Source organism: Gymnogyps californianus, chromosome 25 (assembly GCF_018139145.2).
Source record: "Gymnogyps californianus isolate 813 chromosome 25, ASM1813914v2, whole genome shotgun sequence".
NCBI lineage: Eukaryota > Metazoa > Chordata > Aves > Accipitriformes > Cathartidae > Gymnogyps > Gymnogyps californianus.
The window spans coordinates 1,924,972-2,069,150 of NC_059495.1; the positions used below are offsets into that span (position 1 = coordinate 1,924,972).

Sequence of the window (144,179 nt, forward strand, 5' to 3'; positions counted from 1 at the left end):
CTCATGGAATTGCTGCCTGTCATGTGGCATGCACTTTTGCCTGCACAACAACACTCGGCAATTAGGGCAAGTGACCAAGGCATTCCAGAAAACTGCATTTCCTAACCAGATTTTTTTTCTCCTTAACTTGCAGTCTGCTCTGGAGAGGGAATCAGGAAGGCCCTTGCTCATATTAAACCTCAAAAAGTTTTAACGGATCTAGACATCTGCCTGTTGAACACAGCTGTGACTTTCACAAGTGCAGGTATAAAGATCTGTACTCGACTAAGTCTTTGCCAGTGGATTTCCTCCCTCCTGTTATTCCCAGCCTTGAGGAATGCAAGATTCCCAGCTGCCCTTCCTCAGGAAAGGGTCGCAGAAAAGACAAGTCCAAGACTTTTAGTTCTGTTTCAATAGCTTTCCTGTCAGGGTATCTTTCTGGAAAATCCACCTCTGGATTATCAAATTCACAAAATGCAGCTGTCCTTGGGTGAGGCTCTACACCACTTTTGTTTGGATCTCTATTTCATCTTTCCTTCTTATTTCAGTGAAATGGCCTGTTGAGCCTTGGCACTACTGTTTTTCATGAGTGCTCAGGAAATGCTGGAAACCAAGTGGCAGCTTTGAGGGTGACTCAAACGATGTAATAGAAAGAACAACAAAAAAAAGCAGGTTTATGACAAGTGAGCCACTTCTGTGCTATGGGATTTTCTCTTCTTCATTGCATTCTGTGTAAGTACCAGAACCAAGACTAGGGAAAAGCATCAGAGCACTAGCAACCTTTATACCCGGTATCATGTGAAACCAAAAGGGTTAAAATCCAGGTTTGCTCTTCACATGACAGCACTTCACACCTCTGCTGTCAGACTCCTAGGTTTTATGGGCTCTGGTTTATAGATGTTTATCACATTTATATATATAGCTTTTCCTCTAAATTTAAAGACAAGGGTATTTTTCACAGCAACCAGACTCCCATTTCTTGAATTTTTGCAGGAGTCGCAAGGAAGGAGAACCTCTAAATCACTAGGAAGCTCTGACAATGCAGACCCTACTGTGCAAAATTGCTTTTAAAATGCACTTACTTTTTATGGTCTAATTTAGGGCGACATTGAACGTTCTCAAGAATACCTTCCAGTTCCTTCAAGTGTTCTGCCCTGTTAAAATGTCTGAAAGTCCTTTCCTGCATTAATTCCAAGCCAAATGTACTGTGTGCCTCTTGGAACTATACCAAATGGCCAAACTTTAAGTCATCATTTCTAGGATAAATTACCTCTCCATCAGGCTGGGTATGTAATGAATTCTGTAGGGACATGGGGACCTGGATTGCTTTTATTTCACATACATTAATGCTGCACTTATTGTTTGACCTGTAACTGCTACAGAAAGAGTTGTTGTGGTGGGGGAATGATGGGGAACTAAATGCTTTTAAGATCCAAAATTCAGCCAACAAGCCACAACAGACGGTGTCACTGGCTGACAATGTTTTCAGCAGCATGTTTACTCAGAAGACACTTACATGAACAGATTTGCATAGAAACATAGAATTATTTAGGTTGGAAAAGACCCTTAAGATCGAGTCCAACCGTAAAGCTAACACTGCCAAGTCCACCACTGTTTTCAAGCTACTCAATTCCAAGATAAGCTTGTTTGCCATAGGGACTGCAGATTTGCAAGGCCCTGGAAACAGAACTTCTTTGTGCTGAGGCTCTCTCCTGAAATGTACTAATGCTACTGGTAGCTGCAGTGGCTTCAGTGCAGCAGCTGGGAAGTCAACTCTTGTGGAAGTGAGGCCAAAATCTGCCCTGGGCTCAATACTATGGGTGCTCAGGGCGTCATTCTGTAAGCCTCTTAGTGGCCCTAGCATAGGTCTATAGAATATAGATTTGAAATAGAGTAAATAGACTTCCCCGTTGGAGGTCTTTGGAGCAGGTTTCCCCTCCTCCCTCCCTCTCTCCCCTATAACAAATATACACACTCTGAAAGTCTCAGCTTGGGTTGATACCACATTCTTGTTTGCAGAAGAAAGATTTCTCACCCGCCAGCCTGGCAGAGCAACCTGCGTATCGCCTATAAGGTACTGCAGCAATTGACAATATTTAAAGAGCAGACTGTGACTAGACTTTCCTCCAGCAACCCTTCCTCACAGCACTGCTTTTGCACTATTCTTCTGCAATAGTTCAAGCAGATTAAATCCTCCTTTTTCTTTCTCAAAGAATTTCCCTTCCTCTGATTTATTTCTCTGGCAATCCATTTAGCAGTGGAGACCGACAGGGGATTTGGGAGCTGACAGTCTCTATTTACCCCCTGGCCAAAGTACCACCTCTTTGGCATCTCTCCAGCAACAGTTTTCAGCTCCTGCTGGGAGAGCTGCCCCTGCAGGCCAGCTGCTGGAAGATCCCAAGTCTGCTTAAGGGCAAGAAGCCTTCCAGTCATATAACAGGATTCCTTTCTTTTTAGCAATTCCTTTTTTGTTTTCTGCAAGTCCTGTCCCATCCTCCAATAATAATGATGTGCCAAATAGGAAATACAGTCCTCCTCCCTTCTTCATAGCGTGCACGCAAGCGCACAGCTGCTACTTCGCAGAAAAAGAAAAGTTCCCGACAAATAAAAAGTCTCCAGGCTGTCATCACTTTTAAATAAAAATTCATGGAGACTTTCAAACAAGGCTGTGTATTTCCAGTGCAAGGATATTTCTGAGTCTGCTTTTTTTTTTTTTTTTTGATGGTAAGGAAAGGACAATGTGTATTTGGGAGGTAAAAGGTCTCCAACAATGCTTCGCTCCTAGCTTGCTCCAGCCATCCTAGATGGAGCTTCAATAGGAACACTGAAGACCTGGATTCATTACAAGGGGTGGAAGGAAGGGAAATGAGGAGTTAATCACTCTGCTACTCTGTGCCTAATTGCACCGTTGGAAAAGAGCTACTCATCTCTTTCATAAAGTGCTTTGAAATCTGTGACACATATCAGAGATGTGGTCTGTGACAACATCATCCTTCACTGGAGTTTGCAAAAAGAAGAAAAGTTGCATCCGGTGGAAGTTAAATTCAGGTGTTGTGCAGTATGAAAACACATTGGCTGAGAAAGCAACCTCTCAAATTCTTTTGTGAAAAATTCTCATGAGTTCCCTAGAACATAAAAAACAACAGAGAGCAGAGCTGATAAATAAATCTCCTTGACACCTCAGAGACAAGTTACGGTTAAACTCCACAGTACTCATCAGAGCAAGAGAAAACAGGTGTCATCCTAGGGAGAGCACCAAGACAGCAGCACAGCCCGCCCTTCCCAGCAGGAGCTTGCAGAGAAGGCTGCAGACACATTCTCAGCTGATCAGAGCAAGCATTTACAGAGCAGGAAGATGGCAAACTTAAGATATCGTCAGTCACAAAAGATCAAATGGATCGAATCCTCACCAGCAAAAAGCAGGTCCTAAAGCTATTGGAGTTTCAAAATTGAGGGCAAAATGTGCTATGCTCTAAGCTATGCTTCCCTGTCCCTCCTACCAAGAGGAAAAGTCAAAAATAAGTAGTGATGCACATTCCCAAGGCTAGTGATCTCAAGCACCTAAAAGCAAATGGTCGTCTCCTGAGGCCAAACCACTGCCACATCTCAGCATCCCTGATGATTTACAGTCCCTTCAAAACAAACAAAATTTCAAATATAAGACAGATTTTCTCTTGTCCACCCACAAGTCACTTGTACTGATTTCAAGAACGTGAGGTCCCATATTAGTTGTTCTGAGACAAGACCATCACAGAAGTTTCTACCTAGAATATATTTAATTGCACATTCTCCCCAATTAACTTGGAATGCAAAAGGCCTGTTATAATCCTTTTACTGAGTACCTCAGCCACTACCATAAGGTAGGATGCCTAAATGCAGGTGGCCTAGATCACATTGCAAAAACAAGCACCCTCTTTGCCACTACAGTGCTATATCAAACAGGAGCTCACCCACTGTTTAGGAGAAGGACTTTCCTTTCCACCTAGAGGAATAAGGAGGGCCAATCTATTCCGGTCCTCCAGCAAAGGGAGGACTGTGAGTAGCAAGAGGGAAAGTTGTACGGAGAAAGATCAGTAAGTGCTTCAGAGGTTGCATATCTGATAAAATTTTTATTTTTATAGCTATCACCCATCTTGCTGTCTCTGCTTCTTCCTCCCTATTAGCCGATCATCACTTTCTACTAGGTGCAGAATCTAAACATGAGCAAGAGATTGATGCAAAATTTCTGAGAAGTGAGATTAAACCTAGAAAGCCTAAACTTCCACCTTGAAATGTGTATATCCCCACAGCTATCAAAGCAGCTCAAAGACGCTTGTAGGCTGCTGAAGACTGACGCTAAGCAGGATACAGAAACAGAAGGCTTTTGCTTGCCTTTGTGCAAACAGGCTCTCTAGGAAAGAAGAAAGGAGAGCTAGCTACTGTTTAACATCTGGACTGTGATAACACCTGCATTACAGGGCACTGCTCCATCGTCCTGACTGCTGTATGAATGCAGAACAGAAAGAAAGTTTCACAGGGAAAAGAAAACAAAATAGCAGAAAGATTGCCCCTAGGGCCTCCCCTGTGGTCATTGTAAGAGGTTGGCTACGGAAGGGCATGCTAGGAGAAAACCTTCATTAGGGAAATACCTGATAATAAGACTAATTAGCAGAACCTAGGTGGGGGTATGGTAGGGTGATTGGGAGCACTGCTAACATTGAATTTGGCTTACTTGTGTTAGAACTGTAATGGCAAGTAATGAAAGCAGCAGCAGGCCTGAATGGTATCTCTAATCCGTAGGAGCGTATGTTGTTGGGAGGAGCCTTTGGCATACTGGACAAGCTGGGTTACCAGCTGTGTCTCCTTTCATACCCCAGTGAGACAACAAGCTCGATAAGATGGCTTTATGGGCTCTGCCTTCCATGCAGAAGCAGAGCAGCTATGTCATCTCCTGGAGCAGCAGTTTCTGCCATGCTAACTTCATGGAAAAATTAGAAGTGGCAACAGCCCATTTTCTGCAGGCCCTGTTCCCTCTGACTCAAGTTCCTGGCAGGCGGCCAGTTTCAGCTTAAGTATTGGGTATGGTATATGTGCAGGGAGTGCAGCAGAAGTATTAAGATGGGTATGAACTAAGTGTGAGTTGAGGTGTATGTGTGAGGGTTTAAAGAATGGTCTGTATTGATAACCACAGACACTGTTTCCATTCAGACAAAAAGCCCCAAAGACCTTTACCCTGCTAAGGCAACAGGACAGATGACGGCCAGCAACAGACCCTGCACTCTGACAACAGGAGGGCAAAAAAGGCTGCAGCATATCACAAATGCTGTTGCTTTTTTATGCTAGCCCAATGTGAAGACAGACTATAGCAAAAGGGCACAAAACCCATCCAAAAATTAGTCTGTCACCACCAGTCAAGAGGTACACAGGAGACACAGCATGAACGTAGCAGCCTGCATCCCAGCCCCTATGCTGCACACAAGTGATCCTGCCCAGACCACTTGGACACATATATTTTGCTTTACAAATATGGGGTTGTGAAAGTGAGTGAATCAATGTGGTTAGAGATTTTGTATAAAAATTAAATCGCCTTCCCCTTCCATAAGATCTTGAACTGACTTTTCTTACACTATTTTCCAACATATGGAGGCACACTGTCGGCACGTTCACCCTCTTAGCTCTGCTTTGGGAGCAGAGACAGAGGACTCTAACACTTAAAGACAACCATGAATTGAAGGTAATCCATCAGGCAGGCAGGGGCACCTTCAGAGACTCACAGGCATGGTTGTGAGCCAATGACCTCGACGAAGCCACTGGCTGCTCGTTTGGATGCCAGAGAGTTTCTAGTAGCAACTGGCAGAGTCTGTTTCTGCTCTGTGAGCTATATTTAGCTATTTTTAGGCACCAGGCAAAGAGGAAGGGAAGTTCCTGGCATCTAAAAGACAGAGCTGTGGAGAAAAAAACCCCTCTACGTAAGCAGCCAGCCTGCTGTTATCAGAGTATGTTGGTTAAACTCTCCCCAAGGGGATAAAGGTGGGAATTCAATATAAATGGAAAATTAACAATACCAGGGAAAGGTACAAATGTGGAAAGAAATGCGTTAAGAGAACCTCCCAGTGAGTTGAAGTGAAGCAAGAGGTCTGTAGCCATGTTACTTTTGGGGAGGCAAGTGGAAATACTAGCTGGGAGCTGCACTGAGCCTAGAAAGAGAACATGATATAAAAGTGGTTCTCCAGCTCCAGAGAGAGGTGTAATTTGTACTCATTATTCATACTCACTTTGTACTACTAACAATATTTCTTGGTGCTCAGTTCTTGTAAGCACCACTTCTCCTCCAACAGACCCTGGTGGTTGCTCAGGATGGTTAGCGCAGTACACGTTCATACTAAGAAGGTATCTCTGTCTGAAGTACCAGAAAGAGCTGTAGCTGTAACATGATGAGCTGGGGTGTAAAAGGAGGCTGCACCACACAGTGAGGCTGATAAAGGAGCTGACCCCCACCCCTTGGTTGCAGCCCTGCATGAGTACTTGTGTAGCCTGGTCTGCTTGATCTCAGTTGGGATTTCTGGTACTTATGTGACACGCACAAAGTTATCAGACTCTGTCCTGGGAGCTTCCTTACCTTGTAACAAGAGTAAGAAAATACTACCATACCAATATTCCTTCTCCCACAGAGACGTAATCAATCCCAGTACCTCAGACTTTGCGTACAACCCTACAGTAGCAAATTAGCAATATCAGGTCAAGCGTTTGCATGGTGAAGGGTAAGAGGAAGCAAGGAGGAACCAGGTTTCGTTTTTTTAACTTTCAAGAGAGTTTTATAAACTGTAGTTACGAATAAATGGTCTGAAAATGCATTAAGAGTCCCTAGCTAGTGCCCCAGTGAACCTGTACTAATGTTTTGCCTCTAAAGCATTTAGAAATGTACGAAAAGTGTTATTCAAATAAATAAATAATAGCTCTCAGATTGTTTTGCCTGAAGAACTGCATACACTTTGCATAGGCCCTTGCATTCACAGCCCTGTGTTCCAAGCCCCTCCTTGGCAAGCAAGGGAGAGAAGAGTGGGAGGGAAAGGACTCATTAGCAATGCTTCGAGCCAGAAGTCCAGATGGGATCTGAAGCTGAGCAATGTGGGAGACGTGGCTTAAGGTTCAGTCTGCATGAAGGGTGCATCTGTTTTTGTCTTGAAAGTATACCTTGACTTCACCTGCCAACTATATGCATCTCAAACTAAATGAGCTTCCCCTTATTAAAGTGCAATGTATCCTAGTTTTCAGTCCAAGTAAGGCTTCACACAGGGAAATAGACATCTGCTGAGCATTTGCACATGTGTTAAAAAGGGAAGACAGCACTTTTCTGCCCTCCAAAAGCAAATTCAGTACTGTTGAAGGGTAAAGCACACAGTGAAATAGGAGGGAAGCAGCAACATCAGGCAGTGATAAGCAGGGATATACATGTTTTCCATTAATACTCTTGCAGCTAGGAAAGAAGTCGCATCGTTCTACCACTGAGAGCAATAAACCAGCTTAAGAAGGGAGGCTGCAGAAACTCCATCCCTTTCTGCCCTGTAAAAAAACCTGCTTCGGTTCAACCTGATGCAGAGCTCTCCAAGACATAAAATCCTTTTCTGTTATACAGAAGATCATGGTCATCACAAGTCCTTCCAGCAATTAAGCAGCTTCTCTCCCCAAATTTGCAGATTTTTTTGTTTGTTTCTTTATCTAGCTGAAGTTGAAGGGAAAGTGGTTATTTACCACAACAGCAAGAATGGTTATGTAAAGCTTAGAACTTTCCCCTCCTATTTTCTCCTACACATACAGCAACAGCTCATGCCAGTGCCAGATGCCACATGGTTTTCGGGGTGCTGCATTTACATATTTTACAAATGTACAAAGCTGTAATACTACACGGTACGTTATTCATCAAAACGGATAGTCCAGCACGATCAGAGCTCTTCCAGAAAAAAATGAGAAAATTGCCTTTTCTTATCTGTAATACAATATATAATGTATACAATGTTAATACAATAGAATGCAAAATGTGTGATACGATGTCTCTGTAATACATTCCCCTGTCGAAGCTGAGATTGATTTCTGGAAGGACAGTCGCTCACCTCTTTCTTTTCCAGTCCCTGTCCAGTTCAAACATTTGGTAACTATTTTCTAGAATGCCCTTGCAGCCTCACTGCAGGAGCAGGTCTTTCAAGCACCCAAGAGCGAAACATATAATGCTGGACTACATACTCAGTAAGACCCAACATCTGATTACATTTATGCAAATGCCTATATTTATTAGCATAACAGAAAGATTGTTCTACTGCCTGCAAAGAAACGAGCCCCTTTATTCAAATAGATATGTCAGTTCTGAGCAGTTAATAAGATCTATTTGTAATCCATAGGTATGCACGATAAAATCAGGATACTTAGCACTTCTGTTGGCAGAGGAACTGCTAGGAATATTGGTAGCAGGCAACTTAGTGCAATTATTAAGAGAGATATTTAAGTACTCTTCAGGGTAATTCTTGATAGTGGCAAGGGAACCCAAACATACCCAAAATCTCATTCTAGTTTCAGCTGCCAACACTGTTGATTGTAGGACCCAGTAGGATGGTGATGTCCCTGCAAGGCATCCAGCCAGGGTCAACCCACCACACCAGACGAGATCCATAAGGCGATGAGGAAGAGAGAGCTTGGCAGAAGAGAAAGCGCCATCATCATCTGCTGCCCTAGGAATAGGACATTGAGGACCTTTTAAGGCTAAATGCGCCTGTCGTCTTGGTTTAAGAACTCGAGGGCATTATAAACTTAGATAAAAGTTTGGTTAGACACAAGATCAGCTGCAGCCTCCCATTTGTGGCTGCTCTCTCAAGGCTTTAGGTTTATTTAACTTGGTTTTTATCAGCCTGAGAGAGGACTAGGCTGGGTTGCGCTGAGACAAGGAAATCTCACTTTGATTTACTTTGTGGGGGAGAGCAAGCTGGACAGTCACGTGCATCAACTTAGCACGATTCATGACAACTAGTCTAACGAGGAACCAGGAATACCAAATGCAGACCCTAATATACAATACTTCACTGCCTCCCATCATGCTTGGGAAAGTGTCTGGGATCCTGTAGTGGACACTAGAATTGCTGTTTCATTTTTCCCTAATTAGCTATGAAATTATGTTTGCAACCTGCTAAAATGCCCACTTAGACTGGTGGGTAGCAAGCATTTGCCCATCTGCCAAGAGGTTTTCCAGCTGACATTTATCTAAATAGAGAAATCAGACTGCTATTCACATCTGATTAACAAACACAGACCCTAGTTAGCCCATCTGATTAAGATTCATTTGAGAAATCACTTCAACACATACATAAAACCATCACTCCTTTACTCATTGATGATGATGACGAGAAAGAAGAGCAGCCCTATCTCACTCCAACTCTGCAAAGGAAAAGCATAAATGGTTAAGGGCATGTTCAGAGCAAAGGCTCGAGCCACTGCTAGGGTAACTCCACTGATTGTGTGATTTTTCCCACCAAGGAATTTGTTGCAGAAGGGCCATAGTACAAACAACCAGGATTGGGGCGAGAAAAGTCGCCATTTCTTACCAGCCCACCAGCACTGTCTGCCTGTGTTCTCTTAAGATTTGTAATTACAGCATAGGAGATAGGTCTTGGATACGTAGTCTTCGGGGTCTAGATTTTACTTCCCTGAGAGAATACAGTTGAGAATGAGAATCTCCGTCTTCCTGAACAGATACGGGGGCTAGGCTGCGAAATTCCCCATGACGTAGGAAAGACTCTCACATTCAAAGCTGCTTGAATTTCACTGTCATAGTACCTACTTATAGCAGTATGCCACGGACCATTGCAGTTCTCCCATGAGACTTGAGCATTGGAGAAAGTTGTTGCTTCAGTATTGCTAAATAACCCTTTGCCTGTTGTTCATATGTTTCAATGCAACAATTACTACAATCAATTTGATTTGTAACGTGTCCTGTCTTGTGAATCACTGAGTTATTAACCTTAACAATGTCAATGAGCTGCTAGCATAATTGAGTCTCAGCAAATTAAGGTTTGCAGTAATTATTAAGAGCTGCTTTGTACACAGGAATATATTAATACGTTATTGACGCCAAGCGATTATACTCTTACAATGAGAGAAGAATTCAGAGTGACTGTAGCAAAAGATATAAACCCAATCTGAGCAGTTTCACATGACAGTAGGTATGTTGGTATATTGATTACAATTTCCTTATATTTCTCTTGTCATATTTATATAGCACTGAGTAATTTAATATGGTGATGCAGAACTTCCATTTATTGGCCTGTTTTCCTCCCAGATAACAGGCTTTGACAACCAAAGTTTCTCTGTGAGGATAACATTCAGTCCCAGTCTTTTCCAAGGGTATGAATGCCAGGCAGGACTGAAGAAATAAAATGGGAGAACACCACATACAGCATATTTTAGTGTAAAGGCACAACCTGCAACCTGATGCACTTACTTTCTTCAGGTGAGTCACCAGGGGAGTTATCGCTGTTGTTTATATGAACACTTGTATGCCATTAACATTTTTACTTTAACTAAAACCATATTGAAATTCAAAACAAAAATTTTGAAATGGCTAAAAACCCATTAAAAAAAAAACTTAGGAGAGAACTGAAATCCCAACAAATACGTAATATGAATGACAAATTTCATAATGGCTCCTTCAAAAAAAAACAATTATCTGGAAGGATTTTAGAACTACACTTATACTATATCAATAGGGCAATCTGCTCTGTCAGTTATACGTGTAAAAATATAAGTACCAAAAAAGCCCATAATTTCTTTTGTCTGCAAAGAATTACCTGCAATCATCTAAGTTGTTTTCAAAGGATTCAAACTGAGCTAAAGGAAAAGAAAAATAAAGTGGAGAAAAGAATGTTCTGGTGAAAAATACAATATTTGAGTTGGTTGCATTAGTTGCTTCTGCTTAATATTAATCTGAATTTACTATGTTGTATTGCACTCCTCTTACATATGAGTTACCTGTCCTTCTAGGCCTGATATTTAAAGCGCTGTCACACTTTTCTGGTGAGAGACATTATTTCTCTGTACAAACTCACCTTCCTTAAGAATCGTGACAGTGAAACTGGCTATAGGAAAGCGAGAGGCAATTCTTCACCTGCAGAATATGATTCTACTATCTCCATTTAGAACAGAAAATCTCCCATTACCTTGGCTGTGCATACCACGCAAAAAAGCTCATTTCATTTCCCAGGCAGGGCTGGATTTGGGTAGATGTGATATCAGCTAGAAGTAAAATATTTATGCAAATATTTCTTCCCAGGGCAATCTGTATTTTTAAAGCTGTCTCTTCACCACAGATATAATGTCTGACTGTCAGCACTTAGTCTGCTGCCGGTCTTCCTAGAGGACTCATCCTTTGCTAATGGTAAAGATCGTTAGTGTCGCTTCCAGGTACTAAAGATTCTTTTAAATCTGTTTGGTCTGTTGATGGTGATTATTCCTTTCCGCAGGCTGGGCCCGCAGGAACAAGAAAATTGGCCGTATTGTCCTGGGGGGGTTCTGTGGCACAAGCTAAAACAGAGAAGATATAAAGGGAAGGGAAAGCAAAACCAGGTATCTCAGTGACAGCTATTCTTTTGATAGTGTGAACACTTTCCAGCTGCTCCTTTGCTGAGGTTCTCTGCAGCCTTCATTGGTCCTGATAATCATTATTGTCTCTGTAGTCTGTGAGCAGCTAAGAACAGAGGGGAGCAGATATTGCAAGGACTCCTGCATATTCATCCCTTACTGGCAATCATCCCAGCTCTCCACTTTTCTCCCTTGTCTGTACACTATTGCCCCACTGTCCTTAACAGAACTTCTGGTTCTTTTTAAATTAAAATTGCAGTTAAAATTCCCTGTTAAAGTTGATGGGATAAGGACGGCAAAGAAAACCCTGTCACAAGGCTGCCAAACACATCAGCGCTGTGTCTCTCGTTCTGAGAAAGATGTTCCCTAGCCAGCTAGAGGCAGCATGTGTTCCCTGTCCAGCCTCCCTCTCCTCCCACTGCGAGCCTTGCACACAGCCCTTCCTTCAAGCCCTGCTAGGGGTGACCAGCATGTCCAGCATGCTTGAGCATGTGGGGTTCCCCCATGCTTTCAGGTACCTCGTACGCAGGGTGAGAGAGACTATCCTTAGTATAAAGTGTGGCCACAGCCAGCCCAACCACACACAGCTTGCAATGCAGGAGGAATCTTCGCCTTAGCAAGGAATCTAATTATAAGGGAAGGGATTAGGATGAGCTCTCAATTAGATCATTATGTTTTCATCTGTCACAGAAGCTGAGTCCTGATTTCTGACAAATATATTTGCAAGTGAAGTGAGTGGGCCCTGGGAACCATGAAAACTGGGGTAAATAGAAAATTTGGAAAATGCCCCTTTCCCTCTCTTTTGACCCCAGTGAGATTCTTCATCAGCTCTCCTAAGCACCGTTGTTAAGAGCCTGTGTAAGAGAGTTAAACTAATTTTGAAGAACAATAGGCATTTCCAATGACATTTAGCAGCAGGCATATTCACTGTACCTCCCTGAGCAACAGGAGCTGTGGAGGAGTTATCTGGATATTCAAGCACATAGCTGAGGTAAGACTGTTTACAGACAGTTTTGATGACAGATGCTTTCTTTGTCTTAGGACAGATATTAACCTTGCTACAGGCTCCCAGGGAAACAATTAATGTGAGTAAATAAGGTAACCAAAACCTGTCAGAATAGATTTCTGTTCTGTGAGTAATCTGTGTTGCAACTACCTATGGTACTAGTCAGGTAGAATGCTAATACATTGTTATGGGAATGCTTCCTAGGCCTGAGATACAGACTTCAAGGTGCTACTTGCCCCCCACTCCCCCATCTCCAAAGTGCTTGCTGTCTAATAGAGAAAAGAGATAGCATATGGAGGCATTAGAAGTCTGAGTTAATGGAAGGGGGTAGTGGTGGGTGCACTGGACCTGATAAACAGAGAGATGATGCCCTCACAGTCACTCAAAGAGAGTGGCAGAGGCTGCAACTGAAGCCAGCTTATCCCAGTCCTGTGTCTCTAAAATAAGGACTTTCGTAAGGGGCTTTGCAAGAGCCAGCAAGTGTTTTTGAATAGACCTAGAGAAATGTCTAGTGGGGGTGAGACAGTGATACTTTCTAATTAGGAAGAAAAGGAATTGTTTTCTATGAGTTCCCTCTATGATGTCATCCCTTGTGAAGCAGCCAAAAATATCAAGGCATCCTCACTTAGAAAGGAGCACATTGTTCCTTGTGTCTCTTGGCAAAGGAGAGGTGAGGAACAGGTCAAGCATGAAAACATGCTGTAATACCCCACATGCCCCAGCAGACTCCCCTGGGCACAGAGCATATCTGTCCAAACATTCACCACCCAGACCAGGGCCACCAGCTCCAGGTGAATCCCAGCTTCTCTGGTTGTCAGCTGGGACCTTCTCAGGCTCAGTCTCGGTCCTCTATAGTAGTGAGGAAATATGCTGCCCCTAATAAGTGGTGACATGGCAATTTTCTCCATCATGTCAGTTGTCAAGGGGGCCAGCAGATTCCCCTCACAACGTAGGACTTCACTGGGAGCCTCCATGAGACATGCTGAGGAGAAATAAATCAATTATGAAGCCCAGCATCTGTGGTCTGCTTCACAGCAGCTGCCCAAAATGTATGACAGGCTCTTATCCATACACTGAGCTGCAGGTCAGGGCTGGGAGAGCTGCAAAGGGCAAGGGAAAGGTCTTGTGGAGTGATGTTGGTGATTACAAGGCCTTACTAACACTTCTGGCTCAGTGTTGACAGCCTCCCTTAGAATAAAAAGCTCCAGTGATGCATGCCTAAGCAATGTGGTGGTGTCATTCCACTACAAATGGCGCTCGGTCCCCCAGCTGCCCCTCTCCCTGCTGACGCTGGCTGCCAATGGAGGTTATTTGAGCTGAATTGCTGAACAAAGCCTGCAGCTTAGGGGTTGTTCGCTGTCAAAGTTGATAGCTTATACCCAGGCCAAGCACCTGGTTTCTAGCCGTTACAGTATGGACATACAGTATATATCCCTGTTTAATTAAAGAAGAAAAGACAAAGCTGATAGAAAGCATAAGGAAAATCGTCTTGTGGGATATATAATCAACTCGGGCATTGAGTGATACTCTGTTCTGAGCACATGGGCCAAGTGATCCCACTCAGAAATTTGCTCTTAATTCTCTGAGGCCTACTCATCAAAACAGCTTCCCCCCCCCGCCTTTGTATTCTTCACTTACATCTGTTGTTTTTAGAGGAAAAAATGCTTGTACAAAAATTCCATGGTTTAGAAATCCCTCCTGAACTTAACCATCTAGAGGATTTGAATCTCTGGTTTCTGGGGACATGTGTTTTGGCCAGATGCAGGGGGGCTGGTGCTGATGCCCTAAGAGTTAGTGGCTGTCATTGGATTTATAGGCTTTAATTTTCTCTATTCCTCTTAGCATTCATTTACTGACACCACTAGCTGCTTGCCACCTTTATTAGTGCAGTCAGTGGGCAACTTTCCAAATCAATTAATGTTATTGTTTCATTTCTTAGGGCTGTAAAATCACAAAATTTACAAGAAATATGTAAGGATATGAAGTATGCCATAGAAGTATGGCAGAGATGGAGAGTAATTAGATCAGCTAGAGCCACTGAAATCCCATCTGCTGAGCATGTTCCATTAAAATACCTTTCTCTTTGCTTCAAGAAATATTAGCAGCTTAAATATCCCAGGAAGTTGGGAGGAAAACACAACAAAATTTCATATTAATTCTTCTCAGATATGTTTTAAGGGGAAATTGCAAACAGTTTTTCTATATCAGGGTAGCTTTTTCCCGTTAGAGCCTGTATCCTAAGCAGGGCTTGGCATTGAGATGGGGAAAGCAGACCTGTTGCAGGAAGTGGTCTTGACACTGGTTTGGTGTTCTTCCCCTTTAAAGAACACCTTAAAGCAAAAGTTTGAGGGCACCAGCTAAGCGAAGCCACAAGAGGTTTGCCTGGGTGGGTCCCTGGAGGTGGGATCTCTTGTGAGCTGACAGCAAAGAGAAATCTGCAGGGACCCGAAAGGCCTCCTGCTTGTGGAGGGATGGAGGGGTTGGGCTTGTATCTGAGACTACCTAGAGACAACAACTGATGGTATGAGCCTGTGCAGACATAAAAGAGAAGGCTTTCTCTGGCCTGGAGGTTCCCTAGGCTAATGATGCCTAGGATCATAGCACAATTTAGGCTAGATGGGATCTCTGGAGACCTTTAGTCCAAGCCCCTGCTGAAAAGCAGAACCAACTATAGCGTTAGATAAGTTTGTTATGCTGACATGATGGATAAAGAACAGATAGGATAAAAGGGCAGCAGCAGAATGGATGGGTGTCTGAATGCCCATTCTCACATCCAGTTGCTGGACTACCCTCCGTTATCTCTCAGTACAGTCTCAAAAGCTAGAGCAATCTTTAACTTTGCTATACAGCAGCGAGAACTGCAGGGAGTGTTCGCAAGCTGTTACAGCTCCAGCACACGTTGCTTCCATTCATCTTTTATCCTCAAAGAATAAATAGCCTGAAGGGCCTATAATAATGGTTAAATTGTGCAACGTAAATTAAAAGCAAGAAGAAAGAGCAGAAGCCACTGATACAGTAGAAAACATCTCTCTGCAGGCAGGATTGAAATCAGCCATCCCAGAATCCAGCTGAGCTTGTCACTGCATTGGCTTTTAAAGGTCCTTTTGCATCAGCACAGCTTATTTTCTCGGTAAGCTGAAGGAATGAGAAATTCTTTCTCCGACCTTTACTCTTGTCTATCTAGATTATATTTTGCAGTAGAAGTCTATGATACATCACATTACAAGTCTCATCACATTCAAGTGTGTGATCGTATAATAATATACAACCCTGGCTATTGGGTGTCACATTAAGCCAGGTACACTCTCTGTGTGCACGCAGCTCTATGTGTGTATGTATTAATTCAAGAGCCAATATGCTTTTCCTTACCAATGAATTTGTTTTGCCCAGCACTTCAGATAGATCACAAGTCGCAAAACTCTGTCCTGCTCTTCTAAAACTCTCTCTAATGGCTCCATTTGAAAAATACTCTTCTGTGCATGCCATCTACCTCATGTTTGGTATAGTTGCATGCTATTGTACAGCAGCTACACCTTGTTTCTGAGGTGGTTGCTTTTCAACTGTGTTAATGTCCTCTCTTTGTAAGTTGTGTATCTGACTGACTTGCTCAGTCCTGGATCTGTTTCCCATAACCACAAAAAAGTGAACTACTTAGGATTTTTTTATTTTTTTTAAATCATCATCTTTAATAACCTAATTTTGACTGAAGAGGCAGATAGCAATTCAAGGATTATCAGAAGGAACAAAGAGGAGGTGTGGTGTGTTTAATGGTTTTTATTGTTGTTTTCTACCTTTCTCTATCTTCAGCGACATCACTTTTCTTTCCCTTTCTTTCCTGAATCAACTTTAGCAGTGGATAATTAGATCAAACACCAAAAAGTCCAGTTGCAGAGTTCATGGCATCATTAAGCGTCAGGTTAGGGGGATTATTGCTAGCAAGTGATTTTAATTTGCTGCACCAGTCAGCAAAGGTAAAAATGATATCAATATGTTTGTAATCTTGTGTTGCTGCCTCAGTTATTTAGTGTGTGTGGAAGGAATAAATTGTGGAACAGGCTCTTACAGTGTTAAAGGACAAAGATTAAGCAAAAGAACCGCCTGGGAATTTTAAGTATAAGATGTTTGTATCTAAATGTTTAACATGTAAATTTAACAATAAAGTGATGCTTGAAGGAGTTACGTGCCAATTTGTGACAGGAACATTAGGTTCATCTGAGCTGAAGTGTTAGAGCTTAGCAGTGATTCAAAGACATCTTTGTGCTATATTGCTAAGCAACCCCATCCTCAGCTTTGTGGCTTGTTAATATCACTTAGGCCCATTTCAGAAGCAAGCTGCAAAAATTAAACTCCTGATTTAGGGAAGAGGATCAAGGAAGCATAAATGTTACTTCCATAATCTGTTGTCTGCTTTTAAAGGGGGGTTACGAGTGGCAGCTAGTGGGATGGATTGGAAGTAATAGCCTTTTACAGTCAGCAAGTTTTCTTCCTCAATGTTCAATGCTTGAAGCTTTTGGGATTATCAGATTCCAATAAGAAAAGGAGAGATTGATTTTACTTACTAAGTGGAGAAACTAAGCCTGCTCTTTCTGCTGGCATGGGAGCCCAGTCTCTGAGCAGAGGAGAATCTCCTCTGTGACAGCTCCGCTCAGGGCAGCATCAGCCTTCCCTCCTGCAGTCCGTGTGGGCCTCCATCCCTGCACTTTGCTTCTTCCCGTACTGCTTGTGAGGTCTGATGAGGAGACTGAATCTCAGACTAACTTGGAGTCAGATAGGGCCTTTGGGCTTTGCACCAGAAACAGAGCTAATAAATAGGGAGCTTATCACAGGAGGTGAGGTTCTGGCTTTTGGAAAATTTCAGTCCACAAAGACAGAAGCGAGGGGGTAAGGCAGCATAGGAGAGGGGAGCCAGGACACACAAAGCAAGAGAAATGCATAACACAGTAGGAAAGGAGATAAGAGGATCTGAGGGTGAAGAGCACACACATGGTGGCACTTGCTACACATGAATAACAGTATATTGAATTTCCCTCTAAGATATCCAGGCCCATCCTGTCTATGGCCCACAGCCACCACCCACCTCAGCTGCTTAGTGCATTCAGGACAAAAGCAATCAGTCTACCACGCTCCAAAGACAGCAATAGTAGGACCAATGCCTCACATAGTTTAGCTTAAATCAGTTTTCATGCTGATTCAAATTGCTTCAGTGACAGAAGCCAGGTGGACCCACAAGATGGAAGAGTGACTGAAAAGATGGGATACTCTTTTGTTTGGTCCATAAGAGGCATGAGTAAGTGTTACATTATCAAGGTCAGAAAAGGTAAGCTCCATTTACCATGGTTATGCTTGTCTTTACAACAGGGCAACTCAGCTTAACACTTTTCTTAAATTGATTCCCAGATGACTTGGTTTGAATTGGAGGTATGAAATGAAATAAGAGCACCCACACTCCTTTGAGCACCAATGAAGCAACACTGTTTTAAAATTTTGTCTTTGAATAAATCATGCTGGCCTTCTAGTATATACAAAAAAATCAATCACTCAGGTAATCTTTCTTCGCCTACACCTGGCATGATCCTTCTTATGGAACACACAGCGGCCAAAGGGTTAAGGAGAGAGGAGCAGTGGTAAATATGGAATTCAGGGTAACTCTTTGGGCTGGGTAAGTCCAAAGAGGAAAAATACAACACTGTATATATGCATCCCAGGTACTATACTGGAAACCCAACTGCAGTTATACCAGGGATTAATTTAGTTCTCAGGTATCATATTTTATTTCAGAAGAAAAACAAGGCGGGGGGGGAATGATGTGAACATTTTCCTACTAATATTATCAGACAACTATAGTAACCATGGCAACAGGAAGACCAACGTCTCAGAGATTGTATGTCTGGTAAACATATTCTCTAGACTTCCATTTATTATGGTATTAAATAGCATGTTTGCGCTGAGTCCTAGCACAATATATTATTACATTATCGTCACCGAGGGCCAAATCTACTGGTTGAGCATTCAGCAGAGTTACTGGTCCTAAATGCAGAAATAATAGCCAGTGGTCCAAAGACTCCTTGTGGGAAAACAAACATAGCTTCCACAAATATTCCTGTCTCCCTGGGAGGTTTAGTTTGGTGAGGTCTGTTCTCCCTCTAGTGTCCTGACAACTGGGGTAAGAGCCTACCATTGCCTCCAGCTCCAGCAAGAAAAGGCAAGGGCCCTTCACAGGCAAGATTTAGGTTCAGTCCTTGTCCACACATAGTTGTGGTGGGTTTTGTCTGAGCTTTTCTCCCAAGGACTAGTAAGAGCTGGTGCCTGACTTCGGAGCTGGAAGACCATTTTGATCCCTGCTGTTCATCTGCACATGAACAGAAGCCCCTGCCTGCTCCCCAGATGTGCTGCAAACAATTAGCAGAAAAAACAAGAGAGTTCACACTTCTGTGAAGTATTGGCTCCAGCTGTTATAACATAGTGCTTTACATATTTTCCCAGTATAAATGCTGAAAAATATATTTCAATAGTTTACTACTCTCCACCTCTCCTCAGCCCTGGTTGTATTGCCAAAGATGAAACTGGAAAAGTGGTAAATCTGATGCCTTGTGTAGAGTGAATGTAGAACTGGGCAGCTCAGGGGCAGGAGGTTGAATCCCCGTAACTGTTGTTCAGTGCTGAAAGTACTTAAGTAGATGAAAGGAGATCTCTTCCTGCATGGCCCCACTGTGTGTGTTTTCCTAAGGAATGCGTAAGTCGACGCTGCCTCTATCCTACTAGGCTTTATGAGCGGACAGTCTCACCAGACCACAGCGTCTGAGTTTCTGTCAGTTTGATGGACGCCTCCTACGATGAATGTCAGTGCCCCCACCCCCCTGCTGCCCTGCCAACAGGAGCAACCAACCCAGGTTCACCTGACTCAGTCCCTGATGCAGAGCCAGAAGCAGCCATACGTACCCTTCCTTCCTCTAGACCTGCCTTTTCACAGGGCTGTAGGCAACCACCTCAGAAGCAATGCTGAGCTGAGCTGGAGTGACAGGAGCCCTCAGCTCAGTAACTCCAGACAACTGGGCATTAGCTCAGTCCAGGTCCCTGTCCTCCTTGCCCCCATGACAACCCCTGTTATGTGAACTCTCTCAAACATTGGCATCATCTGTTTAAAGACGAACAGTGAGGTGAAGCCTTGCTCTTCTGCTGGATTCTCAGTACTCCAGTAGTTCGACTAAATATTTTTATCGGTGTGGTAAGTTACTTGAATGTAAACCCTCTCAAGAACTGAAGGCCAGGTCATTTCCTTTCTGCTCTAATCAGCTTTGGTTTATTCAACTTCAGGAGTTTTTTCAAGCTAGAGGCTCCATTCCATACTAATCTCCTAAGCAGACCTGTCAAGTTTCATGGTGGGGTCAAGGGGGGAATGAAGAAGAAATTCAAGCAACATGCAGTCTGCCTGAAAATCCAGATTGAACAGCTCCCAAATAGAGTCTTTGTCCAAGTTTATTTCCCTTCAGCCACTGGGTGCAATCAACAGATGTGGCCTCATTCCAAAGACAGCTTTTCCTAGAAGAGCAAGGAAAGGCATGTTGTTCTGCCCTCACTTTGCCTTTCTGCAACAAGTCTGTTTTATGGCTGGCTAGCTACTGAAGGAAACCTAAAAAGCTCTGCCTTCTGCTGCACTGCTCTTGGAACTATGCTCTGTTTTGAAAGCAGAACCTTGGAGCTTAGCAAAAGTTCATTGAATGCAGTTTCTTGAATGCAGCAGTAAAAGATTCATGCACGACTGTTTTTAAAAGGGGAAGAAAACACTGAGGCTCATGCTCATCTAATAATCAAATTAACTGTAACTTGGCCTGCTACCTTTGTCTTGATAATTTTGACAAGTAGCTTTTGGGAATCAGACAATCTAACCCGAGGATCAGGCAGTCAGCATGTAGGCTTGGAACATGCTTTTCATTTTAAAAAATAGACTTTCAAGGGAGCCTGATTGGTTACAAAACAGAAGCGTACTTTTTTCTCTTTTTTTTTTCTTTAAGAATGCACATTTTTTATCTTGGGAAACCCATTGAGAAAAAGTAAATCTGGGGCACAAATAATAGTAGGACGCAAAAAGGCTCAGGATAGCCATATGGAGAGCAGGGCTGTTGGCATTGTGCAGCACTACAGCAGCCAGGTTTACTAACAGGTTCAATTCGATGTTTTGTTCCTCCATTTCACATTAAAAGTCAAACCTCTTACTGAACAAATTTCCCCAGAGGCAAGATCCTCTGAAGGTTTCTTGCCCCTTCCAATGAAATGTCTGCCTATCTCAGAGCTGAGGCTCTACCTGTGTTTCAAAGCAGCCAGCAAAGAGACTACTTTGGACTTCAGTACATGCTGGACTGGGCTCCGACTGGCCGCCTTCGCAAGCTGTAGCTAGCTGGCAGGTACAATTCAGGGTCTCTTGCTGTCAATGCGAGGGGGAAGCATTCAGCAGGGACTGAAAAGGAATTGGTTCATCTATCAGAGTCTGATATTTCAAAGTTTGCTGGGCAATTATCAAGAAAGGGAGAGCATCACTTTTGCAAAATTGAATGGCCCAGATTAGCTGCCAATCGGCATTTAGCGATTTGGAACGGACCAGGGATGGTGATAGGCATGGGAAGGGGCTGTGGCAGGCAGCCAAGGCACGGAAGTGAGGCTGTTGCTGCAAAACCCACTCCTCCCTCACTGGAAACGTATCTAAGTGAGAGGCACAGCTGGCCACGTGAAAAGCAGGGAGTTGAAGGAAAAGTCTCCTATGTACCCTCTTAGGCTTCCTCGTTACTGAACAATGGAGAAAGGGAAGAAACTTTCTGCCTTTCTGCTTATCCTGCCCTGTACGAGTTCACAGGAACACAGCTGCCAAAAGTGCAGGCAAAGAACCCTGGCTGAGCTATCATCAAAAGGAGTGGGGGTATGCTTCTGTATGATTTACCTTCCCCCCCCCCCCCGTATTTGTTTCTCTCATTTTCCAATTCTCTCCACTAGATATAAAACCTGTTAGTGACCTCATGAAAGCTTAACATAGCAGGGAGATCTGACAATAACTTTTGCTTTCTATGGCTTTTCTGAACCAAACCTTCTCTCTCCCTAGAAAAAAAAAATTCTTCTCCTTCCTTGGACTTTTCCCAAGTCTTTCTCATTCTCATCTGATTCTAAATTGGGACCACACCAAGATGCTTTACACGGTGAGCATTGACTCAGCATTCAATAGCAAACGTGTTCTGATTTTCTCCCCTTGATTAATTTTGTTAGAGAGGTGATGAACTCCACCTCTGACCTCCCCTCCCTGCCTGTCAGTTGGCTTTCACTGATGCAGGCAGCTTTTAAGCAACTCTAGTAACTCAATCATCCCTGCAGAGCCTTTTTGCAGCTGGGAATAGAACATCTTTTGTCCACAATGGGGAAGTGAGATTAATGACTCTGAGTGGCCCCAGTGATTTCAATATTCATGTTGGGGGTAGATGTGCTAATACTGATAGAAAGACCTACAGTATCACACTGCAACATTGCTAATTAACTTCACCTATGGTCCCTGAAGCCTATGCTGGGTAAGCTCAGTCATGTGGGAATGGTAAAATTGCTTTGCTCTTTTTTCATCCCCTTCGTTTCTCACAGATACCACTCTATTGTTCCAGTGTCCACAGCAATGCTTTTGAATACTGCTGCATTTTTGCAGTCTAGACTCTGGAAGCATCACGCTGCCTGCCTGTTTGAGACCTGGCCCTCCTTTTTGGACCTCAGGCTTCACCTCCTCTTGAAGCCTAGTCCAAAGAGCAAGTATCTCTCAGCCATGCCTTAAAGTTCAAGCTTTTAGTGCTCCAAGGACAGCACTCATGACTACATAATCTCTCAAGGTACACTGCATACCGCCCTGCAGGTCAGATTAGAGAGCCTTGCAGAGAGCGAGCTGCAGGGGAACACAGCTCAAGCAGCAGGCAGAGCACACTTTGCAAACCAGGGAAGTGCCCATGGAGTAAAGCACACATAAGTGTCACCAAGGCATGGGGGCTAGGGCTGGCTATGAAGCAGTCATGTGCAAAGCTCTAACGGCGTGGTGTAGGCACAAACTCCTATCTCCTCTCCTAGTGCTTAAGAAACACTGCAAGGAGCACCTTTCCAAGCTACAGAGGGCCAGAGGTACACGCCTGAATGTGACTTCAAGAAGCCACCTATAAGCTCAGGTAGGATTTTTCTCATGTATTCTTACTTGGGAGCAACAGGCCCTCCCCACATACCCATCCCATCTATTCCTGTCCAGGTCTCTTGTCTATCACGGTCAGTGTGGGCAGAGCTGAGCATTTCTCTAGCTTTTAGTAATTTTGCTGCCAAGGCTGCAAACCCTCCAGGCACCAATAAATGAATAGAGCTCCCCTCCTATCTTCTCTAATCCACATCCTTCCTACTCAGTCACCTGCCAGTATTTTTTACCTTCCCTCTAGCTCCCTGTTGATGACTCTGTAATGTTTTCCTGAGCAGATTAACTCTTTGCTGCCTGAACACTGGAATTAATTCATTCATGTGTCCAGTGACAGCACCTGGAAGCCTTCAATGGGCCTAGAAACCCCTTTGTTAAGCACTGTGCAAATAAGGACTAAAAAAAAGCAGGTTTTGTTCAAAAAGCTAGCAAAGAACTTAACTCTGTCCAGAGCTTGATACAAGAAGTGGGAACTTTAAAAAGGCTACCAGCCAAAGTTTTGGTTTTGCTTATAACTTATAAAAGTCCTAGGATTTAAAGGACAGGAATAAACAGAATTGTGGAGAAATTTACACTCTTTTTTTTCTATTAATAGCAGAGGGTGTTTAGATAGAGAAACAAGGAGTCCTAGAAAGAGCTGTGGGAGCTGACAGTCATATAATTTATTTGGCCAGAGAAGCTATTTATCAAAAGGGACTACTATTAAAGATTATAACAGTGTTTGGAAGACCAGACCTTACTGTGCAAGGCTGGCTCTGCAAACCCTTACTCCTGAGAGGCCTGCTAGCACTGCCAGGTTGGCAGGTCTAGAGGAATGGAGCTAAAGAAAATCTCAGCCCCTGGTACGTTCTGACAACCTGCCTGCCAGCAGGATGCCCTCCTGCACCCTCCCAAGCTGCTTGCTGAGGCAGCTTGCCCTGCGCATCACTTCAGCTCCTGGAGGTCTTGGCTGAGCAAACCATGTAACCCAGTCTTCATAAGCATATTTACAAGAGCTGCTTTACAAAGCTAACAAGTGAGATGCATTGAGGCCACGTGGCCCCCTCTGCATGCTGCCTGGATCATGGCCCATTTGGTCACACCTCCAAGCAGAGCTGACAGCATCTGCGTTCAAAGTGAATTGCAAGGCAACTCCTCACTTGAGCAGACTTGGTTTTGTCTGTGGCTCATGAGGAAGATTGATTCCCACTGGGCTGACTGGTTGACTAGGCTTGGGCAGAGCAGATTCGCACATAATGAGCACAGGGGCCACAATTATTTTTTAGTTCAACTAGATGCCCAAGCTGCAGGTTATACAACCTTTTCTTTTCTTCTTATCTGTCTTGGCTGCTTGAAACCACTGGCAGGTCTTTTAGCTCACAAGTCCTTAACTTTGTGCAAACATATTCTAATAAAGAATAGCTCAGTAAAATCAACTCCTTGTATGGGATCCAATGTCACTGAGTAATTACCCTCACTTAGCTCTGAGACATGCCAATAGCAGACTTCTTCCTATTCCTGGAGGAGAAATATACAGTTTAACATGCCCTTTGGAGTACCGTAAGGCTAGCTGGAGCCTTCAGAAGGGAGCAGCACTGGCTGCATTCGATTTTGTGCAGAAGGGAAGTGGGGACAAACTCCCTACACTCTGTCCCAGAGGTATTTTGCCTTTGTCCTCCTGGTTGCTGTGGAGAACCGAAAGCAAAACAAATCTTTGTTTCACACATACCCTCCTCCACTCTCCTTTCCATTCCCGGTAGTTACGTGGGAAAGTTGGGAAGCGGCTGAGCCAGACCATAGCGCATTGCAGTTCTAAGGGTTGCTGCTAACTGTCTGTAATACCTTGCTGAAATATTTAGCAGCATGTTCAAGAGCAAGTGTGTGCGGGGGTGCTCTGGGGAAGGTAAGAGGTGGGAACAGGCATAATGTAGACGCCTAGAGAAATGAGGGCATCGTGATCAGGGAGGAATGTCACTCCTGCAAGAAACTGATTCAGATGAATTCATGTTGCTGAGAGGAGATGGGGGGGGGAAGCTAAAGCAGCTTTATAGACCTGTGTACTTCCACATACACAAATCAAGCAAGGGCTTTACTCATGATACAAATGGCAAAGGGAGCACAGCATACCTGACCCAGGCAGTGCAGAAAGGAGGAGCTGAGGGCTATATGCGGGAAATGGGAAAGGATCTGGGTCTCTGAAGAGATGCGTCAAAGCAAATCTGGAGGAAGTGAGAGAGGAGCAAAGAAAGATAGTTGAGTGGAAAGTAGGTGAAATTACCAAGCACAAGGAAGACTCCAGCAATCAGATGTCCCAGCGCAAAGTCAAAGGCCCCTTGACATAGTAGTCATTTTCTTTAGAAGAATAATCTTCCAACAATCACCTATAGAAAACCACCCAAAATCTTCACTACTTTATCAATAGCTTAACACTACCCCTTGACTCATCTGTGCTGCATGAAAACGGACTATCTCTTAACAGGAGATAAAAAAAAGGCATTACATCCAGAACAAGATAACCTGGCAAGATGGTAAGGCAATCAATTAACAGATAAAAGTGACAGTTCATTACAGCAAGCAGGTGCACTGTGTACTAACACAAAGGAGCTGGGTAACAGAATGTTCATTTAGGCTGAAGCCAGAGTACACAGGGAAGCCGCAGCTTGGGATTCAAGTACTCATGCACCTGCAGCAAAACACCAGCACAAACTCCTGAAGATCCCCAAAATGTTAGTGCAAATAGACGCTTGGGGGGGGGGGAATTCTTTTCCTGAAAGAAGATTAATTCTAGGGAAACATGAACTTTGATGAAGAACATCTGTTTCTCTGCAATGAGGCTGAGATAAAAATCTTCGGTTTAAATCAGTATTTTGAAACTTGCTGACAAACATCCTTTTGTTTTGAGTCAAGCTGATACATTTGTTGCATTTGTTCTTCCACTACAAAACAAACATGTTTATGTAAACAGAGCCAATGCACCTTGCGGTTCAGACTTTCTCCTGCACCATGCCTGCCTGTCTGTCCCAGATCAGCTCAAGCTTTTTCAAGAAACAATTTTTTATTAATCTCTTTTTAGATTAAGTGATTCCATTTAAGATTTTTTCAGTTAATTGTAGTTTTGATGGTAGTAGCAGGGGAACAACGACATTTTTCTGCCAGCCAGAATCCAGACCAAAAGGCAGGTTCTGACCGACAGAAAAACATTCCTAAAATGAGCCCAGGGTAGGCGACAGGTTCTTCAGCCACACCTCTTGTTCTCCTCCTCCGTTTTGTACAAACGGCACTAAGACAGGGAACTAATTTAGCCCAAAGCTGTCTTTCCTCCAAGAACACAGTCCCTCCCCACCTGCAACCCTTTCAGGCCCAGATAAGTACTGTAATTACCTGCCCAGAGCCATAACTAATATTGGAGTTAGGATTAGTGACTGAGAGTTGTAACTAGGATTTGTAACATCTTTGCCGCTGTCTCCAAGCTGGAGTGGTGCCTGCAGGCAGGCTATTAGGCAGCAGTGTCAAAGAGGGCTGAGTATTTCTATTCAACAAGCAATCCCACTTACTCTCTAATCGGCTAATAGACAGGTACAAATGAGGCAGGTTGCTTTGAGGAGAGCCACAAAAGACGACTCAGGAGCTTTAAAGGAAAAAAAAAAAAAAAATCCTTGTCACCCTGAGCGCTGACATGGGAACGTTTTGCCAAGAAGCTAAAGCACAAACACCCGCAAACCTGGAGACGGCAGTAGAGGAGTCAGTTCACAAGCTGTGGGGACGGAGCTGTTTTAGGGGCACTTAGTTATCAGTATTACTATCTCCATTTCTATAAAGACAGGGAGCAGCAGTGTCACATCTTGCCTGTCCTGTGTCATGCAGCCAGCAGGACAATTACTGCTGGCTACCACTAAAAACATTTATAATTTGATGTCTTTAGATCTTGTTCAAGTAAAGGTAATACTATTAAAGCCCAGTGACAACTCTTCCCCAAAAATTAAAGCGATGTATCTGTGGGAATGAACAGAAAGCTGCTTCTGCACCAACCCAGAGACCTAAGCTACTGATCTTCTCTCCTATCCACTGAGGAAAGGACAAGCTCTCCCCATAAAAAATTTGCCTGTCGACAAAATGTCACTAGAGGAAGAGAGAAAGCACTTCAGAGACCTACGCTTATCTTCAGTTGTTCTATATCAGGTTTTATGAATGTGGCTATGGACATGAGGAGTGGTGGGGAAGCATTGGTTTGGGACAGACTTTGCTCATGTCCCCCCATGTCTGCATGCAGAGTGCCTGGGGACCTCAGCAAAAGAGTCCTGTTAGTTTTTGTGCTACAGAAGCTGACTGTCATAGATGGAAAGGCTACTGAATCTCCTCAATAGTATTTCCTTTTGATGGTTCTGTATGCTGAGGTATTTCCTAAGCAATGGGACACAACACTAGTTGCTAGGAGAAGGAATGAGACTGGGACACTGAAGTAGTGCTGGCCATAGATACAGGAGAAAAACACACAAATGGCAAGTCTCATGCTCAGCTTTTCTCTTTTTTTTTCTGGGAAAGCTTCCAAGGTCAATATTTATATTCATATCAAGAGGTTTTCTGAACTCCACTTAAAATTAACAGCTAAAATTTAGCCATCTAAAAAGGCTACAAGACAATTTGTTGTCTGCCTGTCTCGGAGAGCTCTTTTTACAAGACTACAACTCAGGAGACTGCCGAGGGTGCGTGTGAATGCACCTGAGCATTGTGCAGAATTTAATACAGTTTTCAGTGATGCTCCAGTGTGGCTATACCATTTCCCTCTGTAGGTTATTCAGTGAGGCAATGCCCCAAATGTGGATGCTGTGTACAGCATCATTTCCTTACGTTGTAGGTGTACCTAGTTACAGAGTAGTAATTATGTAGACTGAGAAATCAGGTCTGTATGGATTATCCCAGTATGAGTTACACATGGACAACATGCTTTTCCCAAAAAGCCTGCACAAGTGATCCTCAGGACCTTGACACTGCATAGCAGGTAACACAGAGAAGTGTACATTGTGCTTGAATTTTCTAGAGTGTTTGCTAGTTTATGAGGATGAAATTAGTAAAGCTTATTAGTTTCAAAGTTAATTTCATTTGGGCTGAATATACACATTCCTTGGGCTCTTCATGCAAAATGTATGAATGACAAATGATGAATTTGAGACTAATCTTCCATCCCACAGTAATGGTGAACATCAGCAAAGTTCACCATTGAGTTTTGGTCTAGGGATAGACTTTGCTGCTGCAAACATCCAGATGGAAAGGTTGTCACAGGCTGCCAGGTTTGGGGGGAATACTAGTTGTATGACAGATTTTTAAATTATCATCACAGGTTTTTTTTTCCATTACAGCAGGTCTAGTCCTAGTCAGATGGGATGTGTGCAAGACCTGTGCGTTGCAGAGGTCTCAGTTATTAAAGCCTAGATGAGTAGTTTCAGCTTTTTCCTAGTAATGCAGCTTGTGAGGCCTAGAGTTGAAGAGTTTTTACTGGTCTTGACAGGTTTATGCTAGAAAAGATTCAAGATAGCAAATATTTACAGATGAGACACTAATCAGCCTCTGGCTTTCATAAGAAGACTAAGACACTGGCCCAAAATTATTCATCAGAGCAGTGGTAACAAGGTGCACCTGCATGTAAGATAACGCATATAGGACTGATGCTGGCTGAGGTGTGAAAAGAGCAGCCCGCAGAGGCTTGCTCTGGAGGGAACAGAGAGTGCTTCTCAAAGCTCCTGAGCACTTGAAGCAGCAATGTTCTCCTGAAACACATGTGAAATTCCACACATAATGAGCATTTTTTTTTATATCTATCATACTGGATTTGATATATATTTGTGACATATCTACACACACACTCATGCCATACTGCACTGTGGTCATTTAATTAGAAAGGGCTTGCATACAAATGGCTTCCTGAATTTCCCATTGGAAATGAGTGTCAGAGGTGGGCTAGAGCCCACTAACTGCAGGCCACGTCAGTGCTGTGCGCCTTGGATATGGGTACACCAAGGGCCGGCAGACACGGTCCCGTAACTGGGGGGAACTACATTGCAGGATGAAAGCAGAAAGCCCTGCAGCTTTGCCTCCAAGGATTACTGCTTGCAACACAGACATAACGGAGAACAAAAATCTGATGTTTACAGGATCAAAAACCTCAGTGGGATCAGATTTATTTTCCTCCTCTGCAGATGTAGTGGTTATTAATAGGAACAGCCAGGGTACTCTAGGAGCAGCTCTTACAGAGATTATGCCTCTGACTTCAGCTGATTTTCAGCACTTGCTTAAGCCCTCAGGAGATTCTCTCCTGACAAGCTCTTCCCCCTCGTTCGCCTCCCTGAGCTGACACAATGCCACCTCAGCCTTGTGTCCTCACTGGAAGCTGAGCACATGGGGGACCTTGGCAGAGAACAGTCTGAAAGACACAGTAGCATTTCTACAGAGAAAATATCCCAAACATTGCAGAGCCCAGTCCTTCCAGATGCGTGTGCCTCAGCTATCCTCACTGCAGTCATCTTACATTTACCAAGAGCACTAAATGGATGCTGGGAACAAAATGCCCTTCTCCTAGGAAGGTCAAGGGGCACCAGATGCTCATGTGAGAAGTCGCAGGCCCTGCATTTCCCTACAGAGCTCTCCACTACAGCAGTGTTTCACTGTGAAATAACTGGACTGAGGAAACAGATATGTAAGGATGAAGAACTGGCAATTCCCACTTAGTTTTACAAAATCCTGTGGCACCTGCCCCTAAAGACAATGTCCTCTCTGTGTTAGCAAGAGACAGTATTATTTGATAATGAAGCAGTAAACTATCTTTTCTTGGTTCTTTGGATGTTTCTCTCCCCCCTTCTTTAATACCTGAAGAAGTCTTACAAATCAGACACAAACCCTTTCAATTTATTAATCATTCTGATTTAATCAGGGCAGCTCTAGAGAAACTACAACCCGATCAAAGGAAAGGCAGTGTGTACTGTCCTAATTTATTTTGGTTTTTTATACATATATATATGCTCAAAGCAAAACAACTTTGCATCAACAGCAGGAAAGCAAAGAAACAAATAAGAAAAATAGCATAGTACTCAATGCTGACAACCTGCTAAAATCCACACTGTCTCTGTGTACAGTCCTGTTTTGTACTGGAAAGGGGTAACCAGAGCTGGTGGGCTACTGGGAGAGCATCTCCCTTCCAGGAAGCAGCAGCTGCCAGCATTATGAGTTTTGCTCACCTCTGGCACCACAGCCCATTCCTCACTCAGCTGGGATCCACTTTCACTTATCACAAAGGTTTGAACATTTCCTCAGATCTGCTGAGGACAGGGAAGTAAACTGACTTTACGTGGTTGTGGGACTTCGATTCAATTTCCTTTTTCAGGCAGAAATCAGGCATCAGGACTCAATTCCATTTTCACAGTGAACTTAGGTTTCAGGTGCTTAGATCCAGCAACAGTAATACTCTCTTCTTTACAAGACAGATAAAGAAAGAAAAAATTCCCCTAGACAGCTCTCTTGGCAGCTTTTCCACAGGACATCAGTAACGCTTAACACAGAACAGCAACGAAAAGCCCTCTTGTCATGGCAGAGCACAAGCACCCAATTACCTTAGTCATGAATGGGAAACAGTAACACGGGCTGTATATTGAGAAGCTGCTTCAGAAGTCCTCCCCACTCACATCCTACTGAAGGTCCTACCAATTTTCAGCCTTTCTATGTTGCAGTAGCTATGCTGTGCCAGCACAGAAAAGGTTTTCTAAAATTATTTTGCTGAATGCATCTGCCAGAGGAGCACAGCTCCTGGAAGAAACATTTAATTACTCATAAATCAACAGACTGATCTACAACAATCAGGGGAGAAAAGAAAAAAAGTTACCAGGAGACTAGAAGACCTGAAGGACCTTGATGTATTCCTCTGCTGAGTACTGCAAAGAGCACAGAGAAAACCTTCAAAATGGCCCGCAGCTCTCAGTTGCTTAAGAAGGCTCCTCAGGAGAGGCATTAGCGGTAAAGATCAGCTAGGAAATAGTAGGACAAAGAAAACCAAGGGGAGCGAGAGACATCAGAGTGGTACCACTTCTGCAAAGGTGATGAAACACAGAAAAGATTCTCTCCTTAGACCTAGTTTTTGTTACGCAGTTGCGCAGCCTGCAGAAGAATAGTGCAGATCACCCAACACACAAATGAAAGGTCTCCAGTAAACAGATCTCCATAAAAGGTGACATGAAAGGTAAAAGCAATTGCTGATCATAAGGCTGGAGAGGAGGGTCAGGTAAGTGCTGCTGAGAAGTCTCTTGGCTTACCCAAGCTATTAGAGAATAATGTTGCTGCTTCTCTGACTTGTCAGCAAAGCTACCCATTCCCATGGAGATCTAGTGCTTCCTCTGCTGGGCAGACAGGGCAGGCAAATGAGAAACCTGACTACCGAGCATCCAGCGCTCCTGAGCTGTCATTGTACTGACTGCAACTTTTGTAGAGATATCCACACACTCTTCAGCTACAAAAACATAATGCAGAGTGAACACCCAAGGGCTCATACCCCTCCTTGCCGTAGACCTTCTACTTTACACTGATCTCTGTGCCGCTGCACTTATGTAGAAGCTGCATGAGCACCCAAGGCATGCTTTTGCTTAGCAGCAGAGGTTCTCCAGTGGGGATGGTTCCCGATGTGCAGGGTGCCTTCCCCCCTCCTTGTGTCCATGAAGCTGAGGACGATGAGACAGTGCAGTGAGCTATGCAGAGGCAGGGGCTGAGCTCCCTGAGATTTAGGGGCATAGGAAATCAGGTTCATAAGATTAATCTGAGCAAGTTCCCTGCACACTCACCAAAAAACCCTTGTGATGGAAATTTGGCTGCCCATACAGGGGGAGGAAATTGATCTAATTATCTGTGCTCATTCTCGTCTCAGCTGGGAAAACCTGAAAACAGAGCTACCCCCAATTCCCCTCTGGGATATACAGAACAACTTGAGATAGATTTATTGAGGAGTCATCTGAGCAATTTCCCCTCCTTCAAATGAAGGAGTGACATTTTGCTGACTTGCACTTGTGTTTGTTTCACAGCTGCTTTAGCAGTCATTGCCTATCTGGCACATGGGAACCAACAAAATACAGCTAACCTCACATTTTGGAATCCAAGTTTCAGAACGCAAAGAATAAGCATCAAGGATTTTGCAGCAAGGTTTTATGCAGTAGGATCAACCAACAGCAAAAAGAATTTAACCCAATCCAATTACCAGACTTTGCAAAGCAAAAAAAATTCTGGCCAAATATGCCTCCTGGCTCTAAGGCACCTAAAATTGCTATCACCACAGAAAGCAGGGCTGCAGATTTTCAAACTTGTTTTTTCTGGGTGTCACTCAGTGCCTTCCGTGTGAGGGCACACTATTTATCAAGGTTCAAAACTGGATTTTTCAGTTTACGTACACAACTGAGAAAATTCAACAAACATTCGACAAATTCCTAGGGCAAGAAGGAGCCGTAAGAGCTTATCTAGTCTCTTTGCTGCCCCAAGGCAGGATCAGCCGTCCCTGAACCATTCCTGAGAAAGTCTATTACCTCATGTGATAAAGATCCTACCAGTTCCTCAAACAATTTATTCCTTGAACAATCCTACAGCTAGAAACCTTTTCCTAATGTCTAACTTGAAACCAAACACTGCTGAATTTGCACACTGCACTATTAAAAAAAAGCAGTAGTCAAAAAACTGACAAGCTCTAGGGCTTGTACTAAGCAGCAATGGAAGAGAAATGGTCACTGGTGTAGGGATGGCTAATGGATATATCTGCAAGCCACTCACAAGAAGAACAGATGTGCATAAATAAATATTTATGTAACTGTTTCAAGTTACATCAAGCTTTGTTTCCAACCTTTTCGTTTTCTGTCTTTATCTACCACAAGGTTTTCAAATAGATTACATAAAATCTCACAGTTGACATTACAGTAAATAACTGTCTCTAGCTTTCAGATGTCATTGCTGCTTTATCCCCCAACTCCCAGTTGCGGTCTGTGCTTGTGGATATGCTAATGAACAGGAAACCTATAGCTTAGCCTCCTAGCAACTATTATTCATGCAAGAGCTGAAATAATTATAATTTCTGCCACCTTAGCTGAGCTTGATGTCCTTCTTAGGCATTATAGCAGTTTTTATCAAGGATTTAACATGAGTATCATGCACTGATTCATCATTAATTATTTGGCCATTAAACAGAGAAAATAATTTTTAAATCCAACATACAACCAAAGCAACCAGAGTTGTGATGCAGTTGCATCATTCATTAAAGGATCACAAATTGATGTAGGGGATCATTAATATGTTGTATTTAATTATACCATGTACTGGTCACTTAATGGTTCCTGTAGTTACAGAAAACGGATTACTGATTAACAGGAATAAATTTAGAAATTGATGACATTAGTCATATAATTGATTTTCATAGCATTGGACCATCTTTAAACAAGTAAAAAACCTCAGCAGCTGAAGTGCTTGGACAGGTTGTATTGTTCTGTGTCTTGTGCTGTTTTGTACTAGTGTCGAAAATGAAAATAAGCAATGCTGCAATGTCTGAATCATTGTCTACCCTCAGGAAACTGTTTAGGGCCCATGAAACACAAGCTTGCAGCTCATCTCTTTCTGATAGTCATAGGGTTGAGCAGTCCAGACCATCCTTGTTTTCAGGTGTGGGGTTTCATGCTTCACACACTGGCTTTTAAAATAACACAATAAAATTATCTTCTTATGAAGAGGGTGGTTTACGAAGACATTGCAATGATGCTATGTCCCAGCCCCATGCATTCAGACCAAATTCCTACCACTCTCTCCCTGCTCTTCCCTTCCACAGCCAATTCCTCCTACCACGTTGCATGCATATTGTGACATGGTAGACTGCCAAGTCCTCAGGAGAAAACAGCAAAAGTTACTAGCCCCAGGTAAAGCAACACTGATGACTCACGTGATATGAATTTGGTGTTAAAGTCAGTGCTTTGCAGTCACAATACTTCCTGTCATCTGCAGCTGCTGAGCATAGTAAGGCACTCTTCTTGAAAAGCATCAGTCATGGGCTAATACAACATCTGCTAAACCCTCACCTACCTTCCTTGCATTACCTCCCTGTAAAGCTGGGCTGAGCAGATCTCAAGGCAACTCAGACTACCTACTCACCTGCATCATTTCAGTGGCAATTGACTTCAAACCACAGCTACAGGACCAGTTTATTTTAAACACTTAAAACAAGCTGTCAGAAGTAAAGGTTTGAAGCACAGAAGGCACAATGTACCCGTTGTTTTTGAAATAATCTCAGCCTACCATGTTTTTTCTGTACTTCCCACTGCAGAGCTCTCAGCATTTTGCAAAGTTAAGTGGCTTGCCAGCAAAGGTTCAAGGGCCTCAATAACAATTCATACAATAAAGATCTTACCACCAACTTTAACAGGCTTTGGATCTGTGTCTTCTAGTGACTCTCTCCCATACAATCCTCCCCATTATAGTATCAGAGCTCCTTGAAAAATGCATTAAGCCGCACAAGTGGGTTCTTCGCTTCTCTCTTCTTTCCCTGAGAGGAATAATGCAGTTGATTATTTTCACTGCTGTCTTGATTCACTTTGGTGGTTTTTTTTTTATTTCCTTTGTTAGACATACATGGCACTCTGCTTGAAATAACTGCATCATTGTCAAGGAGTGTGCACTAGGAGTGGAAAGCTGTAATGAGATACCATTGTAGACTTCCATGTCATGGCCCTCTTGGGTTTAGAAATGCCATAGCAGGTGACAGGACAATCCCAGATATTTAAAATGATCTGTTAGCTATCCCTTTAGATCACACAATGCCTAGAGAATAAGAATGGAGACCGTGATGAGCTCTTATGTGTTCTAGTGGAGAGCCAGAGAAAGGCCTGACATGCTTACGATAGGCTGAGTCTTCAGTAAGGCTCAAATCCATTTTGTGACTTCAGTCATCGCAACAAAGGTGTTTTACGTGAACAGTCCCTGGTATGGCTCAGTCCTTTCTTGTGCTGTCAGAATTCTCAGGAGCAGATTCAAACCAATCAAAAAGGTTCTGCCTTAAGAATTTAAAATAAAAATATTCCAACCAAACAAAATAACTGACACTTAAAGTCAAATATATATATAACGAGGAGATATGTTTTCCTGAACTATGGTGCTTATGCAAAGCAGGGAAAGTTTTAAAAATTAACTCCTCAACCTAAATATCTTCAAAGTTCCTGTTAATTTCACATATACCATTCAAGTAACTGGCTTAATCCCAGTCTGTCTTGGGGACCGATCGTGGTCACCTTTTCTCTGCAAACTATTCTATCAGCTGAGACATTCTCAAAATCCTTCTGTTCACGTTCACAATCCTAGCAGTTGTAACTGAAGATAGGAAGACATTCAGAGGGGCTAAGAGGGGGAATGCATTGTTTCCATCAAGTTATTCTGAAGCATTTCAAAAATCTGAACTTTTTGCTTAACTTTAACTGGTTATAGAATGTGACTATATTTTATCACTATCTGGACCGCTTAGCTTAAATTTGACTTAGACAGGAAGGCACAGTATCAGACACAACTCAGAGTATCGGATATGTAAACAAAGCGTAGATGAGACTAATTATATGAGTAAGTAACCCCCAGACTGAACAAGCATTCTCACTGCCTGGCTGCACCAGCAGCTGGCACTAAATTCATCTCTGCCTGTACAAAGCTCTGGCTGAAGATATCCTTTGGAGATCAAGCACAAGTGAGCAGTTGTTTGCAAAGCAAAGGAAGACAGCTGAAACCAAGGTTTGAGGAGGCTTGCACTGGACACGATAAGTCTTCGAACCGTTTGTAGAGACAGGGTCTACTATAGCCAGGAAAAAGTTATCCACTCTCCAGTGGGTTGAATCCTACGATATGCATAAAGCACATGCATGGATGATCTCTGATTCTAGAAGCCAGTGGTGGATTGACTCTTGACAGCTCATGCTGGTTATTCTGGTTGGCTTTTCAATAGGTGTGGGCATGTTCAGTGATGCATGGTTCACCCTTGCCTCATCTAACCTGACACATCCACTTGAGTTGAAATCTGGCTAACAAACAGGGAGACCATAACCTGTGGGTAGAACAGTGGCTTTGGGCATGATCATCGTCTGATATTTAAAAAAAGATAATTCCTAATCTCATCACAGAAGATGTCATTACAACTGCTTTAATATGGTCATAAAACACAGGCAAGCTTTGAAGGCTTATAATTCTTTCATAGAGCTATTGTTTAAATATTTAATGCCCACATTAATGATATTCTAATCCTTTTGGAATATGTGAATTTGCACTCATTTGCATTAATTTTGACTTGCTGGCAGTTTCGTTAAATCTCACGATAAAGATGCTATAGACAATGGCTTGCTGTCAAGGGCAGTGTTTGCTAATTCTCACCACAATGCCTATGCCAACAACACTAGCACTTTAAAAGCAGCCCTTAGTGCAGTGATATAAAGTTCATAAAAGAAGCTGATGTTGTCTTTTTAATAGGTAACGGGAATGCTTTACTCTTTTTTTTTTTAATTATAAAATGCTGTTCAAGATCCCAACTCATTAGCCACGTCAGCCCCTAGGCACTTGGCTGACAACAAAACATTGCAAGAAGCAGGACCCTCCTTCTGACTGAAGGCAAAAGCTGGGCTGGGTCTCCCTGCTTAGAGTCATCTCAGCCCCTTCCCAGGCTGAGGCGGGCCATAGCCTACTGTGTTGTGCAGGCAGGAGAGGGTTGCTCTTCAGCAGCATGCCACTCAGCCACCTTTCCACCCCAAAATACATGGGTGTCAATGCCAGAGAAAAAGTGGAATGCAAATTAGGGGAAATACCTCAGGATTCTCCCTGGATTATATGTCATTTTGTTTTAATCTCATTTTCTGAACAGCCACTATATTTGGTCTAGACAGATCTAGTGCCTTTAAACTTGAGATGCCAGATGCTCCAGAATTCCCAAAGCCTCAGAAAAATTAACGAGATGTAATTTTGAGGTGCTTTTTACTACTCTGGAATACTGGTTAAAACAGCCTGGACTGTCACCTCTAAGGAATAATGTGCACATGCTATGACTATGTTCTTACTCTGAAACTTCTTGAATCAAACAGGAAGTCCTGACACTCAGCAAAGCCACCTTCTCTACTACAAGCATACTGAAACATGGGACAGCATATGCTGCCTCTGACCAAGACAAGTGATTTTAATTCTGACATGTTGATTAGCTCCTTCTTGTGCTTTGAGGTTTTGGCAACTTACACCAGTGAATGCTGAAGTCTAATCCATTCAGTGAATGGGAACTAGGAAGAGGCACTTATACACAGAAAAAAAAAATCCAAATTTATTCACTGAGAATATGATTCAGTTTATACTACTGGATGAACAAGAAATACTCCTACACTTACACAGCTGGACAGATACAGTGGTTGCTCCGTTAGAAAGCACTGGGCAAAAGACAACCATTCCTGGATTTTCCCACCTTTGTTTTTTCAAAGCCTAACTGATCTGCTTTTGGCTTCCTGGGCTTCCAGGCAAGGTAAATAGTTTTACTAAAAAACATGACCTGTCATTAACATATGTTCAAAACGGAAGTAACTTCAGGGTGGTCAGTTGAATGACATGACTGGCATTGGAAAGCATATTTACTTCAACCTGATACTGCTCTAAGACATGGTAAAATAAGCTGGGCTTTCTGTGTGTGAACTCTCCCTGTTACATTACACAAGAGAGGTGGGGAAAATGCCTGCTTTGTAAAGGTAGCAGTTCACCATGTGCACTGTGTTCTCATTTGCTGTCAGATGTCATTATCCAGAAACAAAAGTGAAGGGGGAGTTGGGAACAGACATTTTTTGGGTCCGATAAGTTATCTACAGAAAGCTGGAACAAGAAATGGACTGTTCCCCTAGCTTAGCAAGGGGCTGGCACAGGACCACACCCCACCACCCAGTACACAGACGTACTGCCTCTACCATTGAATAATTATTTTTTATATTTTTATGGAATCTATTTTGACTCCAGATCTTGGGAAATCCCTAAGCCACAGCACACGGACTATGTTTCCATTCTTGAAACAGACCATCCTTTGCCAATCACCCATCATATGCCATTGCATGTTTAGATGCAATACTGTTAGACAACTGTTTTCAGGGCCTGAGTAACAGAAACATGTCACGTAACAGACACAGAAGGAGGTGCTTATCAGGGAGGAAATCTACTTGTATGTGCGCACAAATCTGTTGCTTGTCTCTAAATAACCTTGATTTCCTCTATAGATTTCCATATTAACTAAGCGTGTTCCTCACCATGACAAATGTATCTGCCTAGCTATTCACTACAACTTCCATTATCTGCAGTTATTCTTGTTCCATGGATATGTTCCAACTGAACAAGCATCAATGGATCAATAACTTTGTTTCTCAACTCCTCAAGCTTGGCTAGGAAGCAGTCTTCTGGGTGCGATTAGTGCATGGAGCCAACTAGGGTAGGGACAGCACGCTGCTTGTAACAGGAGGAGGTTGGCAGAGTCATGTATTGTGATAGAGTTTGTCCTATGGAGTCTCTCTTGCATTAAGAATATCTCCTGAACTTCCCATCTCCACCTGCAGGACTAAGGGGACTTTATTCTCTGGTGCGTGTGGTATTTTGGTGGCTTTGCTCTGTCATTGCACAGTGGCTGCAACAGCCCTACCCTGTTAACATCCATAGCTGGAGAAACCAAGAAAAAGTAATAGAGTACAAATTGTTTTTCCAGACATGGCCAAGACAGCAGAATGATCATCTTCTCCAGTGAAAGGGAAGGGGAAGAACGGTATCTTGAAATAGAAAAGACTGATGCTATATGCACTGGAAATATCCTAGGGTTTTACAGCAAGTAAGATCAGAATAAAACCTCTGCTTCCTTAAAAGTGGATTTAACAGTACAGCACAATGGCAGTAACAACACATCTCCAGAGACTGGTGTAGAAACTGGCAAGATATTTTTATGAAGTCCTTTGCTCTGTAATTGAAGGGGTTTTTTCTGGATATACCCTACACCTCTATTCTTGCTAAGGGAATTTGTCTCCTCAGGAAGGCACTTATAAAATGAGGAAGAATATAAAATACCCAAGGTCTTCCTGGTTCTCCTGATGCAGTGATCAAATTTGATGGATGCTGTCTAACCTTTTATCCTTGCAAATTGCTCAGAACAGTAGCAACCACCTTTAGGAAAATGAATTTCTTGTCACTGTACTCTGCTAGTTTTGCCTGAAAATCAGTGAGGTCAATAGGAAAGCTTGTAGTGATTTTATGATTCAAGCCCCACTAAGGGTCACTTGCTATCCTACTGTAAAGTAAAATGCAAATCAAGAAGTCTCACCATGTTTTTAAAACAAGTTTACATGGATCTCTTCTCTCTACTAGGCCTATTGACAGCAACAAGGGCTGCAAAAAAAAGCACAATAGTTTGTGCGTGCATGCACGTGTGCAAATACTTTTGGGAAATTCAAAATCATTTGGAATAGCAAGAAGCATCTCAAGGACATTTTTTTCTCTAATACAGAACATGGGAGGATCAGAAGCCCAATTTGCACTGACACAAATCTGGAGTTCTTGCCCAAAGGTGGTGGCATAGACAGGATCAAGACTCAGCCTTTGATGATTACACAAGGAGCAGATCCAAGAACATTTTCTCAATCCCAGGTGCATTCTGAAATTTTGCTAAGGTCTTTGAGACGCTTTCAAGACGAAGACACCAGAGATGAACACTGTTGTTATTGTGGCAGATCTGGGGTTTTCAAACATTTGAATCATCCAGAAAAAAATCCCATTGAGATCCCACTGGCTGAATCATTGATCTGCTGTATGAGGCATCTAACACTGAACAAAGTTAGCCATAAAATGTAGCTGTTCAGTGAATCTCTTACAAAGAAAAGCTGTTCAGTGAATCTCTTACTGATTCACTATAGACTCCCAAGCACTGCATACAACCAAAGCAATCAAGTCCAGCTTTGATACCAGACTGGCACAAGGCAGCCAAGACAGACTTTCCCACAGCAGCGATCAAACATTTCTTGTTTCCAAACACAACAGTCTGTGCTACATTAGAAAGCTTTAAGTGTTTTTCTTTTAATAACTGCAAGATACACATAGAGCCCCTAAACTTTTTGCAAGTTCAGGAAAAAAGAATATGCACCTAAAGCCGTTTCTGGTTATTAGATTTTTTTTTTCCTATGACTGTTAGCTTAAATATTAATATTTCTTTTTACACATAAAGCGCTTTACATTTCCTGCTCTACTGGAAGGCACAAAACCTTTGATAGAATGTACTGGCTTCAGCACAACTATTGTCTAATCAATGTCAGACAGCAGGTCTGGGAGACAACTTGTTTCACCACTGAATAAACAAACCCCTTTCAGCTAAGGTCCTTTAGCTAAGCACCAAAAGTTGCAGTCCTAGGTTTCTGTAGCACACTAAGAGACAAGATCGTCAGCTGATATAAGTTAATAGATCCTGTCCCAGCTTTGCATCAAACTGCTAAGATCTATACTGACTTGGCTCTTATTTGAAAGAGTGGGAAATTTTCCACTTCTGTTTGGTATCTGGAATGAGGCTGTATCTGGAAGCCATTGGCTTAGTTCAGGACAGCTAAAAGCTATCTTTCCTCATGGAAAAAAAAAGAGCTTTTAACTCATTCTTGTGGAAGAGGAGATTTTTTTTTTTTTTTTTTTTTACTACTGGTTTTCCAGACAAAGATGGCTGTTTATAGACAAGTAATATCCAGAAGTCCTAAGAGAGTAGGCTTGTTCAGAGATTAAATGACCTTCCTATGATAATCCAGTGAGTTTCTGCCAGCATCAGGAATGAGAACTGAATTGTCATCCTCATGAGAGGCTATTACAACCATCCTTCCCATCTTTAAAGTTAGTCTTTTGGAGATGGGATTTCTCTTCCCACAGCCCAAAAGTCTCATTACAAGTATGAAATGTGCTAGACTTACAACCAGCATCTCTGACTCTCAGCTTGCAAGATAGGAGGAGAAGCCAAACTCACTTTTGGAAGTAAACCATAGCTTCCTCAGTCCAGAGATCAGATCCCCCCAGCCCCCTTGAAGAAATTCTGTTCAAAATAAGTTTAAGAACTACAGAAAGGGAATTTGGTCACTAAAGACATATCAAAGTCCTGTAAGTGATTGAAACCCAAACACCAAACAATTAACTCTGGGCATAGCTTTGGACATAGCTCTGGACTTGTTACTTCTTTGTTCTCTTATTTCTACTAATTTGTATTTATACACCCACAAAAATAGTAATGAATATTTCATATAGATTTCTATTTACGTACCAATAGATTCCACCTAAAGGTAATTGGTCAGTTTTACTAATATTAACCTTTTACTTCAAAGCCTAGAATATTGTTGACTTGAATATATTTCATATTATGAGTAGTTGTGGCCTTGGGCCAGTTGGACAAGGTTATGGAGGGCCTACTTAGACATGGTACTTGAAGCAAGATTCCTTTTCCTTTTGCATTTGAAGAATAATTGTACCCTAACTCATTGTGTTTGCACAGGTCTAAACCGAGAAGCATTTATGGCCTTTGTAAACAAGAAACAGAAAAGTCAAACGTGCTCCAGGATTCCTGAGAAACATTTTTCCTATTTTATCACACTTTAATAATGTGAAAAAAAATGGATTCATTCTAAATACAGAAAGTGCTGATTCCATCCACACAAGATCATTTGAGTGGGAAAATGAGATTTAATCTAACTGAAGAAGATGCTGAAAGATGGAAAGTTCATAACAAATAACTCAGCACGAGAAATAATAATTAAACAATTTTAGAGTAACATTTGCTCTGGGTGTTTTATGCGAAGGAAAATTTGTTGATGAAGACTGAAATACATTATTTAATCCCAGTAACTTCAAATAACTTCTTTCTGTACATAGGATCTCCAGCTAAATACACATTTAATGTCTTCTGTATTGAATTGCCCCCTCTCTCTGGGGAGACCTTATAGCAGCCTTCCAGGACTTAAAGTGGGCCTATAGGAAAGATGGGGAGGGACTCTATCAGGGAATGTAGTGATAGGACAGGGGTTAACAGTTTTAAACTGAAAGAGGATAGATTTAGATTACATGTTAGGAAGAAATTCTTTACTGTGAGGGTGGTGAGGCACTGGAACAGGTTGCCCAGAGAGGTTGTGGATGCCTCCTCCCTGGCAGTGTTCAAGGCCACATTGGACAGGGCTTTCAGCAACCTGGTGTAGTGGAAGATATCCTTGCCCATGGCAGCAGGGTTGAACTAGATGATCTTTACAGTCCCTTCCAACCCAAACCATTCTATGATTTTGATTCTATATCAAGTACTAGCACAATGATTAGAGTAAATTATTGTGGAAAGCAAACAAAGGAAAAAAAAAGTCAGAACTTGTAATGAGACAGAAATGTTCAGAGAACTTGTCTTGGTAAAAGCGGTGAGTGTTTCTGACTGAAACGGAAAGGGCTCATGTCATGGTTTAACCCCAGCCGGCAACTCAGCACCATGCAGCCGCTCACTCGCTCCCCCCCCACCCAGTGAGATGGGGGAGAGAATCGGAAAAAAAACCTCGTGGGTTGAGATAAAGACAGTTTAATAGGACAGAAAGGAATGAAAAACAGTGATAATATGACAATAGTAATACTAAAAGAATTAAACTATACAAAGCAAGTGGTGCACAATGCAATTGCTCACCACTTGCCAACTGACGGCCAGTTAGTTCCCAAGCAGCGATCTGCCCCTCCTGGCCAGCTCCCCCCAGTTTATATACTGGGCATGACATCATATGGTATGGAATATCCCTTTGGCCAGTTTGGGTCAGCTGTCTTGATGGTGTCCCCTCCCAGCTCCTTGTGCCCCTCCAGCCTTCTTGCTAGCTGGGCATGAGAAGCTGAAAAATCCTTGACTTAGTATAAACACTACTTAGCAACAACTAACAACATCAGTGTGTTATCAACATTATTTTCCTACTAAATTCAAAACACAGCACTATCCCAGCTACTAGGAAGAAAATTAACTCTATCCTAGCCGAAACCAGGACAGCTCAATATTGCACAAACATGATGTGTTGCTCCCTCATGGAAGGCTCAGCAGAGTCCCTCTGTTATTCTTGGAGGTATGTGCTGAAATTAATCTTGAGTCCATAGTTTCTTTCCCTATGTAGGAAATTATCTTATGGCACGCACACAAATGATCACTGCTTAGGGTACGGTTCTCCTTAGGCTTCCTGCCCTTTCTGTGGGAAAAAAAAAGAGAGTTGCTTTTTTTTTTTTTTTAATCTTTGTAGTGCTTATTTCCAAGAAAAGAAATCAGTTTGAAATATAGTTCTCAAACTTATGCATAATCACTTCCAGTTTCTTATGCTTGTGACCAAGATACAAATTTCCCTAAGCTGAGTTTCTAACATACAAAAAACATTCAGTCCCATCAGGCTACTTCAGGTCTTTTAATTTCCTAGGCACAATAGACTGATAAGTATTAATAATAATACCTAACATAAAGGGAACAAGAAGAGATTAGTTATTACAATTCTGTGACAGTAGTCCATTCCCTGTCTTTAAAGACGACAGAAAATGCAGAGAAAATTACTAATTCTTTTCCAACAAAAGATTAAAAAAACCTTCTGATAGATTAGATCAACTGGTTGGGAGAGAAGAGTGTGCAGCCATTGTAAAAATATCTCCCTGACACTGTAAAGATAATGTCATAGAAACTCCTGGGAAGGAACGAACAAGCCCTGTCTTTGAACAATGCCAGAAAACATTGCTGTTCCTTATGTAATTCCAAAAGGGAAAGTCAGGTGGGTAAATGGAGCAAAGCAGAAAACAGCACTGGGAAAAAACTGGCCAAGACAAAAAAGCCTTGCTCAAAAATCAGGAAAGAGCCCAAGAGCCTCTATTTTTCTGTGCTGCTGTAAATTCATAGGTTTTTAAGGCCAGAAAGGATCCTTCTGAGCACTTGTTCTGATCTGCTGCATAAATCCATCCTGCAATTCCAGCATCAATGCCATAATTCCTGATGGAAGGAAAACACATCTTCCAGGCGCTAGGTTTCCATGTAATGATTTCACATAATTGAAAATTATGTCCTGGGAGGGGACACAGCCAGGACAGCTGACCCAAATGAGCCAAAGGGATATTCCATACCATATAATGTCATGCCCAGTGTATAAACCAGGGGGAGTTGGCTGGGGGACACTGCAGCTCGGGGATTGGCTGGGCATCGGTCAGCAGGTGGTGAGCAATTGTACTGTGCATCACTTGTTTTGTATAGTCTATTATTATTCTTTTCCCTTCCTTTTGTGTCCTATTAAACTGTCTTTATCTCAACCCACAAGTTTTACTCGGAGTGAGAGAGCCGCTGCACAGTGCTTAGTTGCCAGCTGGGGTTAAACCACAACAGTGTCTTGTCTGGTAAATATACTACAGAAGAAAGCATTATCTAATCTAGAGCTACCCTCGTGTTCAGCACATCTACTGGAGTTTCAAAACCATGTGTTCCTTATTTAGTGCCAGCAGTCAGTGAGTTAATGCAAATAGGAAGCGTTCTCTGCAGATTCACTCACAATTGCATCGGAGAAAAGCACTCTAGGAATTACAGACTGAGCTGCATGAATTATGTCTGATTACCAAAATAACACAAGTATTCTTGGCACGCAGGGAGCTGGGGTAAGGGCTCAGAACGATGCTCTAATACCATTAGCTAGGAGCCAGCAGACTTCCCTCGGGGATCTTTGACTCCTGGATCTTTCTGCTTTTATCTTCCCTTTCCTGGCAACAGCAGAATGTTACCAATCCAGACAGTGGAGGATGTCGATCAGGAGGTAAGGAGTTACACAGCCCAGGAAAACCTCTGAATTTATGCTGCAGCTCAAACATATTTTCCCAGGACAGTGAGGGAGCTGAGCACATTTACACAGTTGGATTTGTTCAATGCTTTTTAGAGGAAACATAACCAATTAAATACCCAGGGTATTAATGCTTAAAAATGATTGAATATAAACATAACAGGAGATAAAATCCAGTTGGTCTCCGGGAATATGAAGTTGGAGGTTATGGAGCCTTATTTGAACAGAGCAGCTCTATACAGATGTTTACTTTGACAGCACATTTGGGGGAGATTAAAAAGTGTCATACAATGGAATTTCATGGGTCAGATCCTGAAGCGATGCACAGTGACCCAGATCTACTAAAGGCTGTAGTATTATATCCATTTACAGTACTTAGACGTTTCATCCAGTATCTCCATGAGAATGAACTGCGTTTATATGGTTAGCTGTTTTCCCATAAAACGAAGTTTTCCCATAAAACGAAATTTTCCCCTCAAAACAACATGAGATATAGGAAGTTCCAATAACCCCTCCGGACAGTTGAAAACATTGTTCAGATCTTCTAAGAGACACAGGCTATGTACTGGCAATGAAACAAAACTCCCCACGCCTTGAAATCATCCCTTACTTCACATTCTCAGTTTCATCTAAATACAGAAAAGAAAAAAAAAATGCCATGTTGGTGGGGAGAACCTGCCAATCGTTCCAGTGACTGCATATCTGGCACAGACCGGATTTCTCCTTTCTTTAGTCAAATCTCATTCAGACCTCTTCTACTGGAGTCACACTAGAGCCACAGCATTATCCTTCCTAGCCTCAGAAAACCATTTATTTTTTGAGCTCAGACCATTAAGATAATTTTTTTTTCTAGAGGCTGTCAGACTGTCACAGTTTGGGCCATGCCATGATACACCAATAGGATATGAGTGCCTGATTAATTTTAAGCTCCTGGTTAGCTTGAGAGCTGGTAGCCTTTTTACCAGTTCTCCTCAGCAGGTTTCTTCTTTTGTTCTGAATTTCTGTATAATTTGAGGATACATGATGGTGATTCACACAGCCCACAGGTCCTGTGATTGCAAAGAAGGTATTACTGGGCTATACCATCACAGCAGAAACACACTTGTTTAATCCATTGCTAGACCTTCTTGAAGGATGAGAGGGGGTTTCTCACTTTCTGGATACTTTGTTCAACTGTAGCGTTACATGGTTTCAGCCCCAGCAAGCGAGTGGTTCAGATCTCAGTGTGACAACAATAGGGTAACATCCCACTCAGATTTCAATTCATTTACTTGATGCAAGTCAGATTGCAGCAATACCCATTTGCCCTGTTGGCATTCCTGAATCCCATTATTCTGTGATTTAGCCATTGCAAGTGTGACTACAATGGAGGGAAGGAAGACTATTTCTTTTTGCCAGATCCTGTTCATAATTTCATAGGATGCACTAAGCCAAACACAATTTGGACTAGTCTTCTAGATTGAGTCACTCATGAAAGTGATAGATACAGTATTTACCTATAGCACTTCCTCCTAATTACACAGAGATCCAAAACAGCCCTGAAAAGTGAAACAATCTTATATTTCCAAATTGTCTGTCCCTCCAAGGACTGATCTGCCTTTATTCTTCTTCCAGGGCTTGGCCTGAACACAAACAATGTTTGTTTACTACTTTATTACAAGAATGTGAAAGAGAGAGGATGCAGATGAATACAGATTATTTCTATTTAGTCCAGCTTTACACCTTAGAGCTAGTGACATATCATTGTTGCCCTGCACGATATCTGATTGTCCTGCTGTAACCTGCAGGTGTCTCATGCTGGCAGAAAATGGGATTGCCTTCTCATTTATCAGCTTAGGGTGGAGGCGAGATGTACAAACCTGAGTCCTCTTAACTATGCCTGCATTTGGCATCATCTGCTTTAATATCTCCACTTCTATTCTCTCTCTCCTGTTTTTTTGTGGGGGAGTGTGGGAGGTTGTACTTTTCTTGGAAGCTGCTGGGTTCTGTCTTGCAGATGGCTCTTTCCTTCTTTTCAGTAAATATCGTGTTGTTATATTCTGTGTCCTACCCATGACATGCAATTTAACCAGCAACGCTGTCAGACTTGTTACCAATGTGTCACGGCCACATTCACCTGCCCCAATTCCCTGGACACTTAATGTCTAAATAGAAATGATTCACCAGAACCCCATTCTGTTGCTGCTCCGTGACACACACCAGATTTACCTACCATTGTGATAGGGACATGCTGAACGTGCTTATGCTTAACCAATGGATGCAATGGTTATGTGACTATGATGTAAGTCATGAAAGAGAAGTGAGCTGTTCCCATTGCAGCACAGTGCTTCTAACTGGAAGCTGGTCCTCTGCTTTCATGGCACATTTCACCACATCTTTACACATAATGTCAATGGGATTTCCTTATTCCTTTGCTTACAATCACTGGATGTTCATGGTCTGCCTTTTCACTGGGGAAGTAGCAGCACCAAATATCTGTGCAGGCTTGTGATAGGGACCGTGTGACTGGCAGTTTCCAAGGCAGTTAACTGAAGTGAGCCTGTCTCCTTAACAGTACACCTGATTCTGTTGTGGTGTTAAAGCTGAAGCAAGTCCCTATGATAACAGAGAATGCATCCAGTTGCCATAGGAACTACGGGAGGTTACTCAGCCTGATTCAGATAATGTCTTCTGTGTTATGACAACAAGCGGTGTTTCAAAGGAACTGTAGATGAAAGCCTTAGTAACATGAGCCAAAGCTAGCAGAAGCCTCAAAAACAAAAGCACGTGTATATTACAGTATGTCATGTAGCTGTGTTAGCACATCCTTGGAGGATCTCTTCCAGACATTTCCAAGTGTTTTGTCCATTTTGCCTTTGAATAAGCCCAGCACATCATCACTGTGTTTGGTGGATGCAGGGGGAGCCTGCTTGCATCCAGCTATGTTTATATAAATGGATGATGAAAGTGCACTCCAGACCTCACTGGAGCCAGACTAGACTTAAAACATTAGGAACAATGAAGTATAGCAAACTAGCACATTTGCAGGTGGCCTAACATTTCCCTGAGGGGTGAGAGCACATTTTGAAAACAGAATGGATTTGATGAGAAAAGCACCACCCTGCAGAAGCTACTCTGCGCCCTTTATAATAACATGCCATTGCTTCCCACAGGGCTTTAAAGTATGCATCAAAGCTAGCAGATGCTTAAATAGCAATGGGCAACTCAGCAAAACATGATAGCTTGGGCTTTGCAAGGGAGTGCAGGCATCATTTCTCCTTCTCGCAAATACCTCTTGATGAAGTAAAATGTGTTTAGAAATGCACATAGCTTGGTTACAGTGCATCTTTGTGACCTCATTTGAACCAGCTTGGGTCCAAGATTCAGAAAAAAAAGTCTGGTTTCATTTGCAGGTAATGGGTCCTACCTGCTTTTGAAATTCAGTGTCTGACAGATCACTCCACACAGCCCCTTATGAACAGTATCCTGTAAGACTGTGCATTTTCAAGAATATCTTAATGAATTTGTTTTGTCCCTTGGTAGAATGAAGAGCAGTAGCTCACATTGCACAGAGTGATCTGGGGCAATGACACCCCACACCACAGTGACAGTGTGTGCTGCAGCCACTGAACCCAGAGGGTTCTCCTTGCTGTGTAGCAAGGAAGCCAGGCCTTGACATGATCACAGGTCCCACTTACCACAGCTGTCAGCATACAAAGCCTCATTTAGTCCTGCAAATCTACCTAAAATGCTGAAGGAATAGTGGCATTTGGACTAATTAAATGGATTCTTACCACTATTTCATTGTGGGTATTAAATATTTATGTGCAGGGACTGCAGGAAAAGAAGCCACACATACTCAAATGCTGTGTAGGGAGAGCAGATGACATCAGAGTTTAAATATGTGCTTGCAACCTCTACTATAGCAATAGAGTGAAATCCACCACTGCTTAGATAAGAGAAGAGAAATGCTGCTGCAGAGCGTGCTAGAGAAGTGCACAGGTAGTACAGTACTGCAGTAGCTTAACAGAGAGACCGGAGACCAAAAAGAAGAGCCAACAGAGGAGGGATTTTCTTCCTTGTCCCTAATTCACCCTGAAAAAAGTACTGAGTCAAGGTAAAAGACTCACATATAGGAATATCCATGCCATCTGCTTAGTCTGGGGACAGAATTCACCCCACCTGCTGCTCACAAGCAGCACAGCAAGATAGACGGGGAGAGTAAGTGGGAGGGTGCTTTTGCCTAATACCTCAGCCCCTGCACACTGCTGCAGAGAGATCACCAGATATGCTGAATATCAGTGAACAAGTCTGATGTAACCAATTTTATATCCTGTTACACTGGACCAGCGACAAAGCACCATTTACAAAGCTGGGCACTACATGATTGAGCTTGGAGCTAAATCCTCAGCTGATGATATGTTTTGTTGCATAATTCTCACAGCATTCAAAGGCTAGGATTTAGCTGCTCCGGCCTTTACACTATAATTTTTATTAGTACTAATATAGACTCACAATTCTCTACAGTGTTCATCACTCAAAGTCAAAATAAAAGCAAGAGACCCTAATGAGCTGCTAAACTTGCCAAATGGAACAGAAGCTCAAAAAAGGTACCACATAGTAAGTGCAATTTTAAAATACAGTTTTTAGGTTAAGTCTTAACAGGAAAAGAGGCTCACATGTTTGGAAGTTCCTGGCTGCTGTGATTTCTTCCAAACATCTCAATTTCCTATTCTTATCTGATTAAAGTATTTATGTATATTGATATTTATTACTGAGCACTAATACTATAGCAGCACAAACATCTACCTGGTCAGAGACCAAAGCCAGAGGCTGTTTCGATGAGCAGAATACGCCACAGGTTTCAAGATGTGCCCAGCTGTAGGCTCTTACTATGGATTCTTCCTTTGGATCCTCCTTTATTCACTTTGCCAGGGGAACTGCCTGCCAAAGACTTGGCTCTCCAAATTCCTTACATGGGAAAGGAAATTTTTTTTTTCCCCCCTTCTGAGTTTGGAAGATATTCTCACCAGTCTGCTTTTGTGCATACAAATAAGACATCCCACCATTCGGCCACGTGGCAGTCTGTGTTTCACAAATGCCCCAGGCTCTGGAGGAACAGCTGGTACCTAGGGTGAGGAATCAGGCCATCGGAGCAGTGCTTGGCTCACCAACTGCGCAGCCCGAGGGGCTTGCAGCAGAACCAGCACAGAGGCACAAGCAGGGGGACTAGCTCACTGATGAAATGCGCTGACAAGAAATTAAGGGCATTGCACACACAGTGCGTCACACTGTGCTCAGATCTAGCCGGTCAGTCCTGCATGTATTCATATCAAGCTAACTTCTTTGACTCATTTATTTAAGCATCCTGAGTCCTCAAAAAATTTATAAACAACATCTACTTCTCCTCCCCATCTCCTGCACCACAACTATGTTAGAAAGAAGCTGCAAAACCAGAACACAACAGTAGTAGGATTACTGAAATAACTCCCTATTTCCTCATAATTAACAGATAACACCAGAACTTTATTTAATTGTTTCTGGATTAATATACTACTCCAAAACTCAGCTATAAAATGGAAAGAGAAGCCTGGATTGGCATACCTAGAGCAAAGCTGCATTTAACATGCTAGAGTAAGGTGAAAGAATAGATATAGTATGAAAAATATCATTTAGCCCCCTTTTTTTCCAGAAACGTCATGCTAAGTGGTAGGCTGGCCCCCTGCCAAAGCTTGATGCATCAAGGGTCATGGTGGCTTCAGAACAGCCATAATTTTTTATGCTGAGCTTCCCTAATTTGATTGTTAAAGTTTGTAGATTTACATCATATCAGAGCAGGGGATTCTAAGCTGCTGACTATCAATTTATAGGGCATACACTTCTATATGCAGAGAGACACTTTGAAGTGCAGGCTTAGAAATATTGAAGGTTTGGTTTTCCTTCTGGACCAACAAGTGTTATGGATCATGAGATATGGAGCAAAGGGATAGACACACCTGTGTGAGATGTGACATTTTGGGAGGGCAGAGAACAGGAGATTGAGAGGTTAAGCCTCTGGGAGGCTCTGCAAAGCCCCAGTGTCTGGTGGCTACACTGCAAACACAGTGTTTGCCTGGAAAAGGGAAGACACATTCTCTCTGACCACCCTGCCAGGTTCTCACATGGCCCTGAACCCCTGTCACAGCTTGTCTCTTTCCTCTGAAACAGCAGGGATCTCCATTTCAGAGTCACTCTTTCCTAGTCTGTCACACATGCCTACGATTGCATGTCTGCACAACCAAATGTAGGTAGCCAGAGCAGCAAAGAGCCAGAGGCACACCTGTCTCATGGGTAAAAGATGCTGCATCTTTTCTGTTACAGACACCACTGATTAGGTTAGCGGGAGCATGCTAGGTTTTGCTGTGCTTGTGCCCCCATTTTCCTGTGTGCAGACAGTTCATGCCACAAAACTAACCCCCTCCTGGTCTGAGATAGTGCAGAATTAGGATGCCTTCGGGCAAGCTGCAAGACACAGAGGCTTTGGAGAAGGTCCAGAATAAGGGGCTAGATATGTCTGCAGGAGGTCACCTCAGTACCTTCCTGTTCAAACAGATCTTTCTGTAGAATCTGAAACTTTGTGATGCTCCCAACTAGACACAATGCTCCCATCTTGATATGGGCATCATTTTTCATACCATTTAGATAAGAAAGCAGGCAAGATGCATTTCTGACAAATCCTCTTGGTACTTTTAATCAGTGACAAAAAGGAGCTGACCAAATAGGGATGAGTGTGAGTATGTGTATGGGACAGCATGCCAGTTTATAAATGAGACCTGAGCAGGTCTGCATATACCAGCACAGACAGCCATCATGATGGCCTCTTTTCCTCCTACCCATGTGCTATCCTCTTCTCTACCCTAGTTCTCTATCTGCAAATGGCCACTGCTAATGACTTGTATTTTGCATCCTTCATTACCTCATAGTACACTATCCTCATGATGCTTTAATTTACTCGATTACTGCTCCTAACAGGCAACCAGAAGGGTCCATGGCTTATGTGACTTCTTTGGTTAAACCGGTAATGATGCCATTGCATGTGCTAATTGACATTTGGGTGTCCTTCATGAGTGCTCCACACAAATTCTGAGTTTGGATCTCCAACATCATTAGAAAGAACATTGCTTTCATCAGCAACTCACTGCTAGTTGCTTCCATGCCGGTTCTTCATTTGGACACAGGATATTTTCCTGTAGACTAGTTGTTAACATGTTATGTTTGGGTATATACATTTCTCCTCTTCCCTCCCCCCCCCGCTTTTATTCCTTTGCCAACTGCTTCCAAGACTCTGTGGAGTAGCTACTTTCACACATAGACACATGAAGGGCATGTGCGATTCTGACTGAAGATACTTAAAATCAGATTTAGAAGCACCAGGAGGGCTGGGAAAGAGCTTGGAAGGTCAGCTAATTTCTTGCTTCTCTTTTTAATCAAAAGGGCACAAAACTCTTTACAAAAAAAAAAAAAGAGAAAATAAAAATCTAAGGACCAGTTAATCTTATGGGGGGGAAATCGCATCCCATCCTATGCTGTTTTCCCCTACATTTGTTAGCATGCATGACTTGTTAGTTCTGCAAGCATTTTGGTGAGACTTTAAGTGTTTTATGACCTCTAGCAGATAAGACCATGCTGAGAAATTCCATTCTCGTCCGTCTCCATCAGCAGTATCCAAACCACTTCTGAAAGTGTTTTGTCTACAGTTTTCTTACAAATCCTCAGGGGTGGAGATTATGACATATCTCAAGTATTTGTTGCCCTGAGTCGAAGCAGAAAATATTAAAAGAATGCCCAAATTAAGAAAAAGAAATCATTTTGTGATCAAACATACTGTTTCAGGTTGATCTAACACACCTTTTTTTTCCCCCCCTTCATTTTTGAAACTGCTTTTCAGCTTGATCAAAGCCAAAAATTTGGGGAAGGTTGATCATATGCATTTTTAAAATATTGCTCCCTAGTGAAGAACAAGCCTGCCTATCAATGTGAATCAACTTCTAGCAAAAACCTATCCAGAAAATCTCCATGTCTACAGGAGCTGCTTCTAAGCTCCTCTTTGGGGATACAAGCTAATAATTTGGATCTTGGAGTTCTGCAGCCTTCCTGTTGCTTTGAAGTACCTCCATAATCTTCTGAGGGGTCCTAATCCTGCAGAGTGACAAACCTCAGCCATTTTCTTCTTTCTGTCTTAAGTAAAACCTGTTTCTGCAAAACAGTGTTGAGTACATCGCCTTGGCTGAGATCAGCTCTCAACAGCAGATGGTCAGGGACATTTCCTCAGCTCCGCTATTTTTAACATTCAGGAGCTGGTTTCCTAGGTCATTAAAAAAAAGTTTCTTGTAAAACTGTCTCTCTCTTGCCAGGGCTCAGGCTTTGGCTAATAAAAGGGTCCGAGAGCTTACCCTGGTCCTTGTCAACCAAGCACCTTGGAGCACTTTATTTAGTGCCAGGTTACTCCATGTAAAAGTTGTTTCAGTGACAGAACTACTAAAGTTCCTTTATCTAAAATGTCTGCTAAGTGGAAGAGGCTGGATAAGGAGTATGCAAAATGGACCCATGCTTTGTCCTCAGAGATTCATATGGCAACTCCAAAGATGCTGTAAACTTCATTTAGATGCAGACTCACTGAGATACAGAGGCTCCTTGAGAAACTACTCTTTCCATGACCCCTCTCCAAGGGAAAAGCATTGTGTCCATCGTTATTAAACCCATTATTGCTTGCTGAGAGCATTTTGTGTTAGTTCATGACTGATTAAAATACTCAAATGGTCAGGAACAATAAAAGAATGCATGTTTTCCCAGTGCCAGGACAGTCACACTGTGAGCACAGTGACAATAGGGCAATACATTTGTTGATTATGTAAACTATAATTCCTCTGAAACACTATGTGAAGAATAGGTGTAAATCCATGCCTCTAAATGAACCATGGGGAATATATTCTACAAGAAATCACCAGCTCAGAGCTTCTAAGAACTAAGATGATTTTATAAAACAATAAAAATTATTGAAACAGAAAAGGCTATGATACATGACCTTTGTCCCAAGTGTTCTCTCTGCAACAAGAGCAAATGCAGAAATTCACTGAAACGCATCCACTTTTCTGCTATCCCTTTATCTCTGTCTTGTGCATCTCTGCCTTGTAATTTTAAAAATAATGATTTTGCACTCTTGGGAACAGTTTATGGTTTAATTTATGCTCGCCATCACATTGGCCTCAATCCTTGGTGAGACTCTCAAAGTGCAGGCATACCCTACAGTGGACTTCTTGCTGCTAGGAAATGCTTGTACAATTGAGAAAGACCACCCGGGTCTTTAAGTCCAGTTCCCTTACAAGGAACATTCATCCAAAGCCACCCAAACGCATGCAGTCCTGTATTTTCCCATGTTCATTCAGACTAACACCTCTTAGCCCTATGAATCCTAACATAGACACTTGCATTTCAAAATGCACACACAAAAAAATCTTATGGGTATTCAAGAAAGCAAACCCTTTTTTTCTTTCACTTCTTTACTCATGTAAAAGGTGAGGCTTTTATCTGGCCGTTCCCGCAAATATCACGCTTGGCTTGTTGCCTGTACTGCAAGGTAAACTATTTGCTCCTAGCCCTTTGTATCACATCTCTCTGTTATTGCAGTGGAAGACATGAAATGCAATAGGATTTTTCTCCCTCAGCAGCAGTTTACCACAACTGTTTGCTTAATTGTTGTAAAAGGACATGAATTCTCTTTGTCTCCTTATTTCATGTACCTGCCTTTAGTTCTCCTTGATATACAGGACTTCACCTGATATGAATAAAATTTGCTGTAAGAAGATGATGATTGAACTTTCAGTATTTCCAGTGAGAGAGATGATCTAAAAAACAACTCGTCTCACATGCAAGATGTGTTATGACAACTAGGTACAGTCAGCAAGGCACTCACTTTCCACTAGCTCAAAACGGGTATCCTCGGCCATTCCCAAGATCTAGCCAACAGGAACATCACCATCGATGTCGATGCTCTTTGAATATAGATTTTAATTTCCCTGTGCTTTATTCCTATATTCATTAAGTAGTAGTATTAATACTTTCTTATCTGAATACTTATAATAGTTAGGCTGCTCATGAGCTCTGAGGCTACACTCATGGTGTCTGAAATAACAGTGGCTGAACATGACCCCACCCTGTTAGCAGTGGAATTCCCCTCAGCCTCATGACTCCTCCCCTCAGAGAAGGGTAGGGCAGGGTTAAATCAGATAAAATGTAGTATGAACTCAACTAGACAGAATTAACATGGAAAATGGGGTGACTTGAAGTAAGGGAGGAAGCCGCAAAGACAAAACTGGGAAAAACAACCCACCCTGCAGACATGCAATCCTGCATCTGACCATCCTGCCACTCTGGTTTATTAAGGGCTTTCTAAAGGCAGGAGTACTCCATGCTGAGAACTGTTTTTCTACAACTTTAAGCTGAATTTCATTAGTTTAAAAATACTTAAAGCCTAAACCTTGTTTTCTTTCCATTTTAGTGTTCAGAGAAGTAGAAAGAATGGATACATCAGTAATAGAAGACTGGCAAGAGAAGAATTTGTGACTATAGAAATGCTGAGGCACTGCAATAGAAAGAAACGTTTAAGCCTTTTTATTAAAGTTACTCATATTAAAAAGTAATAGAAGTTTTAAGTTCTTCGAGGCTTTACTTATTTCATCAGAGTGATACCAATAAGTAGCAATTTCTCATAACCGGAGAGCTGAAACAATTGTCCTGCCCTCAACGAGCAACTCTCTGAAACACAGCATGTAAACATAAAGGTGGGGAGAGATGCAGCTGCTTTGTCTGGTTTACAGAGGAGCATCTGCTTTGTGCAGGAAGACACAATGCTCCCTTTTGGTCATCCTTCTGTGATTTCTCTCTGCCTCCCAACCGGTACAAAAAAGGTTGGTTTTAACTCCTCTGAGACTGCACAGATAGGGTGAATCCAGCTGAAAGTCTATGTGCTGCCCAAAGCTTCTTAGTACTGGAACATAAAAGACAGCAAGTGTACTGGTGACAAGGGGGGGGTGCTTTTTATTAGACAAATTAAATCTTTCAGTGCACCCAACAAATACCGACGATGAAGAGGCAAACCTGATAAACATGAATGATCTAGACACCAAAGGGAAGAGAAATTAATTAGGCTGGACAGAGGACAAGATAAACCATGAGGGGATGGAATTAAGCTTGGGAAAACATTTGGAGTAGATGACACTGGAGCATGCCGATGAGCTCCCTCAACATAGTATGTCCAGAACTAAATTATGGCCGCTCTGGTTATGCTCTAAGAATCACATTTACACTTACAGAAGCACTTCAGAAAGTTTTCTGTGGATGTCAAATTAGGAATTACACAGTCTGGACCTCAGCCTGAGAAGAAAAGTATTCAGAAAATAAAATTGATCTGTTTCCTCAAATGAAACGTTAGGAAGAACAGCTATTGCTTGAGATGCTGAGAGAAGTTTACTGCAAACCCATCCTCAGAGGTACAAATAAATGGGCCTAACAACCCTTTCAACTCCCACTTCTATGCTTCAGTTCCCTGCTGACCCGTTCCTGCTCCACTATAATAGCTTCAGTGTTAAAAAACTGCAAAAAAAAAAAAGGAACACTGGAATTGAGTTTCCCTAGCACCACAGCTAATGCTTTCCAGAGAGACACGTGCCATTTACTCTTTGGATGCCTCAGCGCATTGACATTTGACATCATAACCAAATATCATTTTCCTAGGGAGGAATAAGCTCTAAGTTTGGATGTATCAGAGAAATTCCATGTACCTTCTTATCGGAAGGATGGAGATAAGCAATGCTGTAAATTTAAGTTTCTTTCTCCAAATGACTTAAGTGGTCATGTCTCAGCCAAAGCAATCCAGCAGCTTTTTCAAAAAGCTTTAGGAAGCCTAAGTATTCTCCAGCTCTGATGCATACTAATAGACATTTTTTCCTTATTTTACTTGTGCTACAATTAGTACACACCAGCAGTTCTGCAGATACAGGGTGAACCCTGAATGCTGACAAGCGGAGGGCATTTTACTTCATCCAAGGTCAGAAATGCTGGAGAATTTTTCTTAATGCTGAGACATTACCATTTGCCCTGCTGATGCACTTAAAGTTGGACTTGTCAGCTCTAATTGATTTGCAGTCCTTTTGGTCAGAGGGTGAGCTAAACTTAAATACCAGAGGGGAAAGGTTAGTTCAATACCTTTCTCTGTTATCATGTCTTCTCTCTTACTGCTCTGAGAGAGAAAGGTACTTCCTCAACTCGTTTGCTTTACATGAATTTCCTACTCTTAATAAGTTTGAGTCAGTTTTCACTTCATTTACTATATTTGTGTCAGAATGAACATGTTTCTCACAACAATATGGGGATTACCAACCCCTGTTTGATGAATGGATGAGCAGGAGTAGACTAATAACTCCTGAAATTGCCTTCTAAATAGGCCCAACCTCACTATTATATACTTCTACAACATTTCAACTTCTATTTTTAGCAGTTTCCATTCATTCAGCATTTCACCAAGCACACAGCCCATTAACCATTGTCAGAAAAGTAAAGTCGGCTAGTGTGGGAGAAAAGGAACAAGAAAATTAGCAGAAGATCCAAGGGCTTGCACGGCACTGTTGCCAGCTGATGCTGCAGCTCCCTCAACTGTCTCTATGACAATGAGTAGGATTACTGTAAACTTATTTGAGCTTTAAAACGCAATATCTGAATTGCAGTAATTCTTTCAATTGCACAATCCTTTCTAGCTTCTTCCTAGGTTACTTTTGGTCTTACACCAAAGTTTCCAGATTCAGACATTTGCAAGGGGAAAAAACAGATCACTGAAATCATAGGATTTTTTTCCCCTCACTTATTTTACAGTTCAGCATCCCTGACCTTGTTCAGTCTCTTGGCCTTCACTCCACCTTTGCTCCTTTTAGTTCTTTTCCCTCTTTTTGTTCTACTGTTTCTTCAGTTTATTCTTACAGATCTCAGCTCCTATTTTTCTTGCTTTTACTCTTCAATCTCTTGTTTTTTAGACAGACAGTGTTACAGACACTGTTATTGTCAGGTCTCCTTGTCAAGTCATTACATGTGACTGTCTTTGGAGATAACAGTCATAGGACTTAGAAGGACTTTGTAAGTCCAGTTAGGGCAAGGCATGGTCTACTCTACACAAACCCTTCCTAAGGGACATCTGTGCAACCTCTGCTAAAATCCAATGCAAATCCATCAGTAAAGAGGCCAGTCCATGCAAGAATCACACAGCTCATCAGCTAAAGACTCTGCTTCTAGACTGCTGAGCCCTGGATGCAGAGCTTTTTGGGACTCAGTCCCCATAATATTCACCCTTCTCACTGAAAAATAGCTTAGAAAACTGGGCTTCCCCTGTCCGTGCAAGTAGGGCAAGTCTCCAGAGAAGGCGATGCTCTCAGACAACCCCTGCAAATTCCCATCATTGCCATGAAAACTGCACATCCATTCTATCTTGTCAAATGTTAATTGCTTTCTTAAAGCATTGCTTTTTTACCACCCCCACAGCTTTACACACTAAAAGCTCTTTTATGTAAAAATAAAATCTGGTTTTGCTTTGGGGGCGAGGGGGGTGGGGAGGGGCAGGCAGGCAGGGAGCACTTAATATTCCATGCTCTGCTCATCTTTCTCCGCCCAGCTGAGAACAGGATGGAGTCTCATGTAGTCACACAGAAAGTACCACACAAGCGACTGCTGAAAACAGACCCAGCAGTCCTAAAATGACAGTCTGCAGGATAGCAAAGGGAATATGACACACATACACAGAGCTCTGGAAATGCACCTTCTCTCAAACATCAACCTTTTCTCCCATCACATAAATGTGTTTCAGTCTTGCTTCCTTCTGCAAATACTCAGCTTTTCCTCGTGCCACCCCATTACTACAATTCTAACTTGCAGCCTTCTCTTCCATCATATTGCTATCCATAGCACCATTCATCAGTTTGCACCAGCTGAAACAGAGCTTGCAACATTTTGGTGGTTGGTTCCTCAGGAGAGAGTTGTTGATAAGCTTTGCTTTACAAATACCCTGTTAACAGCGATAACATTCAATTTGAAAGCATCTTACTTGACTCACAATTCTAAAGCCTTGGAAATATTACGCTTTTTATTCTGGGCTGAGGTAATAATGCGTCATTGAATTTTACAGTGAGTCAGCAACACAATTTTTGTCTTTCCTAATCAGTCACATTAGAGACTGCATTTATATCTGCCTCTGTTGCATCCAGGGAATTTGTTCCTTTCCTTTTTACTTTGAACAAAGCCCTGTGTCTGGAACTGTTTGAAAGACAGGGGCTCAGTAATGATGCAGGAGCAGTTTGTATTCTCTTTTCATCAGTGCAGTTAATGACAAAGACTGTAAGAACAGTCAGAACTGGGCCCCTTTGTTTTCAAACAGATATTTTTTTCTTGTGTACACCAGAAGATCTAAGTTAATCTTTCCACTAAGAATCAAAAATAGCTGTGATAGCCTTTCCCAGTTCTTGCCTCCTCCAAGTCTTTCACTTACCCTTTTCTTATGTGACCTGATTACAGCCTACCTCCATCTGGCTCTTTGGCAGGGGACAGAAGGTGTTGGTTTTGCTAGTAGGGCAATCTTTACTCATTAGCACTTCCCAGAGGCCAAAAGGGGTAGTTTACTTTGGGGAAATTATCCACACAACAGCAGTCCTAACTAAAGCAAGTGATATTTAAAAAGGAGAGATATTAGAGAGGAAAACAAAACTGATGAGTGTGCGCTCATCAGATCTAGATTTGAAAATTAAACTGGATTTGCTTTTGGTAGCTTACTCGAAAAGAGGAAGCACAAGAAAATAGCTTCACCTTGTAAAAACATTCCCAAACTCTGTCTTCTCCCTGAGCCGTTACCAGCTCGCCTCTTCTCTTGGGCTCTATGTTTTCTGGTCAGCTTACTGCCTATGGAGCCTATTACAAGGTCATTAGCACAAGACAGCAAAATACTGTTAGTAGGTACAGAAAGGATAAACAGTCCTTGCCCAGGAAAACTACTATCATCTCTTGTCTCCTAATTATTGGTGGGCAAGGCTGGCAAGTCCAAAAATAGCGATTTCCGTTGCTATCTATATCAGTCCATTTCTGACCAGAAAAAGTTACTCCCAGCAGAAGTAGGTTCACATCCTTTTGCTTCTGACCATCACTTCCCTTCTTTTCTGAGAACAGGGCCCTCTAATTTCTTGGTAAAAGAAATCAGTAGCTGAAATGCTTAGAGACAGATCCTGAAAGTTCTGCCTCAGAGGTCATCTGCAGCAGGGGGCTGAAAGAGGAATACACTCCTGTTGCATACTCTCTGGGTGGTCACACTCTGTGTAAGTCACGCCTGTCATGAGACTGAAGAGAGCTGGATGCACACAGGAAGAACGGCCTTGGTGACAGAATCTTTGAGGGGTCTGGACAGGAAAAAAAAGAGGTTGCTATAAAGTGCATAAACATCTACTCAAACCTGGTATGACACCCCAATCTCATGCTACTGATGGTGCCAGTCCCTCTCCTTTGCACTGCAAATGTTTACATTGAACTGAAAGATTCAACTAAGTTTTGAGCCTGGAAAATCAGAACATTAATCAGGCTGCAGAAATCAACAAGCAAACCAGAGAAACAGGATGCCAAAAATGGAATTAGTTCCAGGGATCGAGAGACAAAACCCACATTTAACATTTCACTTTAATAGCTGCAGAAGCTAATCTCTCTGCCTTTGAGGAATGTTTATATCCCCGAGTTACAGAATTGTTAGTTCTGGAAGCAGCACCAGAATGTTTTGAAGCGAGGAAATGAAAAGACAACAAATGAGTCCATTTGATTACAAAGCAAGACAGGGCTTGAGACACTATGGAGACCAAAGGGCTTTAAAGGCATATGAATGGTCGCCTGCCAAAGGCTGAAGCCATCACCTAGTTGAGAGCACTGTGCATAGCACAGTACTTCCAAAAGCACCATTAGAGAGGCCTCTCATTTGCAAAATTCAGACTTTTCATTTCCAGGCTTAAGTGTGACACCTGCCTCTCCCTGCTGGCCTGCAACAAGCCTTTGCTCCAGTATTAGACATCCAAGTTAGATGCTTAAGAAAAGCCATAGGAATAGAGGTGTTTGTTGTGCAGCAAGAACCAGCTGCAATTTAGCTCAAGTACAGGCCCAATACAGAGCATTCACAGCTTGGTTTTTTCCATTGTAAGGGACAATGTTTAAACCACACAGCCATGCCTTGGCACGTGTGACCACAGGGAGTGGGAACATGGGAGCATGCAGTATGTCCTACCCTCCTGACAAACTGCTCTACCCTGCAAGATTAGGGGCAAAGATGGACACCTGGATCCATCTCATTTCTGCTCACACCAGCCTTAGCACTGAGGCAGAAGCCGCACAGGAAGCATTTGCCTCAATTACTGTGGTAATACTTGCAGAGCAAGGGAGGAAGTCTAGAGCAGATAGCGATGCTTGAAACAGCCATCCCTTTGAACTGCTCATATGCTGCATGCCATGCATCATCCTTGGGCTTTTGCCAAGGTGCTGCTGCTTAGCCCTAAACATCTCTAGATACATCTAGGTTTGTGAGGAAAGACAGGTCCCAGCTCAGCTTCTTTCCTTGGCAGCTTCTGTGCTATTTCAGAGATACACAAAATTGAAAAGTATGCTTTTGGTATTGTCAAAAATATTTTCCTCTTTTGGGTGTGCTGGCTCTGTTATGTTAATTGCTTCCCTCTCTAGGCTTTATTTTAAGGTGAGCATTAATTGATTTCAAACTGTAATCACAATTATGGTGTGTTATCTTGATTAATGGAGGGCTTGATTAACACATAAGAAGGTGTTACTGTTTTCGTTTTGGGAAGAAGAGATGAAATATGTTTTTACACCATGGTTGAAGTGATAATTTCACTGGAGAATGCGGTGCTAATGCAAGGCAATTAATCATCTATTTTGGTAATTTACAGTAATAAATTATTACTCATGGCACAGAAAGCATTTCTGTAGATTAAACTTAAGGCTGTAGGATATGCTTGGCTTTACCTACTACATGGTTTAGCTTTAGTGTACTTTACACAGCACTTTGAATTTCTGGGTAGCAAAGCATCTTTATGCTCCAGCGAAACAGAGGCAGCAAGAAGTATTACTCATCCAAGGCAACAGGTGGAGCGAGGAACACAGAAGTGGACACCTCAGTTCCCTTTCTCACAGCCCAGATGCTGTGCTAACTGAAAGCAGGTAATCCTTGACCCGCTTACTCCTGTTCCCTGGTTAAGCAATTCATCCCAGTGCTCGGCTCTAATATTGGCAAAGAGTTTCCCAGTATCTGACAGAAATCTCAGTCACTGCTGCCAAAGGCTCTTGCTATACTCTAGCTAACGCAAATAGCGGTGTATACTCCTTTTTCTACTGCCTTTTATTTATGTGACTACCATCACCTTCTGCCCAGTCTCTAGGCTAAGCAACTCCAATATCAGTGGTCCGGCATGAAAATCTCTTCAGGACTCTCTGCCACATAGAAAACAGAACTGGTATTTATTGAGATCCTTTGGCTGCTGGATCCCTGGTTTGGCTTGTAGTAGACCAACACAGTGACAAAAGCTATCAGATCACAGCAATACTGAAATAACTTACAGTCACTACTGTTTCTGTGGGGTTTGTACCAGTAACCTTGGAGGTAGAAGGGTCTAAAGCTCTATTCCTGACCCTCTCAGCTAAGTTGTCTGCAGTTAGTAGCAGGGAGTTTGGTAGTAACAGGGAAGCACAAACAAGCATCAATAACGAAGGCATTCAGCAAGTTCAATGCTGGGCAGGAAGAACCATGTAACACTGAAGTCTCACTGCTATCTTGAAAAACCATCAAGGGTCACAGGGTCAGCCAAAGGGTTGGAGCTGTTTTTCAAAGCTTATGCTATATGATAGAACCATATTACTTGGAGATTCACCATTATTTGTATTTATTTATAGTGCTGCCCTTAACTGAAATCAAGGCAGGGCCTTGGGAAGAGTTTCAGGACCACAGTCATTTTAAACCCAGCATTTTCTAAGGGTACAATTTTAGAGTCAATCTTGCGAGCGTTCTTATTTATTTTCCTCCTGGTAAACGTGACCTCAGAGAGGAAAGGCATAGAAAAAACAGCTCAAATCCTTAATTATAAAGGCAGCTGACTTTCAGAGGGCTAAAATTAGAATAGCTCTACACACCAAAAAGCCATGAAACAGCACTTGCTTTCATCTCACGCCTCGTTACTTTATCCCCTAAACTAGGGGTGAGAGAGAAAATAGCAAAGGGCATGCTCAGAGCCCGGTGTCCACTGACATTGATAGACCTCATTTACTAATTAATCTGCTCTGATTGTTGCCAGAGTCAGGAAAGAGAGATAAAGCTTTGCCTTTTAGGCTAAGTATTATAGCTAAGCCTAAAGTTCCCAATCTGTAGTTCCCATGCATCCTGTTGTGCCCCAGCAGTAGCAGCTACCACTGGAGTGGTCCAGCTTACCATGATGAGTGGATGACAGCATCGCTCACAGGATGTTGCTTGCTCAGTACAGCTACCTGGGAGCCCACTCTCAGCCCTGTCCGCAGTTCAGGCTTTGTCCCAGCAGGCCTGAAAAACTATTCCTACTATCAGCAGCCACATTCCTGAGCCAATGTCAGAAGAGCCTTTTTGACATGCTTCCAAGATGCAGAGCCAAGCAATAATGAGGATAAATTATTTTCTCCCTGCTGCTCTCATTTCATAGACAGCTTCATTAGCTCAGCTCACCAGTGCAGCCTTGACAGGGGGACTTAATATTGACTAGTGGTTTTTAGGTTTTCCACTACAGTAGCATTTTGCAGTCCAATCTGTAGTCCAGGCCTGCATGGTATGTATTGCTAGGTAACTCCTTTTCCTTTAACAAGTGGTACTTCTGCCAAGTGAGGAGTTTTAGGAGGATCGAAAGTATTTGCAAGTTCAGCTCCATTTCATAAATAAACGAGGAAAAGAGTGACATCATTGGCCATCATGTCTGTCCCATAAATGATAAAACTGCTTTATTTTCCCTTATTTTGCTTAGGGATTAAAACCACATCAGAGACAGAAAAGACAGGTAATATAAATCACCACAGCTTGTGAAATAAGCGGAACCATATTGGTTTTTACTACAGGAAGACACGGCTCTTAGTATTTGAACTGGTTTTCTTATTTATTCCTATTTGTGCAAAACTGTACAGTCATATGACTGAGCCAGAGGGCCAAGAAAAGGAATGCCTTCCATGCAGGATTTTCATGACTGAGTCAAGAAATTCTGAGCCAGGAATATAATCACCGGAAAGGGGCTGATAAGGATGTGCACAATTGCCACGTAGAATCAGAGTCCTTTATTACTAACGCTCCACTCGGAGTAATCATATTTACTTGGAGAAGAATGGCAGCTAAGTACAACACTAGGCAACCACAAGATACCAGAAGAGCAGATAGAATTGTTCTGGCTCCATTCTCTACCACAAGAAAGGGCTGATCAATTCTTCCTACGCATTTGTAGCATGTCTGCTGTGCCATGCACATGTTTGCATTGTGGTGATGGGCAGTGGATATGCTTGAAAGGAAACAACAGGCAGAGAATAAACAAGAGAGATCTAATTTTACAATGGGCACATCTGCTGAATAGCAGCTTTGAAGCCAGACTTCCTAATCACACTTTTATGGATTGGTACTAGAGCAAAATAAAACCTCGGTTCTGCCTGAACATAGAAAATAGGGCAGGGCCAGAGCAGTTTCTTTTCAGCTGTAATGCCTATTATTACATGTAGTCCTGTCTTTTGAGCTAACATCTCTTCTCAACCAAACTCTTTCCAAGAAGAAAATAGGGGGTTGTTGAAATAAAAGTGTTTGATCCATTTCAAATTTCTACAGAAAAATTCTGAAATCATTCAAGTAAAAAAAAAAGTGGTATTTGGCTTTGATACATTCCAGTTTTTCCATTTAGTTTTCCCCCTTCCCACTTTGTTTGCAGACTCTTTATTTTAAAATACTTTAAAGTATATTTATAGCTATTAAATACCACCTCCACGTTTGCTCCTTAATACATAAGGTTTCAACAACATTTCAATGAGGTGTCTCGGAAAGGAAGTAACACAGACTTCAGTACTGCAGAACAATTTGAATCTTTTTCATTCTGAGCCCACAGAGAAAGAAATTTTTGAATTTCTATTTCCCATGGGAAACGTTCTTCTGATTTGTCCATCTGTAATACCTCAGTACCCTCAGAGAAGTTGGGAAGTCAGTGCTGCAGGGGGATGTGCAATCACAATGCTAGAGATATTGCTTATTATCATCAAGCTGGACACAGCTGAGAGCCTACAGCACAGCAGCAGGGTCATGAGATTTATAATGTCACTGAAGCTCCACAATAAGGGGGTTCCCCCCCCCTTTCTGAAGGGGTGTGGTTGTAGATAGAGGGAAATCCCTGCAGAGAAACATGGAAGGGCAGTACTGAAACAGGTGGGCTGTAAAAGCAGCATTGAGGGCAGCTGAAGGTTATTATTTGTATTTTGGAGATACCTAGACAGACAGCTATGAACCACAACCGCATCATTGTACATGCTGTACAAACACCAAAGAAAACAGACTTTCCCTGAGACTTTTACAGTCTCATCTTTGTTTACCTATAGCCATCTTAGCTTCTGAAGGCCTGGATTATGCAAACATCAAGCACTAAAACATTAGAAGGAATGTTTAGAATTAGAATTTCAATTAGAAACTTGAAACAAGGAGATTTGACTTAATAGTCATCAGGGGTATTTTAAAAACAGTAAATAGGTGAACAGTTCTGTGATTCTGTAGTTCCTGAATCAGACTTTTGATTCTTGTTCTTCAGAGTCTTGCTTAAGTATGTATTTAAAATATTTTCTCTGAAATAAGTACTCAAAAGTGTAGTTTACTGCTTTTTAATGAAAACTAAGAATTTAAACTATTCAAAGGAGTCTGGAAGCCTGAGCTCAGGGACTGTTCACATCCCCCAAAACTAAATCAAAGTTAAAACCAGTCTGAAATAGGAGGCATTTTTAGTGCCATATTGACATCTTCAATGGGTTGGGTAGAAACATCTGTTTGTTCCCAGTCACAAACATAGCCATTAAAAGTGCATTTTCTTTCCCCCCCCTCCTCCCCAAGAAATTATAATTGTTCAGCCTTTCCACCATGGCCAGTTGGGGCTCCATCCTTAGCATTCTCAGACTCCAACTTGAACTAGTAACATGGCACTACTTGTTTGCTTAAGCTTATTCAAATGCTGAAGAACTGGCCTAAACTAGCGCAGTAGATTACAATCAGAAAGCTTGGAGAGCATTTGGAACATTGCACAAAATTAATAATACTGATAATGAGAGATAGCTGTGATAAGGAACAGGCACGTTGTTTACTCTAGCAAGCATCAGAGACCTTATCACAACACTGCCCAACAGAACATGAGAAGCTACAGCTCGAGACTTCCAGCTCCACAGGACAATATATATGATTAGGAGAACCTCATCCTTCATCCTTTCTAACGGTTCTAAGTGAAAAGGCATTTTCTGTGTTCCTAAAAACACAGTCAGATTAAGAGAGCTGTGTAGACACATAAGCTCTCCAGATGAAACCATTTTCCATCAGGGCTATAAAGATGTCACTGGACTTCATTTATTTAACTATGTTAGAACCAAAGTGATGGACAGTCCTCAGGTCCCTCATTTCTGTGCTTTCTTGTTTAGTTGCAGAGAGGTTTTTTTGTATATCTATATGCTTGCACATATTCTCCCTACACTCCAATGTGAGTTATTTCTGAAAGCCCACTAGGATGTCAGAGAGAAGGGCCACTGTTATTGTTTAAATAATTTACACTCTGCATCCCCCGTCCTCTGTTGTTTTCCTCACAATAATCAAATCGGTGAGTTACAGACCTCAGTGGCAGTGAAAGACATATCTCAGTGCATCAGAGGCTGCACTGTCAATGGCCCTTAGTGGGCTGCAAAAGAAATCACTTTCATTTTCTTGCTGGGGAACCTAGATACAAACACAACTGATTTTTGCCCTGGCCACACCAGTGCAAAGCAAGTCAAACTCCACTTAGAAAAAGTAAGGTCATATTGCAGGGGAAAAGAAAGAGAGGAACTGCTGAAAACGTTCCCAAATACTGCTTTTAAATTCCAGCTGGTTTGTGTATGTGTCTGCTGCTGCAGGCTTTATGAACACAAGTCAGCAATTTTGAAGGAAAAGGGGCTATCAGATAATTTAAGCTGACCTCCCATCTAACATGGCAAATAATTCCTTCTAGTTACTTCTTTATTGAACCTGACAAATTGTGCTGGACCAGAGCAGATCTTCCTGCAAGGCATCCAGTCTCAAAGTGATGAGTTCAAGAGATCACTTTCCTCTGGCAGTTTTGTTTAAATCATTTACCACCCTCGCTGATTGTGTTAATAACAAAATAAGTAAAACTTCATATTCTCATATTTCCTTCCTTTTGAAGGGCTCAAGGTCCTTTGCAGAGATGAGTATATGAAGCAGCAGTCTCCTTCTCACTCAGGCAGTAGATACAAGCTTTTCCTGTTGATGGCAACAATAAGAGGCTGCAGTGGAAAAGCTGCTAGTGTTTGATGGGCACTGGTGGCTGGAATCCTTCATGTGTATGAAACTATTATTACCAATTAGTCTTGAAGATAGCACCCTGGAATACATAGTATTATGAATTCAGTAACAATATCACAGCATAAGCTTGTTAAACTCAACTGAATCCTGATAATGCAATTGTAAAGAGGAAGGGTGATTGCTCCAAAGATAAAAGCTTCCAAGGGGATGCAAAAAAGTTAACGCCACACAGAACTGCTTTCCCTTTCATCTTCTTCCCTTTGAATTAGTTTGCTTTCTCTGTATCAAAGTGTAGCAGCTTCACACTTCTGCCCTCTTCTCAAAGAGAACTGAGGTGGAGGGAGAACAATACTGAAGAGTTTGCTATTCTAATTGCTCTGACTTCCAGGAAAATGTCACTGGCTGGATCTGTTTTTTCATTGCCAGCCCTGTTGGTACATCTATGCTTGTCAGCAAGCATGAAAGCAGGGTAGATCATGGCATGCCATCAAGATGGGAGACAGGTGTCAGTTCAAGCTAACTCATCCAAGTGGGATCCCTGCTCAGCTCTTTTACATTGTCCTCCCAGCACTATGCAAAGCAGAGCGCACAAGAAAGGGCGAATACCATCACAGCAAGAAGTGTTCCATCGGTCATCTTGGTCCCCTGAAACTAGAGACAAAAACACTTCACCTGCCAAGTATATGTCAACTGACTTCTTGTCTCTTGATAGGTTTTAAAGTAGTGACACCCCTTATCCATTACGCTTGTGTCACTAGCCATTTTCTGCTAGTGAGGCTGTGGAACTGAATTTACCCTTCAACTCTGCACTCCCACAGCAGGAAAGTATAACAGGGTAAAGCAGCAAACAGACTTGTGTGTCACTACATTAAACGTCAGTCTGACTGGTGGACCAGCATACATAGCTTGTAGCTGTATTTGTACGCACATGCACTGGGAAGCCCGAGTTCCAATTTCACCACTTGGGAAGTGCCTTGGTCAGCCTCTCTGTTATCTTGCCTTGCAGTGCAAGTCATGAAAGCAGATCCTCAAACTGATAGTTTTTGTCACAAGAAGAGACTATTACTCCCTTCAGTGCACACTTTTCCCTCTCTCTCTCTCTCATGTCTGCTAAGTTACAGTAGATTTGGTCAGACTGGTTAAGGTCGAAAGAAACATATCATGGTAATTGCCTCTCTATTGTAAAGGTACTGTCTTGCACAATGGACAGGTAGTTCCATTCAAAATGCTGGATCTTTTCCTCCTCAAGAAAACAGAAAGCTTTCACTCCCTCAGCTAGTTTTCTGAGCTCAGAATCACAGAATGATTGACACTGGAGGCACCTCTAGAGATCATCTTGTCCAACCCTTCTGCTCAAGCAGGACCACCTAGAGACAGTTGGCCAGGATCATGTCCAGACAGCTTTTGAATATTTCCAAGGATGAAGACTCCACAACCTCTCTGGGCAACTTGTTCCAGTGCTCACTCACCCTCACAGTAAAAAAAAAAAAAAAGGTATTTCCTGATATTCAGACATAACCCCCTGTGTTTCAGTTTGTGCCCATTGCCTCTTGTCCTGTCACTGGACACCACTGAAAGGGCCTCTCTTTTTTAGTTGCTCAGCAAGGAAGGAAACATATCAAAGGCACATCTAAACCGAGTGACAGATGAGAGATCACCAGAGACCCCTTTCAGCCAGTTACCTGGCACTCTGATCTTCTATCCTACCTGTTTTCATCCAATCTGTCTGTCATTATATCATGAAATATATATGAGTATATACAATATATGCTGTATACACACACACACCATCTAGCACAGTGGGAGGCTGGTCTCTGCATTTCTATACAGCTGTGGTAGCGCAGGAAAAATCCTAATAGTTACTAAAACTCTATTTTCTGTCCTTCTTAAGCATGTAATATGTAACATGTATGGCAGACAAATAGACTCTTTCTTCTCATTTTAACTGGCAAATATGGAAAATCATAAGGCTGTCTAACACAGAAGAGATGGATTTAAATTATATTAATCCTTAAAAGCATCTACCATCTGTGCTCTGAGAGCTGCACTCTTTCAAAGAATCAGCAGGGCAGAGCTCAGCTGGTCACATCCCAGCAGGCTCTCAGGTGCCTGTGGTAGCAGGTGCAAATTTAGTACTGTAAATATTCCAGTTCCCAGCACAAGAGCCAAGTCTTCCAATGTAAGGGGAAGCATAGGGCCAACACTTAGGCCCAGGACATTCCTACCCCTATCAAAAGATAAATGAGCCCATTAAAGTGCCTTGAAACCACTATACTCCCACAGCTTAGATTCCTCATTTAAGTAGGCAGGTTGAGTGAGTTCAGGCACAAGTGCCTGAAACACAGATTGATTAATCCTCTAACTTGTGCCGGTTCCTTTTCAAAATACATTCTAACAAGGGCTGTATCACACACACACTGCTCCACTTATTCTCCTACCACCCCCCCAATGAAAGGAATTTTAAAATGCTGTCTTTCTGTTTGCTTATAAACACTATTAATTTGCGTGATGATACATTTACAACATTTGCATGCTGTTAATTTTCAACAATGTATTCTTGAACCATCGGTCCCTTCTGAGAGACTAAGTTCTTAAAAGATCCAACTTCCTTTCATTATAGTTTATTGTTGTATTTCATTCTGTATGTACAGTGCAAATTAGAAAGCCTGCAAAGCTTTCTCATCACTAAAATAATTACTTTATTACTTTCTAGGCTACCAGACAGTAATCTGTGCTAATTGAAACTGTAAAATATCTGCTTCTCAGAATCAGCTTGTTCAATACCTTGAATAAAACACACAGCCCCCTGAATTCAGCTCTTCTGCTCTGGATTATAAATTCTCCTCCTTTTCTATCTTTCATAGCACTTAAACTGGAAGTGCTGGTAGTAATTATTTTAAGATATTTTTTTTGGCAGTCATTTCTTCTAATAAAATTCTATTCCCTTAGGGAATTGTACATCAATTAATTCAACTTTTCTTGGGTCTTTCATGAAATAAGACATTTCAGCCTGCACTCGAGCCTTCAATTCCCTCTCTTCTTTTGAAGGTCACATCAACAGGCAACAATCTTCCTCCCTAACTCACTCATACCAAGCTCTATAAAAAATGGTCCAGGAGAAGCCCTTGCAGGTTCTCACACAGACACTGAGAGCATGTAGTCCAGACTGGCTGGTTCTCATTTGTAGATTCACAGAACTCCTGGAAATTTGTATTATAGTTCTAACCCTGCATAATTTTTACTCATTGAAAAACACTACTTCTGGGGCTGAAAGAGGCACCATAGATCACATTCTTGGTGTTACAAAGAGGGCATCATGCAAAATGCCTAAGTCTCAGAGGCTGGAGTTTACACAGAAGCCGAGAGAATTATGTATCCTGTGACTACTGAGCTATAATAAGGTGGGAATTAATTCAGTATTCTTTGAAAACCTAGAGTTACAAGAAGTATACATCTTCACCACAGTCTAAGTTGAAGCACTAAGCAGTCTACCACTTCAAGGCCATATTAATAGCAGCTGCTTGATACTCTGCTTTGGTTTCCTCTTTGCAGTGTAAGAGAATAAACCATTTCTCCTTATCCAGTGTTTATAGCTCCCCTCTCCAGCATGGACAGATGCTGCAGGCAAAGGGCAGTGGAATATTTTATGACAACGCCCTCAGGACTGCAAGAAAGAGTAAATCATGCCAGCTGAGGTCTAGGTGTGAAATGATTCCCATTCCTGCCCACAGGAAAAGCAACACACTTAGAAGGTGTTGCAGCCTGAACTATTGGGGCTCAGTGCTTCTCCCATCCTTCCAGCCTCCTTTCTCTTTGAGACAGTTTAGTTACTTTGCATTGTGGTTCATCTGGTGCAGTGCCCCCTCAGGTGGAGGGCCACTTACAGGTAAACTATTTTCTAGGGATATTTGGGGGTTTTCTCCATCTCTTTCTCTGCTGAGGAGAATCAAGCTACTTTTCTAAATGCTTACCTCTCACTTTCTCATATGACAGAGAGAACTGAGCTGCCACCTGGAAAATACATAACTACTTGAAAGCGAAAGCAAGCAAATGGTGCTTGCAGAAAGAGCTTGTTAGCTTGGTACACCACTTTCTGATGATCACAAGAGGCAATACATTTTAAGTACTTCAAGAGAACCAAAAAGCATGGCCTAGATGTGTTCAAACAGAACTCCAGCTGGGCATATCCAGGGTGTCTAGGCAAGTGGAGACTACCTGGTTTTCAGAAACTGAGGACCAGATAATCTTCCTGTTGTGATGAAACTCAAGTAGAGCCAGAAGGAGAGTAGCACAGCTGTTGCTAGAACACGGGATTCAGATTCATAAAATCAGAACCCCAACTACCTCCTGCCACCTCCCTTCCTCAAGGCTTCATCTTACCCCTTCCTCCCACACTACAGCGTAAGGTGCTAATAGTTTTGGGAGGACTCTATTCCTTATGCTGTTTCTGTAGCATTTTACATGACATTGTAGCAGCTACTGTAATCCAGCTTCTAAATAACATTTAAGAGAAGTGCCCTGAGCTTGAACTCTTGGAGTCATCTCCCAAGCATCCTCAGAGGATTGTGGAATTTGCCAGGAGTGATGCCTAGAACCACATGAGCAACCACTTTGGCAGCTGCTTTTTTTGTGACCTGTACTAACCCTGAGCATATGCTGCTAAAGAGAAGTCTCTCAATTGCCAAGTTCAGAACTAAAAAGCAAAATACTTGTTGCTGTACTAGTCATACATCAGCAGCAGGAAAGGAGGAAGCTCTGAGTTCTCATCCCAAATGTTTACTTTTATATAAATATGGCCTTAATTACAGTATCAACTTCATAGTCCAAAGGCCTCTATCTCCTGAGAATACTTTGAAACCATCTTGCTTTGAAAACAGACACATTCCATCAGAAAAGCCAAAGCCATAAAGCATCATTCTCATCTCTGGGTGGCTTTTCTTTAAAAACAAACTGTGTGCAGATGCTTGCATTGTTCTTCTGGAGATGGTAGGGCACAGTTTATATACAGCATGAGGCTATCCAACTTTTCCACAAATACTGTTCTTTTCATGGGATTGAAAGTATTTCTGGCTTCCAAAAATTGTTTATATTTGGCTCAGTCTTTCCCCTACAATATCTAAAAGAAGATACATACTCTACCAAGCAGCCACTTGTTTGTTCTCAGTCTCAGCCACACAACCAATTTCACTTTTCACACATTCCCTCAACTCTTCATCATAAGATGACATCTTATATGGAGAGCTCCAAATCTTTGCATACAAAATGCCTAGTCCTAGAACCAGTGATGCTGGTGGTCTCCCTGAGCTCTGACAAGTTAATCAGGAAAGCAAAGACTCAGTTTTCATAGGTCCTGAGTATAAATTAATAAGAACTGGATTCTCAATAACTCAGATTTCAGGAAGATTGGTATGCCTTGATACAAAGTTAATTAGGCATTTAAAAAGTCCCATCAGAGCTAGGAAAATATCATCCATAAATCTCTCTACTGCCTCATTAGCCTTTAGGGCAGCAGCTCTGAGTAAATCAATTGATTAAAAAAAACAGGAGAAAGATTCAAAATTATTCAGAAATCCCTATTCATAGCTTTGATCACTAGAGAATGTTAGTTTATGTTTCTCTTTCTCAAAATCCCCATTTCAAAGAAACACATGTAACGAAGGGGCCGAGCATCTGTTTTGCCTTGTGGTATGAAGTCCAAAGCCTGGGTTCTGTTCTCCAAATCCAATGCATTTCCAAATAGTCTCCCAGTTTCCTCATAGAAAACTCACTTCACACTGAGAGACTTCAAACTTCAATCTAAATGGCTTACTAGGAAAGAACTGTTAGAGGAGAAAACAGAAGTGTGATGATTGGAGGTTCTTGCAGCTAAGAAAAGGTATCAAAGCATAACTTAATGGGTAAAAGATGATGCTGTATATAGAGGCAGATAGGAAAAACTAGAACTGAAATGTTTAATTATGAAGAGCAGAAGAGAGAAAGTGCTAAAGAATCTAAGTCATAGCTTTTGAACTAACTTACTTCTATAACCAGGCTGCATAGAGAATACTGTAGACCCACAGGCCCTGCTTCAGCCTCTCCATACTACCTTAGGCCAAGTCAGTGAATCTGTGCTAGTCTTAATCAGCTGTGGATCTTCACAGGCAGTGAACCTATCGATCTCCTTTGCCTGGGTGTGCTGGTTTTTCCATCCTCATCTGAATAGCCTCCTGTGTTTACACATAGCTTTCATTTGAGCATTGATAAAGTAATGATTGGGTCAAGTAACACAGCTGCCTGGGTGGGCTGAGACAGCAAATCATACACTCCAGCTTTCTCTTAAATGGATCCCTTCTGAAAGGAAGCACGACAAACACCTAGCCTTGTTTCTTCCAATGTTACATTTGCATTTTTATTTCTAATTTCCCATTAGCTGGTCTGCAAAGCCATTACAGCCTTCAATATTGAAATAAAATTCTTTGACTTTAAGCCAGTGCAAAGTGATCCTCAATTAAAGTGCAGTTCAGCACATTAGGAACGCCTCTTCCCTGCATTAACAGCTTTCACATGCAAAACGTGATGCTTTAAGTAAGATCAGTGACTGTCAGCACAAGACCCCTTATTTACACCCTAATTACCCAGTGCTCCTAATTACCAAGCAGGAAGAATTGCACTGCCCTTGTCACACCGTGCAGATTTTGTCACTTTCAGTATTTAAATAAGAAAGCTAGTAATGCTTTAAAGAGTTTGAATGCTCATTCAGTCTCCCTTCAAGAGCTCCTGCTGAGTCCACTAGAGACCCAGATGCTCAGTGTTTGCAAGTCAGATGCAGAGGGCTTGTGTAAAGGAAACTGAGACAGGTGACTGCTCTGACACAGCTGAACACTATACCAGCAAGAAGGGATTTTGCTCCACTTTGGAAGGATACTACTGATTTTGAAGTGAAAGGATTTTTATTCCAGAGTGAAGCATCATTTCCCTAACAGTTAATTCTGGAAGTCTTGAGACTCCAATGAATAATGCTACAAGAATGAGAACTGTTATATGGCTGAATTGTTGAAAAGTGTATTTCTCTCCCTTTCAGAGAAGCATCAACCAGAGATTTCAGAGTCATCTGATAAGTATGGCACAAGCCTACTCAGAACATGGACCCATGCAAATGTATATCTAAGTGTCTACTTTTCCCCTTGTTTCCCTTGGACTCCTCAACAAAAAGTGACCCAAATTAGAGACCAGCTTTTTTTTTCTTTTTTTTTTTTTAATGTCCTTTGTGCACTAGGTCAGTGTGATAAGAATCCTAATATTCCTGAATACAAGAAATCTTTTCTTAAAGTTTAAACTTTGGCTTAACTAATTTGATCTTCCTGATTTATGAATGTTTATTGGCACCAGCATCCCAGACAGGACCAGAACATCCTTTGCTCACTAAAGCACAAAGGACACTAGTTTCACCATCATAAAAGTGTTTACAGAAATATATGTAAGTGTATTGGATGGGATTATTTCAATTAATTCAAATTAGCATAAGTAGGTGCACAAGATTTATGGCATTCCCACTTTTTTCAAGGCAGAAACAGCTCTTAAAGACATCTTATGATATTCTTGTCTTGCATTACCCTTCATCAGAATGGACATTCACCACCCATCTGGGAAGCATCTGAGGCATGGTGATATTAGGGGCTTGTTTCCTTTGGGTTTTTTTTCTGGGACTCAGTGACATGGGCTGTTGGCCCAGTTACCACACGGGAGCCTGGGCAAACTCACAGCATGATGCTCTCCGTTATCTCTGGCTTGCACAAACAACTCCTGGCTTGATTCTTTCTGAAAGGTCAGCCCATAACAAGCAAGAATGACATAACTAATCTAATCCTCTGGAAACAATATTTGCTTGGCTTAAGCTCCCCAGGCAGTTTTGATATCATGCAGCGGGAAGGGTGGAGATGTGGAGGGGAGGGAAGAGAGCTGTCAAGGAAGGAACAGTACAGTCTCCTCCTAGGGGCAAACTTTTCATCAAGGCAGCAGAACAATGAACCCCAAGAAGAAAAAGTACTCTGCCCATTTCCATTTCTTTTACTTCTTTCCTTCCTTAAAACCAAAATTAATAAATGGCAGGCCAAAAGCTACATTTCTGCAAAATTAGGACACGGACAGGGTAGGGAGGATTTTGCATGCTCTCATAGCATAATTCTTTGCACAGTTTAAGCCTAACAGCTAGAAACAACTTTGAATTAGAAGCTCCTCCAGACAGCAATACAGAGCAGGAACCTAACACTGATGTTCCATGTGACTCCTTTACAGTGTACCTCTCTTTCCCTACATCGCTTGCCTTATTTTCTCTACTAAAGTGCAAGAATTAGGAGAGGTTCCAAACCCACTCAAGAAGACATTTGTACCATCGAAGTCACTGAGAAATCTGGTGTCTGTGGAGTCAGGACTTCACCCAAGGAGCTATATGGACTCTGTGCCCTAGCTTGAACAGCAATTTCTCAATCTAGCCCAGAAAGAGAATGAACAGGCCTGGTTCTCTGGAGAGAGAGACCAGCCACAGATGTTTCTATTTCAAGTAAAACCAAACTGCAAAGGCAAGAGGAAAAAAAACCAGAGCAAAGAAAACAATCCCCAAACCACAGAAAAAGGGACTCAAACTTTTACCAGCAGCAAATACAGGTAGATAAAAGTCACAGCCAGACTGAATGTGTCAGCTCAGAGTGCTCCCTTTCAGCCACAGCAGCAGGGCAGATTGGCTGCCAAGAATCTCCTAACTGTACAGAGAACCAGCTCCTGCAAAGGCTGTTTTGCTTGGGCTGGGCATATGCTTTGTGTAGAAAGATACATCCTTCTACTGTAGCTGTTGCATTGGGAGCAGTAAACCCCAGTGGGCTGAGCCTTGCCCAGGTTCTGGGGAGGGGAGTGGCCTGTAAACTGTCTCTTCCCTCTTTCAAGAGGGATGTGCTTGAAAAAGGAAAGGACTGAGCTTCTCCTCTGATAAGCAGTGCCCCCTTCCCTTAAGAGTCCTTTGATTTTTTTTTTTTTTTACCATGAGACTCTAAAGGGCAACTTGTTCCTGCTAAGGCACAAAGCACTCAATACCAAAATACACACAACAGTTGAACTGGTATCTGCAGAAATCTCCCTATAGAGACTGACAGACCCGGAGGTGGCATCAGGCCAATCAAAATAAAATGTTTTAATCAAATTCAACACTTGAAAACTTCTAAGCCGGAGCCACAGTCACTTTGATAGGAACAAAAGTCTTTGTTTGGGTTTCTTGTCTGATTAATTGCATAAATAATAGCATTGAAAAGCTACATTTTCTTCAGTAAATACTGCAGCTCATGGTCTGATTTGTGTGGCCAGCACCATGTGTTCCATCCTTATTTCCAGACATGTTGGCACAAACCCATTAGCTATACAAATGGCTTAACTGAGATACCCTAAAGCCCATGTCCACAGCAGACCACCATCCACTCTTGCAAGCAAAGCCTGTCAGGACCTCTTGCTATTTATATACATTATCCCCTCAATGGAGTTTATAAGAGTCACAGGGAAAACAGGATCATCCTACACACACACCTCCCCCCAGTGCAAAGTCTCTTTTAACATTGATAAATATTTAAATCAATACTAAATTTGAAGGCAAAATAAACAATCCCTGGCCACTGAATAGTACCAGAATTCAAAAAAGCAAAGCTGATGCAGTAGCACAGAGACAAGGAGGACAGATGGTAATCAGAGGAAAAACTTCCTCTGTTTTCCAGTCAGTGTCTGTTTGCTTACAAAGCTGTGCTTTGATTGTTGTGGGATACTGATAGCCACCAAGATCAGCTTGCTTGTAGTAAGAAGCTGGAGATGTGGGGTGAGCCACAGCAGACAGGTGAGACCTGGTTAGACAGCAATGAGAAAAACCATGACATAGAAGCAACTTCCTGAATGGGTTCAATCCAGTGCTCCAGTTTAACACAACTGCTAGAGTCTCATTTACTTGGCTGAATCAGCAAGAAGTAATGTTTTCTTACAGCTGTGACTTGGGCCCTTATTTTTAGCTTTGTGCACATCAGAGATTATGTTGTCTTTATTAAAAGAGGATGACAACATGGAGGCAGAACTCTTCTGGTCCACCATTTCTTCTTTTGGCCTTTAGGAGAACGCCTAGCTTTTTGCTGCCTTCTTTTCTCATCTGTAATGCTTCTAATTCTTTTTAAATATGGCATACATTACCTGACTCTACATGATCACATCTTGGATGAGAGGCTTTGACATGCTTCAAATGGAACTTTATGAAAAGCTTTCCCCTGTTGTAATGCCATTCTTATATGATTTTTTTTTTTTTAATGGTCTGAGCTGGGACAGCTCTAGCTTAAGTCAACTCCTTATGATTTAAAGGAGTACATTGCTAAGTGGATAGGGTCTTAAAAGGCTTGGGAGCAGTTGGATGGGATAGAGGGAATAAAACTGCTCAAAATCTTGGAGCTAGGTACAGTGTAAAGAGGCTACCTCATACACTACAGTGAAATGGCTGGATAGGGATATGAAGGTGGATGAAGGATAAAAGGACCTTCCTTATGATTTGTGAAGACTCCTGCCACAGGGAAGCACTTCAGTATTACAGCCAAATGGTAAAAGCTTCTTCCTACCCATTATCATCACCTTTAGGACTAAGTTATTTCCATTAGTACTGAGAAAGAATAATAAGCTAGCACTATGGTATGTAATGCAGGAAAACATCAGCCTAGGAGAATCAAATGAAGCCTAGCACCTCACCTTGTCTCAGTTATCGCCGTAGGCATCCCCTCTGTCTCCTACCACAGACACCTTTGTGGTACCTGCAGCCAAAATAACTCAATGCTGTGAGTTTGGGGACAGATCATCTGGTCATTCTTGCAGGAATGGGTGCTCCCAAAGTGTTCTATAGGACAATGCATGTGTGTAACCCACGAGTAATGTACAGATCTTTCTCACCAGCTGTTAACATCAAAACATACAGCATTTCCAACTCAGTCTCTCAGTTCACAGACAAACTCACGATTTAAGTGCTGGAAGTTCACTAGCCAAATCTTCCTAAAGACAGGAGTTTGAGGGAACTGAAGTTTTTACACTTGGATATGCAGTTACAGGCAGAGATGGTACTACCAAGTTATGTGGGATGGGGACATGGCCATGGTGGAAGAGGATGCATAGCTCAGTATCACAAGGAAGAGAATAAACACAATCAGACAATTACAAGGATGTCTGCAAGGGGAAGTTAACCATATGAAGTGCTCCCTCGATGAGGGGCATTAGAGATTTTTTTTTGCCTAGGAAGTTATTTACTTAACCTCTCCTCTCCCTTCTTAGCTTCTGCTCCAACACCAAGAATCTGCTCTGCAATCTGAAGGGGCAATAACTGTTTTTAGCTGTTTCCTACCAAATAGTCATAGAAGAAGATAGCATTCAGCAGCCAACTCATTCAAAAGGCATAAGTAATGGCAATCAGCTAAAAAATGAGCCCAGACAGAGCTAAATATTTTTGAGAAACATGAAGCTAAGTGGGCCACTGAACTGCTTTGCTCCTCGAAGAGAGAAGCTGCTTTTCAGATAATGGGCCTTCGGAAGAACCAGTCTGTGCATAAAAGGTCATCATAGGCCTGTCTTTTTTAGGAGTCTGAAGCTCCTGAAAATATTCTTCTATTTCAGAGCTGCTTTCATCTGAAAGCCTTTCTCAGCAGGTGCCTGGAACTGCCAGTCACCTGTGTTATGGTCCACCAGACATACTCATCTAATATGACATGGAGGCAGCAGCAGACCTGATGGGGGTCAGATGCACGGCCAAGGAGTACAGAATCCTCTGTGTACCATTCCTATCACCAAGGCTGATTTGTTTGAATGGCCCTCATATTTATTAGTCTCTTCATTTATAAATGCCTTCAGCATGAGCTGTCCATCCCCATCAGGATAGGGTGGCTAGTATTTTTTTTTTGTACTGTCTTGGCTGCTCACCCCTTTAATTAAAAAAAAACCATCAGTAAAAATTCTCAGGTGATAACCAAAACAGATACTGGGAGATTGAATCAACCAAGAAAATAACCCATTCCAAGAAACAAAATCACAAACAGCATGTGTCCTTCAGAGTCATGCTGGGAACCTGGCTGTAACTATCCTTGAAAAAGCTTCTCTTTTCTGCACACATTCCTACCTAGAATTATCTCCACTTTCACCCATTAGCAGGAAGACATGCAAGATTAACTTCTGTCAAGATCAGAAGATGAACTTTGTTCATGACCCTCATAATTGGTGGGGAATCTTCATTGCATCAGAGAAGACAGAAGCAACAGTGAGATTATGATGGAGTTAAATGCTAATTAGAGTTTTAAATGCAATTAAAGCTTAGGGAGGATTAGAAGAGGCACACAAGATCTGTACACTGTGATAACATGTCCTCTTGCTTTTTTTGACTCAGTGTAGGAAAGTTAATACAATTTTTACATTTTTAAAGGATAAATAATGTTTAAGATGACCTGACTTTACAATCTCAAAACTGCATTGAAACCCTGATTTTTCAGCTTCTGACCAGAGTGTAATGAGATAGGAATATGAAATGGGAAGGGAAGATAGATTCTGGGGTTCAGACTGCTGTTAGCTCTTCCTGCACAACCTACAGTCTTTTTGTTCTAAATCACGTTCACTGACTTCTTTGTTATTCCTTTGTAGCCACATGTTGAATATATAACATGCACAAAGAACGTTTGCTATCATTTTAAGTTACTAACTACAAAGGGAATAGCTTTGAAAGAAAAGGAAGCTTTTTAGACTGAAATAGAACCTTCCTGAAGAGTCCCATTACCATGAATTGGGACAGCTTTTTATGAGAGTGCTGCTTACTAGCTGTTGACCTACATGGAAAACATGCATATAGCATGTGCCTTGAAAATCCAGTATATAAATTCCTTCTTCCTTTCTGGGAGCAACTCCAAATGTCCGTTTCATGTCATAGCCAGGACAGTGGGAGACATTGTACAGAGCTGTCCATTTTTGGACATGCTGGGCAGGGTGAGAGTTGCTTCTTTTCTTATTTCTTGTGAGGAATAATTAATTAAAACTGAGTGACCTAGTTCATGAATCATGCCCTTACTCCAGCTGCATGAATTGTGTCCAGCTAGCTGACCTTGATTGGCAGGTGATTTTTGAAGATAAGCAAAGAAACCCAACCCTTTAATTTTACCATAATTTTCCAAAGAGTGCTTATGATAACAAGCATGCTAACAGTGATATACAGACACATAAAATTACATTGCTAGAGTTGGCTGGAGACATTTCAAAAGCACAATAGGCAATACCAAAATTTAATTGGAAGGCTTTTTTTTTTCCCCCCTATCATAATGCTTAACTCAGGTGTGTAAATTCTGAACCTTGGTGCCTCATATAGCCTGTAAGAGAGATGCAAGCTTGTCCAAAGAAGTTAAGTGCTTTCTTCTCTCCATTGATTACATACAGAGCCTAAATCCTACCTAGGAAGTAATCCCTGCATTATAGGAAAGCACCACATGACAGTCAAGCATGCATCCAGCTAAACAAATTAGCATACCTTAAGTAAACCTCAGTACCTCTCTGTGTGCACCCCACTAGTCCATGGCAAAGGAAAGATAATTGAGCTTAACTTAAACCTTTCTTCTCATAAGCTAAATTCAGATAGATTTGCTTGTGTTTGTCCAAGGTTACAACCCATAAAATCACTGCATCTCATCTGACACAGTTACTCATTAAGTGGCAATAACTTAATCATGCACCTGCGGCCTTAACTCTTACATCTTTGTTATTGTTCAATCCAGCATAAACAATAAAACCTAACAAAGGAAAAGATCTTGTGGTTGCTAGCAGGCATGAGAAGAAAGAGTCAAGAGTTGGCAGTTTGCTGAGCTGTAGAACTAAAACGCAGGACTCCATGAACCACTGCCTTTTTTCCCTTTTTTCCCCCCAAGGAAAAATCATTAATTCTGCAAGAGTCATGAGTTAATTGCAGACAAATTGATAGCATTTGCACAGGAACTGGAGTTCAAGATTAATTCAATTTGAGTCATCTGGCTGAATAAGCTAAAGCTGTTGTTGCATTTCTGTGGATGTGAGGGTGCAGAGCATTTAACATCCCCCTTCTACAGGAACCCCTAAAACCTGCCACGCTGTGCACAGCAGCTGCTGAATACATGATCTGCTGAACATCTGGAGTGCAGACACTCTGGGAAGAGAAGCTGCTGCAATACGGTAAGTAGCCAGCACCTTGTTAGAGAGAAGTCTCCTGGCCCTGTGTCCTGCCTGGCCACATGGCAATCTCATCCAGGGTCATCTTTATCACCTGATCTGACACCTCATCTCAATGGCTGTTTCACAGGAGTTTAGAAGGTGCAGGGCAGGCCTGCCCTTTGGCCAAGAAAAGCCTTCATTTGAGGCTATCCCAGGTTCTGCTGTTTGTGTTTTTATTCCACCAGGTGAGGGTAGAGGATGTTATGAGCAAGGCTTGTATACAAACAAGCCAGTATTTCAAGTGAAAGTTTGAAATCATACTGAGTGTTTGCCCACAACTCCAGACAGCTGCAGAGCAGATTAGAAAGTGGTCCTGACAGGTGGACTTTACTGAAAGGAGCTGAGAGGACACAGTTATAAGAAAAGACAACTACTGGATAGATGGAGCAAGTATCTGTGTTGTGAGATAACAGCTGGAGCAACAGATCTAGGCTCTGGAGCACCATGCCTAGCAATCAGGGTTTCTGGCCTGATAGAAAAAAGATGCAAAAATCAGGAACAGAAACAAAAGGAAAGTTTTCCTTTCCTCAACATCAGACTCTTGCTAGCAGAAGGGTTGGAAAAGGGACAGAATCAGCCATGTCTGTCTCATTGAAACATTTGTAAACATGGAATCACATCCCAACTCAGTCTTCATTTTGCTATGATAAGCAAGCCACACATTTTAGTCCCTGATTTTCAGATACAGCCTGTTCCCTCAGTCAACCTCACTTGCTTTCACTGCACCTGCCATGGAGTCAAAGCTGACTGAGGCAGATGCTGCAAGCAAGGCACAGCTATTAGCCTGCTGCAATGGCTGGCAAACTGGAGTGCTACAAATGTTTCCCCTCAAATAAAATAAAAGCTTTTACATAATTTACATAAGAGGTAAGCGCCTTTCTTTGTCAGTGCTGCACAACTGAAGTGGCTCCATATTTCTTTATTTAAGTATGGAGAGAACAAACATCTTATTACAACATAACGTGTTTATAACCTTTGTTTAAAAAAGCCTCTCTTCCCTGGGGATAATATAAAAGCTTCTCTGGAAGGAAGCAAGTTTGATATGTCTGACCTCATTTGTGTGTGCCTGTGTTTCTGCCTGTATGTGCAGGTAGTTAACATCTCTGCCAAATATATACCACCAAGCACTGCCAACCAACAAGCATGGGTCTAGCAAGTTCACTCTACAGTTACCCTCTCTGATCTCTTCTTCCTTTCCTCCCACCTCCCTTCTGAGCAACAGGCTCCAAATAAAAGAATAAATGCGCACACAAACAAGGCATCACAAAATACAGCCATTTTACAATTTCAATATGGAACAACAGTTTGTAAAAATTCAATATAGAGCTGTCAAACCTGTTTTGTATATCCAAATGATGTTCTGAACAAATGTTTTTAATCTTTAAAGGTCACATTGAAAGTAGCATTCCCTATACCCCCCTTCACATCCCTTCTGACACATCACCCCACCTCAGACCTCCTGGAGATGTTTGCTATGCCATGGTTAAGCTGGATACTTGGTATGGAACAGGGAAAGTGGCTTGTTTTGATTTTAGTTTAAATATTTAGACACAATTTGCATCTAATAACATGCTTGTCAGTTTGTTACAAAAACACACACACAGAGCCTATAGTAGCTTTGTTAAAATGTCATATCCAAGACAATGCTGTATGCTGTGACAGCTTAAATCCTCTCACCTTAAAATTAGCAACAATTCTGCTAAAGAAGGATGTTTTTACCTGATGTGCAGATAACCATCCCTGTCTCAGGAAGAAAGAAAAGTTCCCTGGAAAATCTTCAAAGGAACCAAAATGCTGAGAGGGAAAAATCAAACATCCTAAAACAAGTTCACACCAAAAAAGCGTTGGATAGCATAAGCACACTGCTAAACACTACTAATGCAGATACACGGATTTAAAACATTTTGTCAGTGTAGCCTATAACATTTCCACATGTGAAACAGTCCATACCAGAAAAAAAAAAACAACACTTTTACCCTAGTAAAAGTGTATTACACTAGTGTCATTGCCAAGCAGAAGAATACCCAAACAGAAAAGCTCACCCAAGCATTGCTTCCTGTCTAGCAACCAGGTATCCCAGTGTATGAGCCAAGCTGTACATAGCTAAAAGTTCTACACAATAACTGGCAATCACAGGTCATCATGGCAAGTCTGGTATGAAAAAGTCCATTTACCTTAATCCTCTTGGAACCACTGTACCTGGACAAGAATATAATCCTCCCAATCACACAGAAGTAAAGGAATTCAGCATCTCCTGATTATCATTTTATGACCTACTCTTCTTTTCCCTTGCTTCTGCCCCCAAACATACATGCAAATGAAGGAATATACTTCAGATTAATTTAATATCAAACCCAGAACTAGGGGGAGAGAGAAGTCAATAAAGAGTATAAACAGCATCAAAAGTACCTGCCTGTGTTGATAATACATTCTCTATGCCTCTGCACTGTGTGAAGCCAGTGCCCATCTTTTGCACCTGCTCAGAATAACTTGCTCATATTACATACAAAAGGATAGAAGAGCTGAAACTAAGTCCTCTGGGAGTCTCATCTGCTTTCTAGCTCATCTTTCTCTTCAGTGATCCATCACTCACTCTCTCTGGCTCTATTTATCTGTCCAGTTGACTTCAGGTGCAAACTGGGCTGGCTAGGGAAATTGAACAAAAATCAATATATACATTTCAAAAAGCAGGAGACAAATGGACTTATCTTCAAAACTATGCTTAAGGCTTGAAAAGGAAAAAAGAACATGTACAAAAGACCTATGGACAACAACAACAAAAAAGATGATTAAGAAACATCTATTGAAGTGTGTCCAAATCAGAGAACAATCTCTTAAGCATCAGGAAGATAGTAGAGGCCGTGCTTCATGCCAGATACAAGACATTCCTACTCCCTGGCTCTCACAAAAGGCCTATGAAGTAATATAGCATTTTCTCAGCTTGGAGAATGGTTTCCAACACAATACACTTCTATAATAGATGGAAGATGTAAAGCTAATCAGATAAGACTGATTTCATAGAAATCAAACCTGAGGAAGTTGCCACCTTGACAGACTTTTCTATTGATAATTTCTTGACCTCTTTTCTTGCAGAGGATTTTGCTCACTCACATTCACTTTCAACAGACCATGCTCTTGTTTCTAAGCATTTCACTTAGCTCCTGTATAGCTTCAGTGAGAATAAGAAAGTGGGGTGAGGGGGTGGGGAGAAGCCTTGTTATGAAGCTGAAATCACTAGTCTGGGGGACAGTAAAGAGTAAAGTGGCTTTTGCAAGATTTATGCAGTAAGGTATTTTTCTGAGTTTTGTTCTTTTTAAAGGACCTGTCTTCCTTCAGGTGAATGTTAATAAATCATATAAAAAAGGAGTTGGTGCTCAGGAGCTTGTAGACTGGGATTATATTAATCAATGTATACTCAGCATATCTTCATGGAGCAAGATCCACAACTAGCATAAATAAGTACAGCTCTTTAGAAAGCCTATTCCAATATAGTTTGTTATTCTAGTTGCTGTAATTAGACAAGATCAGCTCCAGAGGAGCATCTGGCCAAATCTGGTCTCATTTTGACTTTCAGTGAGCTCCCCAGAAATCCTCCTCTGATTTGACAGGTGGCTGGAGAGGGAGGTATATCACCTTGATGGAGGAGCAGGAGGAAGGAAGAGGAAGTCCAGAAAGTGTGAATGGAGTCACATCCCAAAGCAGAAGAACCTGCTAGAGACACAGACAATGTATTAGAAGGAGGTAGAGCAGACTGAAGAACATGCTCTGTGCCATCAATCCTGAGGGACGAGGTTGATACTAATATTGACACCAACAAAACATCCCATTTATCTTGTACACAGTGCAGCCAGCCTGTGAGCAACCTTGCTCCAAACAGGAGTGGGCAGTGAAAGCAGAGGGAGGGAGCACTACAAAACTTTTTCTTGATGCAACATCCTGACAGTAGAGAATAAGGTCGAAGTCAGAAGCATTTGGTCAGTTATTTCATCTTGTTAGGATGGGATCAAAGCCCTTTAAAAGATGGATCCTTTCAGATATAACAGAAACTGCATGATTCTATTACAGCTCCATTTAGAGCACAGCAAACCTTGGTTGCCTGTGTCACCCTGATGAAGACTAGATGATTCCTTGGCCTAACCACAGTGCAAAACTGCAAGGAAGTACACTTGACATTGAAAGTTGCTCAGCAGGCATTATCGAGTATCTGGATTTTTTTTAATTCTTTTTGTCCTTTGAATCAAAGATTCTTATACTAAGTGTTTGCCACAGAGCGAGGCGCAAGAAAATAGCAGATGTCTCAGCAGCTAAAGCTGCAGTGGTGTCAGTGCTGATATCGTTCCAAGAAGTTTGGAGAGGGTCAGTTCTTTGTCACATCACAAGCACCAGAGTGACAGACATTAGGAACATAAAGCCTATACCTTGCCTTGGGCTGCCTGTCTGTGATATCTAATTTCAAGTTTTTTGGTGCTCTTCATTTTGGTTCAGTGAGCTTAACTCACTTTTAATGGCACAGTTAATTGCCTAATTGTGAAAATGACTGCATCTATCTATTAAGCAACATCCTTTATGGAAAAAAAATCTGTTTGTCAGAACGAATGCCCCTACACTTCACACAGCAGGTGCTAATTTGTTTTGTGTGAATAGGTAGATAGCTCCTTAAGTATCTGGGTATGCATTAGTATCTCACACTTTTATATGACTGTTAACTTTGAGTGTTGAAGATGACAGATGTTCATTAGTCAAGGCATATATAGGCCTCCCCTCCCTTGGAATATTAGCTTGTCTCATGTATATTAATTAGACTCTCCTTGCAACACTTCTGCAGAGAAGGGCAGAGTTTTTTCCTCATTTTATAGACCACAAACAAAGGCACTAGGAAGTTAAATAATACGCATGAGATCCCACAGGAGGTCCGTGGCAGAATGCAAGACCTTCACAAACTGGGCACTGGTCTGACTGACTGGCATGACCTTCCTCTGGGAATTATGTCAGAAGGATGCTAGTACTGAGAGTAGTAAGCCCTGATCTCTGCAAGGGAAGGACACAAGCACTGAAGTTTGCTCCCCGATACCGCGGTCTCCATCTCTGGCTACCCCCCTTGATTGCTTCTGGCCCTGTGCAGCAAGGTCCCTCCTGCCTCAGCCTCACAAATCATTCTCCAGAGTATTTTGCATGCCCAGTGTCATCCTCTGAGGGGGACTGACACTTTGGCCTTTACTAAAGGAAATGGAGTCCTACCTCATCTTGTTTCTGATAAGCGTCCTTTAAGCAGACTATTTGCCTGTAGACATCTTTGAGTACTTAGCAGTGAAGCAAGAATTCAGTACAGTCTCCACTGCCCCCCCGCCCATCCCCTCCTCCCTCAGAGTTTCCACCAGAAGCACTGTAATGCCTCCCTAATTGAAAGCAATAGAAAAGGGCTTGTCAATCCTTGCTCCAAAGCTGCTAAGCCTGGAACTCATCCTAGCAGCCACAGCTAATGTAAAGTGAATGCCCTATAAATAATCAAAGGGGAAGAATCATTAGCCAGCCATCTTGTAATAATAATTTTAAATGAATGTGTAATTTATAGAGAGAATAATTATGAGACAAGGCCCTTTAACCATAATGAATGTGCTCAGATAACGATAACTCCTGCAGGCTCAATCCCGCCTTGGGGAAGCCCGCGTTTTCTCTTGGTATGACGAGATCTCTGGTAAGGAACACAAACGCAATGGGACTGACTGCAAAGCCTTCAGGGGTGCGTAGGTAGGAAAGATTCCTGCTCAGACCATGAGCTTACTAAGAATAGCTAGCTCTTGCCCTCATATGTACTCTGGTGCCAGACGTGACTGTCAAATAGGGAGCTGCAAGGACAAGGCCAGCCTCTAACAGAGAGCAGCTTCTGAGCTCTGAACGCTGAAGCAAGGTGAGGCCCTTCATCTAGCATGGTGAATTGAGCATTTATCCAAAGTCCCCAGAGGCTGGCCTCCAAGATCAAGTGGGGATTTCACCTTGCAAGCCACTAAACTGAGCACTGAATAGCAATCCCAGCCCCCCGACTGCTGCCCCAATGCCCAAGCCACATGGCCCACATCTCATAGGTAATCCTGTGGGGCATACCCAGAATGAGAGAAGCCGAATTCCATTCACAGATGGTATGTGGAGAAGAGAAAGCAGCAAGGGGTCCAGGAGCCTATAGCTCACTTTAGCATCTTTTACTAATGTACTTCAGAGGCAGAAGATTACAAACTTTCCCCACGTGAAATTCCTTTGCCTGTCTGTGCTGCACTCCTGATAGCTTCTAGCCACAGCCAGAGTGATTTCTCTAGGTACAGCAGCAGCTCTTGCATCAAACTGTATCCCAGAGGGAGACTACCTAATGAAATCTAATGGAGCAGGTGAAATAAGGAGCAAAGAACCTCTTTGTCCCATGCAGCAGCTGTCATGTTGCTGTTCATTGTGGCAACCAGTCTGCAAGGCTTGCCCTAATACTGGCAAGAGGGAAATACTACTCTTGACTTATTCTTCCATCTTTAGAGTAACTTCTGTGAAATCAGGCTAACAACCACCCAACTCCCAGCTTTGCCAGGTTGGAGAAGGAGGCTGCTGCTCTGTAGCACAGCAAGTCCCAAAAGGAAGTGCCAGCTAGAATTCGATAGCTCAGGCAGATCTTCAGCATCTAAACCACCAGGAAGTTTGCCTTCCCCCTCCCACCTTCAGTTGCACATTTCTTCCCTTTTTCTCCCAATGGAAAACTAAAGATAGCAAGGCTGAGGCCAAACATAACACCAGGCTTTCCCAGATAATAAACAGATCTGCTAAGTCTCAAAGCAGCAGGGATCAGTTCATCCCAGAGACATCTGGGAACTGAATGTGTCAGACAGAATTCAGCAGAGTTGTAATAACACCACAAAGTGCTATCAGAGATCTCATGCAACAAGGACTCCATGAAGTAAGAACTGATTCCTGCTTGTCTTACAGCTATAGCCAATGTGGAAATGAAACGGCTCTTCTCCTGTCAGCACTGTCCAAGCAGTCATGAGATAGGGGCTGGGAAGAAAGAATTTGTAACAGGTACCAATGCCATACCACAGATCTTTGCAGGCTTCAGACAAAGCCCCCTGAAGAGAGCAGACAGCAACTAAAAGCTACTTTTGAACTGTACTGGAGGTCAAAGTCTTAGAGCCCAGGGGTATGAGGCTCTGCATGTCTACCCTGGGAGCAGAACTCACATGAAAGCCAGTCACTGCCTGCCTTTCCTCAACTGGTAGCCACCAGTTTCACTCCACCCTGAGCCCAGAGTTCACACTAGCATGCAAACAGTATAGATAGTGAAGCAATACAGTTAGACCACAAACTTGAACACCAAGTTAATGCAATATTATAACCATTGTGTCTTATTTCTCCTCTGCATACAGCTCACAGAACTCACCACAAAAAAGTCACAGGCAACTTCACATTAGAATCATTTCCACTGAGACTCTGATGCTGCCCCTTCACAACATAGAGTGGTTGAGTAATGACAGCGTTTTAGTTTTCATCATGCTAACAAGTACCAATAATGATGCATCAAGCTAAACACACACAGCTACTTATCAGAACACAGCTATTGCTTCACAGCTCAGCATGAGCAATTTTATTAGTGGAGATAGCACTGCAATATTAGTTTCCTCATCAAGTTGAGACCCCAGATCTGACAGCGTCATTTGTTAATTTCATTGCCAGGGCATGAAGTTTGCCAGCAAGGCTTCCATCAAAGTTTGCACACAGTACTTTCGCTTGGGAGAGATTGCAAGGGCTTCATTATACATCAGCCAAGGAGTATGGATGTGTAGCTGGTAGTACAGATAACTGATGTCAGGGAAGAGAGGCAAGAACCATAAGGGTAATGTTAGGAACAGGAGGGCACAATTGCTCACCTAATTTATTCCCTGCTCCAGCAAATTGGCTGCTCAAACAGAATAGGCAACTTTGTCAATGTGCTTTTGCAAGGTCTTGATGAGCTATAATTGTCTCCCCCCACCCTCCCAGTCACTTCTAAGGAACCCCTTAGCAAGATACCCAAGCCCCTCACTCAGGGTCCTGTTTTCTCAGGGTGCATTGGCACATCAGACCATATTGTACCGTAACTGATTGCAGCAGCAGCTGAAGGTACAAGTCCAGCATACCTCAGTACCAAGGGCTTAGAATAAGCACAAGGGAGAAAAGCAAAAAAAAAAAACCTTAACAGCTTTTGGGCTGGAGCTTCTAACTAAGAGTTTCAAGGGTGACAAAATTTGGCTGCTGCTGGGCTAATAACAACCAATCATGGCAGTGGGTGCAAGGGTCCAAGCACAGGCTGACAGCTCCTGCGAGAGCTACACAGTCCATAGCCAGCTACTCAGTTCTTCCTAGGTGCAGTACAAATCTTTGAGCGCAGCTAAGGACGTGGGGCAGAAAATGTTGGGTCACAGAGCTCAGACCTCTGTTTTCCTCACATTACAGGTAAAGCTGCATCCATTGCTGAGACTGATTTTGTGGTAAGGATGGCCTTTTGGCCAGAGTAGAAGCTAAGGCTCTCTCTTGCTCTGGTTAATATGATCAGGTCTAGAGCAGTGCCTTTAAGGTACAGGCAAGCCTAGGGCTGGGCATAAACCAGCAGCTCAGAAAGGGAAGGCTCCAAATCTTACTGCTCCCAGCCCCTTGTTATTCCAGCTCCTGACCCTGCCCACCTCACCACCATGTCCCTCCCATAAAGCAATGGCTGAACACTCCTTAGCAACAAACAAACTGGAGGCTTTTTCAGTTGCAGATGGAGATGTACTAGAATATTGCTTTATTGCTGGCCTACACCAGAGCATGTACACATAATAGGAAAAAAATGGGAAGGAAGCACCTTTTCTTTTCTGCCCCAGCCCAGCTCAAGTCCCCTCTACACTAACAAGCATCCACTGCTCAGCCCTGCTCTTGTTCTGACAGACATCGCAGTAACCGTTCTGTGCACGAAACCCCCACAGGGGCATGAGGATGCCACCAAGGGAACTGAGGGGCCTTGTATTTGTTTAATGAACTGAACAATTCATATCACTGGATTAAACAGTCCCTTTTCATGTTAAGCAGCTTCCCCCATCCACTGCCCTTTGCCTGACTGGACTTTATTCACTGGTCTGTTTTCAAAGACATTCTGCAGGCCAGACTTAATTTATGAACAGAATCCACCATCTACTTGATTCCTTGTTTTTGCCTTTAAAAGCTGCTTACTATGAGAGCCCAGCTATCAGATTTACAGGAGCACTTAGTGTTGCTGCACATATTATGCACATACTTACACTGCATTTCCACCTTGCTTCCCTGCCTGCTGCTGGAGATGGAGTTTTGCTCTTTTACAGCTACTGCTATTCCCCTTCTAGCCTGTCCTGTCAGTGCCTGACAAAGTGATCTCAAACCTGCTCACAATCTGAAGGATTTAGCATATCTTAATGGGTGTGATGTTACTATTCATCTCAATCTATTGAGGGAACAGCTAAATAGATGTACTAGCAGAGAAAACAAATAGAAACAAAGACCATAAGAGAAATGCAGTTTCCCTTCTATTGGAAAGGACACGAACACAGTGGTGACAGGGAGAGCTTGCAGGAGCTTGTGGTACATGTAACTATAATGCTATTTGCTTGCACCTCAGACCCACAATAAAAATAAACCCTTCCATTCACAGGCCTAGCTGAGTCAAACCAGTAGCATCCATGCCTGACTAGGGTTAATCTCAGAGGTACTCCAAGAAGTGTAACCCCAGCTAAGCACTCACACTGGTAACAAAGCAGGCTGGAGAGAAGCAGCAAGAACCAGCCATTTGTGTAGACTTCCCTATAGCACAGCAACGGATTGTGTCACTGCTCTGCAGGCTGCTCAGTGCAGGAGCAGGTGAAGTCAGCTACAAACTGGCAGAATCTCTCCAAAATCCTGTAGTTCAGCCCTTGCTTAGCTCCCTGCTACCACCTTATTTTCACAGCAGAGGTGGTAAATGTATAGCTACTATGCTTGTGTCTTACATAAGGCTGCATTCCCCAACAAGAAAGAGTGCTTCTTGGACTTCTGTTTGAGTTTCACACCCTAGGATCTCACCTGATGAGGAATAACCTCTGGGAGGGGATACCACAAGCACATGGGAGCCCCTGCCACAGCGAGCTCAAGGCCTTGCTCCCACAGATCCTTCATCTCAGATGGAACTTGATGGCAAGGACTCATCAGTTAGTGCTGAAGTAAGAGAAGAGTTGAGGCTAGGGAAGGAAGTACTGTTTCATAGGTGCCTAGATATGACAAGGCCTCTTACAGCATCCCATGTGATGAAATCTCCCTGGAGCTCTAGGAAGGCAGGCACACTTGATTAATGATATCACTATGAGTAATGTCACTGGGACTGAAGCAGACCATACATCCCAAGACTCACAGCAATGTCCTAGGCATGAGCATCCAGCAGAATCCATAGTGACACAGGCTGAACTACAGTTACATTTATAGCCAAGTTTCTAAGAAAATATACTCATGCTCCATGGCCCCACACTGCCAGTTTCCTCAACTGGACAGAGAGGGATAAGTCTGAAATAAATTCATACAACATCCATGAACTGGCTGACTCATTAGGCATGTGATCTGCTTTAACGCCACTGCTCCTCTGCTCAGTTACTTGTTCCACTTCTGGCAATTCGGTATTTTTTTCCCCTGTTCAATTGGTCTACATTTTCTCCTAGAGTATCCTCCAGTTTATCACAACTATTCTGAATTCTGACCCTTTCCCTGATGTGTTTGCAGCTGGTCTGCAATTCACCTGTTCTCTCTACACTTTCCAGTCCATCAGGGCCACTGATGAAACCATCGGCTAACATCAGCCCTGCAGAACCGATATGATACTTTTACAGGAAACTGTTGATGATTGCTCTCAGGCACAAACAATTTTTGCATACCTCCACATAGTTTTATTTAGACCCTATTTCTAACAGCAGCTCATGAAGATGTCATGCAAAACATAAGGCACACTGAATTCAAAAGCTATGAATACCTGACTGTCCTCCCTAGTGCAGGCGGCCTGCTACCCCACAAGGAAGACGACTAGATGGGTCTAAAATGGTCCACTCTTGATAAACCTATGTTAGCTTTTACTTATCTCCGCTTCCTCTTTTAAAAACTTGCAAGGAGCTTGTCTGAGCAGGAAGCAGATTTCTTGCCTTTTTTCTGTCTATATTGTGAACTCCCAGGGCTCAGACTAGCCTCCAGGGCCATTTTATGTGTAGGCACTACTGGAATATAAATAACCATCCCAATAATAAAAATGTGGATTGGTTTGAACTTGGCACACTAGTTAGCTTGCCTGGAAAAAGACACAGACTTTTGGAGGTAGTGTGCTGATAACTGGACTTTCAAGTTGTTAAAAAGTAAAAAAAAAAAACTGTTCTTTAATTTAGGGCCAGTGTGACCTGGCAATTAGTCATAGGACAGGCTCCAGCTCAATTAAGACAAACAGCCCAGTGTAATGGAAATGGTAATGTGACCAACAGGAGCAACCTGAGTTATAGTCTCAATTTTCTCCATGCCTGATGGATTTGAAATAAGTTCAAAGAAGGTCAAGTGGTTGACTTTTCATTTGCTGATCTCGCACAAAGTTTTTCTATCCATTTCTCTCTCCTTGTGAACTCTCTCTGGACTTGTCATCATTATTCTGTCTCCCAGGGCCAAAGTCCCCCCCAGCTGTATCTAGGCTATGAAGGAGGTCCAAAACTGAATCTAAGGGAGGGTGACCTGCAAACTTTCTGAGCACAGTCCAAGGAAGTGTCATTTCTTATTCTCTCTGCAGGTTATCTTCTGCCCGGTGTTTCTCAGACTTTCCCCTTTCACATTAATCAGCTCAGACTTGAAAAGGAAGCAAAAAGGAAAGCCTAGCCATTGCTGATAGTCTTTGCAACTCTGTCCTCTGACTACCTGGTGCAACGCAAAACAGATCACAAAGCAGGGTCTGAAGCCATCTCAGTGCACCCAAGAATGCAAGGGAGATTTGGGACACATCTGCCTCCTGCTCTTAAGCCTTCCTCTGTAACGTTGAGGGGCGACCGGCCAATAACACCTTTATCAAACGCGGGCTGGGAAAACGGCAGAGTCTCCTGTTTCATAAGAAGCGTGCCCAAGCTGAAGGATTCGTGCGCCATTCCTTGCTGGAGAACACTCACAATTACGTGCAATGCTTCTTTTCATCAGTGACAGAAGGAACCAGCCAACGGGCAACGCCTCTTTTCATTAACGGCAGAAGGAACCAGCCATAGCGATATGAGAAAGCCAGCCTGCGTGCCATTTCGAAACCTGTCCCGGGAAGCAGCCCCTTTTCACCTCCCAGAGCGCCGCAGCCCCGCCAACATTGTGCGGGGCAGCAGTGCCACCCAGCGGCCGCCAGCCCCGAGCCCCAGGCCGCCCCCCGCGCCGCGGGGCCCAGCAGCTGCATTCCCCGCCTGCTCCGCCTCAGGAATTAGCTATCCCGATGGCTGTCCGCTGCTGCGGGGCCGAGGGTACGAGCAGTTGGGCGTTAGCATAGACAGCTGTTACTGCAATAGCGTTGCGTTCTCCATCAATGCTTGCTTTTGTTGCCTGCTCAGCATCCCTGAAGTTACACAATTGAATTTGGGGAAGCATTGTAAGGCAACAATGCAAAGGGAGCTCTTGCCATACATAGTGGCATAGCAGGGGCTAATTTTGCAAACGCATAGTTCAGCCATCCAGATTGCACTTGCTAAGTGTCACAGGCAATTAACCCTGTTGCCAGCTTGACCTTCCCCTTGCCTTTGACAGGCTCATTGCAGCAGCTCATGGGCAGCCCATCCCCTGCACAGCTCTCCTGCAATAGCAAAGGTCTCCACAGCTTCTGTACAGGTCTTCAGACTCCTGCTGTGGCATAGTATGGCTTATCTTTTGATTTTAATTGTTTGTTGAACAACCTTTTCCCCAGTTTTAGATCCGAATCCTTTGGTTCCCAAGGTAGGAATTTCTGAAATTGGCCCTCTGATCTCTCACTGTCTTATTAGCTCTGCTGCTAACATCAGTGAATCGCAAAGCTTCATTTATACAGAATCAGAGTTACCTATTTATCCAGGGTCTCAGTAGCAAGCAGGTTGCAGCCTTTCAAGTCCACACCTAAAGGATGCTTAACCTTAAATAAGTTAACCACTTCCTTCTCATTCTTTCCAGGATTCTTAAAGACTGCCAAACCCTGAGGCACTGCCTTCCTCTGCATTGGGCTCACAGAAATGCCATCTTAATTTCACACAGGGCCAACCAGAATTTTGGTTATATTTTAGAGAGCATCAATCACAGCAGTATTTATAGTTTCAAATGGAGAGAGTGCTGCATTTTATACCAGGTCTGAAGAAAAACTGTTTCATGTTGGATAAACCAGATGCTTTCCAGGATATTACATGAGAGTTTTATGTTACTCAGCTGGGTTGCTGGTCACACAGGAGACATCTTAAAAAGCAATGATTGTAGGCCTTGGAGCTGTTTAGGGAAAACAGGACCAGAAGATGTCTCAGTTATTTGGCACAGGACACCAGGTTGCTCCTGCATCAGACAGAACACGAAGCAGTAGCTGGACATCAGAATTACACAAGCTTGGAAGAGAATGAAGGACCTACTTTTACAGTTAGGGCAGTCAGCCAGCAGAACAGGCTGCCCAAAGTAGTAAGTGGAGGGTTCTGTTGCTGCTGAGATCCTGGAGTCAGGGTCCTGGGTGCCTTCTTGGAAGACACCTGCACTGAGATAAGGGCAGGGCTCAGCAAATCTAACACTATCGCCTGTGTAAGACAGAACAGCCTAGGCAAAGTAACAGTCCTTTTAGACACCAAAAATTGATTAATCTTTGCTGATAGTTCTTTTTGCTGTTTCCTTTTAATCACTTTGTTCCATTATTCCTCTTTAAAGCCTTGCTCCCCTGGCCTGTGACTCATCAGGCACAGCTCTTCTCCCTCATTAGTGTCTTCACTTTTCCAATGTCTATGAAATCCTCCATTCTTGTCACTCCTGTAAATATTTGTTCTTTTTCTACCCAGATGTTCAGGCAAAAGCCCTTAAAATTCAGGAGTCAGCCACAATGAGATGCTGTCCCAGTACACACTTTGACTTTTCAGGCTCAGCTTATTCCTTTATTATACAGTGCTAAGATTTGGCCCCAAGGCTCAGAGCTGCAAAAGCCAAGAACTTCTTTACAGAGTATGATCAGCAATAGCAACTTATCTCAACCTCATGTAATCTACACAGAGGGACTCTAAACTCCAAAGTAATTCTTCCCAAATGGGCTAGAACGAATAAACAGTTCAGAGAGTTCTACCCGAAGGCCATACACAAAGCCTGGCTTCATCCTAATCTGACTTTGGATATCCGATTGCAGCTTGTGATGTTTTGTGTAGTGAAACTCTTAGGGACAGATTCTTGGCTTGTCTCAGACTTGACAAACTTCTTTGCCTTATGATGATGCACATGTTCCTGGTCTGTGAAGCCCTGAGGCTCAAGGAAAGGCTTGCCTCATTGTATTTTCCCCTCACTACCTCCAGTTCACTCTTCTTTCTTACTTTAATCTCTTCCCAAGCATCTTGCCATCAAGAGCTAGCAGAGCCACAGAAGTTTTATCTGGAGAGCAAAGCTGGCTTTCCTGCAGCTTGCAACAATCTAGCCAACTCCAAGGGCCCAGCACAACAACAAAAAAGGAAAGATTTTCCAACAGGTGTGTAATGCCTGTTCCTGCATATAACAGCAGTGGCTGGCAGCAGAGGCAGGTGTTCCTGGCTCCTCCATAGCTTCAGTTTGTAGTGATTTCAAAAGACCTACCTCCTTTCCTCTCCCCTCTTTGGTCACCTCAGGCAACCATCTGAAGACCTAGTCTTAGACCAACCAGCAAACTCATAGGGTCTCCAGTTCATACCATGGCCGATGAAGCTGGACCAGGCAGAGACCACCACAGACACTGGGCACAGGTGAGACCTTCCCTCACACTTACTGCTCTGCAGGGGGGCCTTAAAGGAACACAGGGAAACATAGGTAAGGGTGTTTGGCAAAGCCCATGCCACACAACACAGATGTGCTGCTGCAAATGTTTAGCTAAAAGCCAGCTGTGAACTGCTATCTCTGGCCTGGACTCACTTGTCAACCCCTAGTATGAATACCACATTTATTGGGGCAGAGCTGCCTCTTTATCCTTAGCACAACAGGGTCTTTGTCCACAAGTGTCAGGCTCTCAGGTGCTGTGCTCTAAAATAGCAATAGAGCATGCTGAAAATCAGTCCAGATTACCACTGAAACCCTTGATGTCTCCTTTCATCAAGGAAGTCTGCTCCTCACAGGTGCTGATACTCCCCCATAAAGAAGGTTTCTCCCCCTCCTCCCTGCAGTGAGGATGTGCACTCAGTGGACTGCTCTCAATATCTGGGCTGGGATGCAGTCATCCCTGAAAAGTGTCTTTCAGTTTGAATCCATATCACTAGCTGAAAGCTGTATTTTTAATAAAGTCGCTGTGAAATGAATGGAAAGTGGAGGTCAGCAAGACACAAGTGCACCACAGATGAGCATGAGTTACCTTTCTGCAAGTTTGGACCAAGAACTCATCCCAGCCATAAGCAAGGAGGTTTTAGTGCTGCTATTACAAACACAGGGCCAGAGCACCCTTCCCCTGGAAGAAATCAAGCCCAAACACAGTCTTTTGCCACATACATTGACACCTGTTTCCTAGTGCTCTGTTTGTGTATTCTCACCGAAGATTTTCATCTGTCCTCCCTTCTGATGAAGGTGCACTTGTCCCTGGCTTTTCTTTTGCCTCTAGCTGAACACACTGAAGGGCCTATGGAGAATTATAACAGAGCCCTTCACCCCTCTTGCTGCATACCAGCACAGCCACACACCAGCCTTGGCTTTTTAGCCTCTTTCCTACTTGGTTTCCCACATGACAGCTATCACCCCTCCCTGTTTCAGCCTCCAGTGGCATTGAGGTTGTGCTGTCTGGAAGACAACTGCAAAGGCTACAAAAAAGTTCTCTCTTTAATCCCCCCCTCTCAGAACCAAGATACCTCAATTGACAATAAATTCCCTCCTCCTCTTTATCTCTCTTTCAAAGGAGAGTAAACTTTACGAGATGTATTTACAGCATCTACTACAGGCATCTGCCTGCCTAAAACTTCCAGTTAGGTAACACATGTCCTTCCGTACAGCTTTTCAGTATGTGAAAAGGAAGCTCCAGATAATGCAGCTTCAGCCAGTAGAAGCTCCCACACATGGTGAAGTCTGTTCATGTCTTATCAGTAGCCAGCAAACATCACATCATTTAATAGCCAGAGGCATCTCCTTAGCATCATGCAATAGCTTGGAAATTCGTAAGAAAACTGCTCCTCCCACGTACTCCATACAAAGCAGAAGACAGCCATTTCACCTGCCCCAATTTCTTTAGTTGCAAAGCATGTTGTCCCACAAGGCTTTAAAAATGAAAGAAATAGTTAAGTGTCCTACCCCACAGAGAGCTCTGGGCTGAATCTGGGCAGCAGCAACAGCCCCCCAAAGCAGGTAAAAAGTCAGCTCACTCTTACACACACACAGAGCATCCTCACTAATAGGTGAGGACGGTTTGTGGACTGTTTTGATCTTTTGATCAAGACAGCAATTTTCCTGATGCTGTTCAATTACACTATAAAATCAGCCACATTAGGCCAAGAGTCTCAGAAGCTATTAATTCTTGAGAAAAGGATAATGAATCTAATAAAATTAGATTCTCCTGTTCCCAGAAGGCCACTGTGAGTTAGACACAAGGTATAGACTGCCATGGTCCCATTTAATTGCATCATGTAGGCCTGGGGCTGATAGTAGCTTGTCTCGGGGATTGTTAGTGGAAAATATTTGATTTGCTCATACAACATTATTTTTGAACTAGCCACTGAGCAAGCATTTGTAATGGTGAGGCAATCACAAAGAAAGCACTTCACATGAGAGTCCCCGAGACCAAGATTTATCTTGAAATCAGAGTGAGCTCAACCATTTGCAGACTCTAACTGCTTCAACCCATCTACCTGCTGTCATGGCATTTGGAAACTAGTTAAAACTCACCAGTAGAGCTGAGCCTTGTACATGGGCATGCCTAGTGCAGACAAGCATGTGAAAAGCAATGCAGGAAGGCTCCCAGGCTGTAGGTCTGCTCAGAGGTACAACTAGCAGGAACACTAGCACCAAGGATCAGATAGCAGGCAGAGATGCAGAGACTTGAGCTCTCTCCAGAGCTGTGGGAGCTGTCCCAACATCATGTCCTTCCTGTGTTCATAGTCTCAGTTTTCCTCTCTGAAATAGACAGGACAAGAGCCAGCAAGAAGGAATCTCCTGAGACAAGCATGTGGTACAGTCCAGTTCCTGTCACTATTGGCCTCAGATCAAAGTGAATTTCATTTGTCCCCACCTGCAGGAATGGGGACACCCTAAGCAAAGGCTTAAAAGACTGAGAAGTGCACCGAATTCTGCAGCTAGGAGACAGGAGCACTGTCAAGATGTTTAATTCTTCACACATTCCTGCTTGTTTTGTCCTCAGCTCTGGCAAAGCTCCCTTTTGCTCTGGGGAGGAGGAAGAGGAAAAACCCTATGTCTGAGAATTTCAATTCAGGAGCTGCGTTTTTAAAGGTTTCCTGCCAAAATCCTTCTACCTGATGGATTTTACAATGTCACAGACAATGCTGCGTACTGAGCTCCCAAGGCTTTATCTGTGAACCACTGAATATTTGTTTGAAAATTAAGACATTAAAATGCCCCACTTAAAAAAATCAATTCAGTGAATGTCAGCATACGATGCTGTCTTATCTCTCCTGGAGGAGATCCCCTCTTCTGACTTCCTCTAGTCCTTTGTAGCCCAAACACTCCTTTCCTATTTAGATAAGAGCACTTTCTTGATGCAGGGGGAGACTTCTATTAGCTATCTGCTCATTCACTGAGATTTGTAGGGTTGAATAGAAATGACCATGGATGACAGGAGAGAGGATGAAGCCATTTCTGACTCCTGAGAAACAACATGAAATGAGTCCTTCCAACCCTTCTGCCCAGGGAATGACTGTTGCCAAAGCGGGGACCTGGAGACTTATACAGCCCAGACTATGTGCTGAGCCTACACAAAAAAGGGGCTGAAATGTTTTCACTTTCAAAAACTGAAAAGTGAAAAGCTGAGACTTGGTTGTAATGACATTCTCCAAGATTGAGGTTCTCTGATGATAATTTTAAGAAGTTATATGAAAAAAAATCCTACCAAAAGTTTCATTTTCATCCAGAAGTCAGTTTTCATCCCTAAAGTATCTTAGTAAAATGCCTTTTACCAGCATTACCCAGGGGTGAGAAAGCTTCTGTACCTTCCCCATTTTGCAGCTTGGCTCTTTAAACACAATCTAGTCCTGGACATTGTTTCCCATATGCTACAAACAGATGCTCTCTTGAAGGCTCAAGAATTTGTTTTGGAGAAATTTTCCTTCAAGTAAAAGGACTGAAGTCCCAGTTCCACTCTTATTTACCTCCTTATGCTATGCAAAGGATGTGCAGCAGTGCCACGTGAATGTGAAGTCCACAAGGGGTGCCCGCCTGCCCCCCAGGCTCACCCCTGGACCACCCATTGCTGATAGTCTGCAAAATGGCTGACGGGTGCTGTTAATATCAAATGGCAACCCATCTGCTAAGCTGATACACACTGATTTCAAAGAAAAGCTGAGTCAACAAGGACTGGCACCAAATGAAAGATTTTCCTCTTAGTAACAATATGAGTGACTAATTAACAATCAATAATCCCAATAAAAATTGACATTAAAGTCTGTAAGGGGCACTGTGCCAACAGCTGAGCATTTGTGCTAATGAAGCAAGAAAGCCTTGCCAGGTCCAGACAGAAGCATGTGAACCAGTTCACACTAAGATGATACAACTTGAACAGTCACTCAAAGACCAGATGGAAACTAACCTGGGACTTCCTTTACCACTGATGTTTCAAAACATTTGGGGTTTCACACACACTTTCACTCTCTGCAGCCTTCACAAGCTCAAGATACAGGTAGCAACATGAAACTTTGGCCTGTACCTTACAGTTAGCCCGAGATCATGGTCCCTTCTGGACGTGAAAATGGAAGAGCATTAAGCCACCTGTCCAACCATGGGAGGCTCAGATGCCACAGAAACAATGGTGCCCTGGGTTATCTCAGCCATCACTGATAATGCAAGCAGCTCATAGAACTGTTCCAGCCTCAGCATGTTCACACACAGCCCATGGGAGACCACCCCAGCTCCCAGAGAGGCTCCAAGTACAAAATTTAACAGATAGCAGCAAAGAACTGCACCATGCCCTGCTACATCTCAAAACTGAATAAGCTGTCTGTCCACTGCTAAATGAAGCTCCTCAAAGTTCGCTTACCAGCCCTCCTTTATGAGCCAGCCTTGTTGCAGGTGAAGCACAAGCCTAGGAAACACTTAATCAGCTTGCAGCTTGTGTCTTGAAAATGCAAACAGAGGAAGCAAGGGCATAACAGACAATAGTTAAGGCATTATCAGTACCAGTTCCTAGCTCTGTAGCCTGGAACACAAACATGCAAGAGCCACGATGCAGCAAGCAGAGGGACCTGACAGAATATTTGTGAGGATTGACCATAAGTTCTTGGGGACTGCAATTGTTACACTGAGCCAAAAGACACTTGGTGCATCAGGGCCTCAGAATGCTCCTGCACTAAAAATAGCCATCATAATTTTCCAGATAGGCAGATCACGGCGTCTTACTGACTCAAGAAATACAGGAATTATGGCAACAGCTCCCTTGGCTCCATTTTAACCTAGTCACTAATCTCTTCGCATCAAAGTGATGGACAGCTCAGCTCCTCACAGCAAGAACACCCTGTGATTTCTCAAAGCCTTTATTCAGGGACAGACATTAGATCTCACAGGAACTCAAAAGGCACTTTTCTGCACTGCCTTCTCTGCTGCAAACTCAGAACCACACTCCTTCCTCAGCTGTACCAGGAGGGAGTGTGTTTTTCCTGCCTGCCAACACCCTGAAGTTCACATTGAGATGCCATCCATTACAGACAACCCACAGCCAGGAATAAAGCAGGCAACCAGAAGGAAAACCCAGCAAAGGCCTGGGACAGCCCCATGGCCCTGGCTCCAGCTGCCTTTTGGTTTTAACAGCAAATGTTTTGGAATGACCCATCTCAAACCTCTGCAGGAAACACAGCCATACCAAGAATCTGCAAGCAGTGAAACTGGGGGGATGCCTTCATTCTCCTAAAGGAACAGACTGGAGGCAGCTTCTATCAGGGCTACAGGGATGGAAAGAAGGTTTGCACTCCAACCTTGGCAGCCTGAAGGCTGTTTCCCCCCCTTGAGATACTGCTCCTATTTGGGCCAAGGCAGGAACTGATCACTTAAGTCCTCTTTCCTACAGAAACAGGGCCTTCTCCTACTCTCTCTCCACACTGCTATGCTACCTTATTCAGGTAGAGTAAACCATGGGGCCAGCACCTAAGAGGACTGACAGCCTCCTTCTCCCCATAGAACAGCCATTTGTAACCAACTTTGCTGCTAGCAGTCCCTCTTGAATCCAGACTTTGTACTGAGCACAAGCAAGAGTTGGGGCTCTGGGTCAAGTTATTCAGACAGGTGCAAGGCACTCATGTGAAAGCCTGCACTACTGAACTCTTGAGCACGGTCAGCTGTGTGAAATAGACTGTTACATGACTAGTGCAAGGAAAAAGCAAAGGGAAAAACAAATACTCATGCCTCTGTAACCAAAACCTCCACCACACTCAAACTTTACAGTTTGAAGCAACCATCGAGTTTGGAGTCAGTTTTTTTCCTCAGAGGTCTGTTAATTCCTTACATGGCATCTATGTCAGGGAAGCCAATAGTTATGGGGTGGGGACTTGTGCCAGAGCAAAACAAATTTGATCAGAATGAGAAAACCAATGGAAAGGGCAAGCAGCTGGCTCCAGTTAGGGCCTTATTTTTAGAAAACATCTGCCAAGGGATTCAAAGTAGAATGGCAAGCTCCCCTAAGCACAGATGAGCCCAAGTGCAGACACTAGTTTGTATTATTTAGAGATGTGGGGTTTGCCATTAGGGAACTGTCAGCACATGCTGAGTACAGCTTGCCCCTTGCAGATGCTGCAGGCACAGAGCACCACATCAGATGCCTCTGTAGGACAAGCACCTCATGGGAGAGAGGTACTGGGCTGGCAGGATCTCAGATCCCCAGGAGACAGGGCTAGGAGGGATTACCAAGGTCAGTTAGACCACCATCATGCCCCCACACTAAAGAGAAAGAGCATCTGGGATAGGAATGGAAAAAGGCACAAGGACTAGAAGTTCCTGCAGTTCCTTTTGATACTATCTGTGCTTGCCTTGGTTTCACTGGGCCTAAGTGCGGAATATCCTGGGATGCTGGAGAGGGGGAACTCACACTTGCCACTCCTCTAACCAAGTTTTAGCATGGCAGACTGTCCTGCCCTGGGATGCCACCATTGCAGCATGGCTGCACATGGCACTGCTGACTGCTCATTTCAGTAGCTTTGTGATAGGAACATGAAGACTGGTGTGAATGGAACATGGCAGGGGGAGTCTGGAAGCTCCAGAAAGCACAAGCAGCAGCAATAGTGCTCTGAAACTGGCAGGTGTCAGTGGCACTCTGATTAATCTGGTATGAGGATCCAGCATACATCCATGTGCAGCTTCCCAGGTTACCTGCACTGGGGAACAAAGCACAACCTAAAAGCAAAGGATAGCCTACCCTCTAGACTTTATGAAGGAGGGGAATGCTGTTATCCTTCCCATACAGATGAGGAAACTGATACACTGCGTGAGGAAGTCTCCTCAATGACTTTGCCAATTGGAGCTGGGAATTAAGCCCAGGTTTCCTGATCTAGCTACGACATCTGTTTTACCTACTTGCCTATCCTGCTTCTCAGCCACAGCCAGAGCCTGCACCTCTCTGCTGCTAGCAATGATAACTGGTTTCCCAGGAGCCCTGGTAGCAACCAACTGGAGAATGGTGCATAACTGTCACAGATACTGTCTTCCACCTTTGACACTGATGGCCTCTTTGCAAGATTCAGACATCTGGAGAGACATTTGTTGAAATATTTGGGCCCAGGGCAGAGAAGAGAAAGTATAAGGCAATAAGGGCAGCGAGTGCACACTAAGCCCCTTTCCTCCTGCTTGGGGTGGGGAAGGGGGAGAGGGACAAAGGCATCGCAAAGGAAAATGACTCATTAAGAGATATCAGGATTTATTTACCTCCAGCAGCATAAAACAGTGCAGCAATAAGGACTGTATTTAACTTCAGACTCCAGCTGGCCTCCATGGGACTCCTGAGGTTAATGCCTGCATTTAAATGGAAATTGAGTGCCAAATTATTAGCACCTGTTTGCAAAAAAGGCCCCAACAAATTAGAAAGAATCTTTGTCAGTACAGTTCCCAGCAAGTGTTCCAGTTACTGCATCTCAACAGGCTAGATCTGACTGAAGGTCAGTCCCAGTCAGCAGGACTGCTCTCCAACAAGCTGAGCATCTCTGCACAAGTAGTGTCCCCAGGAGATTTCACCTGGCCATGGAGGACAACCTCTAGAGGAAGAAGCCAATTCAGAGAGATGAGGTCAGCCCGAGCTGGGTAGACAGTAAGTCAGCCAAAAGAAATTGGTTATATGCAAGTAGGGACAAGCCAAACTGGAAAGACTTTTCAAGCAGTTTAGTGGTGCCTAGCAGGAAAAAAGTCTGAGTTGAGATTATTACACTAAAATGGTTCTTGCAGCAAAATAGGCAGATGAAAAATTGACAGTTTACACAGATTGATTAAATACCCAGTTACCTCTGATGGAGCCATACATGGAGAGGTGTACTCTTCACCGGGTAAAAAACTGGCTGGATGGCCGAGCCCAAAGGGTGGTGATGAATGGAGTTAAATCCAGTTGGCGGCTGGTTACAAGTGATGTTCCCCAGGGCTCAGTACTGGGGCCAGTTCTGTTTAATATCTTTATCAATGATCTGGATGAGGGGAATCAAGTACACCCTCAGTAAGTTTGCAGGCAATACCAAGTTGGGCAGGAGTGTTGATCTGCTGAGGGTAGGAAGACTCTACAGAGCAATCTGGACAGGCTGGATCAATGGGCCAAGACCAATTGTATGAGGTTCAGCCAGGCTCAGTGCTGGGTCCTGCACTTGGGTCACAACAACTCCCATGCAATGCTACAGGTCTGGAGAAGAGTGGCTGGAAAGCTGCCTGGCAGAAAAGGACATGGGGTTGTTGGTCAACAGACAGCTGAATATGAGCCCACAGTGTGCCCAGGTGGCCAAGAAGGCCAAGAGCATCCTAGCTTGTATCAGAAATAGTGTGGCCAGCAGGACTAGGGAAGCAATTGTCCCCCTGTACTCAACACTGGTGAGGCCACACCTCAAATACTGTGTTCAGTTTTGGGCCTGTCACTACAAGACAGATATTGAGGTGCTGGAGCATGTCCAGAGAAGGGCAATGAAGCTGGTGAAGGGTCTGGAGAACAAGTCTTATGAGGAGCAGCTGAGGGAACTGGGGTTCTTTACCCTGGAGAAAAGGAGGCCCAAGGGAGACCTTATCACTCTCTACAGCTACCTGAAAGGAGGTTGTAGCAAGGTGAGTGTCAGTCTCTTCTCCCAAGTAACAAGCAATAGAACAAGAGAAAATGGCCTCAAGTTGTGCCAGGGGAGGTTTAGATTGGATATCAGGAAAAACTTCTTCACTGAAAGGGTTGTCAAGCATTGGAACAGGCTGCCCAGGGAAGCGGTTGAGTCACCATCCCTGGAGGTATTTAAAAGACCTGTAGATGTGGCACTTAGGGACATGGTTTAGTGGTGGACTTGGCAGTGCCAGGTTAATGGTTGGACTCAATGATCTTAAAGGTCTTTTCCAACCTAAATGATTCTATGATCTAATATTGCAGGAGAGGTGGATTCTGGCTGGCTATAAAACAGCATCAGAGCCACTGACTATCCCCAGGCTGGATCCAACCAGCACTGCTCATATTAACCCACCTGGCAAAGTCTGATTGCAGTTGAGCAAACTCAGTAGGTATCTGATACTTTGCCATGTTGCAGCAAACAGTATAACCAAAGTAATATTGACCCAAAGCTTTTCTTCAAGTTCTTTTGAAATAAATCTGGTTAGAAAGTGGGAAGAATCATAACCCCACATAACACTGATACTTTGTATCAAAATCAGGCAGAAGAAATAGGTGGTTTGTTTTTCTGCTTTGACCTGGTATTCAGTAGTTGAATATGATGAAAATTCAAAATCAACAATAGGATGCAAGTATTTCTCACGCAACACAGCTAATGGAAGATCCATTCATTAAACACCCAGACGATTAAATTTAGCAATCATGTACACATAAATGGAGCTAATTTTTACAGAGAGGAAACAAATAACTCAATATGTATTATAGCCATGTTTCATCCGTCTTTAAAAACTCCCCAAAATCTTCAGTAGGTAAATCTGGAGGGACTATTATCCCATGTTAAACCATCATGAAATGAGGTAAATTTTTTAAGGAATTCTGCAGGGGTTGCAAGAACCATGTCTATGACACTAACTCACAAATCTTTTATAAGGAATGGTATAAAAGCCTAATTTGACAGTTTACTTTTAACAGTCATCTAAAAATCAAGCTACTAAAGCCTTTTTTTAAAGAACACCCTAAGGACACATAATTAATAGCTAATAAGTTCAAAGAAGACATTTCTCAAGTACAAGCCAGAAATGTTAAGAAAGCAGTGGGTCTGGGGTTCCTTCTGTTTGTTAGGCCCTGTTAAAACCACACTTCATCTGTTCCACCAGGTGAAGAGCTTTGCCCAGCATTAATCAAGTTACTCATTGCAAGCAAATGACATCCCAGAATTAGTCATTTGTCTTTTTTAACTTACTCTTAAGACTTGTGAGATTCCTGTAAGTGTCCTGCAAATTAATTTTATTCCTCAATGAGAAATTTTTGCATATTGCTTTGGACTTCTGTTGTTTCTGACTGTTCACAAGGAGCATATCTACTACTAAGAGCTACAGCGGGCACTTGAGCCCTGTGGTAGGGTTACTTTTTAGACAGCCTAAACTTTTATTGACAAAAGCTAACACTGAGGCAATTATTGGCATGTTGGACCTTTCAGCAGGAGGGAGAGCACTAGAGCAATTTTTTTGCAGCCATCTCATGTACAAGAACAAACATCATATCTAACCACATACACAGACCCCAAATGTGCAAACAGCTGGGAGCCTTCCTGACTTGGAGGAGAAATACAAGCCAAACTTCTGAGCTCCCTAGCTGGCTCACATTCATCTTGCCTGTCACCTTCCCAGCAAGTCACTGCTTTGTGGTACAAATTTCCTCCCTGAGTTTACAGCTAGAGCAGTCTGAAATAAGGACTAAAGGAAAGCTTTTAACCACAGTTTACTGAGCAGAAACTGAGGCACAGATTGATTTAAGTGACTTGCCCAGGCTTGAATAGGCATCCTTGGTGGTGATACATGCTACAACAAGGTCAGGTCTGGTGCTCAGCCTCCTGCCATAGCTTCTTCACAACCTTCTCTCCTGAGCCCAAGAGATTAAGCCTTGCAGCACAGCATGAAGATATGCCACCTTCCAGAGCTGTGGCCTTAGGGGAGAGCATCATCTGAGAACTTGATCCTCCACAACCTTAAATCCTGTCTGCAGCTCAGCCAGCTGAGAACAAAGGGAAAGCATGCAAAAAAGAGCAACACTGCCTCCTGTCCAGAATATGCTTACAGCTTCCAGGAACCAGGGACCTTGTATGTATGAGAGAAATTTCAGGCTGGAATCAACCAACATGTCCCTAAAGCCATCATGCAACTCCTCTCTTGGCTCTGGCCTCAGGCTTCCCTCTTAACCTGTTTTTATCAAAGTGCTGAGTGCAGGGGGAAACACCGTGGGTTTTGCCAACAGAGAGGACCAAACACACACCAGTGACTGCATGGAAGAGGAATTTGGGTGGAGAAGGAGCCTTAAAAGGGAAACATTTGGAAGTGCTACTGCCTGGAGAAAAGTATAAAAGAATTAGATCATTTTAGAAATATTTACAGCTTCACTGCATTGCTGCAGAAAAACCTCATGCTGCCATGTTCAATTTATTTCAGACTTGGAAGAATAAATCTCATTAAGGGCTAGTGCTTTCTTTTCACAAGGAGAAAGCATGTGTTCACACTTAAGATAATTGCAAACATCCATTGCTTTAAAAATAAACCCTTGTGCATCAGCATGAGCTCTGAATCCATGCCTGCAAGAGGCTCCAGTTCAAGCAACCCTACAAGGATGCTGTTACAGGCAGCAAGAGGGGCCCAAACTAAGCACCAAGTGGGGCAGAGGGAAGCAATCCTCTTAAAGGGAGAAATTGCACCCTGTAAGCATGGGCACTACTCTGAAGCAGAAACTATAGAGGATGATGTTCCCCACTTTGACACCACCTGGTAAAAGCAGAACTACATTGTTCAGTGCCTGGCTGTCACCCTCTCACATTCAGCTCCCACTGCACTAAGCCCTTAGAGAGTCTTGAAACCCCTGTACATATACATCCCCACATCCTAGAAACACAAGCACTGCATAATCTTTTTCAAGATGCTGCTTTCCTGAAACTAGGATTAATCCTCTATGGCTGCTATAAAGGGAGCATTGGATCAGGCCTGAAATTATTAGACTGGCAGTTCTAAAGAGAAAGAAATCACTACATGTTCAAAACATTGTATGCAGCACTACTCTTCCCAAATCATTCATACACGCTATTCTTCCTGCTTGTTTGCCCCCCATATGTTTTCCTCTGTGGACTCTGCAGGCATTTGCAAAAGGTCTCTGTGCTACATGTGAGAATTAGATGGCCAAAAGCATGATTACTCCAGGGTTTGTTAGCAATTTTGAAATAAAGAAAAATTGAATGTATCCTGATCTGGAAATAAAAGATCAGTTTTAAAGGTGTCCAAAGAATCAGAAGTTAATGAAAAATCACTTGGCTGTGTCCTTTTTGTAAGGCATGTTCCTTTTGATCATTAAGCTTTTAGTTACCTTGCAGAAATAAAGTTACACGAAGTCATTCGAAAATGGAAAGTTAAACATTTCCATAACAGAATATTGAAAACAACCATTGTGCTTTATTTAGGCATACACATAAATTCTGACTAAAAAATATGATCTTTATATCTCAGGAAAAAGCTGTTACTGACTCCCTCAGCTGAGCAGTATCCTAGAGAACCAGAGTTCAGTATTATCCCTGCTAGAACTGCCTGCAAAGAGACTGAAGGAAAAACGCCATGCCAGGAAGCAACTGATTTAACATAACGAGCACTTCTCTTTTTTTTGTCCATAGGGCTTTTATCTCACCTGCCTCTGTTCTCTGTAAGCATAGCAAGGTTATAACTTCATTTTAGCAAAAGGAGTGGAACAAAACCTCAGTCTTCACATTCCAAGCTTCTTTTCCCCAAATCAAATAGAACAGAAGATAAGATGCAAAGAGAGCTGGGTGCCAGGTAACACGGTCAATGCAGAGGCACTACCCTCTGATCTGTCACCCAAATGTGATATTCCTCCTTCAGAATGCCCCTTTGATCATAGGTTTTAACTCCTGCAGAAAGCTGACTTGCCACTGATGACTGAAGGAGGCAACATGAAAAAAGAACATGGAGTTTGTAACAACAATTTTTTTCTCTTGAGAAAGTTCTTTGTAGATTCCCTGTTTGGTCTGATTCTAGGATCTTCACCACTTTGAGCCGTGAGAGAAAACATGTCAGCAAGTAATCACAGGAGGTTGTCATCAGGTGAGTTAGAGCAAATGTGATATACCCAAAGCAAGTGTGAGTTGCACTGTTTTGCCAACACACTTGGCTGTGTACGTCACACTAACTCTGTAGCAGAGATTGCCACATGACAGATAAACTTAATGCAGAAGCTTTTGCAAGGAACCTTTTAGAGATAGAAAGCTTTCTCAAAATTGCAATGTTTGCAACTCAGCTATCACTCAAGTTCATTAAGCCTCTGATGTCTTTATTGAAGTAACATCATTGTGTGAGCATTTGCAACTTTGCCAGGGGGATTTTTTTGTCCTACAGAGATCAGAGCCAGAAATCAGAACAATTGCTATCTCAGACCTGCTTCTTGGCTAGATGATTAACCTCAACACTGGCATATATCCCCAAATTAGAATAAGCATAGAATAGAATATTTCAGTTGGAAGGGACCTATAACAATCATCTAGTCCAACTGCCTGACCACTTCAGGGCTGACCAAGTTAAAGCACATTAAGGGCATTGTCCAAATGCCTCTTAAACACTGACAGACTTGGGGCATTGATCACCTCTCTAGGAAGCCTGTTCCAGTGTTTGACCACCTTCTCTGTAAGGAAATGCTTCCTAATGTCCAGTCTGAACCTCCCCTGACACAGGTTTGAACCATTCCCACACACCCTGTCCCTGGATCCCAGGGAGAAGAGATCAGCACCTCCCTTCTCCACATCCCCTCCTCAGGAAGCTATAGAGACTTGCTTGCTTGACTTACAACACAGCTGAACTGCCTGCTCCTGTCCTTCTAAAAGGTGGTTCTTAAAAGACTGACCAGCACTCATGGACTCCTAAGCCATCAAAAGCAGATTCCCAGGGTACTCTGCTAAATAACTCCCCAAATAGCTTAAAGTTTGCTCTCCTGAAGTCCAGGGTAGCAACTCCGCCATTCTTTTTTCTTATTACACTGAAAGTTTTAAACTCAACCATTTCATGATCACTGTGGCCAAGACAGCCACCTGCCATTACATCCCCCACAAGTCCTTCTCTATTCACAAATAGCAAGTCTAGGAGGGCATCTTTCCTAGTTCTCCTACAAACTTCAAGATTTTCCAAGACCTGCACATCACAGCAGTATGATATTCCCAGTTGATGTCTGGGAAGTTAAAATCTCCCACAAGGACAAGGGCTACTGATCCAGAAATTTCTCCTAATTGCCTATAGAAGAATTCATCAGTGCCTACATCCCAGCTAGGCAATCAGTAGGAGATACCCACTATGCTATAATCTTTGTTTTCCAGCCCCCTAATCCTCACCCAGAGACTCACAACCACATCATCACTAACTGTAAGGGCTGTACAACCAAGCCTCTCACTTACATATATTGCGACACCTCCCCCTCACCTGCCCTGCCCATCCCTCCTGAACAGCCTGTAGCCCTCCGTCCCAGGACTCCAATTGTGGCACTCATTCCACCAAGTCTCACTAGTACCAATGATATTGTAGCTCCAGGAGCTGACCAATGCTTCCAGTTCATCCTGTTTGTTTCTCATACTGCATGTGCTGGTGTACAAGCATTTCCGATACATTCCTGAGCCCTCCGTGCTCCCAGGAGCAGTGTAAATGTTCCCACTAGCATTGCCACCCTCAGGCAACGCCATGCCAACCCTTGGCTTACCTACTGCAATCCTGTTGGTATCCCTATCCCCTTCCCCCATCGATTCTAGTTTAAAGCACTCTCGACCAGTCCTGCCAGCTTACACCCAAAGACACATTTTCCCCATCAGGACAGGTAGATCCCATCAGGCCCCAGCATACCTTGTGTCTCAAAGGCTCTTCCATGGTTTAAAAACCCAAAGTTTTGGTGGAGGCACCAGTCCTGGAGCCAGCTATCGATATCCTTCCCACCTCTAGGAATACCCCTTCACACATCCCACAGCCAGAAACCTGGGTGGTCGCATGCTTGAACAAGAGCTCGCTCTGCGTGGCTGCGTCGGCTCTACCAGGTGCTAGAAGCTCAGGAGAAGCAGAGAACACTGCTTTTTGGAGGATGGTCACCATGCCGCCCGCTGGGAAATATACATGCTTGTCCCTTGCGATCAGCTGGGCTGACTGACTTCGCCTGCTTAAGTCTCCCGCGCTGCCGGGTGCAGGCTCCGCTCCTTGCTGCCTCGTCCAGTCAGCGGGTCCGGGGTCAGTGGCTGGGGGAACGCTCCCTGTTCAGACAGGCCTCTGCTTGCCCACGTGCATCCCCCCATGTGTCCTGCCGCTGCTTGCTGCCGCCACTGGTGCTCCTCACACTGCTCCACAGTCTGTTGCAGGCCTAGACGCCTCTACCATTTGTGTAATGAAATCAGCCCCAGCCATCCAAAATCTCTGTGCTGCTATTTTGCATCTGACTGCTGCCGCTGGCACCAGTTTGGTGCTGCTTTTGCAATCCACAGGGCAACGTTCTCCTCCGTGCTCTTCTGCAAATGCTACTTTAAGCCTTGAACACTAAATTAAGCAGCAATTAAATTTATTCTCCTTTACTGATTGCATCTGTTTCAAAACAGTTATCAGTGCTGACTTATCAAGAATATCCAAAACCATATCAACTTTTGCCAACAGCTCTTGTGAAGCACCTGATTAGTCTCATCAGCCAGTTGCACAATTTCTGTACTCAGCAGGTGCCATGAATCACTTTGCACTCTGGCTCCCAAAGAGTAAATGCTAAAAGAGCAGATCTCCTCTTTCCTATAGGATATGTTACCCACAAAAGGAAACATGACAATCACCATTAGGTCAAACTCATTAAACTAAATAGGACTAAATTTAAGTGGGATGAGTAAACTGGATGTTATTAATGGTATTATTTCACTTTAATACTACAGCAGCACCAAGACAGCCTACATTATGCTGGGTGCCGTAGAGAGACAGTTCCTTCTCAAAAAATTAGTTACTATTGCATAATCTCACAGGAGAAACTAGACCTCCTACTAAAAACAACTTCACACACCACAGACATATTTTGAGGTGTGAGCAGGGAAGCCAAACCCCATTTAAAGAGTTCTGGCTACCAAAGTCCATTACTTGAGCTGGATGCTTTTCCCCCAGCAGAGAAGAAACTTGCCTCCTTAGCAGAAGTGTCTCACTTCAGAGAAGTCAGTCACAGTCATATTTGCAGTTAATGTAAAACTGCAACTATGGCATAATTTGGCATACCCATGCTACTTTCAGTCTCGTCAATGTGTATAACAGCAACAAAGACAGGTGTCACACACTGTGTTAGCAATCCAAGTATAACCTGTCCAGGGATCCCACTTGCATGGTCTCACTGCTCACCCACGCCTAGCCCTGTGCCAATATTACCCGTGCTGGCTCCATTAAGCTCATGTTCTACAAATATTTTCTCCTGCTGCACTAACAGATCCACAGTGATCCCATCTCTGCCCTAAACTATATTGATGAAAAGGAGGGAAATATTAAGCACAAGGCCACAATGCATCCTTAAATATGCTGACAACTTCAGAGGCAGAGAAAACCCAAGTTTATTTTAAGTGAGCTCATGCTGCATTTTTTTTACTTCACATTCACCTCTGAGTTATATATTTTACTGTTTAAACATGTGCAGTTCCAGCCATGGAATATTTTCTATGGCTGGAGCCAGGAGACCATACCCATTTCGTGGCTCTGTTGAGGATTTTTACTGCAGAGAAAGTCCCTGCCTACCCATATACATGTAAAAGCCTCAGACCAACAGTCCAAGGCACAATGATGTCTTTACCAATAGAACTGAGGCAACAGAAAATGAGAAGGGAAACTTTGTACACACACAGAAGATACATATCATCTGAGGAGACCTAACTGAGAAGCTGATGTCCGCCTTGCTTTGACAAGGGCTAACACACAACATTCACTGTGGCTCACAATGCCTCTAAAATTATGTAAACTACATCTTAATGGGAGAGTCTCAGTATGAGGAGAAATCGCTCATGCAGTAACAGACTCTTTGCAACACAGCTCTGGCAGCAGCAAAGTTCATTAGGAATGTGAATCTGTTGTGCTAGGAGCAGGAGGCAGATATGTTTCTTTTAAATACCCTCACTGCAAACCATTTAGAATGGAAAACAGTAACAGGAACCAGAATGCATCCAGACACATCTGTCTTGTGCTATTCTAGCAAAATGACGAGTTTAGAAACGCTTTTTTCTAGTTTTATTTTAATTTTTGTGGTTACTTCAGTTTGAGAGGAGCTGAGAAGACAAGAATTTCCTGCTTTGGCAAGAGTCTGAAGAACCACTGCTTGAAGAGTCCTATCCCAACCTGGCATAAGAGCACACTACAGCAAGGCAACATGGCCCCAGACACTTAAATGCAGTTGGCTATTGATATCACTGACAGATAAACCAAGCCACCCGCATAAATTGCTCCATGCCCGTGGCTTGTGAATATCAGATGGGACAGAATGCAACAAGGAAATTGTTCCATTACATTACGTGAAGCAGCCTCATCCCCCTCTCCAAACACCCTTGACAAACTTGTGACTGATGAGCCTGATAATTCTTCTGGCCCATTTCTGTTTATCATTGCTTTAACTGTGCCTCCATTTGAAGACTGAAGACAAAACCTACATTCCCTTTAACCTGACATTGGGCGTTAGGCTTGTTTTTAATTGTTATTCTAATCTTGAGAGATTAGCACATTGAGAAACATGGAAGCTGCTCATCTTTATTTCGAGGTCTATCCCCAACTTCATAAAGACAGTTGCAAGCTGGTTTTGTCCCCTTCCTACCTGGCAGCTAGTCCACCTCTGATGAAAACATCAAAAGAGTGACTGAAAGCTATTCTCCCTGTTCTGTGCTAAGTGCTTCTCCAGCAATTCAAGTACTTGCAAAAGAGATAATTACAAGCAAGGAGCATTACAGGGAGTGAAAAGTGATGTGTTCAGAGTTTTGCTTCGTATCCTTAACAGATCATCAAAACTAAGTAATTGCTAAGGAGAGAAGTCTCCACATCATGCCACCTTCCTGCTTCAGTGAGAGCTACTTGTGTTTTGCTGCATTAAAGCAGCTGAATGTATTTATTTTTTAATGCTCCAGAACTCAGATCTCCTGGAATCACAACTAGCCACCCTGCAGACTCAATCTGCTGGTCACTGATGGTGCCTCAGTGTAGCTCTGACATCCTATTGCAACATCATTGGAGAGGGGAGAGCCACAGAAGCCTCAGTTTGAGTGCAGGAAGGAGCTAAGCTGCACCATGCCAGCATGAAATTACGCCATGTACCCTGCATTGGCAAGCTGATCCTCCATTGCCTACCAAGCTGAAGGAAGGTTTTGCTTCAAGGCCACTGTTGTGCCTACCTCTTCATTCCTGCACCCACACATAAACCCATGAATAATTTCACAGTAAGCAACACAGTTTCACTAATGTGAAAGCAGCTTGAACCAGCATCAGTGTTTTCCTGCATTCTCTTACTGCCTCTCTAGCTCATAAAAACACCCTGCTCAAAAATGCAATGTGGTTTGATTTCAGTTTTTTCACACTGCCAGGCCTATCCGATGGCCACACAGGGATTTTTCGTTTCTATTCCTCCTGAGTTTGCTCCTTTAAGTACATTACAGCTCTCAGAATATCTTCTTGCTGATTGCTTCAGCACATGTGAAAACACCTACACATTTTCCTTTCCTACTTGTCTGCCTGCTGATGGATCTGTCTCTCCTGCACAACAGAAAAAGCCATTTGCGGTTTCCTTGACAAAAAATAAAAGCGCTGAATTTAACCAGCCACCTATGTTGAGTCAAATACCAGCCTGCACCACTGCAAACAGTAGACACAGGTTTCCCTAAGACAGTGTCCATGCTTACTGCAGAAGATGTCAGAATAAGAAGTATTAAGGATAATTTTTCAGTCCATTCTCCTCAAATAGGTAACCACACAACCAAAGCAGCAAACCATTGCTCGAAGGTACATCAGTGTAGCCAGGGAATGGGGTTATTGCCACCAAAGAACAGGCTAAAGCATGGAATTTTATGTGAACCATAGTCCAAGACCCTGCATGCCACATGTTTCCTGGCAAGTCCATCCCACTTATCCTATGATTCTTCACTGAACATATCACTAGGTCCTTCCTGGCAAAGTCCTACAGCCAGCTTTGCTCAATCCTCTGACATCAATGCATATAACAGACCTGTTGAAGGTCTCAGGCAAAGGTTATCCAGTCACCCACACACACTATACAGTGGCTGTGGATAAATTTGTCTGGGATGGCACAAACCTACAGCTATTTATAACACAATAGCTGATTTAAATGAGAAACTGCACATCTGAGGAACAGGCATATCCCTGTAGTTTTAACATCTCCAATTTTCACTTATGCAAACTGCTTTTACTGTCTTGTGGTAAACCCCCAGTCATGTAACACAATGAGGATAGAAAGAAGCAGGACCTACACATCACTCCCAGGTCAACTCATGGCAACTTCAGTGAACACCAACAAGTGATGACCACCTAATACCAGTGAGAGTTTGGCCCCCAAATTCCTCACAATCCTGCAAGACATTTCCAAGGTTCATTGTAAACCTTGGAAGTGACAGCAGTGACTAAGTTATCTGCATTTCTCAAGGCACAGAACAAGCTCGATGCACAATCTGTACCACTGATCTCAGCTCTGCAAGTGCTTGTACACAGTTATTTCCTCATTCCACCAACTAGAGGCTCCGCTGCTTTGGCAAAAGAAGGTATCTCCACAGGCATGAATTTAAATATAAATGGAAAGTACAAGCAATTCCACATCATGGAAAAACTCAGTGTGCTCAAACAGATGGATTTTACAGCTTGAATTATTCCATTCCGTTGTCTTATGCTGGCAAAGTACAAGCTTCATTATGATACAAAAACAACCATGGGTTGCTGACAGGCTGTTATTTTGCAAGAGAACAGCAAGTGGGCAACCACAATGTGGGGCATTCTGTTCAACCCAGAGGACAACACTGTAAGGTCAGCCTGGGGCACAGACTAGTCAAAATGTTACATTTTACCCATGAGAGATGCTTTCAATGACAAACTTAACATTTCCCACAAGAAAAAAAAAAAGAGAAAAAACCAATCAAAGTTCTGAAGAAAAAGCATTGTGTCACTTTTGTCTCAACTTCAGGTTGTAGCTCTGTCACATTTTAGCACCTTGCTCCCTTTTCAATTCTTCTATGCATGGTTTTGGAGGACCCGGAACCCATTTTTTGGGTTTTACTCCCTCTCCTCTCACTAAAGTGGAAAAACAAGTTCCAAAACATTTCAGAATATGCCTCTAGAATATATTCTTGTTTATTCACCCTTGTTTTTCAGGGCAGAGGGTGCCGCATCTTTTTGCTCCTGCCACCTGCCCTGCACAGGAGAACCAAGGTGGGTAAGCCTGGAAGCAATGCAGTAACCATTTTCTGTGCTGGACTAGCTGCCTTGGGAGACTATCAGACTTCCAGGAATCAGTTAGAGAAACACTTGTCAAGGGTGACCTGGAGAAAAGCTGTCTAGACCAGCAGGAGGGACTTAAAGCTCTCACAATATCAAACAGACCCATTTTTATGGTACTTTCAGGCAAAAATTAACAAGAGACCCCCAAAACAGAGAAGGGCTGAGAGAGATATAAGAGCAACTGGCTTGGAGTATCATCAGTGCAAGCTATGAGAGGCCTATATCCTGACCCTAGGTGGTTTTCCACATCATGGAGCACAAAAGTTTTGACAGCCAGGGTAGAAACAGTCCGCAAGCAGCTTTTCCTGCCCTCTCTGGTCCCCTTCCGTTCTCCCTCTCTCCTACCTGCTCCCAGAGGGACAGGGGCAATCTCCAGTAAACGACGAAGTGCCAGTACCTTGGAGCTGCTCTCTGTCCCTTCCTTCCTCCATTCCTGCAATACCACCAGCCTGTTTGGCAGTGAGCAGGCTTCCTCCAACAGACATGCTCCCAATCCATGAACTAACAGACATAAATATTGCTGTTCTGTGGCTGAGCAGCAGAGCCTTCTTTGGCACAGTGCCAGCACTTCACATACTCCTTTTATTTATAGCTTCTGTGACAATTTGTCTTCCTAAAACTGCCACTGTATTATATCTATTATTTAATGTTTTGTCTCATGATACTCTGTAATTTATACCAGACCTTAATAACAAATTAAAGCCTTGTGCTGTTATTTTCCTTGCCATTGTGCTTTTCAAAAGCATGAGTAGCAAATTTAGCCACAGCTTCAGAGCATCCCTGGTATATCTAGCCTGGAGTATTCAGTCTCCTGACAGTTAAAAGCACTGCTGCTCTGCAGCGGAAGAATTCCTGCTCTGTCATGGCTAGAGGAACTGAAGCAGATTAATTTCTCCCCCTTATAAGTGAAGTTAAAGGCACAGGCAGTGGGCAGGCCCTCCACAGAGGGGACATTACAGTCTTATTAACAACAGAATCTTTTACTGTCCTTAAGTGTCAAGTCTTTCTGCTTTTTCAGCATTGGATACACCACTGGCTTTAGGATTTAGAAGCAAGCAGAGTCCCAAGGCATTTAAAACATGAAATTGTCATTATTTTTCCAAACCAAGAAGAAATAAAGTATTGAGAAATGGCAGCTTTTTCATTGAATAAAGCTTCTTGGAAACATTTGTTCCCATTAAAATGAAATTAAAAAAATGCTGATGCTCCCCTAAAACCTGAGGGCTTGAAAGCCTTCCACACATGGATCAAGAAGATTACATATTTCCCTTATCAAAGTCCTTTGATAAACACATTCTTTTGTAAGGGATCTCTTCACAGTCCTTGCTAATTCAGTCATCACATAACTTCCAGCCTTACCTGGAACCCAGCTGAATTTCTTGATCCCAAAAAATCCCCATAGTATCAGTGTCTCAGAACTTCTGATAGTTAGAAACTGCCTTCAAGTTTATAGAGCGAGTTTATTCCTGGACCCCTTATCTCCATTTGAAGCCATATTTGTTAGATGCTCCACAGAAGAAATCACAGGTACGTCTGTATTACTGGAGCTTGATACACTACTACAAACACAACCTTTTATTTTCCCCATACACCTCCATTGGATTTTTTCTTTTTTTTGAAACTGTTTAGAATTTCTTCCCCCATGTCTTAGGCTCCATCCTCCTATGGGAAAAAGCATACTGCTGTGGTCCCGATCCTCAACACGGAGCTTATTAACCCCAAGCACAAATAAAGCCCAACATAAGCACGCAAAGGCAGACAAGAGAGTTAGCTCTGCTGTAACAGGAATAGCAACTGTTCCCAGACTCCACTAGCAAACATCTGGAACCCAAAGAGATTCCTGTGTGCCAGTTTTCCTTGCAACATAGAAACATGCAAGACCCAATCCATTCCCCACAATCCCAATCAATAAATTGCTTCTGAACATCACATTATCCAGTGCTCTATTCTTCCCACCCTCAACCGTTTCCTCTTTACAGGAGATCATTATGTCTTCTCCAACTCTGACACCACAGCACCATCCACGGATGCCCTCCTCCAAGAGGAAGGAGGGGAGAGCAACACTGTTCTAGTCAGGTGCCAAGGCAGAAATGCTAGGATCAGAGAAAATTTGTCTACTCCTTCCTCTGAAGTTAGTTCTAATGAGAGTTATCTGTTCATCTGAGACAAGTTACATCCATTCACATATGGTTAAGTCCACATAGAAAAAGGTAACAGTAAGCCACAAGATGCAAACTCCTTTCCTTCACGATACCCTAGACTGACCCCGAGACATTCAGTTCCCCTGCTACAACCTTGTTCAGTTAATTGTAGCTACACCAAGGCCAGTTGAAAAAACACTGGAAAAGAGCAAGTCACTCCCTACTGAGTGACTTGCAGCTCAGAAAATGCTTGTTTACAAACCAGTAACATACCTCCTAGGCCCAATCTAGTGCATAGCAAATCCCTGTAATACAGCAACAGCACTACTGCAGCTATCTGGTCAAGACCGGAAGAGGCCATGGCAATGTATCAGGAGACTGAGACAAGAGCATACAAGCCCCTCTCCTGGCAGCTGGGACACATTTCATTAGGGAGAACTCTAAAGAATCTCAACTTACTATAGCACAAAACACTGGGACACATCCCAGGCACCCTAGACACACCTGCCCCAACACCACACAAGCACATACACAATATACAATATAGGAAGAGCTTTGCAGTCTGACTACCCACAGCCTGCAACACTTTAGATATACAATACTTCAAGTTTAATCCCCATAGTCCCTCATTTTGGAGCATAGCTGTGCACCAACCAACATGCTTGAACAGCACAGATACCAAAGACATTTTACTTTACAGGTAAAACAAACATAAAACAAGCACTTCAGCCCTACCTGGTACAGGTCTTCTCTTGATGCAGTGAAGACACCAAGGCCCAAACAGACAGCCTACTTACAAACAGAGTGAAGCAACATAACAAACACCCTTGGGAGTGGTTCCTTATAAAGGTCTCAGGAAGGCTAAAGCCAATTATCTATACCTCTCCCACCTGCACCTCCCACCAGCCTTCAGTTCTTTTCTGAAATGGTTAGAGTGCTTGACATAATTAGCTCTTAATTGTTAGCAGCTGTACCCATTATCAGTTTAATTCCTAATTAATTATTACAATTAATGTTGCCTTGCCTACCCTGTCTTAAGAAGTGTTTGTTAGGGAGGGAAATTTTACATGTTAATTAACTTGCTACCAAATTTTAGCATTTAATTAAATATTCTAAATCTATTGCTATTTCCCCCTGTAAGCAATTAATGATCCAGGGGTCAATTAAATGTGTGTTACCCTGCATCCTAGTCTGCTGGCATGGCAAGGCAGAGACCTTTATTATATCAGAAGGAAATTTGAAGTTGCTTCTCATCTTCAAAAAGATGCAGGCAACAAAAGTGCTATGAGCACATTGTCGACTAGTAGTAGCTGACCATCCTTTCCCTTAATCCAGCATTGCCTGTAGCATACAGGCCCAAACTCATTGCATTTGTAGTAATTAAGCAAGCAAGTCAGTAACAGGAAGGGACTCTTGGGTATCCCGGTCTGTTTTAAGAGTGAGCACAGCTGCTGTGCCATTGCTGATGGCACCTGATGCTGGAAAAGGGGGCAGGATCAGACAGCTGAGGCTCAGCAGGGATTTGCAGCACACTGCCATGTTACAAAGGTCCTACTTGGCTTCAGGTTGATGACAGAGCCTATTCGTACACCAGCTACATGGAAAAGCTAAGGACTTGTTAGTAAGCCTCAGGGTGCTTCTAGAGTCTTGGTTGAAAATGGATCTGTGATCCATGAAAATGGATCTGGGAATTTGCATGTCAAATGAATGCTATCCCTGAAAAGGATATCTCTATACCACACAGGTGACTTGACTTTATTTCTCTGAATGTTATTGTCTTAACCAGGAGGTTCGTTCCCTGCTGCCTCACCATCCTCCCACCAGCTCAGCCCACAGAAGTGATTAGCTGCTGCTGTGTTTTTCACTGTCCTCGGCAGCCAAAGCACTCCGTTTCTCCCACCTACCCCTGGTTGTTAGTTCCCAAAAGATCATTTGCTGCCGCAGCACGGAACAACTCTATTACCAGACCGGGTCACCAGCTATGTGTGGGATCTTAAGCAAGCTTAAGAAATCTGTTCTCTGAGCTTGGTTTAGACTGTAAAAGTAATTTAGCAGGTGCTGTGCTTGGCAGAATCACATGGAACCACAAGATGTAACCCTCAAATGTGTCTGTTTTCTCATGCACAACAGCACCTCTCACCTGCTTGTTGTGCTAGAGAAAGCCCTTATTTTCAAGGCTGCAGCCTCCACATGTGCACATAGGCAAGTATGTGACTGCTCTCACATTCAGACATGTCTCTTTATGCAGGCATGTGCACCCTTGTTTTCAGACTAACATGATTTCATCTCTCTTCAAGTCTGTCCCTACACCAGGGCTGCTCTTTCTGAGCAAGGGGCTTCACTTCCAATGCAGGAAGACATTGGTGATGAATATTAATTGCTTTAACATCTTGTTGTGATAAGGCCAAGCACATTTCCATGCTTTGGCTCGTTGCTAGGGAACTGAGAATGGCAAGTCATGGATTTCATTTGCTTCAGGGCTCACTTGGGTTGCAAAACAGTGTTAAGCCACAGAGCAGGATTTGCCTGTTAATTATTTAGAGTCTAATAAAAGAAAGGGGAAAAAATATTCAGTGTTTTTCCTCTCTCCTCCCAATTTAGCTTTCAGACTACACAGGGTCATTAATCCCCAGGGCCAGACAGCTTTTTGGTCACACGTGATACCTTCCCCTGGAGCAGGACAAGAATGCCCCTGCTTGTTTAACGGAGCTCTGCTGAACTGCACCTTGCAGAACACTACAGCAAATTACTATATTTAAATTTAATTGTCCGGAAATTGTAAGCATAATATTCTCTCATTTCACTTCTAATTTTAGATGTAAACAAGCTGGCAAGTCAAGCTCGTCCTGTCGCTTCCACCTGCAAGCAGCACTGCTGGCAGAGCTGCTTCCCTGAGCACGGATTGTGCCTGCTGCCTTGTACCTCCTCCTGCCACTGGCCTTGCAGCACAGCCATGTTGGAGGTCAGCTGGAGATCAGTTTGAAGGGATCCTGCTGGGTCTGTGTTTACTGCTTTTCCTCTGCCACTGCAAATGGCATTTGGGCTACCCTAGCCCTACAGCTTTAGGATTGCTGATCTTGCAGTGGGGATATCCCATGTGGGAATCTGAGCACACTCACAGTGAGTGCAATGCTATGAGGGATTGTCAGGTTTAGTCTCTATCAGAAAATTGGTGTGCACATGGGGAGGAACTGAAGAGGAATTAAAGTACCGGTATCTCTAGGTGTTCATGTGTGTTCCGCTGTCTGCAAGGATGCCAGGGAAGCAGAGCTTTGCAAAGGACTGCTGTGTGTGCAGCATGGAGATATTCACTCTCAGCCCAGCTGTCCCTTTCTCCTCCATCTTTGCACCCAGGCAAGATGTTTTGCAGGTCATTGGCAATTACACAGTGTCTAGCTGGGCACACACTAATGACTGACTGCTCGCCAAGGAGTGCACAAAGGAGGAACTGCCCCAGATGGCTACCTTGCCTGGGGAGCACCAGCAAGAAGTGGCAGGTAAGCAATTAAAAGAAACATCCGAGACAGAAAGGAATGATCCATTTGTGAGCAGGAACCCAGGCAGCGTTATTACCCATAGGGTGTGCTCCAAGCAACCATCCTGATGTGTTTGTTAAATCTCCCAAACATAAAAGCTCCCCCAGCACCACACCACGTTGAAATGTCTCCCTCCTGCCTTCCATTTGTCCTGCAGCATTCACGGATTTTATGTATTTGCTTCTTACTGGAGCTGAGCAAGTGATGAAGTTAATTTATTCATCAGATATTGTTTCTTTCAAAATCTGCTGTGGAATCCATCTGATTAACTGTTCCCCAAATGCCATCCCATCAGAATCCATACCTTTTCGGGACATCAAAGTGATCCATCTGCCCCATGGCCACCCTCCTTCCTCCGAGCACAAAACTCCCATCTGTTTTACATGTTTTTGTTTTACACGTTTTGTTTTGCTGCAAATCTACAGCAACTCCCATTGCTACAGCATCCTTGAAAAGCAAGACATCTGAGGTTTATCGTCCTTGCACCTGATCCTCACCTATTTGAGGGGTTCTCTTTGGCTAAGGCTAGGCAGGGTCCCCCTCTGAAACACACCTCACTCTCAGCCAGGTTCATAGCTTGCAAATGTGACCTCTCATTTTATCAGAGAGGATTTCTACTTATGTAGTCTCATGCTCCTTTTTCCTTACATTCAGACTGAAAACCTCCAACCAACTCCTTAACCAGGCTTCTCAGGAGATTGTTTTTTCCAGGGGTTGGTTAGTTATGAGGAGACAATCAGAGATAATGGTTCAAGACTGCTGTGTCACAGCCCCTGTTGGAAACGGATGCTCCCCTCCTTCACACAGGTTGCTACGCGGTGTGAAGGTGACTCTCAAAACAAAAACTGCAGTAAAATGCAAAGCTCCCCCAAATGGACTGTGTGTTCACAGTGCAATGCAGATTCTCACCTTCTCTCACTGAAGGCAAAAAGGTCTGCAGCATAGAAGAGACACGAGTTGCTTTAGCCATGCAAGAAGCATAGTTTGAATTAGTATGATTATTACCAAGAGGAAATGATAACGCATGGGAATGGGAGTCAAGGGAAGTGAATTCTGTTTCCTACCTCCCACCAAGGGGTTAGTGTATGAGGCCACTTGTCTCAACCTCTCTGCCTATGTACTGATAAAATGGCTCCACCTCTGCAAAACATGATGATCTCCACAGCTGGAAAGGTCTATGCAAATGCTAATTACTAATATGGTTTTTGTTCTATTGGGTGTTGCTTTTATAGCTATGAAGCTGTTTCAAAGGTGCTTTCCAAGCTTCCACAGGTGAGGGAAAATAATGATCGACCACAATAATGCACGTAGTGTTCTGTGAGCTGTTGCACCAATATGGCTCTTGTCTGCCCCTAGCCCTGGTCTGACAAATCACAGCACGTGATGGTCATCTTTGCAGAAGTAGCAGCTGCTTGAGATGCAGTTATGTACTCAGGAATAAGGGTTGCTGGCCTCTATGGGAGAAGAGCAAGGAGAAACAGCAGACCTGATCTTTGCCGTATAGGCATCTATGGTACCAATATCTGATTGTCATAACAAAGAAAGCCCAGACAGGTAAAGCAGAAGAGCGAACAGAAGTGCATTTGAAACCCACAAAGGCACTTACATAAAGCCTTTAAAGGATACTAAAGGGTAAACTGTCTGCTTCCGCAGTGTGCCATAAATATCAGCCAGATATCAGCAAGGCAGAGCAGAGGACTCCAAGATTACTCTACGTATTTCCCGTGGCTTCACTGACTGGAGTACTTCCCCCGCTGCCTTTCCCTTTGCATGCCAGTCATCAATCACTGTCTTGGCTGGAGCAGGAGGTGAGAGCGTTTGCCTTTGGGAAAGCCTGCCGCAACTAGCTGTGTGATAGAGAGTGGGGCAAAGGGCTGCCCCTGGGAACAGATGGCTACAAGAACTGGCAGCACTTTAATACCTAGTTTCATGCCTCTGGAGCCTCAAAACAGAGGATCCATCCCCATCCTAATAAAGCTGGCAATGTATGTTGCATCATGCATCCAGGTGCTTCTGGGGGACAGAGGCATGGGGAAGTTGGGCCTCATTTAAGCTTGCATCTTGGTCTACTCAGCCCTGGAAAATTCAGGTTACCTCTGGGTCCTACTCCAGGCTACAGCACACCAAATCCATCCCCAGGCTGCAGCAGCACCCCAGCACTATCTGCTGATGCCATGGTCCACACCACAGGTTTTAAAGGAGAGCAAATGGGCAAGCGTGGGGTTCTTTCTTTCGCTCCCTCATCATGCTAGAAGGGCACGGGAATGAGAGCAGGAATTCTTGCTAACAGCTGGTTGAATGTTGTGTAAACAGGTGCACCTGGCTAAGCACCACTTCCATGGATCCCACACACAGCCAGCGTCACAAATAACAGCATTTTGTTGGTGAGGCGGCCGGCTGCTGCCAGCAGGAGACTCAGAAATGCCAATTGTAATTACAGCTTTTATTTTGAAATACAGTCCGGACCTCATTCCCAATGAGATGCATTGTGCCACTAACCATGTGAGCCTTGCCTGAGCCAAGTGCAAACACACTTGACTTTGAGAAACACAGGGTAGCCTATACCTTCATCTGCAAGTGATCTCTTCCATCCACAATCACAGTACAGAGCATACACATGCTATGCTATAGGCTCTGAATCAAGATTGGGAAGGGGTCAGAAATCTCACTAATATTCAAACAGCACATGAACAAATAGGCTATTTGCAAAGTATTGATTGTCTCTCTTCTGCTTCTATTAGTTCAGACAAGGAATGAGTCTCAGCAGAAAATCACAGCCCTAGCAGGAGTTCCAGCTGGCTGAAGAAAATGAAGTGCCAGTTCACTCCCAGCAATAAGTAAACTGAGTTTCTGTATGCACTGGATAGATGCATCTGTTCACCTATATCTTTTGGTTTTAACTTCTGCAGGCACAAGTGGGCCTGACATGAATGGCATGTCCACACCAGTAAAGCTCACCCAGCTAGAAGAGTCCAGAAGTCAAAGCAAAACCAGCACAAATTGAGACAGAGAGAGATAATTTCAGAGCTACCCAACCCCTGTTCTGAGGTTCAGGATGGAGGCTCAGGGACCAGAGCCTAAGCCAGCATCACCTAGTGATGGCCCACCAAGTGCAGTCCCAAGCTGCTCTGCTGTTGTAAATCAGGGCACTCTGGTGACTCCAAAGGAGGTGAGCTGATTTGCTCCAGCACAGACCTGGCTTCAAGTGGCTTTTGTGACAGGCATTGTGGGAGCTATTGCTATGTCCAATCAGCATATATAAATTCATCTATGGATCTACCTAAGTATTTCCAAGCTTAGGGAAGCCAGTAGACAAGTCACAAATCCCAAGAAACTAGTACTGACAAAACAGAGAGCTCTCTTGCCTTCTTTGTCTCAGTTTCATTACACACTGGAACTGAACTCTGCTTGCAGAAAGTGTTGTGGTGCCAGTTCAAGGCATTGCAAGAAGCAAGTGCCGAGGCATGCCAAGAAGCTGCCTGCCACCCAGCACCAAATGGAGAATCTGTGCACAACAGCCTGGAGTGGAAAGTTTGATTTGAAGTTCTGTAGGTTTGGGGGATTTTTTTACGACTGAAAATCTTGTAAGGGAAAGTGTCCTCAGTCCAGAAAGGCTGTTGTTTTGCTTTGCTCTCAGCACCCATGCATTACCCTGCGTAGTAACAGGCACAAACTAATAAGCACAGAGGAGCAGCAGACAGAAATGATGACTTATATGACCCCAACCTCCTGTGCTACCCATTGTCTCACAGGAGAAACTGGGATGGACTGAGTGTAACCTGTGGTGAAAACTTGGTACTAAGGAATGGACAGGAGAGTTATTTGGCTTAAGTTGACCCTGGAAAAGGGGAAGGAGAGGTGTTTACTTAAGTATTTGTTTAACTGTTTTCTTTTTTCTTAATACCCAAATCATTAATGGAAGTTTGTGTTAATTGGCAATAAATTAAATTAAGTAAACGTTTCCCGAGTCAAAACTGTTCTCGCTGCAACAAACCACTGTCAGATTCTCTCTCCGATCTTCTCCCTAACCCATTTTGGAAGGTAACTCAAACTCTAATGGGATCAACTGAGAACCTGTCAGAAAATCAAATCATTTGCAAAGCAAACATATGAAATGAATTAAGGGAAAGCTCATGGACTGCTCTGGGCATAAGGACATAGATCAGTAAACTCTGAAAATTCATTCAGGGAATGTGACATTAACCATGCAGGAACTAATTGTGTTGATGAAAGAAGCCGAGGTGATGAACTAGTGCAAGTAGAGTTATACTTATTTGTTTGATGCACTTTACAAACATTAGCTAATGAATTCTTCACGAAGCAGAGAAATTGCTTCCAATTTTGCAATGGAATTGCTATGCCAAGTTTCGGGGGGTGAGACAGAGAGGTCAAATGGCTTGCCCAATTTCACAAAATAGAGCAGCAGTAAAACAGTGGGCTACACCTGATATTTGTGCTAAAGAAGTTGCAAAGTGGTGCTTTGGTGGTAATTAATGAGATGGCTGAGTAATGAGCATACCGGCTCATTACTACAGGGCTACGACAAGCCCTTGTCTCTTAGTGGGTTAACAAACACGAGAGGTAAAAGCCTGGGGAAGGAGGTTTGTCTCACTCAGGCTGCTAACAGCAACATACCAGGAAACTTCCCTGAAAAGCCTGTAACTTAAATAGCTGGATCACACAATGGGTTGGGGAGGAAAGAGAGGCACAGAAAGTTTTGCTGGAGATTAACTCATATTCTAGAGCACTGGCAGAATTAGGAGTGAAACCCGTCTTTCAAAATCCTCATTTCACGTGCTAACCTCTAGACCGAATTTCCTTCCCAAGAACTCCCATCAGCCCTATTACCTTATTCTACATAAAACAATGTTTTAAGCATATATGTTTGGCATTTCTATAATGTGTTCAATACTGAACTGGTTTTATAAGACAGTCTCCTATATCTCAAAGTAAGGTTAAATACATAGAAGTGGAGAAGAGTCATTCACATCAATAACATGCCTTTGACAAGGGTATTCAGTTCCAGGGCAGATAGCAATGGAAGGAACACAAAGCAATTAAAACACATGCAAGTTTGTGAGTACTATGCTCACAACTAGAAAGCCGTGGAGAGAATCGGGCAAACTATAATCAGGAAATACCTATTGCAAAGTCCAATTAGCATACCAGTGTCCGATTACAAGCTCATTGAAGCTAACGTGGGTGACAGCAACAGAAATTTTTTTTTGCCTACAGTAGCAGTCTGTTTGGAGAAAGGATGCAAACTTCTTGAAAAACACATCTGTTTTGACATTAAAAGGAGCACAGTATCCAGCAAGGTAGCAAGGCTATTAGAGAGTGTCAGGACCTCACTGAATGTTGCTCAGGATTGGTTGTGCTTCACAGTTCATGCCAAATTTCAAGGAGTAAAGACTTCTATTTCCTTTCAAGGCAGGGAAGACAGGTAACAACTTGTCTAAGCTACCTATACTGCATCAGGCATGCTCCTTCACCGAGAGAGAGGAGGAGTGTAACAACATCCTTTGTGGCCCTCAAGGTACACTGTGCTCATGCATCCCATGTCTGCTGAGTGAGATATGTTACACAACACATCAGCAGGTAGTCTGCATAGTAGGCCTTGCAGATATGTCTGTTCACATGGGCTCTGCACACCATTGCTCCGTGCTGGAAAAAGCAGACTGAGTTTGCTGGGGATGGCTGTATGAATATGTGTGTTTAATACATACATGTGATCTTAAGTTCTAGCCACAGGCCAAAGAGTCCACATTGAAACGATATTGCATTCTAGGGAGAGAAGAGGAGATACGAACTTTTTTTCTCCCAATAGCTGTTAAACTATAGCTAGAAACCTGCCATTTTGAAAAAAAAAGAGACCAGCCCTTTTGCCTCTATGTCCGTGTGGTGGCCAAGCTGCGCATGGATGTATTAGCAGAGATTGTGAGCCATGCAGCACTCTCAGCAGTGTCCAGAGTTCATTTGTCTGGTTTGGTGAAGGTTCAGAGGCTTGCACACTTCACTGTTGCGATAGATGTAAACATAAACAGTCTTTTAATATGTATATAATGCGTCACTAGTCATTGTCATTCTGTGCCATTTAAAGCAATATTTATCCTATTGACATAAGTTATTTTGCACCTACTTGCTGAGAATTGGTTTTACAGAGATCCCTGTGCTTTGGAAATGAGTAGATTGATTATAGTTATTACTTTAATAGTTAGAAAAATGAATTTTATAACAAATAGTGTGTTGGCGCTCCATGCTGACTTGCCATGTGCTTTCACTCACAGTCATTAGACAGAACTGTGCATTTAATGGTGGAACTATTTAGCTCCAAAAGCCGTGTTAAGGAACGCACTGTGTTCTCTAAATTGCTAGAGTTTACCTGTTGCCTCCATTCACCACACATTGTCAGTAACCCTGCAGTGGAGAAAGAGAACAGGGCAGGAAAGAGATGCCAGTCCATTTGCTCCGATAATACCAGAAGATGGCTAGAGGATCTCCTGTCTCTGTGCTCAGCATTATGAAAGCAAAGCCGCTTGCACGTCAGGCAGCTTTCATTTGTTGCTTTGAAATAGTTTGCTTACCACAAGCGCTGCACACAACAGTGCATTTGTGAAGCCCAAGTCTCAACTACCCTTCTACCTTTGGTTTGATTGCCACATTTCATTTAACCTCTACATCTGGTGGACTTCATCCCATGCCCGTGAAGTGAGAGAAGACATAGCACAATCAATGGTGAAGAGTCTGAGGGCACCAAAGCCTGATTCTCTGTTCTGCCATAGCCCCCACCCCATGAAGGCAAATCTTCTATAGACTAATTCTAATACCTGATTCTTCCATTCATCACCAGCAAAGGAAAAACTGACAGAAAACTGGGTCAAATAAAATATGTTCAACCTGGAAACAAATGTTTCATTTTTCAGGGCTTTTTTTTTTAATACAACTGAAATTACTTTAAAATGAAACATCATTTGAAAATTTCAAATGCAGTGACTAATTTTTTTAAAAGATGAAACCAAGTACTTTTATTTTTATGCTACATTATGAAATAAATAGATGAAATTTACATACATTTCCAAAACACTTCAATAAATCCAAACAGCTGTCTTCAGCCAAGAAAAAATTTGATCGAAATTTTCCACCAGCTCATGTTTTGTCTCTTTGTGCCTCAATTCTATGTTTGTAAAATATGGGTGTTTTTTCTTCTCTCTATCTTGTCTACATGGGTTTTAAAGTTTTCAGGGCTGGGACCATCTCTGCATTTTGCCCATGAAGGAGGGAGATGTCTCTCCCAGAGCTCAGGACTGCTAAGCATAATTGTAATATGTTAATATAATAACAAATAACATTTATTTGGCAGTGATTTCAAGAGCACTTGACTTATAATATAGGTGTATAGATGAGTAAGGCTGATGTATTCCACTTCTTTTTTTCTGATGTAGTGGGGAATTCTCTAAAATTCCATCGTTACAACCCATGAGTGAACTCCTGCCACCTTGTCTGCGGTGGGGTTTCTATGTTGGCATGCTATTAACAGAAATGGTCTTCCAAGCTTTTTAAGTGACTCCTGGTGCTCCTTTCTTACAGTCATTGTTCTCCAGACCTGCCTGCAATTTTTGTCTGAAAAATAACGGAATTGCATGTGGCTTCAATTAGGGAACAAAATATCCACCCATCCAGGGCTCTGTGTATTTTTCCCACCTGAAAATACTTAGTAAATGGCAGTAAGCAAATGCAAGGGACAGAGGAGCTAAGAGGAAGCCTCTGTAATTGAGGAGCAGTATAATGGGAAGAGGCTGAATAATAACATCCATTAATAACGAGACTGTAATTAGAGGTCAGTTGGAGAAAGGCTCAGTGTGTTCCACTGACTGGCTTCAAGGCATGCAGAAAAACAACCCTGGAGGTTTACCACAGAGTAATATGAGCTGTGAATACCTTGTTTATCCAAAACACCATGCTGCCACACCATTAATTACCAACAGCACTGCTGGCAGACAGGAGGTTTCAAAAAGCAGCATTGGCTAATGCTCCACTGTGATATTGGGTCTGGCGATGGGGCTGATCTAACTGGATCCATCTATCAGCAAGGGGGATATGTGGGTCTCTGTGGTATTGCTGATTTGCCAGAGGTTATGTAAAAAGGAGACTTGTTGAGCCCTTTCAGAGCAGGAACTGGCCTATTTTCTGTCCATAGTTGGAGCAATGGAGCTGCATCCCTGTACCCACAGTGATGTTGGGCACATGCTGAGGCACCCAAGAGACTGTACTTGCCCAGTCATCCAGAACAACAGCCAGAGTGTAATTTGGGTTTGGAATGAGTGCAGCCCCACCCTTTCTGGAGTGAAGCATGGACAGGATTTACCTTTCGAGTTATTAATTGTGCACTCATGAAGCTACCCTGCTTGCAGTTCTGCCACCAGCTCAGCTTTTCAGGCCTCTGATGGCTCATCTGCAACCTACATTACTCATTCTTGCTTTCTGTGCCTTGTCACCGTAGTTTGCGCAAATACTTCAGGGAGGGGTCATCTCTGGATAGATGTGCACACAGTAGCTAAAACAAGAAGGACCATTCTTTTTCCATTCTGTGATACTACCAAAAAGAAGAAATCTTTCATCCAACAATTATCTCTGTGGCTATTTGGCTAGAAATAATAGAAGAGCGCTATTCACGTGCAGAGTCGGCAGTACAAATGCTGAGGTCACTAATATCCCGAATAAGAAATTAAAGCTTTCTGAACAGCAATCCCATGCTCAGCTAAACCTCTTAAGAGGAAATAGCTAACACAAGTCTCCATCCTTATCCAGAGGCCTGAGAAGAATATGTGTTAGTATTCTTCTCTCCAAAACAATAACACTTCAATAAGGGGATTATTAGAAACACAATATCACATTTTCCAGAAAGCTCATTATAAAACACAAACAGCTTGGTAACATATTTAAAATGTTCATTACCAAGAGTTGCCTTGGGATTGTAATAGATTTTTCATTTTTTTCCCCAGAACAGAATCAGATGAGGATGATTAATTGTTTTTCCCACAACAGCCAGGCAGCAGGGCAAGAGAATTGCCGTGGCTTTGCTAGGGCCTATGCTTAGACTGGGGCTTGTGGGAAGATAAATCCTTTTTCTCCTTTCTACCATATCCTCCAGTCAACTGCGTGGAAATATAGGCCCATTGGCACACTTTCTTCTCTACCTGCCCTTCAGGACTAGAATGCTTCAGCAGTGTCGCTGACAAGAGGTTATTTTTATTACTGAGCCACCATTGGGGTCACTGATATCTTTGAGGCCCAAGCTCTGTGTGCCACCCAAGGCAACTCCTACACTAGTGGAGAACTGTGACTTGTCTGGAGTGAAACATCACCATAAAGCAATTTAATGCCATTTAGGAAGAAGGGCTGGAAACTCTGAGAAGTCGACTGCAAGCCTAGTTACTCATCTTATGTGAAAGTGACTTCAAAACCACAATGCTGGGCAACAGTTAAGATCCTAAGACTACAGATTACTTCCCCACATTTTACAGAAATCACTACTCTTACAGACAAAGGGCAGTGTTAAAGAGACTGCTTTACCCAAGGGAGTGGCCCCCTGCCAGATTCCTTGCAGAGAAATAACGGACTGGTAAGAAACAAAGTAAAAAAGTCCAGCACTGTCTTCTACATCAGTACTAGAGGAGGAGAATATCCAGGATGAATTTTTGATGAACCATCCCCTTCTTGCACTGTCACTGCTCCTTAGGAAACTGCTTGGTTTATGCAGATATAGATAGATAGGAAACATACAACACTAAAGATTTCAGCCAGCTATTCAGTAGAGAAGCACACTAATTTATTAATTTGACCATGGTTCATAATGAAAAATATTCCCCTGTTTCTGTCTGTTTCAGAAGACTGTGAGGTTCTCTTTCTGTGTTACAAGAAACAAGTCAGAGCTGAAATGGAACTTCACCCAACACAGGGTATGGACAAGTGTATAGGGGCATACAGAGGTTCTTATTGCCATCTGTGAAGGGGATTTGCAGATTGGGACACTGAAAATGAGCCAGTTAAATATTTGTGTACTGTACTCATACCAGTTCTACTGGCGTCTGCAGAAATAAAGTGTTTAACACCCTTCCTGAAGGCTCTACTACATTGCTCCCTTTTTCTCTCATTAATAATAGAACAACTGGTAAGCCTTTCCCGCTGAGCTCAGAATGGGCAGATGATTTTTTAGCGATAGCTCTTTCAAGTTTTTTTTTCAGAGCCATTACAAAACATACAACCAACACAGCCAAATCTCATTGCAAGGTGAACTCACCACCCTGAAATCAAATTCTCATGGAATTTAAATGGCTGACCCAAAATCTCGAGAACATTGGATGAGCCTGCACGGTAAACAACTTTTAATGGCTCTGCTGGCACCACTGCGTCTGTTAATAAGTCGCTGCGTTCCTAAATACCTTTGGGGGGATGACTGCTTTATCTGTATACTGCATTTTCCCGTTCTTATGATCAGTGTCTGCAAAGTTGCCATCCTGGAAGCCATTGTGTAGGGACTGCAGATCACTTCACGCTCATTTTCCTCTCTGTTCACATCAGCTATTCCTCAATATCCAAGTAGAAATTTTGCTTGGGACAATTTTAATGCAAGCTGCCTGTTGTACGGCAGGCTGAGCTGGCACAGACACCACATTCCTCCTCTGGAAGGACAAGGCACATCCTCATGGAGACGCATCTGCTGATCCCTGCTGACAAGCCTGATTAATGTCAACCCTAATCCAGATTTGTTTTATAGTAAAATACAAGTCACGAGCATCAACAACCTCTCCCCGCTTCCCTTTTGGGACTACTCCTTGCTTTCTTTTAAATCAACAGAATATTTGCACTACCTTCATGCTTTTATTACACAGATCTGTATTGGAGGTGGTGAAAATAACTTGCATTGTTAGTAAAAGCAATAAAAGTAATGCCAGACTTGTTGCTTTGTTAAACCATATGAGCAGCACCAAGCAGATAACCCAGCCCAGCCGTATATTCACTGTGACATAGCAAACCATGCATTGTTCTCTCTAAATGTTGCTAAAGTCTGAGAAACAGGTCTAAATACAGTTAGGGAGCATTGAAAGTGAAATGATTGGGGCATTTGCATCCAGCTATTAGCCTGAAGCACAGACTGCTGTGCACAGAACTCAAGGGTTCAAGCATTGACCAAAATAGCAGTCATACAGAATTTCACTGGGTTTTGCTTTGTGGTTGACTGCTTTCCATAGTTAGAAATTGTAGCTCATTACATTAACTGTACTTTCCTGGATTCTTTCATGGGGTGCATGGATGGCAAGAAATGGCTTGCAGAACAAAAAGCAGTGTTGGAGCACACTATGTTTTAACTTTCACTCCCATTGGAAAATGCTTGTATTTCCTATGAGTTTCTTTTCTTTAATCATCTAGACTACATTTCCAGGATTTAGAAGAAAACTGGGTGCCTGGAATGGGAAAAGGTGAGAAGTTAGAAACTCTTGCACATTTGAAAAGGCAACACATATCCCTAGATTCTGTTCTCCTAAGCAGTGGCCAGATGAATGTCTCGGTTTTGCCTTTGATTACATCAGACTTTGCCAGGTGCAAAAGGATTTTAATTAGGGTGTAAAAGCAATGTATGAAAGGTAGGAAACTCTGACAGTGTAGATAAAACAAGTGGCCAGTGGCGATTTATTCCTTTTGGTTCCACAATACAGTTTTAGCTTTGGCCTCACGCTGCCTTTCTCTGCAAGGAAAGTATCACCCTTAAGATACAGGCAGTCAAGAGTACTCCAAGATGCCAAGGAGACTTGGGGATGCACAGAAAGCTGGTATCGCCAGGATCCAGAGGCTTCCGATTACTCTTCCTCCCTGTGGCAGCCCCCTCACCACTCCTCATGAACACCCAACATCCTTCGCAAGTCTCTCGCAGGAGCTGATCGAACACTTCGCCAGCATTAATTTCTTCCTGGCACCTGCCTTTGCAGGGATGGACCACGTGCTGGGCGGGCTCCTGCAGCCCCATAGCACACACACTGTTCTCTCTTATCAGCAGGTATTGCAGCTTAAATTCCCTCTCTGCAAAGCCTCTGTTGTCACTTTGATGTTGCAAGTTTACATTATGTCCTTGTCACAGATAATATAGTTTCTTCTGTTTCTTTCTCTGTCACTGTCTCCCCCTCTGGCTCTTTTTTTCCTTTGCAGTTTTCTTTCTGCTCTCTATTGTGTGGATACAATAGCCCCTCTCAGTTCTTCACAGACTACATTGTCCTGCAATTGCTCTCCTATCTCTAAGGAAGGGAAAATTCATTCTGATTTGATCACCTTATTTTTCTCTGTATAAATGATAAATGCTTCCATTAATCCATCTGTTTTCAGTGGTGTATCTGGGTGAAGCATGAATAAAACTTCTTACATAACAGCATGTCAAATTACAAATTTCCTTGTAACCCATCCTCTTGGATACTGTCGCTGTTAACACACCTACTTCCTTTATCTACTTAAACTAATTCTGATGCTAAGCCTTTGAGACCTCTTCCAGAGCAGGTCCATCAGCTGGAAACAGGAGCAGAACATGTAGAAGCAGCTGCTGAGCTAGCCATTCTCTCCTAGGTGAAAACCTCCTTTGAAGTCAGGGGGAAAATCTTCCCAATGCTTTCTGAGAATGTGAGTTTTCAGCACAAGTGAAGACAGTGTGACAGCAGGGGAAGAACCCTATTCCTGAATGCCACAGCAGTATCTGTCAGGTGTGGGTCTCTGGTCCCCCCACGATGGGGTGGCCACAAAACTGAGCAGCAGCAGCAGCAAGCTCTGTTGTCTTGTCCTCCTGCTTCACTTTGTGGAGGATTATTCAATGTTTCCCCAGCTACAATCCAGTCACAGTAAATTTCATAATAACAATATTTTTGCAGCCGAAATTGTATTACAATAGAATTACTGTCATTAGAGCTGTTATTATCCCACGATCGCTACCATAATAAAGCTGTGCTCATTACACAAGCAGTAAACTCAGTCTGGGGAGAGCTTAGCATAAGAAGCCAAGACTAAATCTGCCCCGTGGGGACTGGAATTTCAGGTTATTTCTCTCCCACTTGTTTTTCTTTTTTTTGTTAACAAGTAGAAAGAAACCACTGTTGCTGCTTGTCACCTCTTAGCTAGTATCAAAACCTTGCAGGGCTTCATCAAGCGGTGCAGTCGAGCGGATGAATGCAAGAATATAAACTAGGCCATATCAGTACAGACCAACAGTCCATGTAGCTGAATACCTGCCTCTGTAGAAAGGGTCTCAGACTAGGGCAAATACAGAGTGAGACTTTGCCCAGGGCCCAGCATCTCACCTCCTTTACTTCCTGCCTTCCAGGTGATATCTTTGTGTTGGACAGGTGAAGGGATTTTTGATGAGTCAGAAAATGATTAGACCTTGATGGGTTTTCCTTCCATTAATTTGTCTAGGCACTCTTTACACCCACATAAGCAGCGCTCAAGGAGGACAACAAGGAGGGTTCAGATATCAGAAAAGCACATGCCAAGGGATGCTTTGGGATCCTGGGGAGAGAGGCTGAACAACAGGCACCTGTGAGCAATGCAGACCTACTGGGCCAGGCCTCCTGTCCACTCTGGTGCCTGCCTCTACCAGTTCCCATATAAAGCTAAAAGGGCAGCACAATTGCAGCATCACAGATAAACCACTCTCAAGTTTTACAAGCAGAGAAAGTATTTTATTGGCATAGACTCTTTTTTACTAACCTGGCATAAAAGCTATCAAACTGTATAAATAAACCTGGGGAATTATCTCCTCCCTCAGCCAGGACCCTCACTGGGCCCTGAATGGATTCATTTAAAATGGGTTATAAATTTCTGATAAAGGATATTTCAACTCCAAATTGCGTATTTAACGATGCTTTCACTGCAGTGCTCTCCACCTCTACAGAGCAAGGCCAGATTCTCAGCAGGACTAAATCAGTTGGGCTCTGGCCTGGGCCATGCCATGTTAACCACCCTGCACCTCCACTGTCCCTCTCTGCATCGCAGCAAGGTGCTGGAGAGCCTCAGCACTCTGCTAGAGCTGTACAGGGCTTGCTCACCATTCCTGACCTGGTGGCAGAAACACACTGCAGTATCTGTTCCTCACCTGCCCCATGCTGGGTCTGCCCTGTTGATTTGAACTGTGAGGTGCTTGGGACCAGAACTAACCCAGACTCACATTTGCAAACTGCTCAGGTGGGCTGAAATGCTGACGAACTGTGCTGTTCCCCAGGGAGCACAGCTGTGACAGCTGTGCAGCGTGTGCACCTTGCACCAGGGCAGTGTCCAGGCTGCCTCTGGCCTGTGACCTTAGGAGACAGAATGCATCGTACCAAGGCATGGGCTGCTACTGTGCTGGGCACAGTTTCAGTTCACACCTGCACTTTCCCACTTAATTTAAATGCAAATTCAGAAATGGAACATCATGAGGAGAGGGGAGGAAGAGACAGCCAGACAGAAAAAAGTCCTTGCTGGTGCCTATGCCTAGCGAATGAGAATACAAGGGGACCACATAAATACAGGGCATTTTGGCAAGGAGAGAGCTAGGTAAGCTTTCAAAGCAAGATAAGTATCAGTGATGTAGGCAGCACAACTGACTGGTGCGATCACACCTCTCTCCAGCTCTTGATCCATCCCTTTTTTCCTTTATGCAAAAGCTCTATTAAATGCTATAGAGAAGTAAAACTGGAACATGGTCAGAGGCAACACACAGGGAATTAACAACCTTTGCCTGAATTCCCAGTTCAGCTAAAAGGAAGATGGTGGGAGAAGGAGAAGTAATATACATGGTGCTGTTCGGAAGAATGGAGCCCTGAGCTGTGTGCTTCTCCTCAGGCAAAACAGGGGCAAAGCAACAGCAGTATACCCTTTGTGCCTTTGAGATGTGAGTTTGCTCCCAGCAGCAGAAACAGCCTCAAATTCATGCTGGGGAGATTCCCAAGCAGACTCCCTGCAGCTCCTTGCAGGCTGCCACTGGCCTCACCTGCCTAGAACAGCAGCAGTTCTCTAAGGGCACGTAACATCCCCTCTGCATGCAAACCCTCTTTTGGGTTGGCATGCAGAGGAGTTTTCCATGAGCACCTTTGTCTGCCAGGTACACACCCTTCCCATTTTGGTTTTACAAGCAGCGCTTTTGTCTGCAGCAGGGAGAGTACAAGCACGGAGGAGGGAGCTTGGCTCCAGCACTGGAGTGGAGTTCAGCCATGGGCATTTGTTTTCCTGCACTAACCAGCCGCTTCCTCTTCCCACCCCTCCCTGTCAGCCATCGAGCTCCTGTTCCCCAAACCACCACCTGCAGCTAGTTCAAGTGAGACACACTCTTCTTCAAAAGACTTGGCTTTAGTCTGGAGGACTGGGTTTCTTTGGTGTGACCACACACACTTACTAACATTCAATCTGCTGCAACCCGGGGCGGGGGGGGATGCAAAAGACCGCTGAAGTCCTTTGCTTAAATCCCTACCACTGTTCAGCAGGATGCTGATACTGATGCCTGATTTAAACCATTCCTTACTATACACTGTGTCTTGGCTGGGGTACCTGATCTAAAGCACAATCTAAGCAAGTCAGCGTCTTAGCATGACAGCCAGCGAGGGCACTTTCTTGACAAAATATCATTAGCTTCCAAGAACCCATTCACTGGCCATCTTTTGAAAGTGCGTTTTGCAGATTGCTTTTGCATTAATAATTTCCATGGCAGCAGGGGCAATGACAGAAATGGATTTGGCTTACTAATAACACAGTGAAGGCAAAATCCAGATCTGATCCATCCCTTCTCCTCTGTTTCCCCAGCATCACTGTTTTGAGGGCCCACCTGGGGACCCTGACTATTTCTGTACAGCCCACATGGGAGTAAGTAACCCTAAGTCTGACATGGCACTGAGAGAAAGTAAAATTATTTTGACAATATTGCATTAGTGTTAGTTCAGAATGGCTAGTGCAGGTACAGAAGTTTCTCACTCTTTGCTTCACAATATTCCTCTGACTAATGCAATATAACTGTTTTGCTGGTCAGCATCTTTTAGCTTAAAAATTCAGGCAGTGCTCACATGCTTATGGGAAATCTGAGAAAAACTTCTAGATTTCCTGCTGGACACAGCCTTAGTCCAGGGGAAATGTTTATGGCCAAGTTATTCAGGCTGGACCTAAAGATAACAAGAGAAAACCTGACAGCCCGTTAAATACAGAAGTAGTGCTAGGTATGACTGAAACTCCAAAGTGCCTGCAGCAGTAAAAGTAGGAGGTCATCTCCAACAAGGGCCAAACCAGCAGTTTTTGCTATAAGATGACTGAGGAAAAAGGCTGAATTTCCCTCCAATTGCCTGTTTATTATTTTATGTAGCACTGTGGGTGGAGGTAACAGTTAACGGACATGTAAAATTACAGTCTCCACAATTAATAAATCAGTAACATTTATAAGCTTTGACAGATATCAGGATAGCAAAGTTTTCTAGATAGTAATTCCTTCTAATGTTAACTTCAGTGAGAATAAATGGATATTACACATTTGAAATTGAGTTAGACTCATTCCCTATGTCAGGCCTGGCCCAAGGTACTTGGCACCGAGTGGTCCAGTGTGGGACAGGAACGGCCCAGGTACTGCGACTCTTCCCTGCTCTGCTACAGATCTGCTGTTTATCCTTGGCCACCTCCATTTCTCACCCATTTTATCTGGTTTGTGAGTTCTTTAGGGCACAGCTGCCTGCTGGGAACTCAACCCCTCAACCCCAAATCACCCTGATCTGAGCTTAGGGCCCATAGATGGTGCCACAGTGCAAATAGTACTTATGTGATGGTGCTGATATTATCTTTCTGTGGCCTTACAGAAGTCCTCAAGGGTCTGATTTTAAATCTAGTGCAGTCACTGGGAAGAAATGCTTTTATCCCATGTCAGGTTATCCCCTTTGCCTTCTGCTGCCCACCAGTCATTTACGTCTCCTGGAGTGACTGATGAACGATGGCAATCACCCTTCAAGCACTTTGGCAGCTGCCAGGCCAGGAGAGATAGATGTGGTCTTCTGATCACAGCGGACGTTTGCTTTCAGAGGGCAGAGCCCTCAACTTGAAGAATGGAAACCAAGTTCAAGAGAAATGATAGTCCCATGCTTGTCTCCTGCAGGACTCTCTGGATGTATGCTTTCTTTTTATTTTTACTTCATTTTCACAATGTGTCAGTTGCCCACATTCCCCAAAGAACGTTCAATAACAAACAATGCTAAAAACATCCAGTTGTTTCAGCCCAGAAAGGAAACACTGGCACTCTCCAGAGAAATCCCATGTGCTTGGCTCTGGGCTGGCAGTGATTCTGGCCAGGAGCTTCTGGCCGTGGTTAAAGCACCTACCTGGCACAGATGCTTCAGTCTTGGCTCTGCTGTAGAGCTGCTCTGTGGGCTTGGGGAATTCAAAAAAGGCAAGTACCAAATTCCCATCTTGCTATCTCTATTCCTCATTCGTTCCCACGGGAAGACAAGACCCTAAATACCTTTGCAGGCAAAACCACCTCTTACTTTTGCCATTTTCTCCTTGCCCCTCCAAGTCAGTTGAGACTGTCAGCTTCTTGAGACAGATCCTCTGCCTAATGCTAGGCTACATTCAGCTCAGGCTATCATCACACAGATAATAAGTACAGTTTGTCATGTTTGATGCTTCCCCAAATCAAATCCTGCTCCAAAGCTTGACACCTCAGCCACCCCCTTGGGTTTCACTTGGATGAGTCTCTAGTCCACTTGAGTCTTTACAGGAAGGTGTGAACCCACTGGGTTTAGCAGGATTTACTTTCAGAGAACCAAAGAACCCCTGGAGCCTGAGCTTGCAGGGCCCCTTTCCTTGCCCGCCTCGGCTTTCTGCATTGCTCATCTGCCTCCATCAGACACAGAACCCATTTGCAAGGATGTACACAAGCCACGGGATGGACTCTGATATCTGTTTTAGCCTCCCCTCCTGGCCTCCCGAAATAATTTAATGTAAAAGTGATTGATAGCCTCCTTTATCACTGCTTGAATTATTAGGAAAATAATTATAGTGGTGGCAGTACCTGAAGGTCTTGTGCATGCAGCCAAGATGCTCCATCCCCACACTGCAGGCTCTCTGGGAACTGGCGGGTGACACTGAGTTGGCTGCTGGCCAAGGCTGCAGAGATAGACCAGACTTTCTGGGATGGACTTTGCCCAGAAAACAGGCAAAGGCACTCTGTGCAAGGCTGATTTGGAAGGCTCTAAACCAGGTTTCAACCCTTCCCAGGTTTGTACACCTGCCGCTGTATAGTTTAGGGATAAAGTATTTTACCTTTAGCAGAACATGCCACCATGTGGTCACCACTACAATAATAGGAAGATGCCCTACATATAGGCATCTATATATATAAGCATAGAAGTAGTATATCTTATGTATCCTTTCATAAAGGTGTAGCTATCTTTACATAGTCAAATTTCTACTGCTATAAATGTGTCTATGCTATGCAGGTCAAGAACAGCTTAAACAGATGCAACCCTTGTATGTAGAACAGCCTTTAAATTCATTGACAATGTTCTCCCAATGACTAAACCTGCCAAATAGCTCAGCATCTACAGCTGGCTTTTGATTTTCCAACAAATTCAGTTGATACTTTGGTATGGAAATGAAATCTCTAGATTTTCCAGAGTATACTGCCTCCATCATTACTACATCATCCTTATTGCCTGACCGTCTTTAAAAAGGCTGGCTATGTGCACTGAAGAGTGTCCCAAGTGATTTGACAGGCTGGTTTTCTTTTTACCCATCACCATCCTTACCTATCTTGCATTTTGCAGCAGTAGAATGTGGGAATCAAAGCTTGTAGTCAAGCTTCTAATAACAATAGATAAAAATAAAATAACCATAATAATCATTACCTATATGCTCAGGTATTGCAGTAGTAAAGAACAAAAGAAAGCCTATAAACAAATCAATCCAGGGTTTTTAATCTTCAGAGTTCCCCAAGTGCGTTGATACAAATTCTTTTACCTTCAGGATTAGTAGCGTGTGGTTTTGATTCAGATCCATGCTTCTCGTACTTCATACTGATTTTTAATTAGTCTGTGCTGCATGGGGAAGCAGAGCAGCCTCCCTGTGAAAACAAAGTTGCCACCTTTCCCTGTCATCTTCAGAGAGGTTTTTGTTTGCATATGAACAGCCATTGTCAAGGATGAAGCCTGGAGTGAGTTTAGTAAATGTTGCCTTGTTGTTGACACCCTCTGTCTTGAAGAGGAAACTTCTCAAATGCCAGAAGAGCTGCACCAGAGATTGCAAGACTGTCAGGCCTGGAGGCCCCCGTAACAAAAACCACAGAAAAAAAAAAAACCCAAAACCAGGTAAACTGTTTTTTAAAAATTCCAGGTTAAAGTCCATTGCTCAGTATATCCCTCAGTTTGGACACGAAATGCCTGGGAATGCGAGGGGGTTTAATGCGCAGCAATCATTATCCACATTAGTTTATTAATTCCTCAATTTCCAAACTCATTAAGGTCTCTGAGATTTCTAAGAAAATAATTTACCCTTCAGAGGTCCTGGACTAAATATTTCTAAGGATAGTTGTTAAAAATGATGGATGGTTCCTTGTTTGTCAGTGCAGAGGGCCATCTGGCATAGAGCCCCTCTCCTCTCTTAGGCAAGGAGCCCAGGGCAGATTTTGGAGGGTTTTACCAGAGGACAGAGCTCAGCTCTCTGCTGCTGGGAGCTGCACCGGTTTGGCATCTGTGTCATGTTGGTGCTTTCTTTCCCTAGCCTGAGACCCCTCCAGCACAGGCATCCGAAGTCCCATAGCAATTTTACACTCTGCACATGTGGACATATACTCACATGTAGAGCCAAGCAGCAGAGAAGCAGCTACACCAAGGTGATTGGTCTCTTAGATCTACCCATTAGGAGGTGAAAAACCACAGTAATTCTGGTGCTCCAAGAGTCCAGCTCCCCAGACATGTTTTGCAGCCTCACTTGTACTCCTGTCCAGCCAATGTAACAAAGCGAGGTCTGGATTGACAGCACCGTACCCGTGCCTCACATACACACATGCTTTTTTACCACCTTCCCAGGAAAGGTGTTTTGTGACACCATGATTTCGTCACAAGTGATGTTTTTCTTGAACTGCTAGTGAGTTTCTTTTATATACACAGTGTTGAATCTGTTTGCATGACTCATTACAGAAGAAAAGCAGATGCTAATGAGTGTTGTTGGTTCTGCAGTGTTTCAAATACATGTTTTTCCTTTTGGTTAAAAGATTCTTTTATCTGTAAAATTTTCAGATGCACTTTACTCATACTGGAAGATTCAACAAGATACGAGATTTTATTAGCAGCCCCTCACGATGGGCTGCAACTGCCAAATTAAAAAGCAGTCAGTATACTTCAGAAAAACTTGTAAGTGATCTGCTCCTTTCCCTCTGAGGATTGCCTGAGAGTAGCTGCCTATGTCATACAAAGTAGGGGAGAGGGTGGAGCTACTGAATCTCAGAAGCAGGGTATGGAATTTTAACCATTTTTTATCTAAAACATTGTTTTATAAAGGCTGGATCCAAAATACATTTAATTCAAAATCCCACTGGCCCTAAGATTGTGCTGCAAAGCGTTTTTTCATATGATATCCAGGATCTTTATAGTTTTGATCTAGCTAGAAACACTACTAGAAGCCAGCAGCTCTGCTTTTGATATTTTCCTACCATCTCATCAGAGAGCTCACAATATCCAGCTGCACCGGTGCAGATACCTTCAAAATTGTTTCTAGTGGAAATTTTAACCTATAAACTGCTCAAGTGTTTTAAGGAAGTATGATACTCACAGAGGAAAGATGGATGACCCGTTAAGAGGCTGCACCCTGAGACTCAATGCCACGCTTGGCACTGATACGAGGGACAAGCTCTGAGCATGCCTCTTGCTGCTGAGCAATTGTGCATCCCCTCAGCCTGGGCAAAGACAAGATTGCCGAGCTCCCAGCACACAGGGGCTGCTCAGGTCTACACTCAGCCCTGGAACAGCAAGGGCTGCCTGCCTCCCTGGAGCCAATTAATTTTCCAGCTGCATGTGCGTCTCCAGCACTCCCAGGCTGTCTTTCACCAAAAGGCACTCAGCCCCTCCAAACAAATCAAGTGTAACAGACCTGGGAGCACCCAGCCTTTATAAAAGGGTCTTCAAATGCTCCCTTGCTCCCATCCAACAATCCTTTCCCCAGAGGCCGTAGCTAAAACACCCCTGGGCCTCCCTGCCTCCCTAACCACCAAAAGCAGCTCTGCCCTGCCTGGGAAAGCAAAATCACAAGAGCTGTTCATTTGACGGAGAGCTTGCTTGAAACCAAACAGGGTTTTGCAGTTAGGAATTAATGTTTTGGAACACAATATTATTGGATTGATTTTAGATAGATGTTTCCCTTCTCTTTCGTAATAAAGTGAATGGTGCTAAGAAAGCCAGAGGAAATGATATAAACCCAGGCTGCCTATTGCTTTGGAAGTGTCTTTAAATATTTCCCTCCCACAGTCAGTGCTGGATTGTGAGTAGCAAATGACAGACAGAAGAGAGCAGCTGAATATCTATTTATGCAGGAAAATGAAATATATGAATAGTTATTTTGAGGACAAATGCATTTTGACAGGTATCTAATTTCATTCTGTTGATAAAATGTACGTTGTCAAGTACTTTCTTGCATTCTGGAGTTGATGGCTGGTGGGTTTTTTTAGTTTGCAATCTTTCTCTGTGGGTAAAAAAGAACCCAAATCAAAAATTCCATTTGTCAAATATCACAAAGCAAATGCAATTTAA

At 43.1% G+C, this 144,179-nt stretch overlaps 2 long non-coding RNA genes across 3 annotated transcripts in view; both read right to left on the reverse strand.

Moving 5' to 3' along the window:
- Nucleotides 1-8,007: 8,007 nt before the first annotated feature.
- Nucleotides 8,008-119,649, reverse strand: LOC127025836 (uncharacterized). The gene is made up of 3 exons (XR_007767702.1): nt 119,594-119,649; nt 34,171-34,305; nt 8,008-8,681 (listed from the first exon to the last, which is right to left on the reverse strand). It is a non-coding gene; the product is annotated as an uncharacterized LOC127025836 (long non-coding RNA).
- Nucleotides 119,650-143,896: 24,247 nt separating this feature from the next.
- LOC127025914 (uncharacterized) overlaps nt 143,897-144,179 on the reverse strand; it is an 18,743-nt gene continuing 18,460 nt past the window's right edge. For both annotated transcript variants that reach the window (XR_007767716.1, XR_007767717.1), the window contains one exon: nt 143,897-144,111. This is a non-coding gene — a long non-coding RNA (uncharacterized LOC127025914). The remainder of the gene's footprint in view (nt 144,112-144,179) is intronic.